A 105047-nucleotide genomic window follows, 5' to 3' on the forward strand; every position below is an offset into this window, starting at 1 on the left:
GCCCTTCTCCTTCCTCAAGAGGGCGGGACTGGGTACCAGGGTCACCCCCTGCGGGGCTTCCCTCCTTCCCGCGCCCTCTGGGTATGTGCTCCTCCTTCGCAGCCATCCCACAAGTGATGACATGACTTGCATTTGACTTTGTTTTGAGTGAGGCAGGGCTGTGCAGGTCACCAGCCTCACTTCTCCTCCAGAGCCATCTGAATCCAGTGACCAGATAGTCATCAGGATGACTGGAGATGACCCAGGATGAGGCAGTTGGGGTTCAGGGACTTGCCCAAGGTCACCCAGCTAGTGAGTGTCAAGTATCTGAGATGAGATTTGAACTCAGGTCCTCCTGACTCCTGCACTGGTGCTCTATCCACTGCACCCCCTAGCTGCCCCTCCAAAACCCTCTACACCAATGGGGATCGCCTAGGGAAACAGAGCAAATTGTACCTGGCATAAGGTCATCTGGACGTTAGGTATTTTCCATCCATTTGGGTTTTCCTGCGTGGATTGTTGGCCATACCCTTTGGAAGAGCCACGGCTTAGACAGATCAGGCTCAGCCCTCTCACGTTCTGGGGCTTGATGAACTTGTTTTCTCCAAGTCTGTCTATCAATCTCAAGTTCTGGCAAGCCTTACCATTCAGAAAAGGCACCAAGTGCCCAACAAGGGCCAACCTAGCTAGGAAAAGGAAAAGCATCACTAGTAGGGTGGCAGCCAGTGATAAATTATTTGTCCATGGCAACTGATGAAACAATATAAAATAATACTTCACGTGGCTACAGTACGTTAAGATGGAAAATACAATTTGCCCAATACAACCCTCTGAGATGGTATAAGAATTAGCTCCATAATACAGATGAATAAACTGAGACACAGTAGAGTGATTGGTCCAAAACCACCTGCACAGCCCTCCCTCACTCAAAACAAAGTCAAGTGCAAGTCATGTCATCATTTCTCTGATGGCATGGTCTTCTTCGGCAACAAAGGACAAGCACACGCACACATGGCTAATAAATATGGGAGTTAAATTCAAATCCAACTCTTCTGACACTGGCAAGCACTGTCCACTCCTCTTTTTAAAAGAGGATAAAGAGAAAAGAAAAAAATGTTATTACAAATGTACAAATGGGACTCATTCAAGTACAAGAAAAAAATCTACAGGTCTCAAGTTCTGGCAAACTTTACCTCAAAAAGACACTGAGTGCTCCACAAGGGCCAATCTAGCTAGGACAAAGATAAAACATCACCAGTAGGGTGGAAAGGGGATTGATTTGATATCAGCCCAACTTTCCTTTACCTAGTCATACTTTGACTTCCTCATAGGCTTCAGTGCAAACATCAGCCCCCAATACTACCGCTATTTCTCCCTATTTAGTAAGTCTTAGATAGGCCTTTTATTTTTCATTTGGTAAATATTTATTAAATATGAGCAATATGCAGAGCCCTATGCCTACAGGGTATATGGTAGGAGTGATATTGAGATAGAAAGTTTAGTTAAGACCTAGTCCCTGTCTTCATGAAACTTATAGTCTACTGTTTCCATATGTACAAATAAGGCCATGTCTATAGAGGCAGGATAGACAGATTTTTCTTCTTTAACTGGGCTTACTTATATCAGCCTAGTTTTCTTACAGGTCTATTTATGAGATCATTATTTTGAGCTTTAAAAAGTATATTTTCTGGAAAGACTTATATGAATTGATACTGAGTGCAATGAACAGAACCAGGAAAATATTATACACAGTAACAGCCACAGTGTGTGAGGACTGTTTCTGATAGACTTAGCACCTCAGCAATGCAAGGACCTAAAACACTCCCAAAGGACTTTTGAGGCAAAATGCCATCCACATCCAGAGAAAGAACTGTGGAATTGGAATGCAGAATGAAGCAGACTATCTTCTCTTGTATTATGTTTTGGTTTGATTTTTCTCATGGTTTCTCCCAATCATTTTAAGTCTTCTATGTAACATGACTAATGTGAAAATGTGTTTAGTAAGAATGTATATATGTAGAACCCATATAGAATTGCATGCCGTCTTAGGAAGGTAGGAGGAGAAAATTTAAACCTTATGGAAGTGATTATTGAAAACTGAAAACAAATAAATTAATTTTTTAAAAAAAGTATATTTGCTGGAAAGACTTATATGAACTAATGCTGAGTGAAATGAGCGGAACCAGGAGAACACTGTACACAGTAACAGCCACGTTGTGCAATGACTAATTTTGACAGACTTAACTCTTCTCAACAATGCAAGAATCTAAGACAACTCCAAAGGACTCATGATGGAAAATGCCATCCACATCCAGAGAAAGAACTTTGGAGTGTGAATGCAGATGGAAGCAGACTATTTGCTCCTTTTCTTTTGTTGTTTTGTTTTGTTTCTTTTTTCTCATGGTTTCTTCTAATTCTTTTTATATCATGACTAATGTGAAGATATGTTTACTATGAATATATAAGTAGAGTCTATATCATATTGCATGCCCTATTGGGGAGGGAGGAGGAGAAGGAGGAAAAAATTTTAAACTCAAAATCTCATGGAAATGAATGTTGAAAACAAAAAATAAATGATAAAAATGTTTAAAAAGTATGCTTTCATTACTTTTTACTCAATCTAGGTGCCCAATAAATATTTGCTGAATTGAAGAGTGGGAATCATCAGATATCCAGAAAGAACCACCAAAGCAGTTGCAATTAGCAAAATTTATACTAGTTTGTCCACAAACTGGCATGATTTCTTATTAGTAATTAGCCAAGGTTCAAGAACATTAGTTTATAATGACTTGAAAGCCAGTGATAAAGCATGATTGTATGTTATATGTCTGCATTCAATCACAATATATAATGCTACTTTGGATAATATGATTTTAAAAGCTAAAGGTACAAAGTGAGAATGCCTACCTCTGGAGTCCTTCTCTCCATAAAAAAACAAAAACCAGGCAGCTGAACAATAAAGGATTACTGTTTTGTTTTACACATTCCAGGAGTAATTATGTGTGGCACTGAACTGCCGCCAAGGCAGGTATGTACTAGGTTTAGCCTATGACTATCATGAAAGGACTAGACCATCCTAGTCTGAAAGAATCTTATTGATAGGACAAGTCCAGTAAGAGAAGGGGTTGTCTTTTGTGAATTTTGTGAGTAACATGGAAAGGGTCAAAGTATTTCAATGTTTGCACTGATCAGTACTCCATTGTATTTATCTGAGTCCAAGAAGTGAGATAGCAAGTACAACATAAACCTACCATACCAGTTAAAGGTTTAATAATTAACTAAGATGTAGGTATTGAAGACCAGTAACAAACTCAATTCGGTGAGCCCAAGTAGTTGTATCTCCAAATCAGCTTCAGGGTGTTCTTGTAGAAAAAGATTTTATCCTGGCCTAGAATGGGGAAGATACTAGACACTTCTGCCCAGTCTCAACAGACAATCAGGCCAGGTCTAGAAAACTTTTGTTAAAAATTAGATTAGAAAGTTTAGGTGTCATTCAGTCTGAAGTTTTGTTTTATATGCACATCTTATTTTCTTACCCTAGTATATTATATCTTCTCCCTTCTCTTATAAATAAGATCTAGAGAACATGCTCACAGGTCTGGAGGGTATAGCAACAAGGGACAGAAAAGAAAGAGAGAAGTGAGTGCTAGAAACAAGTTTCAAAAAACAGTACCAGAAAAAAACGGAGACAGGTGGTAGTTTCCATTCAAGAAGCCAGGCCAGTTCGAAGATCGTGAGGATTCTGGAAGCGCAATATTTTGAATTCAGATTCAGCAATCATGCAGGTTGAGAAAGCAGTGTAATCTCTTGCCAAAGACAGGGTCTCCTGGACAAGTTCCAAGCACAAGAGTTGCTCTGCCAGCAAGTTTACTCGAGTTAGTAAAGTCAAAGGCCCAGGGACAGAACCTTTACAGACCCTCCTGTTAGAATTCATGACTGGATTGGCATGGGTAACAGGGTAAACTGGCCCATGGCCACACTAACATATCACTTATGGCAAAAATAAGGAATAGATATTGCCAGTATGTAGCAGGAGTGAACAGGGGCATTCCTGTTTAATTAGATGGGTACTCCCAACTCACTTGATGAGATTGTAGGCCCCTTGTCAGAAAGGAACACTTCTCATGGAACTGGACAGGAATCGTGAGACCCATTTGCTGCCTAATATTGGAGTGGTTTGCCATTTCCTTCTCCAGTTTAATGCAGGTGGGGATTAAATGGTTTGTCCAGAGTCACACAAGTGAAAAGCCACACAAGTAAGTGTCTGAGGTCACTTTTGAACACAAGTGTTTCTGGTCTTTCTGACTCCAGGCCCAGTGCTCTAATCCACTGTACCACCTAGCTTCATCATTTCATACCAGGACAATTGCGATAGCCAGCTGCTTGGTCGCTGCCTCAAGTCACTCCCCACTCCAGTCCACCTGATACCCAGGTATCAAATTGATCTTCCTAAAGCACAAGGCTGACCTATTCAATTAACTGCAATGGCTCCCCATAAACTCCAGGATCAAATATAACATCCTCTTTTGGGTGCTCTGAATCCTTCCCAACCTGGCCTGCTTCTAGCTTTTCAGTCTTCTTAGTGAGACTGGCCGTCTTTCTCTTGTTCCTTGAACAAGATGCTCCCTCTCTCAACTCAGGGCATTTTCCACAGCTGTTATCCATGACTGGAATGTGCTCCTACCTTATCTCCATCTCCAGACTTCCTTCAAGTCCCAGCTAAAAGAAACCTTTCCTGATCTCCCTTAATGTTAGTGGGGTCCTTCTGACATTATCTCCAATTTGTCTTCTCTGTATCTTTTTATACACTGTTGTTTGTATGTTATCTCACCCATCAGACTGTGAGATACTTGAAGGCAGGATTCTGGTTTTTATTTTCTGCTTTTCTCTGTATCTTCAGCATTTAGTACAGGGACAGGTACAAAAAAGGTACTTAATAGATGCTTACTGACTGACTAGCAATGTTGAAAAACGGACAATTCCAAACTTCAGAGTTTAAATCTTGGGAGTTAAACTGAATGTTTAATGCTTGCCAGCCTTCCATGATAATTGCTGTGAGTTGCTCAGACAGTGCAGGTCTGAAGTGAATGAAAAACATTTTTTCCACAGTCCCTCAAAGGACTTTTGTCTTCTGAAAGGAATATAATAAGTATAATGGGAAGCTTTGTTTTATATTTCCTGTATTTGTTTATGCATGCCTGAGTCCTTTGTATCTTAGACATTTCATGTGGAGCAAAATAAAAATGCTCCGTACCTGATACTCATGTCTTCATTTGACCTCTATGACCCTCAATCTCCTCACCTGTAAAATGGAAATAATAACAGCACTTACCTCTCAGGTTGTTTTAAGGACCAAAGGAGATAACATATGTAAAGTGTTTTACAGACCTTAAAGGGTTAAGTAAATGCTAGCTATTATTATTATTAATTATATCACCCCAAATTCTACGAGCAGATGGAATACACAAATCCATCCCTAGAATCAGAATCTCTGGTGCTATATCTCCTTAATATGTCTGGACTTCCCTACTGGTCACCACAGGACATTTAAAAAATGTAATAATTCAGTCTACCAGTGTACCCAAGACATAGCCATTTATGCAAATTATGCCTTTCACCTTGTTTTCCCTCAGCCTTCACTCTTTGCTGTCAATCACTGTCTAAGGGAGTTGAAGTCTGGTCAGACTAAAATGAAGATGATCTCCAAGAGTTTCTAATGCTATGATTCTAAGGCAATTTGAAGGAAGAGAGTGAACAGAATGACTCATTTGGCTTCCAAGGGAACTCTAATGACTGGAATAAAGGCAATCGTAGGATGTTTCACAGACTGGACTGAAGCCCTAGACTACTTCTCTGTTTATGATCTGAAAGAAAAAAATAATAAGTTGCTGCTGTAAGAAAAGGCAAAGGGCTACCCTAAGATTAGCAAGACAGCTCCACTTTAGGAGAGAGATAAACTAGTTTGATAGAGCTAAACACCAGCTAGCAACACAAAGAGTCCAGCCACAGAAGACAGGTTCTGTGTTGTTTATGTACTACAGAAATGTTAAGGACCATGGGCTTTTCTTCTCATGAAACACCATTAAGTGAAAGAAAGACACAGGCAAGGTTTTAAGAAGAATTAGGACCCATTGTGAGCTTGCTTCATTCATGGATTCATGACTCTATCACTGGGAATAATGCTTCTGTCAATGCAGATGTCGACTTTCCAGGCTTTCTTATTCCCTGCAATTCTTGTCCTTGTTTTTCCATAAATACTCCATAAAGAATGCATTCAAAGTGTTGGAGGTGTCCTCTCACTCCTTTGCTGATTTGAGGTACCAGTATACCACTCAGACTGACTAATCCACTTTCTTTTTCTTGTGATATATGCCATGACAAAGTATTTTATGGGTTTTCTTATATGTCAGTTCTAATTTGCAACACAATGCACCTGGTTGTATTCAGCAGTTGTAATAACAATTGAAATATAGTGAGAAAAGTGTTTAACTTGAACAGAGTTGCATTTTTAAAAATTTTGTTTGCTCTAAATTGTATTTTACATTGTTTACAAACAGGCAAGAACTGCATGTGCCAGGTAAGTCAAATCTTGACCACAATCTCCCCTAAGCCCCTAAAGAACCTAATGACCTTGAACCCAAGAGTCTTGGTTATAGCAGCGATTATCCGAACGATCAGAACTGCCTCTAGTCCACCTCACACAGCCATCACTGAAGGGCAAAATCACCGAGGAGATGGGCTCCATCTTTGTTGTCACTACCAGCAACAACTGCTGAGCAACAACAATGGGAACCTTAGAAATGACAGCACCCCCTAGACCATCATTTCTGCTTCCAACCTAGGTCTCATAGCCATCATGTCCCTGTGAAGAAGGCACCAACAATACTTATTGACTGCTCCACAAAAAGTAGCAGTTGCCTGGTTGAAGGAACAAAGCACCCTTGAAGGAGATACAGGAGGGCAGCATATACCAGACAAATCAAAATACCACCACCACCTTGACCACCATCTCTCTCCAGACCCTAATGGAGAACTTAGAACCCTGAACTCAAGAGCCTTGGGAACAGCAATATTTCTAGTCCAGTATCCTCAGACATCATCCTGGGAAGCAAATCCTGTGGAAATATAGCCTGGCAACTACTCCTAAAGGTACTCCAGGCTTCTGGGACATCTACTGATGTCCAAGAAAAGAAAGTTCTTGCACCCAAATCTTTGACCATGTCAAATGGTCTATCATCACAAATTGATATGATTTTATCAGCGGAAAGGACATTAAAGAAGAGGGACTGCCATTTTCTTTGCCACTATACCCTAAGGACCGTGGGACTTTTCCCTCTGACTTGCAGCTTCCATGTGGGTTGTCTCCTCAACTAGAATGCGAACTCCTTGAGAGCAGAGACCAGACTGTCTTCTCTATTTATATTCCCAGTGTTTTGCACATAGTAAGTGCTTAATAAAGGCTTTAGTCATTCATCCAAGTGTAACTGAGTGATTACTCAAAATTTATATTTTTTCTGTGACAGCAGGTTCAGGTGGTAGATGCTAGATAGAGGTGTACATGACAGAGGTTCTGCCATGATATAGTCACCTACACCTGGTTCATTCCTGTGCTTTCTGTAATTATACAGGGCAGTAAAATGTCACATGATTAATTAATCAGCTAAATAGTGATAATAATATGCTAACTGTCCACCAGACTGCGCTCTGACTACCATCTAAGACATGATTTGGAATAGGGATAAAGATAGGTACTAGACCTGTGATTTCATTGGCACACAAAAATCCCAGGAGAGAAAACTCCATCAACCAATGCATGTATATCTACCACTTCTCTGCACCTTAAAGACTTAGAGAAGTCTCTAAAGCACTAATAAGTAAGTGACTTGTTCAAGGTCATGCTGCTATTATGTGTCAGAGACAGGACTTGAATCCAGCTCTTCCTGCCTTCAAGGTGAGCCCTCTATCCTCTTTAATATGGAACATGCCCCCAGATTACCAAAAATACCAAATCCTCCTCATCTATCTTCTTCAAGCCCCCTATCATATGACTGGTAACTTTCTTTCCTCTTCATTTACAACTCCCAGTTCATAGGACTGAGAAACATTCTTAATGGCCATGTCATTTATTAAGACAACAACATAGAGTAGAACCCCAAGGAGTAAAACAAAAGATTCAAATATCTTCCAGCTTCAGGACTGTTGTAGCATGGATAGTACCCCATCCCACCATTCCTCTTCCCAGCAAGTCTGAGTAGGAAACACAACGGAAAAGACTCACAGATACACCTTCAGCAAGTGTTCTGAGGGAAGGGAGGGAACAAAGCAATGGAGCTGAGTTGTGCTCATTCTCATTGCCGCTGGGGTCCTTCACTTACCTGCCTGGCTTGCTCCAATCAAGTCCCCAATGCAGTGTCCAGGTTCCTCTGCTCCCTCCATTTCCTAGCTTTCATGGGCCTCTCTGATTCTTTAATCTCTTCCTGAAGATCCTGGAAAACTGGGTTACATTCTTATGGATTTCTGGTTTTACAGAAAAACCAAACTGGTTTAATTGTATCCTACTCATGACTTTTTTTAGTTATCTAGGCCTCAGGAAAATCTAACCAGTTGGTTCATAAAACAACACTAACTCCTCCTCTAAATTCCGTCTAAAGAGGGTTCTTAAGCCAGCCACTCTTCATTTCCTAACCAACTGTACCATCTTGGACTGAATTTTATCATGCCTCAACACAGAATAACTTCCCCTTCCATCCCCTACATCCCCAGCTTATCAGCTTTGCTTTGAGTATCCTTTTCCCTCATTAGATTATAAATTCCTTAAATGCAAGGACGGTCCTTTTTCATATTTGTGTCCCCAGCACTTAGCACATTGCCTGACATATAATAGTCACTTGATAAATGTTAATTGACTAATTGGCAACACACCACCATGTCTCAATGGGTGTTGCTGAAATTACTGATATTGTAACCTAGAGAAAATAGTCATAAAAATCTTTTTTGTAATCTCTTGGTTTGTTTACTCCCTGAGGTTGCCATTTGATGGTTCTGCATGGAGACAGTACTGCCATCTAATAGTACTCTCATGAATTGGGGCTACTATGCAGCTTCCTTCCTGAAAGGGAGTGACAAACAGTTGTTTTCAGAGAAGACACAGGGATATTTCAGCTCTTTTGAGATTCAAGTCCATGGCCACAGCCACCCAGGCAGTGAAAGTCTCTCAGATTAAATCTGTCTTTTGAACTCACTTTGCTTTCCTCCAGAGATGACATCTTCAAGTTAGTCTATATTTGCATTGGACAAAATTGTCTTTAGGGAGAAACAAAGTGATTTCAAAAGACAGATGTGACTGGAAGAACCAGTTCAAATCCTGATTCTTTCTATGATAACAACATATTTCTCAAGATAACTACAGTGGTTAGAGCTTCCGAGTCAGGAAAATCTGAGTTTATAAAAATCCCAAATTCAGTGCACTAGGTTTGTGAACGTGTGTTTCACTGCATTTCTTTGAGTCTCAGCTCAGAGATTTGTCAGATTTGTCAGCTATAAAATGGAGGATGATAATTGTATTACCTACCTCACAGGATTGCTGTGGGATAAAGAAAAAGTTATAGAAGTCAATGATGTAATACATATGTGATTATATATGTATATATACATATACACATATATGTATGTATACATATACATACATAGAGATGTATATAAAATTTCCCATCTTTTTCTCCTTGGACTTGACTCTACCATGCCCCCACATTGGGTCCTTTCATACCCAGCCCACTTCCTCTTTTCAGTTTCCTTTATATAGATTACAAGATCCTAGAGGGCAAGGACTGTCTTTCTTTTTCATATTTGTATCTCCAGAACTTAATACAGTACCTGGTACATAGCAGTAATAAATATCTATTTACTGACTAACTACATATGACTACATATATGTACACATATACATATGTATACATACATATATACACACCTACATTTGTGTGTGTGTCCAGATAGACCCAAACCTAAATGGTTCAAGTATGGAGAACCATTTATAAGAATTCAAAACTTTTAACATTAATTTGTGCTAAATTGAATAAACCAACTTTTGCCCAAGTGAGAAATAGCGCAGTTGCCTTTCTCTACCTTTCAAAGTAATCAAAGGAAAGTTTTCAAAGCATAAATGTCTCATGAGTATCTTCTAATAGACTTTGCTTACTCTGTTTAGCTCCTTAGAGATAACTTAACATTTGCATTACTAACAGCCTTTTAAAAAATGTGTTGATATTCTGGTTGAGAATAGACTTAAATTGTTCTTTGTATTTAGATAGATCCCATATGACTGTTCAAATAGGTACACCCATCTGTACAGGGGCACTTTCCTACAAATAATCCGAAATATTTATGTGGATTGGATATACACATTTATTGAAATGTATAGTTAGGTAAGTTCAGATTTGGCTAAATAAGCACATTATTTCATCTACCTCTGGGTCAGCCTCCCAGACCCAGGGTAGCTGGGCAGCAGAAAGAGCCACTATTGGAGTCTCCTCCGCTCTTGCCCTTCCTTCCACTGCTCCCCCTCTTACCCCAGGTTTCTTAAGGCTGACAGCTACTGTTCACACCATTGATATAACATGGGAGTCAAAAACTATAATCTTTTTAGTGAAATGAAGACCCACCAGGTTCTATCATCTGCCCTACTACTGGGCTGTAAGGTCCTTGGGGCTTTACCTTGATAATGGTAATGAGATACTATCTGTAAAGCATTTTACAAACTTTTAAGTGCTATATAAATGCCAGCCATTAGCAGCAGCAACGGTTCTCCTTCTACACTTTCCAGAACCCTGGAAACTGTCATCTGACATAACAATACACCCTAAGGACTCCTGGCCTTGCCTTTTGTCCTGAAGCTAAACTCTTTTACATACTACCTCCTCCAATTAGAGTACAAGCTCCTTGAAAGAAGAAATCTGCTTCCTTTTCTATTTGTATCCCTCGCATTTGTATCCCTAGCACACTCCTTGGCAGATAGTGACCACTTAATAAATGCTTTGTCATTCACTCATTTGTATCAAAATCATATTGATGAATTGATAACAACTTGGAGAAAGAACTTTATTGGAATGGTACAGGACATCTGTCTGATGCCCAGTCTTATTTAACACTTTTATCAATGATTCAGATGATACAAAGTAAGGGAGTGATACAAGAGATACTGAACACATTGGATAACAGAACTAGGATACAAAAAATTTATCAACAGATTGGAAAAGCTCTCACTAATAAAAACCCATCTAATAAATGGGCCTAAATGTAAAGTTTTGTATCAGGGTCCAAAAAAATCAGTTCATCAAGAACAGGATGCAGAAAGTGGTTAGAAATTATTTTCTCATAAAAGAAGACTCAGGGTTTTAGTGGACTGCATGTTCAATATGTTAGTAGCATCTAGTATCCAAAAAAGCTAATGTGTCTAGTTCTATTTCAGTATAATAAAAAGAATAATGGACTTGAAGCCTGTAGAAGAAAAGCCTTGGGAAAAGGTTGGGGGAGGATATAATTATTGTTTGTAAGTGTTTGGAGAATTATTTTGTGGAAGAGGGATGGGCAAATGTATATCAACTGGGGAAATTTACTGTTGTCCAAAAATAGAATTTTATTGCTGTTCAGTCAGTTTTCAGCCATGTTCGACTTTTCATAACTCCTTTGGGGTCTTCTTGGCAAAGATACTGGAGTGCTCTAGTTCTATGTTCTCTAGTTCGTGTTACAGATGATGAAACTGAGGCAAACAGAATTAAGTGACTTGGCCAGGGTCACACAGTCAGTAAGTGTCTGAGGTCAGATTTGAACTTAAGAAGAGGAGTCTTCCTGACTCCAGGCCTGGTACTCCATCTACTGTGACACATAGTTGCTCCCCAAAATAGAATAGGCTATCAATCTTTATTAGCTTTTATTTTTACTTCTGGCATTAACAGTAATGAATTGAACCTTTTCTGATCCCCCAAGCATTTATTATGGACCTGTTTTACTGGCACTCAGAGAGAGTGTATGTGTTGGGGAATGGATTGAGAAAGTCGCAAACCTGTGGACTCTACATGAGGATTCATTCATTTGTCCAGAAAGGATTTATTAAATTCCTATAATATGCAATTACAAGGAATTTTTAAAAATGAAAGAGAGGAGCTCCTACAGGTCATAATGGCTCATGGGACATCCCTTTAGGGTAGGGTCAAAAGCATGCCAAGACACAGCTCAGTAGCTGACTGCCTCAGCTCTAAAAGCCCAAAATACTCCTAAAAGCCAGTGGCTGCCAGGCATGTACCTGGTGTCCTGCTGGGCTGGTGTAATGCTACTTTTATTGAACTGAGGAAGAGATGAGCCAAGGAGATGCTTCAAAGACATGCTGACTAAAAAGACTAAAAAACAAGTTAAAGTGCTATGATATAGCTTCTGAGAGCTGGGAATTGACAGCCACTGACAGACTATGCTGGAAGCAGTGTCATCTTTAAATACAAAGAACATTGAGTATTTTGAGTTATTTCATTAGGGAAAAAAATATTCCCCTAACCGTCTTCCCTCTCTTAAGTGTCAGAGTAGTGTAATAATGCCTCATGCTTTATGTTTATGCATCAACTTTCTCATAGCCAATTTATCTTAAGTCATCACAAGAGAGCTGTTTTAACTCATCTTTCCACAGGCAAATAGTACCCTTCTTAAGATTCCTTCAACACTGAATGGTTTTTTCAAAAGTATATTTTTCAAAGTTCATTACAGCTTGCCAACATTGTCTTGTCAGGATGTTAAGCTGTGACAGTAAAGTAGAAAAAAAACCAAGGTAGAAAACGGGTGAGGGAAATGATGAAAAAAATTCGTACAATGTTGTATTCTTGTAACACAGTTAAAGGCTTGAGCTTGTAAAAATTTTGTGTCTTCTGGGGGTATATCATCTCTGTGGCCAAATTACCCATGCCAATGAGTGCCCCTATATTCCAGCTTCCTAGGAAACCTAGGATCTTCCAGGATTTGGACCTAAAATAGAATGTGTGGGTTGGGGGTCTGTTCCAGGAAGCATGTTCCTTGTGGAAGTTTATTACTATTCTAAGTAAGTTCTCAAGATTCAGGTAGGATGAAATGATAATCATTTTCCCCAAATTATTAAAGACTCTTCTTATTTATGTTCAATCTTGATACGTTGGATAACACTAGTCCTACTGCATTATTCTCAAATTGGCTACAACTATGGGAATAGACCTAAATGAGTTTGGGATCTCACTGATTCAGCAGCTCCCTACAATAACATAGAAGGCAACCTACTTATGCTTGCCAATCCTTTCCAACCCTTGTTAATGTCTTTCTAAAAGTTCACCACATTCTCCTCCACCAGTTTATCCCTCCTTGTTGCCACCTGACCAGCCCATTTTCTTTATTTCTGCTCTTCTTTGGAGTTCTTCACTGATTACATGTCCACTGACCTCTGTGAGATGTTCATCTTTAGTTCTTCAGAGGTGGTGGTATTCAAATTTTCACTTCAATACAACAGCACCAACAAAATGTTTGTTTTAAAAAAAATTGTGCTTTTGATGTTATGGAAAGCCTGAGGCCAGTAAGAATAGTTTGCATCTTTGTGGAACAGAGAGGGTAACGTGCGGTATTAATATTAAAATAATGATGTACCTAAGGACAATTAGGTGACATAAGGGATATATAGAGTCCTGGGCCTAGCATAGGTTCCCAAAGTGGGTGATACTGTTCCCTGGGGAGCACTGGAACGATCCAAGAAGGGTGGTAGAAGACTCAGGTGCAATGGGTGGGGGGGAGGATGTTGAATAGAAATAAGAGGGTAGCAGAAGCATAAGGAAAGAAGAGAATTTTGAAAAATCATTTATACAAGTTTCATCTGTTGTATAACAGAGTTGAAATCATAGCGGTTTTCCAAATAAACATACAAAATGTAAGCTGTAATGGTTATAACAAGTTATAATATAATAGATTAGTGGTCATGTCTACTGACAGGTCTTAACAAGCAAGTGTTGGCAGGTAAGTATGTCATGCATTGGCAGGAAATCCAGTATGCATAGACAAGAACATGTGTATGTAATGACTTGTTTACAATACAATACTATACAATTACATGATGCAATATTTTGGCATCTAAATTTTAATGCAGGAAAAAACCCACAAATTTACAATAAATTATTAAATTTAAGATGCATCATTTTAAAAAACACTTTTTTTTTAAATGATGCACATTTCCAAAAAACTGTTAAAGGGTTAAAGAAAGTAGATTTCCAGGGGGTGCTGAGTAAATGTTTTTTAAAAAGGTTAGTAGGCCAAGTAAATTTGGGAACCTCTGGCCTAGAGTCAGGAAGACTTGTCTTCATGAGTTCAAATCTGGCCTCAAATACTTATTAGCTATGTAACCCTGGGTAAGTCACTTAACCCTGTTAGTCTCAGCTTTTGCATCTGTAAAATGAGCTGGAGGAGAAAATCCAAACCATTCCAGTATCTTTGTCAAGAAAATCCCAAATGGAATCAAGAAGAGTCAGGTATTACTGAAACAATAGACCAACAACAAATGTTCATTTATTTATATTTATATTACTATATTTATGAGAACATGTGTAAGCCAGAAAAGGAGTGTAGTATAGTTAATAGAGTGCTAGACTTGGAGTCAGAAAGACCTGAGTTCAAATCCTAATTCAAATTCTTGTTGTTGAGTAACTCTGGGTAAGTTATTAAACCTCTCCCAGCATCAGTTTCCTAACCTGTAAAATGGGGATAGTGATAATACCATATAACTCATAGGACTCATAAGAATCAACCTTAAATTGACAAATAAATTTGAGCTTATGTTATTATGTTCATCTTCTACATGAGAATGAGCAAACTCTTAACCAATATATACAATGTCATACTTATTCCGGCAAACTAATCCTGTCAGGAATGATAGCCTAGCTCACAATGTAGAATCCTGGGATTTAGAGCTCAAAGGAGCTTTAGAGACTATCTAGTCCAACACTTTCATTTTACTAGTGAGAGAGCTAAAGTTTAGAAAGGATAGCTGATTTACGTAAGGCAATAGTTAGGGAACCACAGATCTGGGACTCAAACCTATGTCTAGTATGCTTTCCACCATACCAAGTTGCCTTATTTGCCACAAGATCAAGTCATGACTTAGCTACCATACTTAGAGTATGTGTTTTCCACATCCAAGTTATTTCGCAGCAGAACCAGATCTTCATCTCCAGATTTCAAAGTTGCAAGAAACACATTTTAGAAAAATTGTTCAGTTACTCTCCCCTAAGTTGTTATTCAAATGAACAAACCATATTTGTAGTGGATAGGACAGTCTGACGATAGCTTTTCTTCTCACTACTTGGAAAAAAAATATCAAGGTGGCCTAATTTTCACTTCAGAGTTTTAAAGTGGCCATCTTATCGTATCTTCGTTTCTCCTAAGAGATTCAAATCTGTTCTAACCAATAGCTATTTCTCAGAGAGAGAGGAAATTGGCAAATTTCCTTAATACCATATTCTAGATGAGAGAAAAAGAGGTTTGATCATTCACCTGAAGTCTTAATGTAAACCAATCATAGAGAAAGGCAGTAGGCTAAATCACTGATGATAGACTGGCACTTTGCTATAAACTTAGGGGCTCCTACTTACTTAGTGATCTCTCAGTGCTTCTATTTCTCTGCCTGTAAGTGGAAATAATAGTAAACCACTTCCAGAATTGCCAGTGAGAAGCTAAGAGAAGCTACTATGAGTATGATAAATTCCTTATAATCTTAGTATGACCAATACGCTATTTCTTTCAAGGATGCCACTATTCTTCTGGTTGCCCTGGCTTATACTTAGGAGCCACCTTCAACTCTTCAGTCCCTCTCACTATCTGTATCTAATCAGATTCGAAGTCTTGTCACTTCTGCCTCTTCCACATGTCTTGTATCTACTTTCTTCTCTCTATTCATACCACAACCATGCTACTTGAGGTTTTCATCACCTCTCACCTAGACTATTGCAATAGTCTCCTAATGCATCTCCTTGTATCCAGTCTCTCCCTTTAGAATCCATCCCTCACTTAGCTGCCCAATTAACATTCCTAAAATGCAGGTCTGGCCATGTTACTTCTATGTTCAAGAAGCTTCAGTAATTCTCCATTGACTTCAGGATAAAATAAAAACTCCTCTTAAAGCCCTTTCCAATGTGATTTCAGCCTGAATTTCCAGACTAATTAAATGTTTTTTTCTTCACATACTCTCTGCTTGAGCTAACCTGGCCTCCTATATACAACACTCTATTTCCCACCTCTGTGTCTTTGCAGAAGCCTGGAATAAGCTTCCTTATCTTCACAACCTGTCATTCCCTTCAAGGCTCAGCTTAAGTGTTTCTTCCTTTGAGTTTCCTAGTTAATTCTCCCAATTATTATTGCCTCCCAAATTGCTATGTATTAGTTTCTTACATACTTATTAACTTATCAGTGAACATATGGCATCTCCCAATACTCTATAAGCTCCTTGAGGACAGGGACTGACCTCAGTATTTACTATTAGGAGGTAGTACAGATAGTGCAGCTAGTACAGATAACAGATACTTAATCTACATCTGTAATTGTTATTTTTCACCAGGTCAAATAGCAAAGTGTCTACTATATTGTAGGAAGTCATATTCCACTGATGTATTAATGACCCAGAGGGTAATAAGACCATTGGATGTTAATCCAAGAATGGCTTAATGTTAAAACAAGGATGTTATTCTCCTTTACTATGTATGATCCCTCCTTCAAAACTCCCTGATGCCAGAATTCCCTGATACTCAACCTCTTAGAAACGTCAGTGGATTAGGGCCATGACACATCTTGTCAGGTTCTACAGTCATGTTCTCAGGTACCACGTAAGTTTGTGCAGCATTCATACCGTTCTTTTATTCTGTTGATGTGAATGACTAAAGATTTCAAAGTTACCATGTACATGTAAGGGAGTGAGTTTTCCTCCTACTTCTGTTGACATAGTCACAGAAGGCCCAAAATGTAGTCTCAAGGTGTTACTATGGTGCTAAACTAACTGAAAAAGATGTGTCTATGTCTTGATCCTTTTATAAAGTGCAAACACCTCTCTGGTTGAATTGAGAAGGGAAAAACTTGAATGACTGAGCAAACAAATTAGTCATTTGTAAGCTCTAAATACCCAAGCCCTGCATGAATTTCAGAGTTAGTATTCAAGAGTGAGTGATCATAAACTAGAAACTTCCTAAGGAGAATTGTCTTGAAAGGAAAAGAGAAGAAATGTTTCCCTCCTTCCTATCCATATTGGTCATGTTACTTTGAAGAACTCCTGCCCCAGTAGGAGACAAATGTATCTAGTGAGAAAAGAGATATACTCCAGACAGACAGTTATAGAAATAGTCACCTGAAGAAGGAAGCAACTTCAAAGAGCATAGCCCTGTAGCAAAGAAGGCAGTAGGACTATGAAGAGGAGTAGACTCTGAAAATCCAGTGAGCACTTTGTGAAGAGAAAAAAAACTAGCTTTGCAGTACCACAGACTGTGAGGTGCCTTTGACACACATGAATCCTATACATGTGATTCATTACAATTGTACTCTCACTACAATTGTGTTTGACCCACTCTTCCTATGGACACTGTGCACGTTTTGTGAGAGGATAGAGTGGTCCAGATTTATAGGAAATGTTTTGTATTTACTATGTTCTGACTTTGGTAAATGCCTTTGCTAAGACCTAATTGTATCTATGATGTTTGTTAAGGGGAATTACCTCAGCGGGACTCATGGGAGGGCCAACCCACAGAGAGAAGTTGAGGTCGTTGTCCCACTGGGCACTCAATCCTTGAGTGTAAGAAAAAATTGAAAGAGTTGGTCAGAGGGGGTACTGTACCATCTGGAGTTCATCTGGAATATATTAGGATGCCCTCTTTGTTTGCAGGAACCCACTGGAGAGATTCTTAGTCTAAGACTTTCCCAGAATGCCCTAATTTTGCAGGGTTCCACTAGGGAAAAAAATGGTATCTTTTTTTCCTTAATTTTAGAATATATTTAAAGTCTGCTTTCCTGTGCATTTCCTTTACTAGGTCAGTTGTTTTTTGTTTTTTTTGAGATAACTTTTGCTGGTTTCAATACTTTATGTACTACTATCTTTTGTATTTTGTATTATGGTGCCCATTATGAGTTTAGAAGTAAATACAGACAAGGTAGAGTTTGTATTCCTAGAATACTGGTGCCTAGCAATTTACCCAGCGCATAATATGGAGAGCTCATACATACTCATTTTAAAAATTTTTTAAGAATGCCTAGATTGGCTTACCTTTTAAAGATAGGAGTCTGGAGAACTTGTCTGAAATCCTAACTGTAGGTATATAAAATATGGTCTGATTCTGGCCAGTCCCCTGGTAGTTCATATTTGATATTAGAAAGAAAAGAACCACTCAGGGCTCATTTAATAGTTAACCAAAGGACATTTACTTAGCCTTAGCAGGAAAAGGGTATTCAACAAGGATATGCGCTGGGAACACCTTGAGTTGATTCAGCTGAGCAAAGCTCCCTTGCCTGAATTGCCCATTGTTTTCCAAATGCCAAGTATCAAAGCGCACACCTGGAACACTTCATGCATATTTTCTGTACTTCAGAGTCCTGGAAGTGATGTCAACGGCAAGATCCTTTAATCTCCTGAGTCGGTCGAGTCTCAAGGATGGTCTCAATACCTTTTAAAGAGAAACCAGAAGAGAGTAGAGGTTAGTATATTGTTCCCACCATCCCTAGAAATCTGGATTAATCACCCCTAAATATTTAATCCCTTTCTGGAAACTCCACATGTCTTTGGGGGCTTTTACGAGCTTCTTTTCTTTTTCTTTTTTTTTTTTTTTTGCTTCTCAGAAAGAGGGATAATTTTCAACCTCCAGTTGTATTTCCAGTGAATTTCAGGGATTCTTGGAGAAATTTTGGGTATCCTTTGTTTTTTCAGGGACCTGGATGCTACATAAAAATAAGCAGTGAAGTCACAGCCTAGCTTATCTGACTTCCTTTCACTGATTTTTATAACTGAGATCCTCTTGCAAAGAAAAGTAAGATCTGAGTCACAGAATCAGGATTCTTCACAGGCTTCATTTCTTTTTCCTACTTTTTATCATTGGCCTTGAAATATTTTTGAAAGTTTTGCAGTTGATTTTTATATTTTTAAACATAACATGTAAGATATAATTTGTGCTTTACGTTACTCAAAACTTAAATCACTTTTGTATTAACTTGGGTGTTTAGGGAGACACATTCACTTTTTTAGGCCAGATGACTGATTTCATTGTATTATATATAGCACCATTTAGTGCACTACTTCTCCATGACCTTCTTATGGAACCACAGATTGACACCCAAGTGATAAAGGTCATGTTTTTACTGTAGGTCCAAACTTACCACCAGAAGGTAATGTATACAGTACGGAAAACCCTCCTAATTCATATCCATTTCTCCCTTTAGAAATACAGCTGAACTTAACTGTTTCAGGGAAAAAGGTGAATGTATAAAAAGATTTAGAAAGTTTGCAGAAAGACATCAAATTAAAAAGAGTCTTCCAACAATATCCAAGACTCTCAATCCAAAATATAAGTACTTAAAATAATTCAGACTTCTCAAATAAAAATAAACCAGTTGCTGACATTCTGAGAGTCCTTAGGATTTTACATTGATTAAATCACCAAATACTTCAGAAGAGTGCTTTGGAGAAACAAACAAAAAAGAAGTGGAATGAAAAAGGAGATGAAATCAAGATAATCTTAAGAGATAACGACATAGTTATTTATTAATGTAAGACATAGGATCTTTATTTGGAGTTGTTTTTGCTAAGTTTTAATTAATAAAAGAAATAAGAATTTTAAAATATGTGTTCTTTTAATACTTTTTCTTCTATACATTTCTAAAGCATGCAACCTTCACTCTGTCATCCTCATCATTCTCATACTGTCCCACAAAAACCACTAGGAGGCAGACTGTACTCCTGGGATCAGGATCTGATCAGTGACCTTTCATGTTATCTTAACCATAACCAAACTTTCACATTATTTCCTATTCCCTCATCCTAATTTCTAGTTCCTTTTCATATATTGATTCCCTATAAGCTCCTGAAGGGCAGGGACTATCTTGCTTTCTTGTATTTGTGCTTAGTACAGCACCTGCCATGTAGTAAGCATATGATAAGTGCTTTATCATTCATGCTATATTATAATAGATTACTTACTGAAGAAACAAATCTAATAATTTCAGTACTAAATGTAAATGGACTAAACTCTCCAATAAAAAACTAGAAGGAAAAGGAATAATATATTGGTCCCAGTGACAGAGAGAAGGAACATAATCAAAAATGGAAGAAATTATTAGACGTAAAACCAATAGGTTTTACTGTGCATAGATGAATGATCCCTTTAGAGCTTATGGTTTTTAACTCCAAGAGAAAATGCAATTGGAACTATGTCCATATAAGTTTTTTGCCCAGTACATTTGAAAAATAACCTGAAATTTTCAAATATCCTTATAGTCATTATAGAATCCAGTTTGGCATCTATGTTGCTATATATGATTGAGCACCCAATTTAAATGTTTTGGTCTTCTTAGAGCTCTACTAGTTGTGAAGGTTTGTAACCAATATATGGCCTCGTCATTTTAATATTAATAGGAGCTACTTATCCAATTAACTTCAAAGGTATGGAATTAAACTAAGTTCAAAATTTTAAAGTTATCCTATAAAAATAAATAAATTATTATATAATCTGATTGACTTCCAGTTAATAGGTTTTCTAAAAGCATTTCTTCAACACTCTTAAAAGCCTAACAAAAATATTCTTTGAGGATCTTCAATTCTGTCAGGACATGTTGAGTCAAGTACAAATGAATCAAAAACAAGATAATAAGCTGTTTAATAGAATTGTTTTCAAGACTCTCATTCCTCTATCTGAGTGTTGCCAATATTTCTATTGTCAGCTTACATACATTTTTTTAAATAAAAAGATCAAAATTATTCAACCAAAGCTCTTTACAATATGTTAAAATCTCCAGAGATAATGAAAATTTCATATAATTTGTGACCTGGACTAATACTGGAGAATTCTTTTCTGGTCTCCACATAAATAACAAACCATTTTATTTTTAAGAGCATGTTGGTACCACATACCATCTAAGAATAATGTTGAACTCAATGATTTATGACTGAACTTTTCAGAGTGAAGATATAGTTAGTATCATATTAGAAACTAAGCACAGTCCTACAACAGAAATAAAAGCCCATTACAAGTGTCAGTTCATCCACTGTTCATCCCTATTTTATGACAAAGTTGCACCTTGGAAAGTTGAGTTAGCTATAGTTCTGTTGCAAAAGAGTAGTCAAACGAATAAGTTGTCTTTATGTGTCTTAAGACATGTCAGTATAGTTTTATTTTGTCTTCAATCTTAAACAAATGTGTTTAGGTTACAGATACTGAGATAAGACCAAAGACAAAGAATCCAAGTTGACTATTCATCCTTCAGAGAGCTCAAAACAGCAATTTATACCTGGTTCTGAGTTATATATTATATCAATATACTTTGATTTAAGGAGATGGTTTATAATTCCCTCCATATATCTCTGCTTTTCTCTGTAGCTTTTGGGTACAATTTAAAGTAAAAATCTCTCTGAAATTATAAATGTTATATATTGTTAGTTTTTGTGATTGCCTAAACTAATATTTATGCCTATGTTTTGTGTTATGTGTGCTTTATCCCTCATAAATATTTTGGGTTGAATGTCTCTGTCAATATGTCCATCTTAGAAAATAAAGTCCATAAAAACAAAGATTTTATTTTTTTCTGAATCTAAGTCCCATTCCACTTAAGAAATTGATTAACAGTAATGACAATAATGTAGAAAAGGAAAAAGTAGTAGGAGAAAAAAGAGGATGAGTAGCAGGCAGAGAAAAGAGGAGAGGTTTCTAGCTTTTACAGAGTAGTATATGGACTAAGCTCCTCCAGGATTTAAGACAGTCCCCGGCACATAATAGGCACTTAAATGTTTATTGACCGATTATATGTTCACTACACGGCACCTTTCTTTCAAATGTTTCAAGTACCATATGTATGTATACTCATGTCACTCTTGTGTGTGAATAATGCAAAGTATTCCTATGGACAAATACAATGTTCCCATGATACTGAAGGACAAGATAGGCCCTCATCCATTGGGGAAAAGTCTCTAGAAAGCATCTCTCAGAAAGCTATATGTGAGTCCTACAGTAGGGCCAAGCCAACCAACCTTTACTCTGATAGGAAAGAGGCTCATTCTGGTGAAATCAAGAGATTGTTTTCATTTGGAACTTGGAATTCCAGGTCTATCACTTATTACACAACCCAAAAGAGCAGTGGTAAATCAGGTCAACTGTATCTTTTAATTCAATCCAAATGAGACACACATTATTAGTTTTGTCATTGTCATCACCGTTACCAATAAGTATTTATTGATTATTTATAACACGGTCAGGGCCTATAAGACTTGACCCAGTCATTCCCCAGTTTATTTTTTTTAATATATAACAAATTTTATTTAACCTGACCAAAAACAAAAACCCATTTACATAGAAGGGTCTTGAGCCTCTTCATTCCATAGTTTTAGAGTGAAAATTAGGAGGCTAAGAGTTGAATTATACTTTAGAATAGCCTTTGCTTTCAGGTGAATGAAGCTGATAATTCATGGCTCTTTGAAGCATCTACTGTTGTTGGCAGTCTGTCTACTTAGCAGCTTCTTACCAGATTCATGACCTGATGAATCACAATGACTATCGGTGAGATATTTATGTATTTGGAAGGAGTACATGGGATGAAGATCTCTATGTTCTCTTTGAGAACCAAAGGTCAGCTGTCTTCACTGATTTTTTTCTCACCATATTTCTCTATCACTGATCATGGGACTTTCTTGGCATATGTTCTAATCAATCACAGGAAGAAAGGACTCCTGATCATATCTTTCAGTCATAGCCACATAAGACCTTATTAAGAACTTCCTGTTTATATGATGTAGTAAGCCTTAAACAGCATTAAGATTTGGGGGATTGTGTGTGTGTGTGTGTGTGTGTGTGTGTGTGTGTGTGTGTGTGTGTGTATGTATGTATGAGACAGACAGAAAGACAATACGTATGCTATCTGTATACATACACCCACTATGTGCAAAACACTGGGGGAATCAAGTCAATGTGCCAGGCATTGTACCAAGCTCTGAGGATACAAAGAAAATCTATTTCAGGGGTGGGGAACCTGAGGCCTCAAGGCCCCATGTAGCTTTTCTAGGTCCTTGGATATGGCCTTTTGACTGAGTCCAAATTTTACAGAACCAATTCTTTTATTCAGGGGATTTGTTCTGTGAAGTTTGGATTCAATCAAAGGGCCACATTTGAAGGCCTAGAGTGTAGCATGTGGCCTCAGGGCACTTGTGACCTGGAGGCCACAGGTTCCCCACTCCTGACCTAGTCCCTTCCCTGAGGGAGTTTATAGTCTCCTTGGGGAAATGATACAAAAAGATAACCAAACAACACAGTAATACAATAGGTGCCAAATAAGTAGACTAAACAATAACTGTAATGTGTTATTAAAAGACAGCTAGGATTCAGACAAAGATGAAATGGTGGGGGGGAGATGAGGGTGAAGGGAAGCAATATTTAGAATGTGCCTACTATGTGCAAGCACTTTACTGGTATTTACTAGCTGTACAAATCACTTAACTCTGTCTGCCTCAGTTTCCTCATCTGTCAAATGAGATGGAGAAGAAAATGGCAAACCACTCCAGTATTTTGGCCAAGAAAACCTAAAGAGTCAGACACTGAAACAACTAACAATGGAAGTAAAAATACGTGCTGAGTGCTTTACAAATATTACCCTATGTGATTTCTACTCTAACCCTGTGAGGTAGGTGCTTTTATTATCCCCAGTTTACAGGTGAGGAAAGTGAGGCAAACAGAAGTTAAATGACTTGCTGAGGGACACATGGCTAGAAAGTATGTGATGCTGGATTTGAAGTTTTCTAGACTCTAGGTCCAGCACTCCTATCCACCTAGGAGGGGAAAATAGGCATGAGGTAAGGAGGCAGGAAAGTGCAAAATACTTTTTCAATTCTTCAATGATCATAGAATTAGAGCTAAAAAAGATGTTAGTGGACACCTAACCCCGTTATTTTACAGATGAAGAAACAAGGGTTCATAGCTTGAATGACTTGCCTAAGGTTATACAGCTAGTAAACTGCAGAGCCAAGATTTAAACTATCAGGTCTTATGACTCAAATTCTGTGTTCCTCCTAGTACACCATATAACTTTGTTATTACATCAGTGTGGATATTCTCCACTAATGCAGATTGCAGCTCCACTGTAACCTGGCGGGAAGTCTTCCAGAGTTGTTGAGATCAAACATTTCATCTCTCTGCAGCCAACCTGGTGATAAACATCTCTGACCTTATTTACGTTGATTCTGAGATAGCTTATATCTATCAAACATTGGTCAAATATTGGGCCCCTATCTGAAGCCTTTCTATATTTTCAGGACCTGACATAGAATGTAGGGTTCTTGGCTTAGTCACCTCCATACCTTAATGAGGACCTGGAGATCTTTAGTGGAAGAACGTAAGATAAATTAGTTTGCTTAGAACGTAGGGATGTGGTAAAGGAAGCAGAAGATGAGGATAATGGAGGGTTCTGAATGTCAGAATAAGAAATTCGGACTTTATCTTTAAATAAATATGATAATATATTTAAATAAAATAACGATTTTATTCATCAGAAATCAGGTCCTTATTAGGGTACTGTACTCAGTTCTCCACATTGTTATTTGAGGATACATTAAAGATTACATAATTCACAGGATTCAGAACAATCTACCGACAATAAACAAGTATGGAATATCCTAATCGTGTTAGTTTAAGGTTTGAGGTGAGTAAAAAGGCTCCTGAGGGATACAAAATTTACAAAAATTTGGAAACCATGGAAGAAAACTCTTTTGTAGGGATGGGGAGGAGGATAGACAGGACAAGAACTTTTAGAAAAATTGAAATATATGCAGTACTTATTTTTAAGGGTCCAATATAGAATCCATTGTTGCTTTGTTAATTTTGTATTATAATAATGTATTATGTATAATTTAACTTGCTCATAAAATTATCATGTCTGATATATTAAACTTCAAAATGTATCTCATTGCAACAATAATCACAAGTTTTCTAATTTAATTTTACTTTCAATTTACTCAAAATTTCAATATTGGTTACAAATGAAACTACAAACAACTGAATTTTAAAGAATTCAACATCTTCCTTCATGCAATGTGTTGGTAGTAGGCAGAAACTTGTGAACGGAAGAAAACATCAACAACCAGGAAATTATTATATGTGAGGATTAGTGTTCTTCACAGTATCAAGCACACGTAGAAAACATTCATTTCCAAGAAAGACATAAGGGGGGGTGAGGGAGATGCACAATCACTTCACTGAATATTACATTTGCCACATGGAACTTCTGTTAGATCATCTATATTTGGAGATGCCTGTTTTGGTATCTGAAAATCACATTTTGGGTGATGTTTCCTTCTACATAATTTGCACTATGGAAATGCTTCCTGTGCTAGATGTTGGCCATACCATTTTCTACAGGGGGAAGAAAATTAAAATGTAGCTTAGGTGTTAGACTATAAACAGTAAACTACAACAGGTCTAATCAGAGACATAACTAGGAATTTTTTCCCTCGGGGTAAAAACAGTTCAAGACTGGAATGACCAGAGGCAGTGGCAAAGAAAACAATCCAACCACGAGTATTGCTACACTGTGAGAGGAGGTATTCTGACTTTCATCCATCGCTATGGACTCTAGGATGGTTAGGGGTGAGGGAATGGGAAAGTAGATCCAGATTAAAAGGGCATCATAGCAATAGAATGTTACAGGTGACAGCATACCACACATAGTGTAGATTGGTAGGATATTGCAAGGTGAAGTGAGGGGATGGCATTTTTTATTCAGTTGTTTTCAGTCATGTCTTACTCTTTGTGACCCCATTTGGAGTTTTTGTGGCAAAAAGTGGTTTGTCATTTCCTTCTTCACCTCATTTCACACTTGAGGAAACGGGCAAACAATTTGGTTGAGAGACTTACCTAGGGTCACACAGCTAGTAAGTGTCTGAGGACAGATTTGAACTCAGGAAGATGAGTCTCTATCCACAGTATCACCTAGCTTTTGTGACTGCTCAAGGTTCATAAAAATAGTCATCAGTAGAAGTAGAATTGAAGCCCAAATCCACTTACCTCCAATCTAATGTTCTTTCCACTCCAATATATATGTATGTGTGTGTATATATAAAACAATAGAAAAAGCTATTTCCAAGCAGGACATGATTGATCAATTACCACGTGAATGGTCCAGGCAATAAGTTCTGTAGGAATTGAAAGGAGGGAGGGATGACAATGGGCTAAACTGGTCTGAAAAGTTTTCACAGAGGAGGAAAATTCCCAACTAGGACTTGAAGAATGAATGGCAGTGTCTCCTAAAGGCAAACATTCATCTTACTCTTGCATGCATCACAGTGAGTTTCAGAAATTATTTGGGGAGAGTAAAGGCTAGGTAGTAATATATGAACACCTTATCTTTAACACTTCATCCATCATTTTAAAAAGTCTGAGACTACTGCTCTAAAACAGCTTTAGAGCCAATAAAAGGCCATTTTTAGAGCCTGTGTGCAATAGACTTCTTGGCTTTGAATTAAGTGGCTGAAGTTCAACCTGAATAAGGTAGACTGATGCTCATTAGTAAAGTTGCCAGTTCTCTAGGCACTAATTCTATGAAGCTCGATTAGCATTTGTTCCACACTCAAGTTCAGTGGCTTAAAAAAAAAATGGGTAGAGGCAAGTGGACGAATAGAGCCACTGGAGGGTAATTCACTGAAACACATGAAGCCTTTACTTTCTGCACTGCAAAGATTTAGTACTAAAATGCTGCAATGAGGTCTCTTGTTCCTAAAATTCATTACTGCAATAAAATACACCACAGCATTTTCATAAGCTATTAAAGCAAACATTTAAAAGTAAAGCACATTTGATATCTAGAATCCATACAAGATTATATTTTTCCATGTGTTTGCTAACCAAGAAAATCTGGTCATTTGCAATTGGTCTCCCTGTCACTGAATCAAATTAGCACACTCTCTAGAGCCCTAAAACAATAAATTATTATTTCTCCAGTCTTATGATTTATAAATTATTTAGGCTTATATAACAACTTGAATTACATATTCTCTTCCTAGTTGTTCTGTTACTTTATCAAATGTCGATTTACTATTAGTCAGAAGATACAGGGTCAGCACCAATTTTCATGTTAGTAAAAGTCAAATGCACTGGGGTTCATGATATATCTTTGGGATTAAGGGGTAATCTAGAGGTCCAACAAGAACCTAACAGTGAAAGATAAAGAAACAGACTAAGACCATCCAAGAAAAGATTAAGTTCTGGAGACAGATCAGCTGAAGTGCAGATAACATAGGTTATATAAGAAGAGCAATTGTTGTTTGTGAACTTTGGAGGTCACCAGTGTATTGGATTGAATTATTTCAGTCCTTGAGGAAATGGGAATAAAATCCCTATTTGTTTTATATTTCCATTGGTAACAGGAAGGAGACATTAATTGATCAATGATTGTACAGGAATGTGGACAGAACACCCCAAAAGTGAGAACATTCTTGATTAAGGGCTCTTAAATACAGAGAGTGTGGCAATTTGGGTATAGGTCTAGAATTATAAGACAAAGATCACCAACTCCACTCTAACCCTCCTGTATTACTAAAGGATAAATTCTATCTCTTTGGTGCTAGATGCAAAGGACATGATGAAAACTGAAAAGTATTTACTGACCCCAACCAAAATATCAAGTGGGTATGAGATCTGAGAAGGAACAGAATAGTGAAAATGTCAGATTGACTCAAAGGATTTTTGCTGTACTGGCTAAGTGCAACTGTTAGCAAAAGGGCTAAAAGCGTCCTGGCGCCACAACCCCAGGTTGGCTTACAAAAACAGGCTCCCTAGGATCAGGAAACTTCATAGTAGCTATGATTCAGCAGAGAAACCACTGGAGTAGAGTAATATAGTAAGGCCTGTGCTTTAGGAAAATCACTGTAGCAGCGTGTGAAGAATAGACTGAAGAGGGAAAATGAGCCTGGGGGACCAATTAAGAGGTCACTGCCATAGTCCAGGTGTGTAATAATGAAGAACTCTCTTAAGATGAAAGATAGCTATATTGCTAGTTTAAACTTATCAGATTGGCTAACATGACAGAAAAGGAAAATGCTAAATGTTGGGAGAGATGTAAAAAAATAGGGATACTAATGCACCGTAGGTGGAGTTATGAATTGGTCCAACCATTCTGAGGAACAACTTGGACCTATGCTCAAAGAGTTATGAAATCATGCATATCCTTTGACCCAGCAATATCACTACTAGATCTGTATCCCGGGAGACCAAAGAAAAAGAGAAAGGATCTATATATTAAGATCTTTATACAAGCTATTTTTGTAGTGGCAAAAAATTGGAAATTGAGGGGATGCCTATCAGTTGGGGAATGGCTGAACAAGCTGTGGTATACGATTATGATGGAATACTACTGTGTTATAAGAAATGAGCAGGATGTTTCCAGAAAAACCTGGGAAGGCTTATATGAACCGATGCGAAGTGAAATGAGCAGAACCAGGAGAACATTGTACATAGTAATAGCAATATTGTAACAATGATCAACTGTGAAAGCCTTAACTATTCTGATCAAGACAATTCCAAAAGGTCTAAGATGAAAAATGCTATCTACTTCCAGACAGAGAATTGATGAACTCTGAATGCAGATTGATACTAATTTTTTTCACTTTTTCTGGCTTTTTTTTTGAAGTATGGCTAATACAGAAATATGTCTTGTATGATTTCACATATGTAATGGATATCATATTGCTCAAGGGGAGGTGGAGGGGCTAGAGAAAGGGAAAGATTTGGAACTCAAAAGTTTTTTAAAATGTTAAAAAAAGAAAAAACAAAAATAGCTATGTGAAAAGTGAGGTAACAAATGTGAGGGATATTGTGGAGGTAGAAATGTTAAGATTTGGCATGTGAATAAGAGTAAGGAGTTGAAGATAATGTCTGGATTAGAAACTGGGAGATTGCAGGAATGGTGGTGGCATTGATAGAAATTAAGAAAGTCAGTAGAAGGATGGGGGAGTATTTGGGGATGTAATTCTATACTGGACATGTTGAGTTTGAAAAGTCTCCATGATCCAGCTCCAAATGTCCAGAGTGAGTTGAGACTTTAATGAGAGAATCTTTCTTTAAAACCAGGATAATCCAGAATCCAGGAGTCTCTGAATCTAGGCACCCAAGTAGGTTCCAAGTTCCAGAAAGTTCAGAAGATTCTTTGTCTTAGATTAGAAGACAGTGGTGAAGGATGTTTAAAAGGTACTAGAAGGCAAAAGCCCTGGGGCCAAGGCTAAGTTTCCATGTACTGGTTCCAAGAAGGAAATTGTTTCTTCCAGGAAACTGACAAATATCATCAAAGTCTTAAGCCCTCAGGCAAAAACTTTAATATAGAGCAGAAGCCCAGGATTTGAGTTAGATCAAAGATCCTTAATCTTTTTGTGCTGTGAACCCCTTTGACAGTCTGGTAAAGCCTATGAACCCCTTCTCTGAATAATGTGTTTATTTTTAAAAAATTTATAATTGAAAGAAATGTTAAATTTCAGTTAAAGTTTAGTGAAAATAAAGAGAAATTTTTTTCCCATCCAAATTTATGGACCACTTGAAATCCTCCCACAGGCTCATGGACCTCAGATTAAGAATCTTTGAATTAGACAAACTATGTCAAAATAAACGTTAAGAATATGTCTATTTTTTATCCAGTCATGAATTTAAATGCTAAGATGCTTATGTTTTCTTTCTTTTTTTAAAACCAGAGCTATAATTTTATCAATAGTGAGCCCAGACAAGGAAATAACTTTGGAGATCAGCACATTCTCTGCAACACACAGGTGTGGAAATGTTTATGGTAAATGTTGTTATTTTTGATTTTACTAAAAAAGAGTTTACCTAGATTTAAGGGTTGAATAACTGCAAAATCCCTGGCTGTGACTTACTGAGAGGAGCCTTGCTCTTTGAGTGAACCATATTTCTATTGGCATGTCAAGCCATTCTAGTGAAGTTTTCTTTAAACTGAAGATTAACTGGTACCTCCCAGACCTTAATTTTCTATAGGGTTTTTCATGAGGGGCACCTCAGGTCTAGCAGAAAGTAGGATTTTGGGGGGAATAGCAACCTTCTGTGTTTGTTCTCAGAGCAGAAACCATATATCCTGGTTCTCTGCCTTCACCAGTCCATCCAACTAAAAATCTTTTGATGTTCATATTTTTTAAAAGCAAAAAGTTTTCATCTTTTTTTCTTCTCAGCAGTACTTTCAGACTATGAACTAGTTTACAAGGGAAAGAAGGTGGAAAATTTTTTTTTTAAAAAGAACCTGGACAATTCAATCAAATAAATGTTTTCATCTCAAATATCCAGATGAGTAGGGAAATTTGTGTATAATAAAGCATGACTTTCTTCTCTGTTTAAAAGAGTGCTTCTCAAAGTATGTCCAGGGATGTTTATAATATGATTGTCAATTTTATTTCTGGCATGAATTAATAATTTGTTCATGATATTTAATAAAAACCAGACATTGCCTCACTGGTGTCTCATCAAAGGTAGTGCCGTTCACCCATTAATTCAAGTGGCAGTTTTATTCATAGTAGAAACTGGGACAAATGACCTGAAAGGTCTTTTACCCCATAGTACTCAGACTAGAAAAGTTCAAAAACTATGGCTCTAGATGGCACAAGTGACATGCCCCTTTTACCTCATATATATCTAATATATATAGATGTATATGTATATGAAAGACATATATATGAAAGAAATATATATATATGAAAGAAAACCTTTCTACCTCATATATGTCTATATTTAGATAGATATTTGAAAGTCAGAAGAAAATCATTCATTCATTTATTCACTCAACAACTCTATTAAACCCAAACATGTGCTAGGTGCATGATGGAGATATAAAGGTAATTAAAACTGCCTTTTTAGAGTCATGAGTTGACCCTTCATGCATGGGCTTTGGCCATAAGTGTTCCCTACATGTGTTCCTCTCCATATGAATGTTCCCTTTGTATATTCACTCTTTCCACTGATGATGAATATATTTGTGAGACAGTGTGTCTCAGATTTATGGAGGAAAGGAATGTTTTATTACTTTTCTCTTTAGTAAGGAATGTCTTTTGTTTTAAACTTATTTTATCCTCTGAATGATTATTTAAAAGTAAACACATTGATGAGGGCTCATGACTTTGGAGAGGATGCAGACCTACTAAGAACCTTGAACATAGAACAGCTTCATCTGATGAACCCACTCTGTAAGTTTGTTTTGGGGGAGTCTACCCATAGGTGTTAGATATAGCTTGCCCCTAAATACTACATGCCCTGGGGTACTATATATACCATAACTCTGGTAAAGACTTTGATAAATGCATAAGGATGAACAAAGAAAGAACTTCTGATTAATGAAATAGTTTTATGCAAGAGGTGATATTTGAGTTGGCTCTTAAAGTCAGGCAGGATTTCAAAAAGCGAAGATGGGGCAAAATAGGATAGACATAAGGCTTTTGGAAATGCAAGTCAGGTAGCTCAAGAGAGAGTTTGGGGCTGGAAATAGAGATTTAGGAATAATCTAAAGAGAAGTAACAGTTGAAGCTACAAGAATGAATGAAATTGTCAATGGAGAGAATTTAAGCAGAGGAAAACAGAGGAAGGGAGAGGAAGGAAACAGGAAAGGGGAAAAGAGGAAAGCAGAGAGAAGGAAAGTAGAAACTTGAAGAAAGCTGAATTGAGTAAAGAAGAGAGGAGAACAGGAACAGGAAGAAGGCTGAATAGAATTTAGCTGCCAGTTACCTATTTCCTCTCGAACCACAATAAAAAACTCTCTTTTAGCTGTGCAACAGCACTTGTGTTTGTCCTTTCACCAAAGTAAAGGATTCTGGTTCTTTTTAAACTATTGTGAGTAGAACTGCTATGGGTAGGTAATACTACTTTGTAAGGCTCTGGGAGAGAAACAATCTTCTTAAAAGCTTAAACCCTAAAAACTTTACCCAAGCCTCCTCGATCTCACAGCTACGGGGCATTATTCAGGCTCAGACCTATTTATTGGGCTTAACGTGGTAATTGCAGATATCTGAACACATAGAAAAGTGAGCCCTGTGGCAACCCATTTTGATAAAATCTGCAAGCTATGAAATAAGTGAGGCATACAAATCTCTAAACCCAACAAACAGGCAATTATTTAGCTAATTGAGGTGTGAATGGGAGCACATTTTTTACCCAAAATGATCCAGGTGAAAGAAATTGGGCACCAATTTCAGTAAGAGTCAGAAATAACATCCACAGTACTGATCAGATTTCTTGAATTAAGAATGCAATGGTTCTCAAACTATTTCATCTTAGGGACCCTTTACATTCTCAAAAATTATTGAGGACCCTTCCCCACAAGGGCTCTTGTTTATATACGTTAAATGTAGTGCTATTTACTATATTAGAAATTAAAATGTTGTAGTATTATAAAAATTGTTTTGTCCTTGTGGGTTCCCTGAAAGACTCTGGGACCCCTAGGGGACCCAAAACCACCCTTTGAGAACTGCTGGCATAATGAATAGAGAGCTAGACTGGAAGTGAGGAAGACATAGTTTCAGATTTTCTCTTTGACAAGAGCAACATGACTCTGGGTAAGTCATTTAATTTCATTAAACTTCAGTTGTCTCATTGATGTAATGGGTACAATAATACCTATAGAATCTACCTCATGGGGAAGTGATGGAACACAAATGAAATAATACATGTAAAGTGCTGGGCAAATGTTGGCCCTTATTCCTGATGATACCTGGTAAAAGGTGTAGCTCCCATAAGGCATATTTATGTCCAGGAAGAGTAACTGATGATTGTGTAGGTATTTGATAATGAAGATAGATGAATTTATGGATGTTTAAAAACCTGTTTTAATTTGTGACTTTACTATTTCCTCACAACGTATATTAACAGCCCTAAATATCACCCCTCTTCTCTCCTTCCTTCCTCTTCCCTCCTGGCATTTATTGAAACTGCATAACTTACATAAGATTTACTTCTCAAATCTTTGTACTGACTAATGGAAAGCTTCTGGGATGATTTTTTAAAATAATTATTGTTTTCTGAAAAATTCATATAATATAACATGTGACAGATTACCCTAGTCATATATTTTGATTCACAATGACTAGATACAAATATAAGACAGAGAAGACATCGTATATATTACTAATCAGGGAAGAAAAAGACCTCTCTAATCAATGTCTTGCAAAACCATTAACCAAAGTCCTAAATTGTAGCACATATAATTGAAAAATGAAAATGATCCATCTACCCATGACAGGATGATCGCCATTCCATAAAAATTCTTTTAATGCATGTGTGGGAGGAAAGGACCAACTGTACTCTCCTATAATTGGCTCAATAACAGTCTTCAAAATTGAAGAACAAAGGTAGTCAACCTGACCAGGGGCAGGGGCCAGAATTTCCCAATTTCACTGATAAAAAAGCCAGGATACTGCCTGCCCACTCTCACTTTTAATCCCTATTTTATTTCTTAAAGTGAATTAGAATTGACATGTTTACAGAATCTGTATTCATTTCTAAGTGAAATCTCTTTCATTTTACATATGTGAATAAAACCCCTCAAATCCTCAAGATACCTTAGAAATACTCGATACTTACTTATACCCCAAACTGCTCTCAACCTGTAAAGTATGACGACCTAATCCATAGAAAGAGCTTGAATTCTGCAACAGGGTATCCAGCAACCTTTCTTCCTGTGGAGAAATTACTTGTAAATTTCTTTATGTTAAGATAATTGCTCCCCAGGGTTCAAAGTAAGGAAAGGACAGTCAAGTACTGAAAGATGTGAGTGAGGCAGGAAGCTGAGCACAAAGTATTAACCAGGAGGAGTTGGTAAGAGAGCAAGCTACTGACACAACAGGAAAAGATGAAGAGGAAGGCATATCACAGTGACATCTCACTTGAAGATCCAACAGATAAAGGCTTCAAGATCTAATAGTAGACTACTACTATCTACTGTTTAGAGATGTCTATTCGACTCATGATAGAATTGACCATTGTGTGTATCAATTTTATTTCAATTCAAATGTTTTTTCCTATTGATAACTGGGTAGAGTACCCTTATTTTTGTTGTTGTTTATAAGTTGTCATCTTATTTTTAACCTTTCAGAAGACATGATTTAATTTCAATCATAACATCAATACAATTTTAATGATGTTTTCCTTAACAAAGGCTTCAAGGTCCATGCAAGAAATCTTAAATCTCATGCACCCCTAAGATATCAGGTTGGCCATCCATGTAAAATACTTTCCTTCTTTCCAGATCCATTACACTGATTTTTCAAAAAGAAAAAGTTTTATTGGTTCTCTGTGCTTTTTGTTTTTACTTTATGGTTATTCTGAACTTAAATATCAAAGGAAATGGACACTTTTACACAGACATACACATACATTTCATATATACATATTAGAACAGAAAAAGAGGATTGTACAAGAAACTGAAAAATTTTATTATGTATAGCTTACTTGTGTTTTATTAAACTATGTTCATTTCATGTTACCACTACTTTATCCTCTGAAATTTTCTGAAACAGAGAGTAGTGAGGGAAAACTGACCAATAAAGCAAGTATTTCATAATAGAGTATGCCACATGCCACACCTGAAGTCCCTCACCTCTCTCCTGAGGGGAGGGCAATTTGTCTCATCATTTATTCTCCAGGGCAAGGCCTTTTAATCTGGGATCCATGAATTTATTAGGTTTTTTTTAATAGTTATATTTCAATATAATTGATTTCCTTGGCAATCATATCATATATATTTTATTTTATTCATTTAAGGGCATTATTCTGGGCTCTCAGCTTTTCTTCTAAGCTTGGTGTCAGGATCTCCTGCTGTGGCCACAGCCCTCAGACAAGATGGTAGAGGTTGAAGTCAATGGATTTCGCCATATTGGTCACCAGGTAACCAGGGTTGCATTTACCTCAGGTAAAGCCATCAATGACCCCTTCATTGACCTCAACTACATTGTCTATACATTCCAATATGATTCTACCCAACACAAGTACAAGGACACTGTCAAGGATGAGAAGGAAAAGCTGGTAATCAATGGAAAATCCATTGCTTTCTTCTCAGAGCATGATCCCACCAATAACGAATGGGGAAATGCTGGAGTCAAGTATGCCATAGATCCACTGGTATCATTGCTATCATGAAAAAGGCCAGGATTCACTTGAAGCATGGAGCTAAATGGGTCACTGTCTCTGCCCCTATTTTTGTGATGAGAGTGAATCATGAAAAATATGATAATATTCTTAAGATTGTCAGCGATGCTTCCTGCACTATTAACTGCTCTTTCCCTCTGTTAAGGTCATTCATGATAACTTTGGTATTGTGTAAGGAGTCATCACCAGAGTCAATGCCATTGCTGCTACACTGAAAAGGGTAGATGACCCCTTTGGCAAGTTGTGACATGATGGGAATGGCACTGCCCAAAATATTATCCCTGCTTCCTCTAATGTTGCAAAGGCTATAGGAAAAGTCATACCTACACCAAATGGGAAGCTCATAGGCATGGCCTCCCATGTTCCTACTCTCAGTGTATCTGTTGTGGATCTAACCTGCTGTCTAGAGAAACCTGTCAAATATGATGATATCAAGAAAATGGTGAAGCAAGAATCAGAGGAACCCTTGAAGGGAAGAGGACTACTTTGTGTCCTGTGACCTTAACAGCATCACCCACTTTGCTACCTTTGATACTGGCACTGGTATTGCCCTCAATGACCATTTTGTCAATCTCATTTCCTGATATGTCAATGAATGCAGTTATAGCAACTGTGATCCCACAGTCTACATGGCCTTCAAGAAGTGAAGTAGAAAGCTATGGATCTTCATCCCTAGCCCAAAAGAGGAGTTCCACCATTAGGAAGCCCACAATCTCTAATCTATTTCCCTATATTGGGAAATCCTATGCCCCATTCACAGTCCTTGCCTCAAAGTACCCCTTAAGTAGGGGAGAGAAGCATAAAGTCCTATGTTGTATACCATCAATAAAGTCAACATATTTAGTGGTGGTGGGGAAATAAAATAAAACAAAAACTAAAAAAAGAACATTATTCTGAACAAGGGTCCATATACTTCACCTGCCTGCCAAAGGAGTCTATGACACAAAAAAAGTTAGATATATCTACTCTAGAACCAAATCTGATCAGCACAATTAACCTATTACATGGTATTAAAGTATTATACTTTGGTTTTAGAAGATTATGCGGATTATACCTTCAAGTACTAAAGAAAGAGATGGTTACAATTTACATATTATTACATGGTTTACAATTAATGGGAACTTTTGTGCATATTCTAAAGAGACCTTATCTTAGATGATTATAAGCATGAAGATAAGATGAAAGCTATAAGTTAGTCTATTTTGGGAATGACATGAGGTAAATGGAACCTCACTATGCTCCACAGTTTCAAGATGCTAGAGCAAAAGGTTGAACACCTTTCTTCTGTTTTAAAAGAATTTTGTCCTCTTCTCTAGTCTGATTCAAGGGATGTCTGGAGGTTGAATTGGTTCCTGAGCTGATCCAGTGTAAGAAAAATCTAGACTAATATGATAAAAAAGGAAAATGTTGGATGTTGGAAGAGATGTGGGAAAAGCAGGACACTAACGCACTGCTGGTGGAGTTGTGACCTGATTCAACCATTCTGGAGAGCAATTTGGAACTATGTCCAAAGGGCTATAAAACTGTGCGTACCCTTTGATCCAGCAATATCATTGCTAGGTCTGCATTCCAAGAACATCCAAAAAAGACAAAAAGACTTGTTTGTACAAAAAATATTTATAGCAGCTCTTTTCACGATGGCTAAGAATTGGAAATCAAAGGGATGCTCATCAATTGGGGAATGGCTAAACAAACTGTGGCATATGATTGTAATGGAATATTGTAAAGGACAAGTAGGATGATTTCAGAAAAACCTTAAAAGACTTGCATGACCTGATGCATGGTGAAGTGAACAGAACCAGGAGCACATGGTACATAGTAAAAGCAATACTGTTCAATGAAGAATTGTAAATGGCTTAGTTATTCTCAGCAATACAATGACACAAGACAATCCCAAAGGACCAATGATGAAGCATACTATGTGCCTCCAGGGAAAGAACTGATATTGTTTGAATACAGACTGAAGCATGTTCTTTTTCACTTTCTCTTGTTTTTTTTCTTTTATTTGTGCCTTCATGTATAAAATTACTAATCTGAAAATGTTTTACATAATTGCAACAACAAAAAAAGGTCTAGAGATCAATCCATTTTACTGTAAAATACCAGCACAAAGTGGAATTCAGATTTATCAAACATTCATAGATTTAGAGCTGCTGCTAGGGTCTTTTCAAAGCCATCTATTTCAATCCTCTCATTCCGGTCCTCTCATTTTACTCACAAGGAACTGATACTTGCAGGGTTTCAGTGACTTGCCCAGGGTCACAAAGGTAGTAAGAAGTCAAATCAGGATTTGAATTCAAGTATTCTGATTCCAAATCTATCACCCTTACCATGTATCACACTGTTAGATCTAGATTCTACCTTGTTCCCTTAAGGTTCTCTTCAAGCAAGAACCACAGAAACTGGAGTAGACTTATGGACCAAGACTAGAGAAGTGGGATCACACTGACCAGCCATTGGGGATTAAATAATTGGGGACTTTTCTCTGGGGAATTTGCCCTATACAATTCAGTGCTTAGTTGGACCCTGCTGCATTTCTAGCTTCCATATTTCTCCTGTGCTTGCTGGATAGTAAACAAGAATCACTATTAATAATAATTTTCTACTGCATGTCCAGGACAATCCATCCAAAGAAAATTGGAACTTCTTCTTTACTGGAGTCCAGTCCCATCAATTTGATGCTCATTTTATACAAAGGCCATTGAACAGAATTAATGTACCCAAACAAATAGAGTTTGTCCTTGTAACTGATTCAGGGTATGACAGGAAACAAAAGGGCTGCCTTAATGGCCTCCTCTGGGAAATTTATTTTCAGAACATTGAGTTATTTTCTCCTGGCCTACGAGACTAGATTAAAATCTTGAAAAAAATAAACTTAGTTGTCTGTTCCCATAGAAATCACTTTTCAATGTAGCTCCATTTAAATTCTCTTGTAGTTGTTTAAGTCAAACAGTGTTATGATCTAGGGCTATTCAGCTTCTTTCTATTTCCTTATACCTAGGAACCCCCTCTTAGCATGTGTTCCATACTTCCCTAAAGGAAAATAGAGTTCAAGAGCTGTAAAGTGCCAAAAATCAGGGGACCCAAGAGCTTTGTGGAATATCACTACTACCTTGCTTTGTGATATTTCAGACAATTACCCTTGTATTTTCTTTTCCTGTAAAAGATAAAATAAAGCAGATCTGGAAGATCCTAGCTTTAATCTGGCAGGCTTCCCTATTCAGTCAGCCAGAAGGCTAGCCCTCGTAGTACAACACATTTCTGGAAGTGTGGCTTTCTCCTGCCTCTCTGGTATGCACTGAAACCCCATACATCCAAATGGCCTAAATGTAAATCTGGAATCTTCAGTAAATAGCTCGTAAGGTACCCCTTTATCTGCTGTTAACCGTGGGAATACTAGACCTTCCTCGAGAAGTCTTGTAGTAGCATCCTTTGGGATGCACAGGGCTACAACTAGGTCAAAATACTTGTTAGCTATATGACAATGGGCAAGTTGCTTAACTTTGCTATATCTCAGTTTCTTTGTTTAGAAAATGAGAATGGCAATCATTTCACTGCCAACTTCATAGGGTTGACACGAGGCACATACTTCATAAGTTTGTGCTGCTATACAAAGAGGAGAGGATGATGATAAGGTGACGATGAGCATGATGATCAATGATAAAGATAACATGGGGATGAATTAAGATGCCATCTTAATTTTTTGAGGGTCTAAATGTACAGAGTATAGATAAAGACTCCAGGATTTTGTCTTAGAAGGGACTTTTGACACCATCTAGTCTAACCTCCTCATTTTACTGATGAATAAACTGAGGCACCGAGGAGAAAGAAAGGAAGGAATGAAATGAACATTTATTAAGCATATAATATATTATGCCAAACACTGTGCTAAGTTCTTTACAAATATTATCTTATTTTATCCTTACAACAAGCATGGGAAGTAGGTGCTATTATTATTCCCCATTTTACAGTTGAGAAAACTGAGGAAAACTGAGGTAAAGTGGCTTGCCCATGGTCACAATAAGTATCTAAAGACAGATATGAACTCAGGTCTTCCTGACTCCAGATCATAGCAGTGATGAGTAGCAGAGCTGAAAGAAGAAAAGGAAAAGGACTAGGTAAATCTATATAGTACCAGGATGCCTTAGAAACAAGATGGCAGGATGAACTCAGGCCCCACTCCCCCAAATGAGGCTCAACCACTTCTAACCTAAGAGATCTCTGACCCTTCAGGTCAGCTAAACTTCTCTCCATTTCTCCCCTTCTTTGGATTACTATCAGGGAGTTTCAGAATAAGGTGGAAGAAAAGAAGGAAGAGATTTGTAGCCAGGGTGACTGCAGAAGGGAACAGGTGGGATAGATAACTCTTACCCCAATTATTTTTATTTTGGTTTAGGTTTTTTTCTCTTCTCACTCAAGCATTGGTTATGCTTTTCATTTTAAAATAAGAATTAAAAACTAATATTATTAAAAGTACATAATTTTATGAACAACTACCTTTTTTTTTTCTTTTTGCCAGAAGAAGGCATTTCTGGTTTGAAAATGTCAATAGGAAATGGAAATTAACACACACAATTCTTTGCATCTAACTTTTTGACCAATTATCTAAATAATAAGCCAAGGAATAGTCACACTTTATTTTTCAAGTTGCCAGAAATCAGTATGTTGTTGTAGTTTCATATACTTTTAATAACATATAAACTTCTTGTAATTCAGTCATCTCGGTCCTGTCTGACTCCTCATGACCCCATTTGGGGTTCTCCTGGCAAAGATAATGGAGTGATTTGCCATTTCCTTCTCCAGATCATTTTACAGATAAGGAAACTGTGGCAAACAGGATCAAGTGACTTATCCAGGGTCACATAGCTAGTACACTTCTGAGGTTAGGTTTGAACACAGGTTCAAAGGCCAAGCCTGGAGTTCTATCCACTTCACCACCTACCTGCCGTTTATATGTTATATAAACTAACCTTTCACTAATTAGAAAATCCTGGAAAGAGCGGTAGTCATGAATTCATTCAACAAACATTTTATCAAGTGCCTTTGTGCCTCTTTAACCACCAGGAAGACATATTCTATTAGCCAAGAACAGTCATTCAACTGAGTAATATCAGCCTGCTTATCACCATTACTGTCCAAGAGTCCAGACCTGGAAGACAGTACTGCCATTCAACAGTACTCCACCTGGGGTCAAGTTCTAAAGCTGACTACAACAGGGACAATTTCTTTGAGTTAGACCATTCCAGCCTGCTTACGACATCAAGGCTCCCTGCAAATATTTTGGCAGCTGGGGCCAGTCCAATTAGAGGAGTCCAGAAGAAGGAGCCCAAGGCACTCTCTCTTCAGACTATGTAGGCACGTTTCAAAGGCCTTTCTGTACAAAGCAAGGCTTTCTCATAGGCATCTGGGTCAGAAAGTTACAAGCAAGGTTTCAGTATTTACTAGCATTTTTTTTTTCTGTACCATATTTACTAGTCTCATTTCATCACTTGTTGCCCTCTGAAGAGTGCCTACTTGTTAGGGATGGCTCTTGTCTTACCCATACTCAGAGTAAATCCTTCACTATCTCTTTTTAGTAAAAGTCAGCACTGAAGGTCCCCTCTTGGGGCTCAATGCTTTAGAATAAGATAGTCTGGATTGTTTATAATAGGGCTTCCTGAAACAAAGAAAGCAAGCTTTTATCCTCTAGGATTTCAGACCATATTCTCTCTATGCAGATAATTTTGGAAATTTAGCTACCAAAAGAAAGTACAACTTCTGCCTGTATGATGACTTTTCTTTTTTAAGAGCCCTACTCCCATCCTTTGTGACACATTCAGAACATAAGCCATCTGTGTTCATACTCTTAGCAATAGTTAAGAATTTGGGGAAAATTTCCCAGCTCAGTATACAACCATTTAATTTTTTATTCAAGTGAAAGTAATTCTCTGTTATGGAGAAGCCAAAGAACTACAAAGCTCAAATATTCCAAAGTATGTGTTCAAAACCTTCTTGTTCTATCACCATGGAAAATTTTATGACTTCATGAGTTTTATTTCTAATGGTGTACCAGATCCGAAGACCAAAAGAAGGCTATTTGTGTCAGGAGACAATGAAGTGGGGAGTGTGCCTTTGGGGTCTGTATTTCGGTAACAAAGTGAGCACAGGAGACACAGAAGCTAGGAGTCCAGGACTCCATGGGGTTTCCCTTAGTCTTTTCCTCTGTGTATTCATCACAGAGCATGGGCTATGCACATAGATAGGGCACATAGGGCTTGTGGGCTGCTTGCTAAATTCCCCACACAAAGCATATCAGTGCAAAGGGAGCAATGAACAAAAGGTTAAAAAAAATCAGATTCTGTGATCAGATTCAGTTTAATTGAATGATGAGTTAGCTAAGCTCATCCTCCTGTTTTCTCTTTCTGAAGGAGAATGACTGTGGGGACATCAGGCAACCTTACAATTTGTCTAATTAGCAGAATCCATTGCTACTTCCTAGGAAGGCAGATCATCAATCAAGAGGAATTTCAGGTCAGCAAAGCAGGGGGGAAAATAAGCCACTTGTTTAGCACAGCTTTGCTAATGAAAAAGGTGTTAGGCCTCGAGTCAAATTCCAATTCTTCAACTGAAATGCCATCTGACGTTGATGCAGTGAAAGGACTACATGCCTATCAAATTCTCCTGACCTTGATAGGTTTCTCTGAGAAAGCTTGAAGTCATTTGGTGGGTATTTTCATCTATTTTCTTGCGATTCATTTCTGATAGGGTGGTAATGTAAGTTTCATGCTGCAACACATAATAAACAAGGAATTTCAAAGGAGAAGCAATGTAAAGGATGTCAACAAGGAAATGTAGGATCAAAAGAGATGATGGGCTTCTCATGTGGGGAGAATACTGAATTAACCAGTTGGGAGCATGTGTGCTGCCTGAATATTCTCATAGAGGGACTAGGGAAAGGGACTTCAAGAAAGAAAGGCCCTCAGCACTTTGGGCTCCCTCCCTGTGGTAAATTTACAGGAGGATATGGGCAAGAGATTCATAAGGTAGGGAGGCATGGACAACTTGTCGTTAGCATTGCTGAAGGAAAAATCCCTATGCATAAGATCACAGATCCATGGGAGTTTTAAGCGGTGTAGATTGTGTTTTAGCCTCCCAGTGTAAAAGTCAGAAAGACTCCGGAAACTTCTGATACATCCTAGAAATAAGAGTAATCTTCTAATGCCCCCAAGAACACTGGGTCTGGAGTCAGAAAGACTTGAGTTCAAATCTGGCCTCAGACACTTCCTAGCTATGTGACCCTGGACAAGTCACTTAACCTCTGCCTGCCTCAATTTCCTCCACAATACAGTGGCGATAATAATAATACCTGCCTCTTAAGATGATTGTGAGGACAAAATGAGATATTTGTAAAGCACTGCAAATCTTAAAGCACTCTATACATGCTGTTATTATTTATTATTAATTTCTACCAAATAAAGTCCAGACTCCTTAGCCTAACATGCAGGGCTATTTATAACCTGGTTTCATCATAACTTTCTAGCCTTATCCAACACTACTGTTCTTCAGTCAGACTGGACTACTACAAATACCTCCCATGTTTGATCACTTTTACGCTTGTGCTCACACAACTTGTCACGTCTGCAACCTACTCTCCTCTCCTATGCCATCCCCACCTTCTGCCTGCCGAAATCCAGGAGTTTTCAGTGATTGTATACCAAAGACAGAATTGTCCCATACTGTCTGATACATAGTAAGCTTGCTCTGTCTGTCTTTCTACATATCTACCTTTCTACCTATCATCTATCTATCCATCTTTCTATCTTTCCATCCATCTTTCTATCTATCCATCTAAATATTTACCCATCTATCATCTATATATATTTCTTTCTCTACCTATCCATCTATCTATCTACTTATCTTTCTATCCATCTATTCCCCTATCTCCTTAGCCATTCATTTATCTATCCATGTATCCATCTGTCCATCCATAATAGTTGTCTGATGTGTATGAAGAGTGCCAGGAACAATGTCTCCCCATGTAGGGAAGCTAAAGAGTTAAGTACCTTGAAGAGACTGTGGAGCATGCGTAGAAATCCTGTAATTCGTTTCAGTCTACTAGACAACATGGTAAATGGGAGGCTCTTTGATTGACTGTGGAAGCATTCAAAAGCCTTAGTAGATTTCTACCAGGTTTCTTCAATATACTTCGTGACTCCTTTGTTTACGTTGCCTTGGGAGAGGCAATGACATAAGGGGAAGCCCTGGAGCTTTCTCCTCTCTGAGGCCAGGTGGCCCCCTGAAAAACTACTTTATTTTGGTCTCTGCGTTTGTTCTTTTCTATTTTAGGTGAAGGAGATTAATTTGGAGGTCATCAAGGGAGTAAGCCACAGGAATCCAGGAACTGGAGTCTGAATATCCCTTTGTAAAAGCCAACTGATGTTAAATGGTTAAATGGAGCTCAAGAGTTAATGATTGGCTCCTCCAAAAACAACACAGCTGGGGGGAGTTCAAGTAGACAGCAATAGAGAAAGATTGCAGGATTCTAGGATAGCAGAATCCTGAGGGGGTAGATATAGCTGATCTGGCTCTGGTAGAGAGAGTGAAAGCATTCTCATTATCTAGCCTTCTCTCTCTCTATTTCTGTCTCTCTGTTTCTGTCTATCTGTCTGTCTGTCTGTCTCTCTGTCTCTCTCTCTGTCTCTCTGTCTTTCTCTGCCTCTTTTTCTCTGTCTCTGTGTGTCTGTCTGTCTTTACCCCTCCTCCCCTCCCCCACAGGAAATGTCCAGGGACTAAAGGCTAAATACTTCTAGCCAGGCAGGTGTTAGTCTAGAAATGAAAGAATTAATCACTTTGCTTTGATGAAGAAACCCTGAGTCTCTTGGTCCTTCCCTATCCCCATGACAGGGGAAGGGCAGTTGGGTGTTGTAATAGTTAAAAGGTGAAACAGCTTTCAGTTGACTCTTTTCTGATGCCCCTTCAGTTGACATCATGCAACTCCAAGACTTCCAGTATGGAGCAGAGGATGGCCTGACCCTTTCCCATGCTAGCATCATGGTTACTAATGCACCTGGAGTAAGAAGACTCCACTAGGGAAACTTGCACCTGGCTCCATGGATGTTGTTTCTGCCTTGTGTTCCCTTTTCTGAGCAGGTCACTAAGCATCATCCTCAAAATGAACAAGTCCTTGCTTGAAGGTGACCTTGTGAGTTCAAGAGATCTTGGAGATCTTGTGTGTGAAGTTGACTGGTGAATTTCCTCATTGGTAAAGATGTCCAGCAACAAGAGGAAGAGACCAAGAAAACATGGCCTTTGAAGGACACGGTGCAAAGGTGAGGTGAACTGTAAAATGTCTCATCAGCACTTCTACACACTATTTCATGCTCTGATGAGGTTTAAACATCAGCCTCTGTGAACAGATTGTAAAATGAATAAATTGTAAAATTTATTTTTAAATTGTCAAATATTTAGATTGTAAAATATAAGCAGTAATTATGTGTGCAATTGATGGAATAATAAGAGGCATATTCCTCATGGGGAGAAGTTGCAAAGAGCAAATTTAGGCTTGATATCAGTAAAAATTTCCCAGTGGAGCTGCCTAGTATTGGAATGGGTTTCCCTGAGAGGTGATAGATTGGTTACCCCTCCTTGAAGGGCTTCAAGCAGAAGCTGGACAAACATCTGTCAGGTATGGGCTGGGCTCAATTGCCACTGAGATCCTTTACAACTCTCATAATCTGTGATTCTGTGAACTTAAGTTACAGCATCCTGTTTTTAAGTTATATGTCAATGAGTGCTGTGCTGTTAATATGTGTTCTGAGTCTCTGATGTTTAGTACTTCTTTTGTGTGTAGGGATAAAATTTCTGCCCTGTACTTCGTTCACAGGACACACTGAGTACCTTTTTTTTACTCCTTCCTTTGAGGAGAACTAAACATGAGCCAGAAACCTAAGCTCTAAATAATTTCTCTCTTGGGTGCCAAGGTAGGAATTTAACAAGCTAAAGAAAATGAAAAAGGAGAGCCCAGGGCCCCAGAGGAGGAGAATCTGCAGGAACCTCCAGGTCCTCAAGTGTGACCCTTTCATGAATCCAAACTTCACAGAACAAATCCCCTTAATAAAAGGATTTGTTCTGTAAAGCTTGGACTCAGTCCAAGTCCTTACATAAGGACCTAGAAGGCCACATGTGGCCTCAAGGCTGCAGGTTCCCCACCCCTAGCCTAGGCTTCCCTCCCTTGGATTGAACCTCATCTAAACCACACACTCTTGAGTCTAGACCTCAGAAGGGCACCTGAGTGCTGAAAGGAGTTGGCACAGTGCCCCAGCCCATGAACCTTATTATTACATAAAGAAATCATAAAGTTATGAGGGACCTTACCTATAATCTAATCCAACTCCCTTATCTTATGGATGAGGAAACCGAGATCAAGAGATGAACCTATTCACTGTTCAATGGCTATATCAATTGTTAGACCTCCGTGACATTTTCCCTGATCCCTCTCTCTTCTGTGTAAGCATTTTATCATTCCTTGAGAACCAGGACTAGGTCTTCTTTACTGCATATCTCTTTTAGCACATGTGCACAGAACCCTAAACATAATAATATGATGAACGCTCACATTTCTACAGCTACTTACTATTTTCAAGGCTCTTACTAAATGCTTGTTGAATAAGTAAATAAAAATAAAAATTTACAAAATGTAAATTGAGAGTAATTGTTTTTAGTGGGGTTTTTTAAAGCCACAGAATGTTAGAATTTAAGGGCCTCAGAAGTCACGTAGCATAGCTCTTGTTCTATAGAGGAGGAAATGAAGACCCAAAGAGGATAATCTACTTCCCTACTCCATTTAAAATGCTACTGGCTTTTCAAAACTTTGACTTAAATGAACTTTGAGGAAATATTAATACAAGGTACACTAGCACTGTTGCAAAGTAATTTCTATTGCCCATACTCTGCATTAGTAATTATTTTTTCCTTAATAGCCATATTTAAAACATTTTTAAAAAACCTATGAAACTAAAACTAAAGAAAATACTGAGGTAGAAAGGCAAATTTCCTTGAGATACCAGAGTCCCCAAATGGTGAAGCTAATATTAGATTTTTCCATGACCCCAAAGTCCGCAGACAGACAACAGTTAAAGGAAAGTCAGTAAAGATAATAGGTGCTTCACATCAGATTTAAAGCTCAGAGCTCTTGTATTTTCAAAGATCCAAGTGGTATATCAAATACATTAATTCCCACACCCCCCAAAACCACATCCTTCAGCATAGCCTAAGAGAGAATTTTAGTCCTTTTTCAACAAAAATCCTGAAATATATTATTATTCATTTCTAACCATGACTAGCCACCTTGGGGCCAGACTGCTTTTGTTTGTGAAGTATTTCCAACTAAATCTTTAGAAGAAGAGTGGTATTGTAGAATCAGGGTCCCTTTAAACTCTCTCAAAGTTAGATATATTTGGCTTTGTCAAATAAGTGGCTGTGTCACCTTGAATCTAGGTCCTAAAAGATCTTTCCAGACGAGACCTTACACAGATTAGATACTCAATAAAAACAGATTGATTTGATTTGGAGGCAACTTGACATGATTTGGAAAAAATACTAGGAAATGTAGGTAAAAAGAATGTGACAGGTTCTGTCTGCTTTTTCTAAAGGCAGGGGTAGTTTTGGCGCACATTTCACTTAAGTATCTGAAGAATCTAAGTCACAGGTGATTGTCAGGACAGTGGAGTAACGTATGATGGGTGGAAGTAGACTGCAGCATTATTACTAAGGATAGCAGCATGAAAGGTACCATTCAGAATACGTGTAATTGATTATGTCAAAAGGCCTAGCCTAAAAAGGCTGAGGTCTCCCATTGCATCCTGGGCCATCTCCAGTCATCCTGATGAATCACTGGATCCAGATGGCTCAGGAGGATAACGTGAGGCTGGTGACCTTGCAGAGCCCTCCCTCACTCAAAACAAAGTCAAGTACAAGTCAGGTCATCATCTCCCCGATGTCATGATCTTCTTTGAAAATGAAGGACGAACCCAACAACAACTGAATAGAGAGCGAGGCTCCTCAGGTAGTGATAACAAGGGATAACAGATGGATAGACCAAATATAAGAGTGGTACCCATGGAATATTGTTAGGAGCAGTTGTAAGTGGTACTGTTGGAGGGAATACCCTTATCTATGAAATCACAGATCTAGTGAAATAGTATTGGTTTGATCACTGACAACAAGCAGAGAAGTAAAGCAGAATCAAAGCAAGGACTTTAGCTACATTATAATCTCATATCTAGTTCAAACAGCTAGTGTGGTCATTTAAGTTGTTTGCCTCAGTTTCTTCATCTGTAAAATGGGGATAATAATAGCACCTACCTCTTAGGGATTTTGTGAGGAACAAATGAAATAATTATAAAGCACAGTGCCTGGCACATCGTAAGTGCCAGATAAATGTTAGTATTTATTATTTGAGGCAGCTAGGTGATACAGTAGACAGAGCACTAGGTTTAGGAAGACATGAGTTCAAATCTGTCCCTGGGCAAGTCGCTTAACCCCATTTGCCTCAGTTTCCTCATCTGTAAAATGAGTGGGAGAAGGCAATGGCAAACCATTCCAGTATCTTTGCCAAGAAAACCCCAAATGGGGTCATGAAGAGTGAGACACGACTGAAAAAAAAGAGAATCAAACCTGAAAATGTATTATGTTAGCTATTCAAACAAAATCCCAGAAACAGCTCTAAGAGGTGACCTCTAAGAGATGGAGGTCATCACAGCAGCTGCTCAGACAACTTGGAAAGCCATCACAGTTTCTGCTACTATATTTTTTACCCAAATAACCTTGAAACTCTGACAGTGAAACAATAGTATAGTTATTTCAGACTTCCCTGTATTCTTTCTTGAGACTAAAATGAAACTGAATTCCAAACTCGATAAGCCAGGACTAGAAAAGTGATGGATTAGCCACTGCCATGGAGAAAACAGTGCCTGTAGTAGGAGCTCAATAGCTGAAGGGCCCATAGCAGAAACAGCAAGACTGGACCACATGGAATGCTCACCTAACTGCAGACCAAAGGACTGTGGCAAATTGAGATTACATTTAACCTGACTTGACCCCTTGTTACTTCCTAGGTACCAAAATGCTTCCTGCCAAGGGCAACTTTGTGTTTAGGTGTTCATGGGCGTCTGTACTTGCAGAACAATTTTCACCATATAATAAATTCAGGTTTGTTTGCTTTTAAAATAATTGGATGAATAACTTTGCCAATTATCTTTAGTAATTGTCCAATTAAACCAACTAAAGGCTCAATCAGAAGGGAATGAGATTCAGCACAAAGAACTGTGGATATCACCAAATGCTATGTGTCACAATAGGTCATTCCCTACTAAATTTTGACGCAAAGTTTCCAAGTTGACCCAACATGTATATCCTGCCTATCTTATCCATATCTTCTATATCTCCATTTATTGCTACAGTAGAACTCAGGCACTTACCATCGGGGGACTAGACTATCAGGGCCTCTTTCCCATAGCCAGTACTGCCCAATTCAATCTATTTTTTTAGTCTCTTTCCAAACTGTTTTCTATGGTTGTCCCTTAACTATGCTACTGTGCTACCCCATTCCTCTTAGCTCCACAATGGCTTTCCATTTCTTTTGTCCAAAATCCTTATTCTATGTTTTGAAACCCTTCCTTGGGATCCCCAAACACTGCTCATCTTTGGTTTTGGCTTCCTTTCTTCACTTACTTGAGACTCACTTATCCAAATTTCCTTTCCTCTTTTTTTTTTTTGTTTCCTTTAACACAGCACTATGCACTATGTGCCTAGATGACTGTTTCTTCCCATGCTACCAAACTTTCTAACTTTACTTAAACCATTCACATTCTACTTCTGTGAAGCTGTCAGTTTGATCAGAAACGAGTTCTTTTCCTTGGCTATTCCTTCTGATCTATACACACATCAAATATCTATTTATTTCTGCTTTCCAGTCCTAAACCATATTTACTCTTACTTCCTATGTCATGTCAGTGACATACTGTCCATTCATTTGCTGGTTTAATATTTCTGTTGTATTATTTCAGTGTCTGTACACTTGAATATATTTAGATCAACTTTTAGAGGGGTAGTACAATTCGTATATTAGGGCAATCTGGTGGTCCAGTGCCTACAGGGCTGGTCTCAAGTCAGGAAGACTCAACTTCCTGAGTTCAAATCTGACCTCAGACACTTGCTGTGTGACTCTGGGCAAGTCACCTAACCCAATTTGTCTCGGTTTCCTCATCTATAAAATGAGCTGGAGAAGGAAATGGCAAACCATTCTAGTATCTTTGCCAAGAAAACTCCAAATGGGGTTACGGAGAGTCAGACATGACTGAAAAAACTCAACAACAACAACAAAAATGAGCAGTCTGTTAATCTCCTAGTATATCGCCACAACATCACACACAATTCCATCCTTGATGAAGGTTATGAAGAATGGTGATGACAATAGGAAATGAAGCAAAAGTGGGGCACTAGTTGAAGTCTGCAGCAGAAATAACTCAAAATTTCAAGGAGCTGTCATTTGGTCACTGCAGGTACTAGCCCAGACTGAAACCCTTCTATAACTTAGAAGAAGATAATCCTCATATAGTTGTTATGGCTGATTGTTTTCATAATATTCATAAAATCAGAATATTCATCACTCTTCAGCCAAACTGGTAATGAGCTGGACCAAGTCTCAGATAAAAGACTGATCTATCACCAAGCCCAAACTCAAAAGTCTTACCAGGTTAGTAGATCTTGTATTCTGTTGGTATAGCCTTGGAGAAACCAGGATCACCTTCATGACACAATGAAGCATCAGAAGACTTTGGTAGCAGAGGCAGAAATATAGTTTCCAAAAAAAGGAAGCTTCCAAGAGTTGGGAAACCAGAGAAAAGAGGCTAGTTCTTGATTTTCCTTTGGACTTCAACCCTCCTTGTCCTTTCTACAGCCTTTCTCCTTAAAACAATCTGAAAATAAAAAAAAAAAACCCATACAATTATTTAAGCATTTTCCTTTTTTATTATTAACTTAACCTTAAACAAACACCACAAAGAATGAGAGATTATATAAGAAACTATAAACTATTATGTATCCTGTTTTAAATATGTCTACATTAAATGTGATAAGTTAGTAACACCCTTGTCCTCTTCTGCATTTGTTTTCTCTTATGCCATTTATGCTGTGTTGATGTTCATTTTCTTTTTTGTCTCTATCATTTTTCACCAGCTCACCATTTCCTCCCACCCACCTCCCACCCCTCAGTCCTCCCTTGTAATAAATAAGTATAGTCAAGCAAAACAAACCAACACATTGACTATCTGAAAATATGTCTCACCCTGCACCTCTCATCTGCCACCTCTGTCAAGAGATGGGAGGCAAGTTGCATCATCAGTCTTCTGAAGTCATGATTGATCACAGACCCACTCTTTCTTAATACCTTTTACTCCTGCCTCTGAGACCCAGCTCTGTCCCTAATGTCTTCCTACCTCTCTGACTGCTTCTTGTTAGTATAGCTTAGGTATGGCCACAAACCTACCCACAGAAGCAGTGTAGCCTGTGGGCATGGTATCCAATGTGGTACACACACAAGACCCCTAACTTTTCTCTGAAACACCTCACTGATCAAACTGAAATACCTCACTCACCTCAGCCAACCTACTCTCATACTGTCAGGTCTGGGGACTTTTTTAGGGGGAAGAGTGGGAGCAGCCATAGTCACAGTCACTTATCTACAACTCACCACTCTCTCTGGATCCAAGGAGTGATGCTGGTACAGAGATGCACTCCTCTATTTGCCACTAAAGCGTCTGAGCCCCCACCAGTATACTTTCCATTTCAATGAAATCAGTCAGCATGACACCATTAATATTGAAAACATTTGTTTAACAGGGCAAAGCAAAAAACAATAACAATATTTACTTATTAGAAGGCAAAAGCAGACATGATCATGATATCATAGTCCACCCACAAACTTAGATCTCACTCACACATCAAAGTACACAGTGTCTAGGAGGGAGGGTGGGCACACAACTATTGAAACCTACTGAGAAACATATGAATGAAAGAAGCATGCTGCTTAAAGCAACTCACAACTTTGGATTGCAGGTCATGATGTTCTAGGACCCTTTGGGACAATCTGCTCCACAAAAAGCTGTTTCCCGGCTAGCTACTTCCCTTCTGGACCTTACTGATCTGCTTTACAGAGCCAGTCCTATTCTGTTCCTGAACCAGTGACGAACCCCTTAAAACTGAGAACTGATTCCTCTTTTCACAAAAATTAAAGCAACACTGCACTTTTTAGTCTCAAGAAGTTCCTCTAAGCCAAAGAACTGCAACGCTATTCAGTGTGACCCTTTGGGCAATGCAGATAAACCTTGCCAGATTTTTATTCAACAGATTTCTGCTTTTCTCCAATCATCGTCTAGCAAAGCCAAGCCTCTTCTCTAATAAGCATAGGTCACAGCCTGTCTCCTGTACTTGAGTGTTATATAACCAACTACCATAATCTACTTGTGTGTCCTACAGATATATCAAATTCAGCAAGGTCAGATTTGAACTCACTATCCTCCCTCTTGCTCACAAAATCTGTTCTTCCTCCCAACTTCTTTGTTTCTGTGGCTGATACCACCATCATCCCTGTCAATTCTACTTCCATAAGATTCCTTGCATCTGTTCCCCTAGTTTAAGCCTATTCATTACCTATTGCAGAGAGGCAATGTGGTATAGTAAAAACAGTACAGGAATTGAAGGTCAAGAGAGAGCTGGGTTGGAATCCTGATTCTTTCGCTTACTAGTTGAGTATCTGTGGCAATTATTTAACCTCTCTGAGTTTGTTACCTTATGTAAAAAATGTGGACCAACAATGCTGGTAATCCTTACCTCATTGAATTGTTGTGAGGACCAAAGATCATGTATACAAAGCTGCTTACAAAACCTAAAGCACTTTATAAACACCAGCTATTAGTAGACTATTGCAATACTTTGGGGTTTTTTTTAACTGATCTTTCCATCTCCAGTCTCATCTTTTTCCAATTCATTTTTCACACTGATGCCAAAACATTTTTCTTAATGTACAGGTCTAATCATGTGACTTCTTGGTTCAAAAAGAAAAACTTGAGTGCTTTTTCATTGCCTAACGGGTAAAATTATTGTTGTTGAGTTGTGTCCAACTCTTTGTAATGACATTTTGGATTTCTTGGAAAAGACATTGGAGTGGTTTGCCATTTTCTTCTCCAGTTTAGCTTACAGATGAAGAGATTGAGACAAACAGGTCCAGGTTCACACAGCTGGGAAATGTCTGTGGCCAGATTTGAACTAGGGAGATGAGCTTTCCTGACTTCAGGCCTATGGATACACTGCACCACCTACCTGCCCTAAATAAAGAATAAAAACCAAAACTCATCCTGGCATTCGAGACTCTCCATGATCTGTTCCAACCTGCCTTGTTTTATGTCATTTCCCTCTACACACTGTGTTTTAGTCAACCAAGACTTCTATTTCCAACCATACCATCCCTCATCCTTGAAATAGACTCACTACAAATCTTTGCCAGTTGAAAGTCTTCTCTTCCTTCAAGACCTAGAAGAGACAGCAACTGTTTCATGAAGACTTCTTGATCTTCTTCCTTCCCCAAAACTCTTCTGTATCTCTCTTTGATCTCTCTTAAGAAATTAGTGAATTCAATGGGGGCAGAGCCAAGATGGCAGAGTAGAAAGACACACATACGCAGGGTCTCGCCATACAACCCATAAAATACCTGTAGAGAAGGACTCTCAACAAATTCTGGAGCAGCAAAACTGGAGAACAAGAGTGGAGGAGATTTCCAGCCCAGGGTGACCTGAAAGACCCATGGGAAACATCAGTTGCACTGGAAGCTGAGCAGAACCCAGCCCAGCCTTGGCCGTGTGGCTTGAACAACCCTTGGGGACAGAATCTCTAGTCGCAGACTCCCCAGTCCCAGTAGCAGCAATTCCCAGATCCCTCAACCCACAGGCACCAAAGGTCAGTGACGGGGTATTTTCAGCTGGCCAGGAAGGGAGAAGGGCCTTCCCATAGCTCTGGCAGCAGGCAGCAGGCAGCAGCCACAGAGGCTGCACAGCAGCCTGTGTGGACAGCTCCATTGTTGGAGCATAAAAACCCCTGGGGGCACTGAAGAGCTGAGTCTTACCTCAGCCCTGTGTGGAGGCTCTGGCCAAGCTGGCCTTTGTCTCACACTGAGTAGCGGCCCTGCCCATCCAGCTTATCTGAAAAGCAGCCCCTAGTGCTGACTTGGCAGAACTGGAAGCCAGGTGACTATGGAGAGGTAACTGCTAAGATTCTGAGCACAAAAATCCCTCTCTGCATCCAGACCAGTACACGCTTGATCATGCCACCTTGGAGGAACTGAGATCTCACAGATTCCCAGAGTATATCCTGCTCTTGACAAAGGACCCAAAAGTCAAGTAACTGGTTGGGTAAAATGCCCAGAAAAGGGAGAAAAAAAAATAAGACTATAGAAGGTTACTTTCTTGGTGAACAGATATCTTCTCCCATCCTTTCAGATGAGGAAGAACAATGCTCACCATCAGGAAAAGACATAAAAGTCAAGGTTTCTATATCCCAAACATCCAAAAGAAATATTCCATGGGCTCAGGGCATGGAAGAGCTCAAAAAGGATTTTGAAAATCAATTTAGAGAGGTGGAGGAAAAATTGGGAAGAGAAATGAGAGAGATGCAAGAAAAACATGAAAAGCAGGTCAACACCTTGCTAAAGGAGACCCCCAAAAGTGCTGAAGAAAATAACACCTTGAAAAATAGGCTAAGTCAATTGGCAAAAGAGGTTCAAAAAGCCAATGAGGAGAAGAATGCTTTCAAAAGCAGAATTAGCCAAATGGAAAAGGAGGTTCAAAAGCTCACTGAAGAAAATAGTTCTTTCAAAATTAGAAAGGAACAGATGGAGGCTAATGACTTTATGAGAAACCAAGAAATCACAAAACAAAACCAAAAGAATGAAAAAATGGAAGATAATGTGAAATATCTCATTGGAAAAACAACTGACCTGGGAAATAGATCCAGGAGAGACAATTTAAAAATTATGGGACTACCTGAAAGCCATGACCAAAAAAAGAGCCTAGACATAATCTTTCATGAAATTATCAAGGAAAACTGCCCTGAGATTCTAGAACCAGAGGGCAAAATAAATATTGAAAGAATCCAATGATCACTGCCTGAAAGAAATCCAAAAAGAGAAACTCCTAGGAACATTGTGGCCAAATTCCAGAGTTCCCTGGTCAAGGAGAAAATATTGCAAGCAGCTAGAAAGAAACAATTTGAGTATTGTGGAAATACAATCAGGATAACACAAGATCTAGCAGCTTCTACATGAAGGGATCAAAGGGCGTGGAATAGGATATTCCAGAAGTCAAAGGAACTAGGACTAAAACCAAGAATCACCTACCTGGCAGAACTGAGTATAATACTTCAGGGGAAAAAATGGTCTTTCAATGAAATAGAGGACTTTCAAGCATTCTTGATGAAAAGACCAGAGCTGAAAAGAAAATTTGACTTTCAAACACAAGAATGAAGAGAAGCATGAAAAGGTAAACAGCAAAGAGAAGTCATAAGGGACTTACTAAAGTTGAACTGTTTACATTCCTACATGGAAAGACAATATTTGTAACTCTTTAAACTTTTTTTAGTATCTGGGTAGTTGGTGGAATTACACACACACACACACACACACACACACACACACACAATACACAGAGAGACAGAGAGAGACAGAGAGCACAAGGTGAATTGAATAGGATGGGATCATATCTTAAAATAATGAAATTAAGCAGTGAGAGAGAAATATATTGGGAGGAGAAAGGGAGAAATGGAATGGGGCAAATTATCTCTCATAAAAGAGATAAGTAAAAGACTTTTCAGTGGAGGGAAAAAGGGGAGAGGTGAGAGAAAGAACATGAAGCTTACTCTCATCACATTTAACTAAAGGAAGGAATAAAATGCACACTCATTTTGGTATGAAAACCTATCTTACAATACAGGACAGTGGGGGAGAAGGGGATAAGCAGGGTGGGGGGGATGATGGAAGGGAGGGCAGTGGGAGGAGGGAGCAGTCTTGGGGAGGGATAGGATCAAAAGAGAGAATAGAAGCAATGGGGATAGGATAGGATGGAGGGAAATATAGTTAGTCTTACACAACATGAGTATTATGGAAGTCATTTGCAAAACTACACAGATATGGCCTATATTGAATTGCTTGCCTTCCCAAAGGGAATATGTGGGGAGGGAGGGATGAAGAGAAGCTGGAACTCAAAGTTTTAGGAACAACTGTTGAGTATTGTTCTTGCAACTAGGAAATAAGAAATACAGGTAATGGGGTATAGAAATTTATCTTGCCCTTCAGGACAAAAGAGAAGATGGGGATAAGGTAAGGGAGGGATGTTAGAAGGGAGGACAGATTGGTGATAGGGGTAATTAGAATGCTTGGCATTTTGAGGTGGGGAGAGGGAAGAAATGAGGAGAAAATTTGGAACCCAAAATTTTGTGGAAATGAATGTTGAAAACTTAAATAAATAAATTTAAATAAAAAAAGAAATTAGTGAATTCTCAATTATATTATAACTATTTGAGCACATACTTTTTTTCTTCACTAGATTTTTAAACTCTGATGGCAGAGACTTTGTTTTCCAGACTTCTCTCAAGGACATATGCTTATTTTAAACATATTCCAAGAATCTATTTAAAACAGGATTTTTAAAAAACTTTGGTAACAGTGAATCTTGGCACACTCACTTTGAAAACAGGTATGTCCATTTTTTAAGGAAACCAAAAATACATATATATGTATGTATATTACACACACACACACACACATAAAACATATGTATGTATGATTGATCATATTAGGGAAATTTTACCTTATAAGCAGGAATAAAAATCCTGGTTCATTAAAATGTGAATGAATTTAATCAAAGTTTTATTTAACAAGCATTGTCAAAACAATTACTTTTATGCAGGGTATAGTGCTGGAGAATGAAGATACAAAGACAAAGTGACAGAATCCCTGCCCTCAACAAGCTTATTCTCTTATGAGGGAGCAATATGTATACAAAAAGGGACAAGTAAAGTACATCCAAGGTAAGGACAATGTAACTGGGGGGAATGAGGTCAGGAGAGCACTAAGAATTGATAGGCCAAGAAAGGTCATGTGTTTGGAGGTAGCATCTGAATCGAGCCCCTGTAATGAAGGAGGCATTGGGGTGGGAAATTCTGGGTATGGGGAGAGGAAGGAGTGTAGCCTCTACATAGGAGATCACTTATAGGGGAACAGCTACAGGCCAATTTGCTAGGAATATTGAGTTCCTGATGGAGAGTTATTCGAAGTCAGTAAGGGAAGGCAGTAGGGCCAGACTCAGCAGGGCTGGAAGTACCAAACAGAGAAGCTTATATCCTACCCACTGAAACCGCTAAAGCAGGCAGTGACATAGACAGACCCATGCTTTAGGAATATCCATTTGGCAGTTGTTAGAGGATAGGTAGGAGAGGGGAAAGACTGGATGCAAGGAGATAAATTAATAAATTATTTTTAATAATTTAGGAAATAGCTACCTTGTATTAGGAACTTAGATTTCTATTGTTGTTCAGTTGTTTCTGACTCTTTCTGACCCTGTGGACCATACCATCCATGGAGTTTCCTTAGCAAAGAAACTGGAGTGGTTTGTCATTTCTTTCTCTAGAGAATTAAGGCAAACAGAGGTAAAATGACTTACCCAGGGTCACACAGCTAGTATCTGAGGCTGAATTTGAATTCAGGGTTTCCTAACTCCAGGTCAAGTGCTTTATATACGGAGCCACCTAGCTGCCTTCTGGGCAAACAGAAGTTAAGTGACTTGCCCAAGGTCACATAGCTAGTAAGTGTCTGAGGCTGAATTTGAACTCAAATCTTCTTAAGTCAATTCCCAGCACTATCCACTGAGCGTTCTAGTTTCCCAAAGTTAGATTTAACAAATTCTAATGGTAAATCGTACACAGAAATGAGGTTTTAAGTTCATGAGATAGAAAAGAAACACAGAGACATAAAATATTTGCAATATACGTGAAAGCTGTAATTCTCAGTAAAAGTACTTCTGGAAAGATATGACAGAGCAATTGTGTTTGACACAATATATTAGAGTTTCTAGTTTTGCAAAAAAAGCAAAGGACATTTGAAAACTTTCAGAAAAAAATAAGAGCTGGGGAGAGATTAGGAAGAGGTACAAATGTCTTCTTAGCTCTTCTCAAAGCCATAAAAAATAAAAAAGGACAAAAAAAATCCCAAGCATAAAACTATTTTTCCCAAAATAAGCAACTACAGGAGAGAGAAAACTCACCTTAACATTTTTTAAAGTAGCATCTTCTCTTCAGGATATAGACATGTTTTTCAAACTGATTTATTATCACCTAATACACAAACCACTAATAAAATAATAATAGTGGGGGAAAGATGCTGCCTGGATGAGAGCTGCAGCCAAGTTCAGTTAGAGCTACTGGTCTTGGCCTTGATGGACACTGAGACAGAAATTCAATTCAATTAAGTTGAATCAATATTTATGAAGTACATACTACTTGCAGAACACTGTGCCACTTTTTGAGAGGAAAGACTAAGATTTTACAAAATGAGGTCCCTATCCTCATTGAGCTAACGATCCAGAATAGGAATATGATATATGCAAACAATTAAAAAACAAAAGTGCCTAGGAACCGTGTAATGTATTACATAAGGTAGAAGGAATAAGAAATGATTTCCAACTGAAGATATCATATAAGGATTCATGGAGGAGGTGGCATTTGTATTGGACTTTGAAGGCTGGATAGGATTTTTCCAGGAAGATATTGGGAATACCTGGCATATAATAAATGTTTAATATAAATGTTATTGATTGATTGACTAGGAGGCAGAAGGAGTCTAGTATTTCAGTCACAGGAAAAGAATGAGAAAAAATATGGAAGTTCTAAAGAACAGGATAAATATGTATGCATGGGTATGTATGTATCTATGCATGTATGTGGCACAGTGCATAGTCCTGTTTGGTTCCCCCAGGAATAAGCTCATCACCTAAAACCTCAACATCATAGAGACTACTTCAGCACTTTCAACCGCTCTTTTGTGCACTCAGTTGCCTCTGCCCCTCTGATCAGAGGACTGGAGGGCCAAACAAAAAAAAAACAAACAAAACCTTCTCCCAAAGCCCCCCTTTCTAGATGACCCACAATTTCAAGGCAGCTACATAGCACAGTGCACAGAGCACCAGGCCTGGAGTCAGGAAGATTCCACTTCCTGAGTCCAAATGTAGCCTCAGATACTTACTAGCTGTGTGACCTCTAGGCAAGTCATTTAACCCTGTTTGCCTCAGTTTCCTAATCTATAAAATGAGCTGGAGAAGGAAATGGCAAATCATGTCAGTATCTTTGCCAAAAATAACTCCAAAAAGTCAGACAAAACTGAAAAACTGAATGACAGAATTCCTAGTCAACTTTTCATTTCACACCAGCTGCTCTGCTTGGTTTTGACGCCATAAACATCGCCCTCTGATGTTCCTACCCTCACTATTCAGCTTCTTTTTATATTTTGCCTTCCTTGAGGGCAGGTATTGTCTTTTTTTTTTCTCAGTGCTTAACAGAGTACCTAGCACGTAGTAGAACTTAATATTTATTGAATACTAACTACTGGCTGAGGTATATATATATATGAGCTTGGAAGGTAGATTGATGCCAGACTTTGTATGACTTTCAAAGCTAGCGTGGACATGAGCTCTGTAATACTATGCTATTGCTAGAACTTCCCTTCTTTACAGGGGAACAGGATAATGGGGGTAGATGACCAGCCAATGAGAAGAATTCCTGAGACTCAGAGCTGCTTGACATACCAGTGATCCTTTTCAAAGTAAACTCTAGATGAACTTGGCAATGGCTGCAGAGGCCAGACTGTCCTTGAATGGCTCAAGGTGGCCTTGAGGAGCAGCAGCAGACCTGGGACTTTCCTGACTCCTTGGCTTATCATATCTACAGATGCCTTGCCTTAATACTCTCTGGGCCTGGCTCCCTCTCTGAAAGCTTCTAGAAACTATATCATCTCACTCCTTTTCCACTCCCCTTTGAGCAGATGAGAACACTTTCTACCTCTCTGCTCTCTTGTAGGATTTTCTCTTTCCCACAAGTCTTTTTCTCTGACAACAAATGCATTTAATTGGTATTTCTGATTCTGTTTCCCTTTGACCAGACCCTTTATGAGTCTGGGGTCATTTGTTAACACTTGGCTATGTAATTGGAAAAGAATAAGAGAGTAACTAATAGGAAAGGTACAAAAAAAAGATTCTTATTATTGTGCTATAAGAAATGAGGAGCATGCAGATTTCAGAAAACCTAGAAAGACTTACATGAACTGATGCTGAAAAAGTGAGCAGAACAAGGAGAACATTGTATGTAGTAATAGCAACATTGTAGCATGATCAATTATGATACACTTAGCTCTTCTCAGCAATATCATGATCCAAAACAATTCCAAAAGACTCATGATGGAAAATGCTATCCATATCCAGAGAAAGAACCATGGAGCCTGAATAAAGAATCGAAGCATACTATTTTCCCTTTTTTTGTTTTTTTCTTTCTTGTGGTTTTCCCTTTTGTTTTGATTTTTCTTTTACAACATGACTAATGTGGAAATGTGTTTACCATAATTATATGTGTATAACCTATATCAGATTGCTTCCTGTCTCAGGGAAGGGGGGGAGGAGGGAAGGAGAAAATTTGGAATTCAAACTCTTATAAAAATGAATGTTAAAAACTATCTTTACATGTAACTGGAAAAAATAAAATATGATTGAGTGGGGGAAAAATAATGCTAAAAAAACAGATTCTTGTTCAGAACTGTCTTTTTCACTCCTGATAAGTAATTGCTATAGTAATCCATCTTTGGCAACAATCTGCCACTGAGCCATACTCCACCATATAACTGTTTTTGAAGCCAACCACTACTGGTATCTGCAACCTGGGATATGAGACCACACATTTGCTAATAACAGTGGTTGGACTTGCTGGAAGTAACTAGAAGATGAATGGGTAGAATATTTGACCTGACTTTCCCTTATACAAGGGAACACACAGAGGGAGAAGTTAACTCAGCTTCCCTTTTGCCAATCCCCTTTTACTACCCCCACCTATAACATTGTGTTTAAATTCTGTTACCTTGAACAGTTTACTCTTTGACAATGTTGTTTTTCCTTTGGGGGATAGGGTGGGTTGAGGAGGGTTGAACTGATTATTTTACTATAGTTAGAGAAAGTGGAGGAAGATTAATTAGGAAGGTGAGGAAGGCTAAAGGGCGCAGAGGCAGAAGGCAGAAGCAAGAGAAGGACAGGGTCATAGAGACTCAGAGGCAATGGAAAACCCTGTAGACAAAGAGAAGGAAGGGAAATAGTTTTGTAAGGCTAACAAATTAATTACCAGAATCCCATTATGTAGCTAAAGTATTACTTTTCCCATTTTAAAGGTAAAGAAACTGAGGCATAGAAAAGTGAAGTGACTTGCCCCTAGACACACACAGAGTAACTGTCAGAGTCAGGATTTAAACTCAGTTCTCTTGACTTAACAGCAGCTAGGTGACCCAGTGGATAGAATGCCAGCCCTACGGTCAGGAGGACCTGAGTTCAAATTTGGCCTCAGACATGTACTAGCGGTGTGACCCTGGGCAAGTCACTTAACCCTGTTTATTTCAGTTCTTCATCTGTAAAAAGTGCAACAGAAAGAAATGGCAACTCACTCCAATATCTTTGCCAAGAAAACCCCAAATGGGGTCATGGAGAGTTGAACACAACTAAAATGACTCAATAACTCCAGACCTCAAGTCTAGTACTCGGTACCTCAAAGGAAAAATATACATAGAAGCAAAGGAAAGGTCAGGAGAGACAAAGATACTCAGTGGGATTTGATTGATCGTTGGTCATCTTTTTAGTTCCAGACCAGACCGTTGTTTATATGGACCATGGCCTTTTATTGTGTTATTATGGAGTATAAATAATACACTACGTTCCAGTTAGCTGATTCACCACTGTTCACTGGTCAAAGGGCTCTCTAATCTTTAAACCTTTATGTGTTTTTCATATCCCCACAAGATCATGTAGCACAGAACATCTCACATTAACAGGCACTGGAACTGGAAGGCTGATTAAATGACTGAATTAGTGAAATAAGGACAATAGTCTACCAGTTGAAAACTTATTGACTGGGCTAGAGCTGCATTAGTTTATGGTCTAAATTACTGGATGTCAAAATTGGTGTTCTCCATACTCCCAGGCAGCTATGGGATGATTCACAGCAAGAGGTGAATGACCAACCAATCAAAGGGTGGAAAGATAGGTAACTACCTACAACTCCCAACTGTCCACAACTGAGGAGCTGGTCTCTACCACAAACATCCCGGGCCTTTTACCTATTATCTTGCAATAATATCCCTTTCTTCCCCCTCAGGCTAACCTCTTGCTACGGTGCCAAAGAAATATTAAATAACTAATGACCACGGCCCTGTATTATTTCCATTCAATCAAAAGGAGAATAGTCAAAACTTTCCAAAAGGCAACAAAACAGAAAAACTGAGACTGACTAGAAAATGGTGAACATTTGATGAACAGAAGCGAACAATAATGATTTGGCAATTTTCAAATCTTAAAAAAATGGTCATCTTTTATTTCATAGAGCATATATAAATATTTCAAAAGAACCATGATTTTCAATTTAGAATGAGCATATCCTCCACCAAGAGATTCATGATCATTTAATCCTTACCTTCTGTTGTAAACCATATGAGGCAATTAGAACCTAACCTCAACCCAGACATCTGCCCTAACATCAGTGCAGGTCTCATTGGGACATAACCCCATTCCTGCCCCAAACATACCCACCCCTAGATCCCCAGACTACCCTGTGGTACCCTCTCAGCGAATGCTGCCCTCCAGGCCAATAGCCAGTACTATTTTTGGTGGAAGAATCAAATTCTCCTCCCTACTCCTCCTACCTGGAAAGTGATCCCTCTTCCAAACTTACCTGTTTCTATGCAGGACACCACTGTTTTTCAAGTCATCTAGGTTTACAACCTTGGTGTCACCCCTAATTCCTCATTTTCATTCATACCACACATTTCATCATCTGACAAATTTTGTTGCTTCTATCTCTGCAAATACTCACCCAGTCATCACTGTAAATCAGGCCTTCTACAACTTTGTAAATAGTGTGGAGAACACTGCAGCCTCAAGGCCACATGTTGCTCTTCAAAGAACAAAACTTAACAGAACAAATCCCTTTAATAAATGGATCTATTCTTTAAAACTTGGACTCAAAGGGCTGCACTTGAGGACCTGGAAGGCCACATGTGGCCTCAAGGCTGCGGGTTCCCCACCCTTAGACTGGTTTCCCTGTCTTGTTTCTTTCTTCTCCACTCCATCCTCAATATAACTATCAAAATGATTTTTCTACGGCTTAAATCTGACTGTGTCACTTCCTTATTCGATAAAAACTCCTGTGGCTCCTTAGATTCTAGGGTCAAATATTATTTTACCTCTATCTCACTCATCCTTTCTCATTTCTATTTTTTAAAATTTATTTATTTAACTTTTAACATTCATTTTCACAAAATTTTGGGTTCCAAATTTTCTCCCCATCTGTCCCCTCCCCCCACCCCAAAACACCGAGCATTCTAATTGCCCCATCACCAATCTGCCCTCTCTTCTATCATCCCTCCCTTCCCTTGTCCCCATCTTCTCTTTTGTCCTGTAGGGCCAGATAACTTTCTATACCCCATTACCTGTATTTCTTATTTCCTAGTAGCAAGAACAGGACTCAACAGTTGTTCCTAAAACTTTGAGTTCCAACTTCTCTTCATCCCTCCCTCCCCACCCATCCCCATGGGAAGGCAAGCAATTCAATATAGGCCATATCTGTGTAGTTTTGCAAATGACTTCCATAATAGTCATGTTGTGTAAGACTAACTATATTTCCCTCCATCCTATCCTGCCCCCCATTGCTTCTGTTCTCTCTTTGGATCCTGTCCCTCCCCAAGAGTGTTGACTTCAAATTGCTCCCTCCTCCCCCGGCCCTCCCTTCCATCATCCCCCCTCCACCCTGCTTATCCCCTTCTCCCCCACTTTCCTGTATTGTAAGATAAGTTTTCATACCAAAATGAGTGTGCATTTTATTCCTTCCTTTAGTGGAATGTGATGAGAATAAACTTCATGTTTTTCTCTCACCTCCCCTCTTTTTCCCTCCACTAAAAAGTCCTATGCCTGCCTCTTTTATGAGAGATAATTTGCCCCATTCCATTTCTCCCTTTCTTCTCCCAATATATTTCTCTCTCACTGCTTAATTTCATTTTTTTAAGATATGATCCCATCCTATTCAATTCACTTTGTGCTCTGTGTGTGTGTGTGTGTAATTCCACCAACTACCCAGATACTGAAAAGTTTCAAGAGTTACAAATATTGTCTTTCCATGTAGGAATGTAAACAGTTCAACTTTAGTAAGTCCCTTATGACTTCTCTTTGCTGTTTACCTTTTCATGCTTCTCTTCATTCTTGTGTTTGAAGGTCAGATTTTCTTTTCAGCTCTGGTCTTTTCATCAAGAATGCTTGAAAGTCCTCTATTTCATTGAAAGACCATTTTTTCCCCTGAAGTATTATACTCAGTTCTGCCAGGTAGGTGATTCTGGGTTTTAGTCCTAGTTCCTTTGACTTCTGGAATATCCTATTCCACACCCTTTGATCCCTTCATGTAGAAGCTGCTAGATCTTGTGTTATCCTGATTGTATTTCCACAATACTCAAATTGTTTCTTTCTAGCTGCTTGCAATATTTTCTCCTTGACCAGGAAACTCTGGAATTTGGCCACAATGTTCCTAGGAGTTTCTCTTTTTGGATCTCTTTCAGGAGGTGATCAGTGGATTCTTTCAATATTTATTTTGCCCTCTGGTTCTAGAATCTCAGGGCAGTTTTCCTTGATAATTTCATGAAAGATTATGTCTAGGCTCTTTTTTTGGTCATGGCTTTCAGGTAGTCCCATAATTTTTAAATTGTCTCTCCTGGATCTATTTCCCAGGTCAGTTGTTTTTCCAATGAGATATTTCACATTATCTTCCATTTTTTCATTCTTTTGGTTTTGTTTTGTGATTTCTTGGTTTCTCATAAAGTCATTAGCCTCCATCTGTTCCTTTCTAATTTTGAAAGAACTATTTTCTTCAGTGAGCTTTTGAACCTCCTTTTCCATTTGGCTAATTCTGCTTTTGAAAGCATTCTTCTCCTCATTGGCTTTTTGAACCTCTTTTGCCAATTGACTTAGCCTATTTTTCAAGGTGTTATTTTCTTCAGCACTTTTGGGGGTCTCCTTTAGCAAGGTGTTGACCTGCTTTTCATGCTTTTCTTGCATCTCTCTCATATCTCTTCCCAGTTTTTCCTCCACCTCTCTAACTTGATTTTCAAAATCCTTTTTGAGCTCTTCCATGGCCTGAGCCCACTGAATATTTATTTTGGATGTTTGGGATACAGAAGTCTTGAATTTTGTGTCTTTCCCTGATGGTAAGCATTGTTCTTCCTCATCTGAAAGGATTGGAGGAGATATCTGTTCCCCAAGAAAGTAACCTTCTATAGTCTTATTTTTTTCCCCCTTTTTCTGGGCATTTTCCCAGTCAGTTATTTGACTTCTGAGTTTCCTCATTTCTATTTTTTGTGAAAATTTTATAACATACATAATAACCCCCAATGCTTAGCACAGTTCCTAGCACACAGTAGGTACTTAATGAATATTGATTGGTTGATTAATTGGTACATGTCAATAATTTATAAATAAGTAAAGATACATTTACTTACTGAAGATATGTTCATCTTCAATGCTGAGGATATAAATATTTACTTATTTACCATATGAGAATGTTTGCACAAAAAAATTGACTTTTGTACAAAATCCAAAGAGTTTGGTTACCACCGGTCTAGATGAAAATGTGTATGTGTGTTCGTCCTTCTTTGTGGAAGAAGACCATGCCCTCAGAGAAATAACGACACGACTTGCACTTGACTTTGTTTTGAGTGAGGAGGGTTGAGATGAAAACGTATGATGTAATGGAACACTGAGAAAATGTGAACTGGTGGCTAGGGGGTGCCTGCACTTAGTGCTGTAGGTGACTGGCAGAGGCAGGCCAGAGTTTCTGGGGTCAGAGAGCTGGAGGTCAGGTCTGCCTTCTGTTACTTACTGTTTATTTGGCTTGTTTCTTTATTTGTAAAATGATTGGTTTGTACTAAACCACTGATAAAAGATCCTTCCAGCTCTAAATCAGTGATTTTATGATCTCTCTGGGCCCCAGTTTCTTCATCTGTAAAATGGGTTAATGAGTTTTGTGAGACCCGTTTTCATTTGTGCAGAAAGTAGTTTAAGGTTTTGGAAAGCACGTTTGGAAGCGTTACTCAGACGAAGTAATTAGAGCGCCAGGGCCAGAAGTTCCCTAGCTCAGCTTCGGGACAACGTGGCAAATGGGCTGCTGGCTCTTTAAATCCCGTGGCTTTCTGCGGGACCCCGCCCTCCTGGCCACGCCCCCGGGGTGCCGGGTTCTGCGCCTGCGCATTGGTAACGGTGGCCGCCGCGGGGCCGGGCTTCTTCGGGGAGGCGGTGGCGCTGCCCAGCGGCCGGAGGAGGGAACCCGCCGGGGAGCGGGACGTGGTCTGCGCGCCGCGATGTCCAGCCGGTACCCGGGCAGTCCTGTGCCCTGAGCTCGTTCGTCTCCAGGTCTCCGCGCGCCAGGAGAAGGAGGAGGAAGCGGCCATGGCGGAGGCCGGGGAACCCGGGCCGCGGGGAGCCGCTCGGGGCCCCGACGAGGAGGAGGACGAAGAGCGGGAGCCGCTGCTGCCGAGGCCGGGCCGGGCCCCGCCGGGCGGCGCCGTCAGGGTCGTCGGGGACCCCGAGGGGGGAGGGCTCGGCGGCGGCGACCCTCCGGGGGCCGAGGAGACCACGTCCGACGGAGACGAGGAGGAAGAGCTGCTGCTGCCTGCGGGAGAGGCCGCCGACCCCGGCCCCCGGAGGGCTCGACGGAGCCCGACCTGCCACCGCCATCGCCTGCTCTCGGCAGGTAAGGAGCCGCCCGACCCCGGCCTCCCGCAGCCTCCCCCTCCAGCCTCGGGCTCGCCGGGCCCGGGCCCTCGGGGGCTGCTACCCGGTGCTCCTGCCCGGCCCTGGGGGGATGCCAGCGGGAGCCTCAGCCGGGCCCCAGCCGCGAGGCCCCCGAAGTCGTGGCGACGTCCTAAAGCCTTGTCCCTTTGGTCATCCGCGGGCGCGTGGTCCGGGGAAGGGGAGAGTTGAGCGTGTCTGTGTGACTTTGATATCCTTAAGGGGGATTTCAAACTTTGTAAGCATTGTCCAGCTGTGTGTGTGTGTGTGTGTGTGTGTGTGTGTGTGTGTGTGTGTGTGTGTGTGTGTGTGTGTGTGTGTGTGTGTGTGTGTGTGTGTGTGTGTGCGCGCACAAAGTTCGAGCTCATTTGATAATCCTTGGGAGATTTTTAGACTTTGTAAACATTGTCAATAAGTGTGCGTGTGTGTGGTCTAACAAGGTTTGAATTAGTTTGATATCCATATGGAGAATTTCAAATTTTGTAAATATTAAGAAAATATGTGTTTATGTGTATAACGTTTGAATTCGCTTGATATCTTTATGGAGAATTTCAAACTTTGTAAAAGTTGACCCAGAAAGTTGTGTGTGTGTATACCCAAAGTTCGAGTTAGTTTGGTAATCCTTTGGTGAATGTTAGACTTTGTAAACATTGTCAGTAAGTGTGTATGTGGGGAGGGGAGAGGTTAACAAGGTTTGATATCCATATGGAGAATTTCAGACTTTGTAAGCATAGTGAGAAAAGTTTGTGTGCATGGCTTAAGTTTTGCATTAATTTGATATCCTTATGGAAAATGTCTGTTGATTTGTTTGGTTTTTTTTTTTTTAGCAAATTGTCAGAGTGATGATAATAGACAGCTGTTCATCCCTATGCACAAGAATATCTTCACTTGGAATCTAAATTTTCATTGATATTCTATTCAGTGGGTTAGGTGTAACCTCAAGCCCACCAGCATTTCCTCAGTTGTGCACTATGGTAGATTAATTGGGGTCTGATGAGGAAAATGTTGATACTAAGGATATTTTTCCTTTCCAGAAAAGTTAATGTGACAATTGATATATACTTAAAGTACTTGAGCGTAGTAATTTTTTGGTAGTGAAGGTAAGGCCTCTATTTTGTTTTCAGAGTTCCCCAACCTACTTCCATCTAGTCATCAATATACCCAGGGGGCTCCCTACTCCTAGAGGTAAACAGTGCACTTTTCAAGTATATTTCAAGCCCTAAGAACAAAATTAGCTTGGAAATACTGTCTAAAGCAGTGTGGACCACAGAATTGCTGCAAGGAACCTGAGCAATAAACTAGCCTAACACCATTATCTGTTACAGGTGAAGCACAGAGAGAGTGATGTAATAAATTTGCTCAGGGTCAAAGAGCTAATAACTGTCAGAGACAACATATGAACCCACATCTTTACTATGTCCAGTTCCTCTTTTCCTTTGTGGGATCGCACATTTAGAGCTGGAAGGGACCTTGGAGATCATCTGGTCCAAATTCATTTTATACACAGAGAGGCTACCTTCGGGCAGAATCTTCAAATCTTTCAATTTACAGCAACACAGATCTTTCTGGTTTATTTTGAATAAAGGAAGTTGATTCAAGGGTGAAAATAAAAATAGATTAAGTGGATCTTCCATTATTATTCAGGCTTTCAGTTACTCTTTCCTGGGTTATTTTAAAAGCCTTCCAATTGACCTCTTTCCCTCTAGTCTTTAACCTGTTGAGGAGTGCTGAATTGGGTTACTAGACTCAAATTTGCAACCCAGCCCAGAACCATAATATTTTACAACACTGTTAAGTCATGTGACTTTACCTGTTTCCTTATCTCTGAAATGATTGGATTAGACTAAATAACCTTTAAAGTTCTTCTACTTCTAGATCTGTGATCCTGTAATGTAAACTACCCCTGCTGGCAGAGTAATCTTCCTGATGCTGACAAGCCCCAGAACTTCTGCATATACTACTGTTACCTCCAATGTAACACAGCCAAAACTACACATTAATTCCTCTCTGTTTCTCACCCCTACTCCCCAACTCTAACTCATTCCTACCCACTCTTCTTAAACTTCCTTCTTTCTGTTGGTATTATCATTGTTTTTTCAGTGACCCAGGTTGGAAAGATGAGTCATTTTTGCTTCTTTCTGTTTCATCCAGTCTGCTGGACAGCCTTCTCTAATCTCTCTCTCTGGTATCTTTTGTGCTGCCTGTACCACAACCCCCCTGTTCTGCCCAGAGAAGCTCTTGCTTGGGCTGTCATAGTGCTTTCTAACTTGTCTCCCTGTCTCCAGGTTGTCTTACAACTATGGCTACAGCAGTGATTTTATGAGATGTTGGAGTAAAAGATAAATGGGATTTCTCTGTTTTCAGTATATGTTTCATATCCTTGTCACAATAATTCTAATGTACAAATCTGGCGCTACTACTTCTTTCCTCAAAAACCTCCCCATTTCTTGCTGAATAAAAAACAGACTTCTCAGCCTTAGTAATTAGGGTCATTTAAGACCCAGCATAGTTTGGCTCTAACCTAATTTTCCAACTTTACCACATACCTTTCACATTTTCTGTGTTCAAGGAAAACCATCTGTTCCCTGATTTCATGGTGTCTTTTCCTTTCTCTTTGACTTTTTACATATTCTTCTTCAGGCCTGGAATGAGCACCTCTGCCAGTTCAGATCATTTGACACCGTCCCGGAAGGCCTTCATTTAATTCTTCCCTCCTCCATGAAGATTTCTCTAAGTTCCAGCTTAATGTGATTTCTCCCTTAGCAAATCGCTCATACTATTCTGTTTGGACCTCTCCTATGATAACCTGCTTATTACAATTATTTTCACACATCTTATTTCCCCTACTAGAGTGTAAGCTTTCTGATGTACCTTTTTAAAAAAATCTTTACCCATTTAATGCAGTTTGTTGCATGTGTGAGGTGCTTCATAAACTGAATGGACTCTTAGGCTTCATTATGAGGAATCTAGTACTCGGAACAGGAAAACTCATAGTTGTGCTGTACTTTTCCCTGCTCAGATCATATTGAGAGTATTGTGTTTGGTTTGGAGTGTTAACGTCTTAAGAGAGACATTGACAAGCTAGAGCCTGTTTAGGAGAGGTTTCTGTAAGAACTCTTTTCATAAATGGAAGGGACTCTCCAGTGTGGTAGTGAGCGTGCTATAAGTAAGTGTTCAAACAAGTCTGGATAACAACCTGTCGGGGATGTTATGGAAGGAATTTCTGCATTTTGTAAGAATAATAGCTATTCCCTCTTCCGCAGACTCAAAGAGCTAAAAGACTTGAACTAGCCAATGTAGCCAATAATAATAATTAATGATAAAAGTAAAACCTCAACTTTGCTTTTGGTTAGTTCTTGGTTATTTTGAGAGGTAATACTAGTCCTAGCAGGAAGTTGAGCTGCCAGATAGGATTCAGTTCAATATTTAATAAGCACCTCCGATATGCAAAGCACTGAGGAAATAAAAATAGAAACAAAGCACAGAGCAGAGCCTATGCTCAGAGACCTTTTTGGGAAACCCACCATGAGAAGTGATAAGTATAATACGGAGTAGGAGGAAAAGGGACAAAGCAGAGATCTGACTGACTTTGAGGAATGGTTTCCTGGAAGAGTTAGCTTCTTAGCTCAGTCTCAGATAATAAGCTACAGATTTGAGACATTCTTCAGTGGTGGACTTGTTTAGTTTGAAATATAGACAGCCAATCTAGTATGTTCTTTACATAACATTTAAATTAGGAGATGACCGCTCTCCATGCATTCAGATAGCCATTCCCTTTCCAACTGCTGCCATTTGGCATTTCCCAATTCTTGCCACTGTAGCACCACTACTCTTAAGTTACCCTTCTTTAGTCAGCCAACTCACCCTGATTCCAATGAAAGGCTAGATTTGCATTTGTAGGGGGCAGAGTGGTGCCAAAGGGGAAGAAGAGAAAGATGTTTTCCTCTCTCCATACTACAATTCCTTTAACAGTTTCTAGATCTTGGCTCCCATGACTCTTCTTCCTTTTTGCCTTGGGTCATTCCTATGTTAAAATGTTACAGAACCTCTTAAGTATTAGTGTTTCTGAACACAGATGAATCTTATTTCAGTTTTTTGTGTACCCAGTGATAGCACTGTTATCTCTGTATTCTTTGCCTTTCCCTACAGGTCCTAAGTGAATAAATAAGATGACAAAAGGTGGGAGAGCAATATTTGCTAACCCTCTGTTTCTCATTGTTAGCACTAAAACTCAATACCTTAAAAATGTACTAGCTTTTTGCTTATTAACCTCCTGTCCTTAATACAGTAAGATTGCATTCTGTTCTTCAGTGAGGTAGATGAAGAGAGAAAACCTGAAGTAATTGATTTTACAATAGAAAGGAAAGGAGACAAGCAAGCCCTGAAATCAGGAGGTGATAGGGAAACTTCAGAATTTTTCTGAATCAATTGTATCTGTAGGCTTCTAGGTTTGACCTCAGCATATTTCTCTTGGATTATGGCTTAGATGGTATCTTCTCCCCCAGTATCTTTTTTTCATCCTGTCTTGTTAGCTAAGGAACAGACCTTATTCCTTCAAGCCTACTCATGAGGGATATTTTTGTGTCTTGGCCAAACAGTTCCACTTCAAATTAGAAGTTAGGGATTTATATGGCCGAAACATAGTTATCCCCTCTATAATATCCGAGCAAATGGTTGTCTAGCCTTTCCCTTTGGTAGCCTATATACTTTGGAATCATTCCTATCACTTCCTCTTAAAGAACCTGATTTTGCCCTCTAGGGCCAAGCAAAACAAATACAATAAACATCTTTCTACCTAACAATTTGTGTCCATTCCCTCCCATCCCCAATTCTTTTATTCTTCAGGATCCCAAGTTCATTCAGTCAGGCCTCATTTGACAGTAAAGTGAACCTTCCTCAATTTGAACACTGTGCTTTTATTACTAACTCACTGTGTGACCTATTTTTGAAGCGCTGTTACATGTATTCTGTAGCTCTGTCAATAAAGTATCAGATGACCTCTAGGTCCCCAAGTTTGTTTTGTGAAGTTTGGATTCCATCAAAAGGCTGCACTTGAGGACCTGGAGAACCCCATGTGGCCTCAAGGCCGCAGGTTCCCTACCCCTGGCCCAAGATAAATGCCCTTCTGTGGACTATCCCAAGAATGCAGTCACCATATATAACTTTGCTTTTATATGGTCATGTATTCACTGAATTTCAAAGGACCAACTTAAAATGAACTTTAGGAGTATAAATTCTTAAAGTAGGCATTCAAGGTATAAGAAAGAAACATAAGTGTATTATCTAGATGGTGAGGAAGACTGGTCTGAAAAACTTGAAATATGAAATATTTTTAAAATAAATGCTATTTTATTGCTTTTATGTTTGTATCATGTCTTGAATTAGGGAAATAGCGTAGATAATATATCTCAGACACTTGAATTAATTATTTGTAACTGACATATTGCCTATGTATTGGTAGTAACAATAACAGTTATAATACTTGACATATTGGTTAATGATGCCTTAAAGTTTACAGAGTACTTTCCCTTCAATAACCTTGCAAAGGTGAACACTCCATATTGTGTTCAAATACATTCTTCTAAAGTGGTTGCAAAGTTTATTCTTTTAAGAAGATTAAATTTGCCCCTAGAATCTTTTAATAGAATTTTTGAGTATACTTTTTGTGTAATCAGCAAAGCAAATATGTAGCTTCTTTTACAGATTTTAAAGTGGCAGAGTTCAGATTAATCAAATTTTACCATATTCTGAATATTTATAACCCCTAAAACATTGTTATTCAACATATCTTCCAAGTAGAGATGAGAATAATTTGGTGATTCATCTCCTGTTTTCTTTTATCCGTGTCGCAGCATTCTTCCATCATTTTGAGAATTGATTGAAAATGGTAAAGGACTGCTAATGATATAAGGAAAGTTTAATCAGAAAGGACAGGGCCATGGATCATTATTTTGTGTTACACTGTCTGAACTTCAGTAGTAAATATAGGAAAATTCAAAGATTAAAATAGTTATTTCTAATACTGTATCATTTTTCTTTGCATCATTGTACTGGTCTGTATTGTTTTAAATCAAATATTAACATTTTACTTGTACTTTGGAATCCTGGATCACCTCCATTGCTGTCTTGTCTTTATTTTTTTTTTTAATTTAGTAAAATCTCATGTTGTATTAACATTTTTTAATGCAGTAAATTTTGGAGGTACTTCGGAGATGAACATATTCTTGGAGGATCCAGAATTTGCTGATATAATACTGAGAGCAGAACAAGCAATAGACTGTGGAGTTCTCCCAGAAAGAATCTCTCAAGGTTCAAGTGGAAGTTATTTTGTTAAGGATCCTAAAGGGGTGAGGATTTTATAGAATAAATGTAACTAACAAATTTTGGAGGAAATGTATTCTTTTCCTGTATGAATCCTTTTTAGAAATTATAACCAATGCAACTCATACAAAAAAATAGAGCTAAAGACTTTATGAAACTTTTACCTTTTATTAAACTTATGTCTTTATTTATGTTTTACTTAGATGTGTTTTTGCAGAGTTGTAATCAGGACATGCATATTACTTTGTTGTCTGCTTTTTAGTTTGACATAGTTTTTCTGACATAAAAGATTTTTAAAGATAAATATTTTGAATGTTAGGAGTTCACTCCTTATTTAGTTACTAAAATCTGTTTAAAATAACTGTAGAATTAGTGTTCCTAAGAGATTTTTTTATTAAACTTATGATCACTTTCTGTTCAAAAAGAAAGTCAGCCCTTAATAACTGATAACACTAAATATAAAATAGACAGCAATTCTTAATAAAATGCTTTTATTTAGAAATATAGTACTTTAGTTTTCTGACTTTTGTTGAAAGTCATAAATTTGCTGTTTCATTGCTTAACATTAATATTAAAATATTTTATTAAATCCTGATATTTCTAGGTCACTAGATGCTGTGTCATTAAGTCGATAGTAATTGCCTTCAGTAGTTTAAAGTATGGTTTTAAAAGCTGATGAAATTTTCTGAACTTTTGAAATTTGATGAAATTGAGTATAGTTATTCCTTGGAGAAACTGTCTCATCTTAGAAATTACGCCTGCCATTTCAGTCACACGGTCTCAGAGTTTGAAAGGAAACTCAGAGGCCAAGCCATATACCTCAGTTGGAATTCAAAGACTCAACAGGCATATGTTAAGTGCTTTCTACGTGCAAGGTACTAGAGAGTCAAAGACAAAAGAAAAACATTCCCTTGCCCTCAAGAAGCTTATATTCTGCTGGAGGAGGAGTATACAACAATTACACAGATAGTATTTTGAGAAATTTTTGAGGCTATTAATATCTTCTACGGTACCCCCAACAAGTAGTCGTTGGTCCTTGCTTAAAGAACTCTAGTGAGGGCAACTTATGGCTTCCCAAGGTAACATATTCCACTTTTTGACAGCTCACTTTAGAAGTTTTGCTACTTCTGTCTGGAGTAGGCACTTAATTAAATGTGTTGATAATGATAATATCAAGCCTAAATTTGCTTTTCTGTTGCTTTTACGTATTGGTTCTAGTTGTGTATTCTGGGGCTAACTAGAATAAGACTAACCTTTTTTTAAAAAAAATAGTATCCATCATTCTTTCATGTCCTTGCAGCTATCATGTCTTCTCTTCTCAGTGGTAAACTTCTTTTGTTCCTTCAATAGAATTCCATATTGGCATGGTCTCTTGACATTTAATCATTCTGGTCACCCTTCTGTAAGACCACAGCTTGTCCTCACTAAGCTGTAGCTCCCATGATGGAATACTATGCTCTAGATGTGGCTTGACCAGGTCAAAGTACTGTAGGGCTATCGCTTTATTTGCCATGGTTATTATTCTCCTAAGATTAGTCTAGAGTTGTTACACTTGGCTCAGTATCAAAGATGCAGTGTGTTAAAATACTCTGATATTTTTTTCGAACAAACCACTGTCTAGTCATATGCCCATTGTCTAGATTTGTTATTTGAAGTTAACAAAGCAAAAATGAACCCATATGTAGTTCTGATCAAAAAATAAATGTATTTGACCATCCCATCTCCATCCTAGTTTTCCCTCTCCTTAAGTACATGTAACTTTTTTCCAGAACCTTTTGATTAATACATCGCCAACCCTCATTTCCACAAAGAACTATTATAGTTTTAAGCTGACTGACTTTAAGAAAACTGGGAGCACTAAATTCTTAAAATTAAAAAATATTGTACTGTTAGCTTTTTCTATGCTCAGATAATAAAGGGGATAATTTGATTTTCTTGTTCTTTTTTCTTGATTTCTTTTTTTTTATGTTTTGTGTCTTTGTGTTAATACTAGCTATTATACTTTGATGTGCTATAATTCTATTGCAAAGCTAAAGTTTCTTGTCGCAAAAGAAAATAGAATCTCCAGATCTGAGTATATTATTTGTAAGAAACAAATAATGATGATTTATTAAGAGTTTAGATCATTTGAGCACATGAAACCTTTAAGCATAAGAACAGATACTGCTTTGTCAGAAGGTAAAGTATTTCGAATTGATTTTTAAAACAAAAAATCAGTGTAAAGAATGTAATGTTAAAAATTGATGTAAACAATGACATGCTATAGTAAATCTGAATTTTTAGTGTTATAATAAATGATAGCATATGATAAGGGCAAAAAGTGGACTAGTCTGGGGAGCAGGAGAGCTATGTAACTATGTAATATACATATATTAACTATGCAGAATAAGTCACCAATTTCAGGAAATTTGGAATTCATCTAAGATCCATTGTTTTTAAAAATGAGATCTATTAAAAAGTAGAATGCAATTTTATGACTTTTTGTTCAATTGTATAAAATAATTAAAACCTAATTATGTTACTTTTCTTCTTTAGAAAATTATTGGTGTCTTTAAACCAAAATCTGAAGAGCCTTATGGTCATCTAAATCCGAAGTGGACCAAATATTTTCATAAGATCTGCTGCCCTTGCTGTTTTGGCAGAGGTTGCCTTGTACCTAATCAGGGGTACCTTTCTGAAGCTGGTGCCTATCTTGTAGATGAAAAACTTGGTCTGGGAGTTGTACCTAAAACAAAGGTAAAATGAAAATTAGCTTAAAGATAATACTTTGTGTTATATGGAGTAAGCCTGCCTAGTTATAGTTGCATGGGTATAAAGGTTCCCTATGACAGTGAGTGCTTCAAGTTGAGTCCTTTGCCAAGAATTAAAGAGACATTGTGACACAGAGAAAAAGAGCACTGGCTCTGTAGTAAGAGGAACTGAGTTCATATCTTTCCTTTGTCACTTATTCCTTACACGATCTTGAGCTTAATGTCCTAAACACTTAACTTTTCTAGACCTTAGTGTCCTTATCTATTAAATTTGAGGCAGGGGATGGGAGGTATGGAGTTGAACTTAGATGATCTCTAAAGGTCCTTTGAGATTTCTCTCTATGCTCCTGTGTTCTGTTAGGTTGGAGATTAATTGACACGTGTAGATAAGAGTATTTAGGAACTGTTCATGTAAAAGGAAAAGATGGAGAAAGAACTTTAGAATGAAAGGAGACCAGGTTGTTAGAAAATGAGCTTTTAAAGATTTAATGAAAACAAGGATTACCCTAGTGTTCTAATAATAATTCTATTTTTTATTGCTTTTTTTTTTTTTAGATCTTTACTTTTTTGTTTTCATCAATGCGTGAAAATCGTGAGACTTCATAGTCAGTTTTATTCAGGGTTTTTTTTTTTTTTTTTGCTTTTTTTGTTTTTTACTTTACCTTCCCATGGATTTTGATTGCTTTTGACATTCTTTATTGAGATTCCTCATCCAAGCTTACAAAAACCTTAAACTGTCTACATATTCGTATTAAATGAATAACTTCTTTTAGGTTATATGGGGAGGCTTTATAGAAAGCTAGAATCAAGAAGGACCTCAGAAGTCATCTAGTTCAGCTCTTACCCAAATTGCGCAGCTCTTCTATAACATCACTTCTGGACAGTTGTTGAGCTTTTGCTTAACTACCCTTATTAAAAGTCTTCTTCTTCCTTCATGAGGTAGCCCATTCCATTTTTTAAACAGCTTTGTTTCAGGTTTATTATTTCGAACCAAAATCTGCCTTTTTTAACTTCAGTCAGTTAGAATTCTGCCTTCTGGGGTTATAGAATTTCTATTCTATAGAAATCTATAGATTTCTGTTCATTGTTGACATTGTCCTGACACCACACAAGACTTCTTTTCCTCAGTTTCTCTTCTAGTTCTGTATGTGATGTGATTTCAAAACAATTCCCTTAATTAAGTGTGCTACATTTTGTGCTCATAAAATTGGTTAATAAATATGGAAATAGCAAATCATGACTCTTAAGTTGATTTTTAGAAAATACTTATTGTAAATGTGATTCCCCAGTAAAAGAAATGAGCAAACAGATAAGAAATACAAATACACACAAAACCATAAACTCCAAACTTTTCATAATTCCCCAAAAGGAAAAAATACATACATGTACATTTTTCAAGAATCTATGATTTCATCATTATGGATTCTCCCCTTGGCTACTCAGATTGAAACCCCTCTGAAACTTAGTAGAACATCGTCAAGAGGTACTGTGGCTGAAAATTGTATCCTGCCGTAAGCTTGGTAACAAGTCCCTCCAAACTTAGCTAGAATGATCCTCCAGCAATAGACATAGAGTTCTGTTTCTGGACCTGTGCGGAAAGCCTGGCTACATAGTTCTGAACAAACCTTATTATAAAGTTTAACAAAGCAATTAGACCTTCCTTGTTACTGTGTTTCCTGAGCTTTGTGTTCATCAGATTTTGTTGTCTCTTAATCATTACCAGTGACATTTCACTTGTGATGTAGAACTTAAAGTGTGTATTTTTAGGTGGTCTGGCTTGTGAGTGAGACATTTAACTACAGTGCAATAGACCGCGCAAAATCAAGAGGCAAAAAATATGCTCTAGAAAAAGTACCAAAAGTGGGCAAAAAATTTCATCGAATAGGACTACCTCCCAAGGTAAGTTAATATAAAAATTTTATTTGGAAGAAATCTCAGAATGTCTAGATTTTTTTTAACAGCAAAAGTGTTATCTTTTTAAACTTTCTGATTGTTTAGCTGTAACATTTTAAAATCTAATATTCAGGTAGATAAATTCCCAAAAAAAAAAAATTCAAATGCAGCCATACGTTTTACCTGGGCATTGAACTGTTACATGTTTTTTTGCTCCCTTTGTCAGAAAGGGTAATTATTGCTAAATAACTAAGTTATGTTTTTGTATCTCTGTGCCACTATTTAATCTAAAAGTTCTTTACAAAGAGAGCTTAACGAAACTACTGACTTCCTGAATTAACCACAGAAATGTGATGTCTTAGGATAAAAATAAAGAGGAAATGTTTGCCTCCTTTGAAAGTTCTTTGAATTGCTTTGCTTTCTTTTGAAAGTGTTTACATAAAGCATTTATTTAATGTTATTAATGTAGAAATGGTTATACTTAAAAGTTTGGTCTTTTTATGTGTTATTTGCCTCTTTTAACTGTAGCCATTAAAATTGCAGGTAGGCTCCTTTCAGATGTTTGTTGATGGTTACAAGGAAGCTGACTATTGGCTTAGAAAATTTGAAGCTGATCCTTTACCTGAGAATATCAGAAAACAGCTTCAGTCACAGTTTGAGAGATTAGTTGCTTTGGATTACATCACCAGAAATACAGGTATTGAACTTCTGTCTTCAGTTGTAGCCAATAACTTATAGCCAATTTAAGGTGTAAGGTACTGTTGTCTTTTAAGCCTTTTTAAAATGTTGAACTACAAACATTTGACTGAAAGGTCAAGACCACATCTACTTTATATTTGACAGAAAATCTGTCAAACACAAGCATTTATCAAACTACTACTTGGTGCTAGGCAATGGGGATAAAAATACAAAACTCCTAAAAGAGTTTACCAGAGGCAAACCCCACATTCACAGACAGATTTAGAATTGACACAAAGTAATTTGTGGGGCTCCTAACAACTGGGGAGGTCAGGAAAGTTCTTTTTAAGAAGGAGGTAGCTGAGCTTAAGCCTTTAAGGGATTCCAGGAGGAAGATGAGGAAGAAAAGAGTTCCAGGCATGGTAACAACCTATGCAGGAGATAGACTACTGCCTATGGGGAATAAGCAGTCCAATTTGACTGGAATACTTGACTGAGTATATGTAATAAAGGGGAGTAGTGAGTAACTAGCCTTCAAAAGTAAGAGGAAGCATGATTATGAAAAGCTTTAATGCCAAGAAGAGGAATTTGTATCTTATCCTAGAGGCGCTAGAATAGTTAGGAAACATTTTTTAAAAGCCAAAAACAGGCTTAAGATGGCCCCAACCCTCAAGAAGCTCACACTTGAATGGGGGAAGACAACACATGAAAAGGAACTGACAAAGGAGGAGTACTGGGGGGAGGTGGTAGAGCCTGTTGAAGTCCTGCAGACAGAGTGGGAAATGATCTGAGGAGATGGGAGTTACAGAGAGCAGAATGACAAGTTTCTGGGAAATGATGCCATCAGGGCTCTAAAAAGCACAGCTATAGTCTGACCCAGTAGGGCAGAAAGGATTCCGCAGTGAAGGTATTCTTCCAAGGGGAATTTCTTGACCACCTTTGTGGAAATCATAATTCCATTACCTGTTAACACTTTCTTAGGATATGTTCATATTGAAAATGTCCCTTGAGAAATATGGATAATTGAGAGTTTACCTGAGTGTGTGATATCCGTGTATCCTTGAAAAAGTGCCTGTAAGTGCATTGTATGACCATTCATAGAATAGCACAAGCTATAAATACATTCGACTTGGTTTTATACGTTAATGGATAGAAACAGTGTCTTGGATTTGCATTATCTGATTTTGTTTTCAAAAGATTTGTTTTTCTTTTGACTTTGTCTAAAGTGAACATTTCTAGCACCCATTGAGACTGATAGCAGAGAAGGCTATTTTCTTAGAGTGATGCTAGATGGCAGGGGGAAGCCAAGCATAAATTTGAAATGTGCCGCAGATAATCAGTGAAGTTGGTAAGACACAGGTGGATAGTTGAGAGCTGACTTTACATTTTTCTAAAATAAGTTGTAGTTTATACAGAAATGAAATGAAGTAACATTTTTGTTTTGAAAGACAGGGGAAATGATAATTGGTTAGTCCAATATGAAAAACAGAGTGATGGGAGTGAAAGTTCCAATAAGGTAAGAAAATAAAAGGATATGTCTATTATCAGTTACTGTAATGTCTTAATTTAAAGGAGAGCAACATTTTTTCAACTTCTTTGACTTTGTGATTCCTCATTTTCCTTTTCTTTCTCTTCCCAATTAATATTTTTCTTCCCTTTTAATTTTTCCTTCTTATTCCTTTTTTTATCTCTTTTCTTTCATTGTATTGTTTTTCCTTATTATTTTCCTTGGTTTTTTTTTGTTGTTGTTGTTGTGGTTGATTTTTCAGTCCATTTTTTTGTTTGTAATAGGCTAAGAAATTGAAACCAGATATATTTAATTTGGGGGAGTTTTTTAAATCTTGAATTGGATAACTATTTGTTTCTACTGATTTTAAGTATGAAAAAGGGTATCTAAGTGGTTTTGTCACTGCTTTTGTTCTGCTTTTTCTCTCATTTCTGTAGATTAGTGAACAGCATTATGCAAATATTACCATTTAGTGAATGGAATTGAATATTTCTTAGAACATGACAAAGTGTCACATAATCTTATTTGTGAATAATGCTGGTTCCTTTTTTACTTAAAGGAGATTCAAAAAAATTTATTGTGATAAACTACATGGAAGTTTAACAGTTATTATAAATTTGTTTGTATGTTTTATATACAGCCAGAAAAATGGTTCAGTTATGATATCAGTTGACTAGCATGTTTTTAAGTGCCTACCTTGTGCCAGGCACTGTACTAAGCACTAGGGAAACAAAGGAAAGCAAAAAGAAATAGTCTGTGCTTTCAAGTAACTAATAGTAGAGACAAAATATAAACAAGATATATACAGAATGAACTGGGGATAGTTTCAGAGGGAAGGTGATGTTAAAATTCAGGAGAACTAGGAAAGGCTTCTTGACAAAGATAGGACTGTAGCTGAGACGAGAAGGAAACTAGGGAAGCTAGGAGGCAGAAATGAGGGGGAGCCTTGCAGGCATAAGGGACAGCCAGTGAAAATTTGTAGGGTTGGGAAATGGAATGTCAAGCGTGTCACAGTAGTAATGACAAGTGTGTAACACAAATGACATTGGATTTCAGTCACTGTACTGATGGTACAGAAAAGCTCTCAAGATGACTGAATAAGTATTTTTGGGAGAGGGAACCCTTAAACATTTAAGAAAATGTGTAATGAAGCATTTTCTAAAACTTTTTCTAATCTTTATATATTTCTAATTTTATATATTCAGACATTACTTGATCAAAGGATTTTAAATAGCTACATCCTAAATCATTTTATTGCTCTGTTCCAGATGACTGAATTTTTTTAGTGATAATTTGATTTTTGCATTTTTTATTCTTGCATTTTTAATTGGCTTTATTGAAGTGAGCACTTCATAAAGTACAGAAGGAATGGTACATTTATCATATTGGCCTTCAATGAGAAAACTAATTTTTAAAAAATTATTGTTAAAGCAGCGTTTTCTTAGCCCCTATGTTCCATTTTTGGTTTATCCCTCCTGGGATGTACCTCATTATCTTGCCATATTTCACTTGGGTTTTACTTGGTACTCTGCCAGTCAGTCTATTACGATAAGCCTATAGGGGAAATGCTCATATATTTACATCTGCTGGATTCAGGGGCCCTGCTAGACTATGAACTACAAATCTTATAGCTAGTTTCAAGAAAGTGTCCTGCAGTTCTAAAGGACCCATGATGAAAAATGCTGTCTACTTCCAGAGAGAGTACTGATGAACACTGGGTACAGATTGAAGCATGCGTTTTTTACTTTATTTTTCTTTGGGTTTTTTTGTGTATTTCCTTTTATAATATGCTAATATGGCAATATGTTTTACATGACTTAACATGTATAATGCATCGTATTGTCTTCTCAAGAAGTGGTGGAGAGGTAGGAAGGAGAGAGAGAATTTGGAAATCAGAATTTTTTTTAAATAAATGTTAAAAATTTTGTGAAATGTAATTGGAAAATACTTAATGAAATAAATAAAAATATGCACATATTTTTAAATAGAATGTGTCCTAGCACTAGATAATTGTATTTTACTATATTTAGAAGCTACCATTCAGAACTTTATGAGGGAATGAAAAAGGGAAATTTTCTTACTGATCAATTTGTACAGTGCTTTAGGAGGGTGCAGATTTTTAAAGTATGGTAAATAGACACTTTACTTCCTAAGTTAAAGGAATGGTAACCTTGATTTTGTTTTTCCATCACACGTGTTTCAAGTATGTACCCTTTAAAATGTAATAATGTTTTGAAAACACTATAAATGTTAAGGATCTCTCTAAATATAAACAAATCTTGTAAAAATCACTCTTAATTTCATCCATCCCATGCTTTCAATAGTGTTTTAAAAGCCTTTCTGGAAGGAAAAAAATACCTGTTATATTTCTGCCTTGTATTTTAGCTGAAGATACATTTTCTGAGCCCCTTTTCCCATATATATTCAATAAAGATGCCAGATGTAAAGTAAAAACAAGTTAATGATTCTCAGATTCTACCTCATTTGATACTGGCTCTTTCCATTTCAGTATGAAGTTGTTAAAACTCACCATATTGTTAAAACACTGTCTGGCAAGTTTATGATAGAATCTTCAAAGCATATATTTCTTCCATTTTCTTAATTATTTTAAAAGAACCCTACACTATGTATTTGTATATAAAGCTTCTTACCAACAAAACAATTTTTACTCTTAGGAAACAGAGTGGACTACTGGTAAAGAATCTCTTATTAAAATTGCTGCAATTGATAATGGTTTAGCATTTCCTTTTAAACATCCTGATGAATGGAGAGCATGTGAGTATTCTATGGTTATCCATATTTATATTACCCCTTTTCTTAATAAAAAAAAAAAGATAAGGGAACCAAGTTTGCTCACATGGCAGTGGAAGAAGGAAATCGTGAAAGGAATATAATCTTACCTAGTCTTTCTGCCATGTGCAAAGGTTTATGAAAGACAAGGGAGAAAAAAATGTCCTTATGATAGGACCTATATCCAACCTTTCTTTATATCTCAGTGCTTTCCAGATGAAAATACCTCTGAAGTTTGACAGCCAGTCTAGAAGCCTTCACCATAGCCCTCTCATTCTACCGCATGCCACTGTGAAGTCTCAGATTTCCTGCTAGCATCTTAAAATCTGCATTCTGTGTAGTGGAAAATCCAATCCTCCGTGTCCCTAAGGCTAGTGCTTGCTATAGCTTTAAAATTTGACTCACATGGTGGATAGTAAACTCAGTCAAGTTCGCCTTGACTCGGAGAACTTATCACTTATTACCTGTTTGTCCATGAAGTAATTTCAGATTTGGGGTCATTATCTGTATAAATGTGATTAACTTCTGATGATTTGAATTCTAGTTACTATATTTGCAGCTGTGGAGATGAGACCCTTTAGAGGAAAAGGCTATGTTAGGAACCTTCCTTGGACCATTACTTCCATTGGCATTCCTGTGGCCAAACTATATTCTTACTTCTTATTCTTCATTCTTTTCTTGGTTTATGTGGTTGAGGCTGGCGTTAGCCAGTAGACCCAGGAGACCAAGACTGAACGAAACAAAAGCTTTGGTTTGTCACCTTGCAGAACTGAACTAAGTCATGTCTGTTTGTCGATTTGATTGTAGTTGATGTACCTTGCTGATAGAAAAAAGAAATTATCTGCTTACAGAATTTCAGTGATACCACCACTTAGCCACACCCATTTCTGTTTCTCACATCCTGGAGGTAATAGTACAATTGTATGCCTTCCCATAACACAGTCAGTTTGAATGCCAAAAGTACGTTTACCTAAAAGATTGCTTTATGGAGAACTTACTCAAGGCAAGTGTTCACATGGTAGTCAGAAGAAGCAGTACAAGGATACTTTCAAGGTTCTCTGATGAACTTTGGAATTGATTGTGAGACATGGGAGACACTGGCACAGAATTGCCTGACATGGTGGGCCCACATCAAAGAAGGTGCTAACTGTACTCTGTGAGCAAAGCAGAATTGCAGTAGCTCAGAAGAAACATGACTTTGTGCCCAACTTGTGGTAAAGCCGTTTGAGTTCATATTGGTCAGATCAGCCACAGTTGGACACAATGTACCTCAACCCCAACATAGTGATGTCATTTTGGTCCTCTTCAAAAATGAAGGACAACAACTAACCTGTCAGAATTTATTTCTAAACACAAATTTTCAATATACAGTTTATGAAAATAAGAAATTGTGTAAAGTGATCGCTGGTGACATCTCAGGTGGTGGGCAGTAAGTGACTTGGTGCTAGAATGACTAGCATTGAGGCATTATAAATTGCATTAAGAGATATGGCTAAAGCTGAAGAACATATGAATATTTAGGTTAAGAAATCCTTGATCTTTTAAAAAATATTTCTATAGTAAGGCATTTAACTTGCCTGCCTAACTTTATTCCAGGATCTCTGGGTCCTACTGTTGGATAGTTTCATTTTAAAATACTTGAATACTAAGTACCTTCTTTGTGTCCAGTATTGCCCTCTCCACTTAAAAATATACAGTCAATATGTGATGGATTTCCTATTCTTATATTCAAGCTTATTGTCTAGGCGTTTTGTGAAATAAAGTTTTCTAAAACTTCCTCATGGACTGAAAATACTTTTATTCCCTATTAGATCCTTTTCATTGGGCTTGGCTTCCTCAAGCAAAAGTTCCTTTTTCTGAAGAAACTAGAGAATTAATCCTCCCACGTATTTCTGATATGAACTTTGTGCAAGATTTATGTGAAGATCTTTATGAACTTTTTAAGGTAATTAAAATTTTATCTGAAGATTTTCAAGTGTGATATAATGGAAAAAACATTGGACTAATAATCAAAAGATGTGCCTTTATTTCTCATCTCTCTGCCCTGCTAGCTGGGTAAATTACTTAACCTCTTGAATTCTCTGTTTCCTTGTCTGTAAAGGAAGAATGATGACATTTGTCCCACCTGACTCACAAGGTTGTTCATGATCAAATGAAATAATGTATGTGAAAACACTTTAAAACTGAAAATTCTGTGTGTGTGTATAAGTATACACACACGCCTACATATATATAGATATATAGATATAGATATACATACATAGATACATATTTTTAAATTATAATTAGTAATCATTGGAATCCTAAAATAGTTTGAGGAGTTGATTTTCATGAATGCCCAAAGGCAGCAAAAAAGAATATCATGTCACAGGATATATAGAATGAAGAAAAAGGGAAATTCTATTTATAATTCAACAAGCTTCTTCAAATCAGGTCAACAATACTTAGTGATTTTAGTGCTAAGGTGAACAGAGGACAGGATAGTGAGAAATATGTTGGAAGTATTGTTCAGGGTTGCAAAATACTCAGATGTTTTGTGTCATATATAGCATAAATATTTCCAGAAGAAATTTGGAAGGCCCTGACTGTGACAAGTGCTTAGTAACATCAGAAAATTGCAATATTTGCTAACTTAATGGGAAATAGGAGGATCATTTCTAAATAAGCTACATGTAGACAGTTAAACATTACCTAGTTAGAACAAAAGTCAAAATTAATTTTAAACTAGAAGAGAGGATAAAGGGAGGAAGGTACACAGTGGATAATTACGGTGACTTCAGACTGACATTCAGACAAGCTGTTGATGCTGGAAAATGTGGAATGAATAAGGGGGTAGACATCAAAAAAACTCTTACTATTAACAGAAGTATGCCTAATGTAAATGAAGCAATCGTCACAATATAGAGAACAAAGTAGCCCAGAAATTCCACTAATAAGCAAACATTTGATCTCTTTGCCAGAAAGAGACATCTAACAGCCAACCACTGGTTTATACTATATGTCATGTGCAAAATGTTACAGTAGAAGATGGTGAGTAATATCTACTTTTAAAAAAATGGTAAATGGGAAGTCTGCAGAAGGTACCATGTGAAACCTAACTGAGCCCGATTGTCCTAATAATATTTCTGAATGAAACCACAAGGACAAATGTATGAAATACAGAACAATCCACCAGTGTAACTCCATTCAGATTCTTAACACTGAATAGTCACCAGTATGCTAGTACGTGGAAGTGGAACATAAGAAAACGAAGTCAGGAAGCATCACTGTTATTTAATCAGACCAATTATATACAGTTCTGTACTGGACAGCAATTTTAAAAGCATTTTGGGATTAATTTATAATATAATAGGAAATGATATTGTTGTCAATAACTTAAATCATTTGCCTATTGATTTCTTAATAAAAGCTTCCTAAAATTATATACATAAGCTTTAAAGGTATTCTTAAGGAAACTGAGAAGGGAATCTGTTTTCAAAATAGTTTTCTGCACCAACCTTTCCTTCTCAATCATAATTGACTGAAAATTTTAATGATTGCAAGATCACACTGTGTTTAATAGATGTTCATTTTTTAAAAATTTTTGAGTAAAGAAAAATGGCAATCTTGAAAGAGTCTTCCAGTGTCAGTATACTAAGATTCTCTAATACATACAGCCAAAAAATTGAGAACTTTGTTTAGTAATCCCTGAATATAAGTATAAAGTGAGTCATAGTATATGTTCACTTTTCTCTTAAAGGCCTTCACAGAATCTAAGCACAAAAAGAATCATACAAATGATGATGTCCTCCAAATACTCCTGTTTGCCAGTGATACTATGCCAATGGCCTTAAAACTCAGAAAGTTATATGATTTTCTCAATGGAATTTATGATCACTTGAAAGGGATTGGCCTCATAATCCGTACAAGAACTACCACATGAATGAGGAACATCTTTTGTTTAGAATATGACTTGGAACAAGATGGAAAACTTGATAGATAATGAACTAGACCCAGGATTAAACAGGAGTGAAAAAGTAGAAAAGATTACATTTGAGCTATTGCAAATGTTTTTGAGAATCTCAGGCTGGTCCCTGACACAAAAATACATTTTTTAATATCAGTATTTTTTTAGTGGTGCTCAAACTACAAAACATGAAGCATTTATACCCACCATTCATCTTCCCATGGACCTTTGGAGAATTAAAAGTGAAAGTGACCCAAAGGTCCATGGGATAATGAATGATGGGTGTAAAGGAGAGTAACATATCACTAATAATGGTTAATGTACAAAAAAGTCTCCATAAGAGAAGTCCTACAGAAAATTGATTAGAAAAAAGAAGTAGACCATTCATGTAGTGAAAATAATAGTTGGTGAAAAAAGTTTTGAGTACATTAAAACTTTATTTTCACTAGAATCCTACTCCAGAGTCTTGGTGTATGAAGATCATAGGATAATAGTTTTATAGTTGTAAGTGACCTTAGAGATTATCTGGTCTAACCGTCTCATTGTACAAATGAGGCACTGAAGTCTTGTTTCATAGTGACCTTACCAGTCAGTGCAAGATCTGAAAGGGTTGGAGTAGCCAAAATGACAGAGTAGGAGGAAGGGAGGAAGCAGTGCATCTCAGCTTTCTTTTTGTTCATCCAGCAATGATCTAAGAATGTCAGACTGTGTAGTGATTGGGAAACCTTTGGAGAAACTGTGGTGGATTATCTTTCCAGGCCAAGACTACATGAACTTGGGAATCTTTCCACTAAGATCATGGTAAAGTGACACTGAAGTGCTAGCTCTAGCAAGACTATTCCACCTTCCCCCAAACCCCCCCCCCCAAAAAAAATTGAGGGAGCCACCATAAGCAAAAATTAGCACTTATTGCCAAGAAGATGATAGTGTACTTGGAAAACCCCAGAGGCACAACTAAAAATTATTTGAAACCAACAAAGTTAAAGGATGTAACGATTCACATAAATGATTAGCATTTCTGTTTAGTAATAGTACCATTAGAAAGAGAAGTTCCTTTTAAAATAACCCCAAAATTATATATAAAATATTTGGGATTTTACCTACCAAGATAAACACAGGTACTATATTAATACCTCTCCAGAACACTGTTTATGGAAATAGAGGCCTATATAAGGGCAGAATGTTAATTACTCATGGCTAGGCCAAGCTAACGTAATAAATATTATCTAAATTAACTTTATTTAATGCCATAACAAACTACCCGAGGATTACTTTGTTAAATAAGAAAAAAATAACAAAATTGATCTGAAGGAACAAAAGATCAAAAATCTCAAGAGAAATGATGGAGGAAATGTAAAAAGGAAGTAGGCTTACCATTCCAGATCTCAGAACTATAATACAAAAACAATAGTAACCCAAACCGTTTTGTTCTGGTTTAAAAAAAAAAAGTAGTTAGTTTGTAAAACAGATTAGGTACTAAACATACAGAAGTAAAGAACCTGGTGGCCTATTGTTCACTAAGTCCAAAGATGCTAGTTATTGAGGTAAGGATTCATTCTTTGACAAAAATTTCTGGGAAAACTAGACAGCAGTCTGGGAGAAATGAAATTTAGACCAGCATTCCACACCACGTAAGATAAGCTCCAAATAACCTAGATCTAAAAAGCCGTGTCATGAACAAATTAGAAGAACAAAGAAGAAATTATGTTTCAGATCTGTGGATTAAAAAAAGAGTTCATGAACAACAAGGGTTTGAGATCATAAAAGATAAAGTGGATAAGATCTATTACGTAAAATTAAAGATTTTGTTTATACAAATCCACAGCATATAAGATTAAAAGGTGAATCGTTAACTAGAAAAAAGTCTTTACAGCAAGTTTTTCTGAAAAAGATCTCATTTCCAAGATATTTAAGGTGCTGATTCAAATTTATAAGAATCAAAGACCTTCCCCAATTGATAAATGGTCAAAGAATGTGAACAAGAAGTTCTCAAGGCATGAATTCCAAGTTTTTTATATATATGTGAAAAAAAATACACTAAATCACTAAAAATTAGGGAAATGAAAAAGCTAATCTCATTCCACCTCACACTCATCAGATTGGCAGAATTTACCCAAAAAAGGATCATGACAAATGTGACAAATGATGGCAACTGTGGTTCACAGACACATTGACAGTATTTGATACAGCCATGAATTAGTCCAGCTATTCTGGAAAGCAATTTGGAATTATGCCCCAAAAGATAGTAAGCTGTGTGTGCGTTTTAACCCAGAAACTAGTATTCTTTTATTTCAAAATCAAAAAACAAAGAAAAGCACCTATATATACAAACATATACCAGCTTTTTTTTGTTGTATTGTTGAGTCGTTTTTCAGTCATGTCCGACTCTTCGTGACTCCATTTTTGAGGTCTTCTTGGCAGAGATCCTGGAGTACTTTTCCATTTCCTTTTCCAGCTCATTTTACAGATGAGGAACTGAAGTAAACAGGATTAAGTCACTTCCCCAGGGTCATGCAGCTGCAAAGTGTCTAAGGCCAAATTTGAATTCATAAAGATGAGTCTTCCTGATTCCAGACCTGGCACTCTACCCACTGTGCCACCTAGCCATCCCATTGTAGCTTCATATAAATGTTTGGTAATTGAAAAAAATTATTTTAAAAAAGAATATCAAGGACTTTTGAGTATGTGCTCTGCAGTGGACAATGAGTTTGTTTTCTGAAAATCAATCTACTTAAGTTCAGTGAAGCCACTCATGAGAAGATTAGTCACCAGGTGATGAGTTGCTTTTGTCACAGAACTTCATGAAGACAACTTACTAAGGTACAAATGTCTCACAATCTACTTACACAAAAATCATGTCTCTTTTAACAAAGACATTTTAAATTTGTAATAGTTTTATGTCCTAAAATCTTGGTATTTTCTGCTCCACTAGTCTCATAATACTAGCCAAAAAAATAGACTTACTAGTTAAACATCATGAATATGCTTAGAAATGTTAAGTAAAAATAAATTACACTACTCCTATAAAGAAGCTGTTATCTTCTAAAATTAAATTTCAGCAAAGTTAACTTGGCATAAGTGTGAATAGTTATTTATCAGTGAATTTATGTTTCAATTAGAAACTAATGCTTCTCTTTTGTGTTGAATTATCAAACTTGATCATTGAAGTTTGCCAACTTGAATTAAATTGTAGAATTCATTATTGCTTATGCCAAAGCAAATAACTTATAGATAAGGTCTTGCTGTTAAGGAACTTTCAGTGTTTTTTTTTTTTCCTTTCATAAAGACTGATAAAGGATTTGACAAGGCCACTTTTGAAAATCAGATGTCTGTAATGAGAGGCCAGGTAGGTCATCTTTCTTGCAATATTTAAATTATCATATAGAAAAGAAACTGTGACAGATTAATTTTATCCAGTTTCAGTTGGGCCTTCGCTATTGCATGCCAATCCTTTTACTCTTCCCTGAATGGAGGGGGGGAAGAGGATGGGTCTTTTTTTATATGCTTATTTATTTGCATTTTTATTGATATCCTTTTTATTTTATGTTATCCAGATTTCCCTGTTTCTCTTACCCTCCCCCTCCAAGAGAGCAATCACTGAAAACAAGAAGTTTTAAAGAAAAAGAAGAGGGGGAAGAAAACCTCTTACAAAATTTGTATAACTTTTTGCTCTTCTCTCCTGCCCTTAAACATGTTCATGTTTCCCGTATCCAAAAAAATCTGCCTGTGACCTTCTCTCAAGTTCTCATCAGGGTCCTCTCACAGAAAAAGTCCTAGGAAAAAGCTATCTATACTTACTGCCTCTATTTTCTCACTCTGCACAACTGAAACTGTCTTCTCCAAAGTCCAGTAATATCATTTTCTTAATAGTGGCAATTTTAAGTAGATTTCTGTTCTCCAGGACAAGAATTGCATTTCCACATAGTTACAATGCTGATGAAGTACAATATTATTCACTACTCTCTCTCTCTACATTCAGGTGTTCAGAGTGCCTAGAATTTACAGAGAAGCTCAGGTACAATCTTTAAACTGCCTCTTCACACAGCCTTTGCTACAAAGTTAGCTCCTTCAGTTTTTGAAAACTGTGCAAAATATTCTTTTTTTTAGTGCTTTTAGTCAGTCTCTTCAGTAGTAGATGCAACAGATACTTTTATATGGGCTCTCCATCGCACATACTTATAGTCATGACTCCCACTCTCTGATTTATCTTAAGAATGATAGAGTTGCAGACCTTTTTCAGTTTTTCCTATCGGTGTCCACATTCTTCCTTCTTAACAGTCTTGTTCTTATCAAGTCAATTTAATGCATTTTATTACATTTGATCTTCTGATTGTCTTTATCATCAACTTTCCCTTGAAGCTTCTCATCTTCCACTGCAGCCTTCTTATTAAAGCATAATATTCAGTTGAATTCCTGTAAGATATCTTCTCTCTGCTTTTCTCAGCTTCTTGGACCATGCTTTAATGTATTCTTTCCTTGAGTGGCCTTTTGTCATTGCTGATGGTGATCTCATTGTCCTTGATTGTGCTCTTATCCACAACAGAATATCATTTGCATCAGTGTCAGAGGTCACTTCAATCTAAGGAACACCCCAGAGTAAGGGGTGATTCCTATGAATTCAAATTTGCCAAATAGTTTGTTATCCTTTGTCATTTTCATAAATCTGGATAAGCACATTTACTCATTTGAGTAAATAGTGAAGGACTATGTCTGTTTTCTGGGGAGTGGTGATATTAAGTTTGATAAGAGTTTTTGTAACTTCCAGCAGTTTCCATATCAGAGAAAAGAAGCATGACATCTAACAGTAGCAAGTTCTGTACTTTGTCAGATTTATCCTCAGACAAGATGGTAGCTGGGATGGCAGCCTAAGCAATTGTCTCAGTGAGATTATTACTGTTGATTAGCTCTTAACCCTTAAAGAAGTCTTGCAGAAATTTTTGGAATTTGAGAATAAGAATAGAATCATGGAACTGCAGATAGGTTTGTGGCATCCCTTAGAGCCTTTTCCTTTGGGTTTCTTTGTGCCACAAAGGAGGTCCACATTTAGTTCTTCAAAATGGGTGCAAGTGATAGAGGTATAGAAATTGGCACCTTCATGAAAGGAGTCGTTCCAATACTGGAATACATTGTGTACTTTACAAGTTCACAAGTGACACTGAGGAGTGGACAGTCGTGTTGTTCTCAGTCATGTCCTTGTGCTTGTACTCAGCAATAAATAGTTAACCATGCAGTTGTCAAAGTGCTCCCCAACCAGAATATCCTCTGCTATGTATTTGACTTGAAAGTTGCCATCTTCAACGTTGAGGGTTGATAGTTGAAAGTACCATAATTTTGTTGGGACCAGCGTTCTTGTCCAAGCCGTAATCATTAATGCTAACATTTAGCTCATAAATGATTCAGAGCACATTGAGACCATCAGTGATCTGAGTTCTACAAGTGCTTGACCTGGTTTCAGTCTGAGCAGCAGTAGATTGCTGTTTGGCCCAGCCCCTGTCAGCTAGCTCTTTTGGTTCAGAGTGACAGAATTGGTCTGGAATTCTTGCCCTGCTTATTCTTCCACAGGCAGGGCCAGATGCTTGAACTGAGAACCCCACCCCTACCCCACCCTCACTTCTGAGGTTTGAACCACATCACTGCTGCTTGCTTCTGAACTTCTTGGTCCACTACCCAGGGCCTCTGTGCCAGAGAGTTCTGCCAGAGGCATAGATCTTCTTCTTAGTCCACCCTGGATTTTTGACCTAGAACTGTGTAGTGGGCTACAAAACCACCAGTTGTCACTTTTCCCTGTTACAATACCCCAGTAGGGGTCTGTGGGTTCTTTGCTATGAATCTGGAACCTTCTCATGCTAGGGTACACATCCTCTCCCAGAGCTCTGAAGTACTCCATGCATGACATGCTTCTGACCCAATTCTAAACACTTTTTCCCTATGCTGACCTGTTAAGCAATAGATTACTGAGTTTTTCTAGATTTTTGGTCTTGTACATTTTTTAGGTCTCTTTAGAGGAAATTTTGGGAGGGGAACTTGGCTATATTGCTTCCTTTGCTCTGCCATCTTAGCTGCACCTCCTCAAATAAAATATTGTGTATGAGGAATATGAAGTGGGTCAGTTTGGCTAGAATATGGAGTTCATTATGAGGATTAATGTGTAATAAACCTGGAAAGAAAAAGTTAGTGTTAGATTTTACAAGGCTTTAAATACCAAACAGAGGAGTTTGTGTTCTGTCTTGAAGAAAATAGAGGACCACCGAAACTTTTTTGAGTGATACAGTCAGGATTTCTGAGTTACGTGACCAACAGGCTGGAGGACTGGACATTTTCTCTGATCCTCATGATTTCTCAGAACTCTCCAGAACAGAAATTATGTTCGACAGATAAAGCAACTTCACCTGTCTTTGTAGCGTAGGACACCAAGAACCTCCAAAAAGGTAAAAATCCCATGAACTGATGCCTAACCTATGCTCACTGCACCTTCTCCCCTATAACCTACCATGCTCTCAGCAGCAAAACTGTACCAGCCACTCCGCCCATGGACTTGTATTAGAATGCATCCCCATACTCTGAAATCTCTCTGCCATCTTTTTAGTGCCACAGAGATCCAAGCTCCAGACTTATGAAATTTGCTATGGTTTTGATAACCAGCACTGTGTTAGGTTCTCTGCTGCAACAGAGCTTTTTAGGAGAGTGAAAGAAGAGAAGGAACAGGGCAGAACATCTGTCTCAGCTTGTAATGGAGCTCAACCCCACCCCTTCATGTGCAGTGTGTATGCACACATCCCCTTGGAAATTCAAAAGTCCAAATGATTGAAACCTTCAAAGGATGCAGTAGCACCAGCATGGAATTGTTCTGTATTGCTGGACCAGAGAACTGAGAAACATAGGGAACAGGACAGGGTACCATGTGTGAGGGACTGTGTGGCACTTTATTAAGCCTGAGGCAAAGATCCCAACACCCAACAAAGGCCATTTGTGTCTCTCCATAAAGTCACTTAGGGCAGAGACCTAGGCTGGCCAACTCTGTATTGCCCAGCATAGGAGAATGCTGAGACATTTTGAGATCTAATCCTAAGGAAACTACTATCAGTGAGGAAGGAGTCCGAAAGTGAGCAATAGGAGAAAATAAAGAAAAAAAGGACTGAAAGTTTCAGGAGGAGAGAAATGCAAAGACTTTAAGCACATTAACCAATAGGGAAGAGACTCACAGCAGAAGGAAATATGACCTCCAGATGTAATAAATAAGTGTAGTCATCAGTAAATAAATACTTCAGAACAAAGGGACATTATTTAGCACCCTGTGAAGCAGAGGACCCTGTGGATTTCAAGGATACCATAGAACCACAACAAAATTCCTTAATGGTTTGAAAGAGAAATGGGAATTGTGCATGTAGAATTTATGACCTGCATACCAGAAATAATTGGCAAAATAGAAAAATTTGAATCTGGTGACCCATCAGTAAATAAACAAAAGAGGGAACTGATTGTGTATACAAATTGTTGTTCATCCTTCATTCTCAGAGAGGACCAGTGGCATCAGGAGAGTGATATTTTGACTTGCAAGTGAATTGGATTTAAGTTAGCTAGAGCTGTGCACAGTTATCAGACTCATTTTCTCCTCCAGAGACATCAGACATAGGTCAGGACTACTGGTGATGGCCCCTCAGTACCCAAATACACAGAAGTGACAGAAGAAGAGAGGCAAAAAGCAGTAACATTAAAGTAAAACATGCTGTCCATTGAAGTCAATCATATTGATCTTAAAAGTAGGCTGAGTAGAGACAGTTTAAGGATATAGAACTCTCAGAAGAACACAAGTTTAAAAAAAAAAAAACACCTGAACACCATAATACAAAAAAATGGCCCAGAACTTCTGAGAACAAAATACAAATTACTAGTTGAAAGAATCCATGGATCATCTTGGGGCACAAAAAAAAAAAAAACCAAACAAACCCAACCCAAAGTTGTGAACTTTAAAACACATATTGCTTAGATTTAATAGTTTTATCAGAGAAACAAAAATTCTGCTACTGACCAGGAATGATGTGGTCAGACCTCTGCTTTAATAATATCAGTTTGACACCTTTGTGAAAAATGGATTAGGAGGAGGAAAGAGAATGAATGAAAGGAAATCAAGCAGTAGACTATTAGAATTTTTTCCACTATGAAGTGGGAGACAATAGGAAACTACTGGATTGGTAGCAGTGTGAGTGGAGTGACGGGAATATAGATGCAAAAGATATTGAGGAGGTGATATTGATAAGACCTGGCATCTGAATGAATATAGTGCAAGTAAGAATGAGAATGAAGACCTAGGCTTCAAACATGACTTAACTGGAAGAATGGTGATATCCTCAACATGAAATGGGATGAGTTTAGTGAGGAAAATGAGTTTTTTTGACATGTTAATTTGGAGATAACTATAAGACATCTGATAGAGATGTCCAGCAAGTAGTTAAAAGATGTGGGACTAGAACTCAGGAGAAAGCTGAGGGCTGGTAATGAAATTTGGACATTATATGCATAGGTAGGAGCTGATGAGGTCACCAAAAAAGAGACTACATAGAAAGAAAATAAGTAAGGCCCAAGGCAGCTTCTGCATATACCCACACATAGGGAATGGGACATGCATGATGATCCTGCAAAGGATATTAAGAGGGTTATGGAAATTGAGCTTGATGAACTTGGACAAGTATGTTTGAGGGAACAACAACCTGATGATTATTGAAGTATATGAGGTGACCTAAAGAGGGAGAATATGAGTCAGATATTAAACTAGGTAACTGCCACCAAGATCTGGCCAAGTTTAAATATCTAGATGGAACTAACCTTAGAAGAAAGAAGTCGCTGAGTAATAGTGGCTGGGGAGAGGATCTGGAAGTAGCAATGAGGAGCAAGAACCATACCTAGCCCTTCTAGCGAGAGATGGTAACAACTAGTACTAGAGTGAAGAGGGATGGGCTGTCCTAAAGCATGTTTTTGCTGAATTTTTTTTTTTTAATAATTTTACTTATTTATTTTTAGATTTTGACATTCATTTCCACAAAATTTTGAGTTTCAGTTTCCCTCCCCATCTCTCCCCTTCCACCACCGCATAACACCTTGCATTCTGATTACCCCTTCCCTCAATGTGCCTTCCCTTCTATCACACCCTACCCTTCCATTATCCTCATCTTCTCTCTTTTCTTGTAGGGCAAGATAAATTTCTGTACCCCATTATCTCTATTTCTTATTTCCCAGTTATATGCAATAAAAATTCTCAACATTCGTTTCTAATACTTTGAATTTCAACTTCTCTCCCTCCCTCCCTCCCCACCCATCTGCACTGAGAAGGCAAGCAATTCCATACAGGCTATATATGTGTCATTTTGCAAAAGACTTCCATAATAATCATGTTGTAGAATACTAACTATATTGCCCTCCATACTACCCTGTCCCTCCTTTTTTTTCTATTCTCTCATATGACCTTGTCCCTTCCCAAAAGTGTTTACTTCTAGTTACTCCCTTCTCCCATTTGCCCTCCCTTCTATCATCTATCCCCTCACCCCACTTGTCCCCTTCTCCCCTACTTTCCTATAGTGTAACATAGATTTTCATACCAAATTTAGTGAGTATGTTAATCCCTGCTTAAGCCATATGTGAAGAGGGTAAGCTTCACTTTTCCCCTCTCACCTCCTCCCTTTTCTCCTCCTTTGAAAAAGATTTTTCTCATTTCTTTTATGAGTGATAGTCTGCCCCATTCCATTTCTCCCTTTCTCCTCCCAATATTTTCATCTCACCTTTCAATTTAATTTTATTTTTTTATGGATATCATCTCTTCTGATTGAACTCAACCTGTACTCTCGGTCTGTGGGGGTGTGTGTGTGTGTGTAATCCCTCCACCTACCCTACCCAAATACTGAGAAAAATCTCAAGAGTTACAAATATTATCTTTCCATGTAGGAATGTAAACAGTTCAGCTTTAAAAAGGCCTTTATGGTTTCTCTTTCCTGTTTACCTTTTCATGCTTCTCTTGATTCTTGTGTTTGAAAATCAAATTTTCTATTCAGTTCTGGTCTTTTCATCATGAATGCTTGAAAGTCCTCTATATCATTGAATGACCATTTATTCCCTTGAAGTATTATACTCAATTTTGCTGAGTAGGTGATTCTTGGTTTTAATCCCAGTTTCTTTCATTTCTGGAATATCTTATTCCTGGCCCTTTGATCCCTTAATGTAGAAGCTGCCAGATCCTGTGTTATCCTGATTGTATTTCCACAATACTCATATTGTTTCTTTATAGCTGCTTGCAATATATTCTCCTTGACCTGGGAACTCTGAAATTTGGCCACAATATTCCTAGGAGTTTCTCTTTTTAGGCCTCTTCCAGGAAGTGATCAGTGGATTCTTTCAATATTTATTTTGCCCTCTGGTTCTAGAATATCAGGGCAGTTTTCCTTGATAATTTCATGAAAAGTAATGTCTAGGCTCTTTTTTTGATCATGGCTTTCAGGTAGTCCCATGATTTTTAAGTTGTCTCTCCTGGATCTATTTTCCAGGTCAGTTGTTCTATTTTTTCAATCTTTTGGTTTTGTTTTGTAACTTCTTGGTTTATTGTATAGTCATTAGCTTCCCTGAATTCCACTCTCATTTTTAAAGAACTATTTTCTTCAATGAGCTTTTGAACTTCCTTTTCCATTTGGCTAATTCTGCTTTTTAAAGCCTCCTCCCCATTGACTTTACGGACCTCTTTTCCCAGTTGAGTTACCCTATTTTTAAAGGTGTTATTTTCCTCAGCATTTTACTATATGGATATGACTTCTTCCTTTTCCTTTTGGGCTTGTTTGCATTTAGGGATAGATGAAATTGCCAAAGTTAAGTGAAATATTGCCCCAGTTAAGTGAAATACCACTTTTTTAATATCTAAAGGTAAAATACATAAATCCGAATCCGTATTTCACTGATACGATTTTCCATCTCCCAATTGTCTGTTTTATAAGAGACTTTCAGTGGGCTCAGGAAAAAAGACATGTTTTGGGGAAAGCAGAGGTTAGTGTGATAAAGTAGTGATATTTTAATTCATGGTGATTTATATTCCTACTGCTATTTACATAGGAATATCCTAAACTGAACAGGGTAGAGTGGAAAAACTGGCCTAACCTGGGGAAAGGATGATATTTGTAGTGAACCCTTTCTAGTTCTCATAATCTTTACTTGATTACCATCAAACTAATGCAGTGATATTCTCTTCAACATCCCTCTTTTTTTAATTGATTGGGCTTAGGTTTATAGGATATGTCATGTTGGATTGCATCTTGTTTCTTTGCTCTTCAGAATACATTTGATTCCCATATGAAATTTCTGGTGGGTGCGAAAGAGTCTTGTTTTATTTGAAGGTCTTTCTCTGTCACTTCCAGAATTTGATGTTTGTCTTTGGAATTGTTCAGTTTAACCATTTCGTATCTTGGAGTATGCAGCATAGAGTTTGGTTGTTTTGTATTTTTTTGTCCTGGAGACAATCTGGACTCTTTCAGTTAGCACTTTGTTTTTTGTGTTCAGAGAAGTTCAAGAAAGTTTTCTTGTATTATTTCTTGCATTATAATGTTTAGAGGTTTTTTTAAATTGTTCTTTTCAAGACCTATAAATGTTATCTCTATGCACCTTGACTTTGAGATCAATATGTTTTGCTTATGTAGAGATCATCTTTTAACATTAATGCTTTTTACAGTTCTTTGTCCACATTATCCTTCACTTCTGTGTATTTGCATTCTCAGTCAGTTATCTTCTTTGTTTCTTTGGTAAGATTTGCCACTGTGGATTCAGTCAGGTTTTTTTTTCTATTCTGCAGATTATTTCTGGTTTGGATGCTATAAATACTGCTTTTAGAATCTTCTATCTTGAACCATTTAAGAACTTCTGTTCTGATTCCATGCTCCCTTGAGAATTCATAGAATTCTCTGCTTCCTTATGTGTTGAATGACTTACCTCTGTCTTACTGTATTTGTTCAAGATGTTTGTATTCATTTAGCTAATCTGGAGGCCACAATTCCTTCTATTATGAATATCTTCCCTGTTGATTTATATGTTTGTGCTCAAGGACTTTAACTGAGTTTTTTCCTTCGGAGATTTTTGGTAATTTTAGTCATTTTTCTCTATATCCCTTTCTCTCTCTCACTTTCTGAGTCCATTTTCCTTCCCCTTTGATTGTAGCATCCCCCAGCGGTTCGACTTCAGAGCTGCTCAGCCTCTTCTCATTTGCTTTTCGCTAGTAGAAGTGTCTTTCCCAAATGATTTTTTTTAGGGGGAAGGAGGACAGAATTGGCCTTAGTTGGATGGTAGTCCCTGTTTCCTTTAGGCCTGGTAGAACCTCAAACACACACTGGCATCCTGTTCTGATTCCTTCTGAATTGAACCCTGGCTGAACATTGTTGCAGCATAGCACTTCATACCATGACTCAGGCAAAAAACAGGATTCTCACTTTCCAGGGTGTAGGGTGAGGAAAGAGGGGGAAAGGTGATTTCTGTTCTGAATTTGTCAGTTTACACAATGCTAAATGAGTGTGTTAGAGATTAGGAATTAGCCTTATGTGCTTTTTAATTTATTGGACTGTAACAAGGGTCAGCATTCTTTATTTCTTAAGACTTTGGAAACAGCGGAAATGCTTTATCTCTTACACATAATTCCTATTTTGGAGAGCTTAAGGATCAGAGAAAATGTCTACTAGAGATTAATCTATCAACAGTTACTTATTAAGCACTTACTGTTTGCCAGGCAGTGTAGTAGACACTGGAGATACAAAGAACAGCAGCAAAAAGAGCCCACAGCCCCTCTGGAGTGCACATTTTAATGGATATGATAACATTTAAATATTGAGGTACATAGAAGATAGATACTGCTAAATAGTGGATAGAGCATTGAGCTTAACGTCGAGAATACTTAATTTCAAATCATTACTCATCCATTTTTCTTGCTAACTGTTTATTTACCTGTCTTAAGTTTCTTTTGTTTGATAAGTTTATAGGTCAAATAACTTCTCAATTCTGTCTTTTTTTGTTGTTGTTGGAGTGCTTCGAATATCTCCATGTATTTTAAAATCTGTCCTTTATTGATGATTACATTCATCTTTGCAAAATACATTAATTTGTGGATACAAGCCAGATACCCTTTGCTTTGTGAAATAGTTCATTTTTTCCCATTTCTCATCATTTAAGAGTAGACATGGATGATTCAAATGGTATTTTCTTGTTAATTAATGTACTGCAATATTTGTTTCCAAAGTTTGATTACAGCATTTCCTGGTATGTTAATTTTGTGCTTTTTCACATTTGACTGCCTGAGGAATCTTTTAAACTGTACTTTGTATTATTGTGTAAATTTCCTGAAGCATTCAAACTTTATTTCATTATGTTCCACTAGAAAAATTGTGATTCTCAGATTGTTTCTGTACATTGTTTCTTCAAGGTCAGTGGCTTTGACTTGTAGAGAAGGTCTTATGTTTTCGTTCATACTTCCTGTTTTGGGACTTTATTCTGACGACTTTTCTTTCACTGCTGCAGTTTTTTAGTTGAAACTCTTCTGTTCAGTTTTCAGAGAATCTGCTACTTTGAATATATTATTTGCTATTTTCCCAAATTTTCTACCCTCCAGTTTGTTCATTTCTTTCTACTGATTTGACACCTATTTTACTCTCCTTATTGTTCTTCTGAAATATTTTGGAAGTTCTTTTTTTAAAAATTTATTTATTTTTAACAAATTTTTTGTGTTGAGTTCCAGCTCTTCTCCCTCTAGCCCCTCCCCCGCCCATTGAGAAGGCAAGCAATATGATTATGTATTATATATGTGAAGTCATGCAAAACATATTCTATATTAGCAACGTTACAGAAATATCAAGAAAAATAAAGTGTAAAATTTTCATTTTGCACTCAGTTCTCTCTCTAGAAAAAAAATAATTTTTCCTTGGGTCCTTGGGAATTGTCATGGATCATTGTCTTGATCAGAATAGCTAAGTCTTTCACAGTTGATCTTCATAAAAGTATTACTGTTACTATATTCAAAATTCTCCTGATTTTGCTCACTTCACTTTGCATCAGTTCATATAAGTCTTCCTGGGTTTTTCTGCACCCATCCTCTTCATCATTTCTTATAGCACAATAGTATTCTATCACAATCATATACAAAAACTTGTTTAGCCATTCTCCAACTGATTCTTCACTTTATTTTGGAAGTTCTTGAAGTTAAGTTACCACACAGGGATTTTTTTCTTTTTCTTGGGAGGGAATATTTCTCTTTTTCAAAGATTTTTGATCCATCCCTATTGTGATATCACTTCGAAAATGTCATTTTCATGAAATCCTATAGTTTAGACAATTACTTATCTAAAACTTTTCTGTTATTCACTTAAATTCAAAGTAAAATGACATTGTTGAACCCAGTGGTTCCTTTTTTTAAAGGAATGACTGCTTGCCAGAATCTTGGATAAAATAAAATGGAAATTATATGTGCCCAAATAATGGAACATATTAATTGAAAGATTTTGTTATTGTTTGTTATGTCTTTCTATAGATTTTAAACCTTACTCAAGCATTAAAAGATGGAAAAAGTCCTCTCCAGCTAGTACAAATGCCACGTGTGATTGTGGAACGAAGTCAAAGTGGAAGTCAAGGCCGGATCGTCCATTTGAGTAATTCATTCACACAGACCGTGCATTGTAGGAAGCCTTTCTTTTCTTCCTGGTAGCTGTTGTAAGATGAAGAACACTGGACTCTTGCCCTTAATTAGGAATGTTATATAAAAGATTTTGCAATAATGTCGGTACACAGCTCCAACTGCCAAAACCTCAAATAACTTAAATCTTTAAAAAGGTTGCATTTTGAATGTAATCAAAAGTTTACAGTTTTTGTGTCCAAAAATTGTGGATTCTAAGTCAGGGAATAAGCAAGTAATCCAATGTTTATATTTGTATTTTTATAGGATAAATGTACTTTATTGTGGTGATACTACTTTAAAAGAAAATTTTGCAGTTTACAGATGCTGGAATGACTATATCACTTTGTAATTCAAAATAGAAAATTATATGTCTGTTGTTTAGTTTGACTATGAGAACATGAGTTTGTGAGATTACACTTTATATTGCCCTTGCAAATGAAGGGAATATTCTTGTTAAATTTCTTCAGATTCCAAAATGCCTTAGGTTTGAAACTGACCCATCTGGGTAATGCAATAGTTAATAGAAAAATAAATTAGAATAGTTACATTTCATTAAAAGAAAAGCTGCTGTTTCTGAAACTTGAAAAATGTATCTGAAAAAGCCCAGTCTACTTTGTACTAGGGACCAAAAAAATAGTTAAATTTGCATTTGACTTCTGTTCTTGTTTGTCTACTTTAAAATTATTTTTGGAGAATTGTTCATGTTACTATTTTCTTTAACATCAAAGAAGACTTGGTATAATAAAGGTGAAAAATGAGAGGTTCCTCATTGGCTAGTATCAAAGTAAGTCTCTAGGTACTTAAACTTTGAAGTATTTATCACTAAATATTCATTTATGTGTCTTGTATAGGATCTAAGAACAAGCTGCTTTTATTAATAATGAGTTCTTTAAATGAAAAATTGTACCCCAAAGTATATATGAGATTGCATTTGGGGCCCTACTGTGTACTGAGCCTTTAAAAGCAGCTTATTTTTAAAGAAAAATAATTTATGCTATTTGTATTTCAGTTTGTATTCTAGTTATGTCAATTTTTTTTTTATTATCTGAACAAGTGATAGAGACAAGTGAATTGGGTGATCCTAAAATCATTTATATTTGTTTCTGAAATGCATTTTTATACTTAATTGGCTATATCTGACACTGAGAATTTGCAACATTTTGAATAAATACTTGCTAAATGGAATTGAAATAAGCTATGTGAACATCAGACTTCACTAGGAAGAGACTCAGCTTTTACCCCCATACTACTTAGCCCATTGATCCTCTTTGCCACTTCATCCTGGGATTATTACACGTTACTGTGTCACCGTGTCATTCAGTTCACCATCACCAGAACCGTCCTTTCACATTCTTAAGTTTACAGACTTGGTTGCTTGCACAGGCTGAGGATGGGGGGAAGACTTTAATTGCTTCTTGCATAAAAGATCTTCCTCCAGTGTGGAGCCAGAATAGGAGATAGAGAATTCCTTGACTCTCTAATTAGGCTCCACTTCTGATTTCTGGTTTGTGAGCATATTTTTGAGGCCACTGACCTCATGTTACAAAAATGAAATAGAAACCATTGTCTTCTTGGTATTCCTGCAAATAATCTGAAAAGGGAATCATCCAATGTAGCATAATGCAGAGTTGATTGTAACTTTAAAATGTACCCTAAAATGTAATTAAAATTGGTATTTCTAAAAGTTGTAACCTACAGGAAAATTAGTACCTGTGTTAAGTGTTATTTTTGAAAGTTACTTTAGTTCTTCAGTATTTCATCCTTTGCTATGTTGTATTTTTTTAATGGAAAACACAGAAATTTCCTTCATTATTACTATTTTGTAATACTATAAGAGAAACTAGCACATCATTAGGATCTTCTATTTAAAATGGCCAGGTTATGCCTTAAAACTGAAGGAAATATGCATAATAAATATTTCTAAGTTCTGAATACAAGTCAGTAGAACAGTGATATTTTATAAGCGTTTCAGAATCTTATTTCTTATGTAAATACTTCATTAAATTTTTTTAAAATGAGTATATTTGAAGTTGCCAAATAGACTTAAAATAATAAAAATCGTTGTCTCAAAGACCAAATTTGTCTTGTCTGTTAAATAATTAAAATGTATGTGTTTGCACATTACTGTAGATTATGATATAAATATATCAATATTTACTTTTTTGTGGAACTTCAGTATTAAAGTTAAATCTTGAATTATGTGGGGGCATATGATCCTTAGAGACATGTAACTGAATCTCTGTTAATCTCTGAATCACTTTCCTCAAGCATTTAAGTTTTTAAGACTTTTTCATATCTAAGTAAGTGGAAAAAATCAGGTGCTTGTGGGTAGGCTGAGCTAATATAATAAAAATGACAATTCTACCTAAATTAATTTACTTATTCAGTACCATACCAATCAAACTAATTATTTCCTAGACAATTATTTTCTAGAGCTAGAAAAAATAATATCAAAATTCATCTGGAAGAGCAAAAGGTCCAGAATATCAAGGGAACTAATGAAAAGCAAGGGTACAGAAGGTGGCCTAGTCCTACCAGATCTCAAATTGTGTTGTAAAGCAGCAACTGTCAAAATCACTTGGTACTGGCTAAAAAACAGAGAGGTAAACCAGTGGAATAGGTTAGGTAATCAAGACACAGTAGTTAATGAATATAGCAATCTACTGTTTGATAAACCCAAGTACCCCAGCTTCTGGGATAAGAATTCACTGTCAAGAATTGCTGGGAAAACTGGATAACAGTGGTGGAAACTGGACATAGACCAATGCCTGACACCCTACACAAGAATAAAATCCAAATGGATACATGATCTAGGTGTAAACAAATTAGGAGAGCAAGGAATAGTGTATTTGTCAGATTTAGGGAGAATGGAGAAATTTATGACCCAACAAAAGATAGAGAATATAATGAAGTGCAAAATGGATAATTTTGATAACATTAAATTGAAAAGTTTTGCACAAACAAACCCAATGCAACCAAAATTAGGAAGGAAGCAGAGAACTGGAAAAGAATTTTTGCAATTAGTGTGTGTGATAAAGACCTCATTTCTAAAGTATATAGAGAACTGAGTCAAATGTACAAGAATACAAGTCATTCCCCAATTGATAAATGGTCAAAGGATGTGAACAGGGAATTTTCAGAAGATGAAATTAAAGCTGTCTATAATCATATGAAAAAATGCTCTAAATAACTTGATTAGAGAGATGCAAATCAAAACAACTCCGAGGTACCACATCACACCTATCAGATTGGCAGACAAAACAGAAGATGATAAATATTGGAGAAGATGGGGGAAAGTTGGAACACTAATTCATTGTTGGTGGAGCTGTGAGCTGATTCAACCATTCTGGAGAGCAATTTGGAACTATGACCAAAGGGCTTCAAAAAATGTGCATACCCTTTAATACAGCAATAGTGCTTCTAGGACTGTCTCACAAAGAGATCACAGAAATGAGAAAGGGTCCCACATGCGCAAAAATATACCAGCTCTCTTTGTAGTTGCCAAAAACTGGAAATCAAGGGGATGCCCATCAACTGGGGAATGGCTGAACAAGTTGTGGTATATGAATGTAATGGAATATTATTATGCTATGAGAAACAATGAACAGGGAGACTTCAGAGAAGCCTGGAAAGACATATGAACTGATGCTGAGTGAAAGGAGCAGAACTAGGAAAACTTTGTACACAGCAGCAACCACAGTGTGTGAGGAATTTTTCTGGTGGACTTAGTACTTCATTGAAATGCATGGACTTAAAAAATTTCCAATGGATGAGTCAAAATGCCTTCCACATCCAGAGAAAGAACTGTGGAATTGGATCACAGATAGAAACAGACCACTTTCTTTTGCATTATGTTTTGTTTTATGGTTTCTCCCATTTTTATTCTTCTGTGCAACATGCATTTAATGGGAATGTACATGTAGAACCTATATAAGATTGTTCACCGTCTCAGGGAAGGA

General features: G+C 37.6%; 1 protein-coding gene and 1 long non-coding RNA gene across 7 annotated transcripts; both read left to right on the forward strand.

The window, feature by feature from the left end:
* The first annotated feature begins 18381 nt into the window (after positions 1-18381).
* LOC140511332 (uncharacterized) lies at positions 18382-46192 on the forward strand. Of its 4 annotated transcripts, none has more exons than XR_011969503.1 (4): positions 18382-18701; positions 22655-22766; positions 29930-30021; positions 34989-46192. It is a non-coding gene; the product is annotated as an uncharacterized lncRNA (long non-coding RNA). The 4 variants fall into 4 exon arrangements; XR_011969504.1 differs by lacking the exon at positions 22655-22766 and having other exon boundaries at positions 18386-18701; positions 34989-35111; positions 36689-46192; XR_011969502.1 differs by lacking the exon at positions 22655-22766 and having other exon boundaries at positions 18385-18701; positions 29930-30004.
* Positions 46193-65991: 19799 nt separating this feature from the next.
* PI4K2B (phosphatidylinositol 4-kinase type 2 beta) lies at positions 65992-103159 on the forward strand. 3 transcript variants are annotated; one of them, XM_072620391.1, is made up of 10 exons: positions 65992-66485; positions 72713-72870; positions 75380-75580; positions 77362-77493; positions 78031-78184; positions 79614-79681; positions 82348-82447; positions 84274-84407; positions 85423-85492; positions 89695-89754. In XM_072620391.1, the coding sequence occupies exons 1-10, from the start codon at positions 66182-66184 to the stop codon at positions 89697-89699; spliced, it is 1326 nt and encodes a 441-aa protein (XP_072476492.1). In that variant the 5' UTR covers positions 65992-66181; the 3' UTR covers positions 89700-89754. The 3 variants fall into 3 exon arrangements, with proteins under 3 accessions (XP_072476492.1, XP_072476491.1, XP_072476490.1); XM_072620389.1 differs by lacking the exon at positions 85423-85492 and adding an exon at positions 100945-103159 and having other exon boundaries at positions 65995-66485; XM_072620390.1 differs by lacking the exons at positions 85423-85492; positions 89695-89754 and adding an exon at positions 100945-103159 and having other exon boundaries at positions 65993-66485.
* The last annotated feature ends 1888 nt before the right edge of the window (positions 103160-105047 follow it).

Source organism: Notamacropus eugenii, chromosome 6, assembly GCF_028372415.1.
Source record: "Notamacropus eugenii isolate mMacEug1 chromosome 6, mMacEug1.pri_v2, whole genome shotgun sequence".
In the NCBI taxonomy this organism is placed as follows: Eukaryota; Metazoa; Chordata; class Mammalia; order Diprotodontia; family Macropodidae; genus Notamacropus; species Notamacropus eugenii.

What these genes read in the sequence shown, in the direction of transcription:
- PI4K2B (XM_072620389.1), top strand. Translation starts at nt 66,182, where the DNA reads ATGGCGGAGGCCGGGGAACCCGGGCCGCGGGGAGCCGCTCGGGGCCCC. An exon ending in TTGTTAAGGATCCTAAAGGG is followed by an intron (nt 72,871 to 75,379) that starts GTGAGGATTTTA and finishes TTTCTTCTTTAG; the next exon opens with AAAATTATTGGTGTCTTTAA. An exon ending in GAATAGGACTACCTCCCAAG is followed by an intron (nt 77,494 to 78,030) that starts GTAAGTTAATAT and finishes TTAAAATTGCAG; the next exon opens with GTAGGCTCCTTTCAGATGTT.